Here is a 144,179-nt window from a genome sequence, read left to right as displayed (position 1 = left end):
CTCTACATAACAAAATACACTCTATTTGAGATTCTCCAAGACCCAGGTTTTGGGTGGAAATGGTCCCAGGAAAATTGGGGCCAGAATTCCATGGGTGCCTAGAACTGTCTGGGTAACACGCAGAGCTGGGTCATGCCTGTAGGCACCAGAGATTTCAGTCAGAGATTTTAAATGGTATCGACATCTGCTTCCTAGGGAATAGTTTTGATGCTGCCCTAATCAAAGAGACTGGGATTTAAATCCTGCCTTCCCCAGGTGTGGGACCTTGGGCAAGTCATGTCACCCTCTGAGCCTCAGTTTCCATTTGTCACATGGAGAAAATTACTCTCAGAAGGCGTGCTGGGAAGATAGAGAAGTTAGTACGTGGGCATCTGCTTCACAGATGGTCTTAATTCAGCACCACCTGACCCGAGGGACCACCTGAAATCCCCTTAGCTTCATCAAAGCAAAACCCACAGTTACAAATCCCCTGGCAGGCAGCCGCCGGTCCTTTCTGGAAGGAGCTGGGTATAAATTATAGATCACAATCTTTCAGATCAGCTGCAGTTCTGGTTCTCGCCTCACTACGGGTGGAGAGGGGGTGGGGGAGAATGGGCAGGCTCCCTCAGAGCACTGTTCATGGCCCAGGGGATCCCTGCTGCCCCTGCAGAAAGCCTGCCCCCAGCTTCCCTTCCCCCAAAGAGCAAGTGCCCCTTGGGCTGGGCTTGCTCCCCTCCCATCAGCCTCCAAGACTTGGAGCTGGCCACAGCCTGAGCCCCAGCCCCACTGAGCATGCCCACTCCATCCTCCATCCCCAGGGAAGGGCTCCCTCTCTAGAGAGCCAGAGGAGGAGCCAAATGCAGAGGAATCATGTGTTTAAGATTGGGAGGCTGCAGGAGGCCAAGGTGCAAGCAGCCCTGTCTTTATCAGCAAGGCCTGCCGAGCAGACTGAGGGCGATTCCTTGCTTCCTTCCTGTGCCCATGCACCCTCCCCACCACCAAACACACCCCTGGGGCCGTGGCGTTCCTAAGCCTCTCTCCAGGGAACCCCCAGCTATTGCAAGCTGAGCAAGCAGCCCATGGGGAGATAATGTCCAGATCCACCCGTTTCTCTCCCTGGGAATTCCGGGGTCCTGCTAGCAGACGTAGGGCCCGGAGCCAGCCAGCCAGCTAGGATTCTAACCAAATTGCCTTCCCCGCCTTGTGACTTTGGACAGGTCACTCTCCCCGCTCTAAGTCCCATCGTCCTCATCAGCAAGAATGCAGATACCGATAATACCCATATTACCAGGACGCTGAATTAAATGAGCTAACACGTTTAAAAATGAGTAGTGCAGGGCCTGGCAGGGAGTAAGCTTGAAACAGAGGTTAGCGAGCTGGGATGCAGGGTCGGGGCCAGAGCAAAACCAGCGAGTAGCAAGGGCACAAGATGCAGGTGCCTGAGAACAAGGGCTCCTTAAAGTTCATGGGCTGGCACCTCGCTTACCTCGCTGGCAGTATGTGCAGGGCACCAGCCAACATCTGCATCGACACTCAGAGCGGGCAGGGAGGGAGGGAGATGCAGGGTGCAGCCTCTCTCACTTCTCTGGGGCCTGTTTCCACATCCAAAATGCTGAGGCCAGCACGGTGGCCCTTCACTGTGCCCATCCCGGAGCTGCGTGGGGAGCAAACAAGAGAAGGCAGGGAGGGGGCTTGGTGGGTCACTGGCGAGGATGCTCGGATCACCATCCATCCATCAATCCTTGTCCTGCAGCTCAGCACCTCTCCGGCCCCACCTCCCCGCCTACGGAGTGGAAGGTCTCTCCAGGTATTTAAAGTCTCCATTAACCTTGTTCAGTTGCCATTTGATTGTCTGGCTCCGTATCTCTGGATCTGAGGACAAGAAAGCAAAATTACCCAAAACAGGAGTCAGCCACACAGTGCTCTGTAGCAAGACCTCTTCGTCTCGCCTCCACTTTAATTTTTTAAACAAAACCCACCAATCCCCCAACCACCACCATCAATGAATTGAGTTGCAAGGAAAATTAGGTAGCAGCTCAGATTTTAATCAATATTTGCTTCGGCCAGGAGGAAAGAGGTTGCTTCTTTCACCTGTCCCTAATCTGCAGTGTTAATTATCTTGGTTACATGCTAGCAAATTAATTATGAACTAATGAAGTTAAAGGAGGTTATTTGTTAAGGAAAACTGATTACATATTGTTAGCTCTGAGGGATTAAATGGGAAACCACTGTCACGAAAACAGCTTTAAAAATTAGGCGTGATATGTGATTTGTGGGGTTGTGTAGCCAGAAGGATGCTGCTGGACTCTGGATCACAGGCCACCACCCCCACCCTCCCCTGTGGTCGGGTCCTACGGAGATCTGCCCATGTTATGGGAGAGCTTACCTGTGTTATCTGCTCCAGGTGAAAAGGTATTAACACTAGAAGAGGCATCTTTCCTTGAGGGGGGCGTGAGAGAGAGCAAGAGGTGGGCAGGGGTTGCTGGGAGAACTGGAGGTGTGCGTACATATGCAGATGCAAACCCGATGTCTTCTCAGTGGGCAACGCAGCGGGATGGCAACTGCCCTACTCGAGGGGGAACAGAGTAGGAACCATTAGTGGCTCTGCCCTCCACGTGGGTTTCCAGATGCTTCCTTGGAAGCAGCACCAGTGCTGAGCTGGAAGGCAGAAAGCTCAGGCTTGCTCAGGCCTTGCATATCAGAGTCAGGGGAGACAAGCCTAACTGCCAAAGGATGGACTTTCCAACCCGAGCCATCTGCGAGCCACACCTGCAGGACAGAAAGAAGGAACAGGACGGGCTCCCAATGTGAAGGTTCATCCAGGGCTTTGCAGGCCACACTATGCGAGGCAGAAATCGCTAGCTGCCCACCAAGATTCATCCTCCTGTTCTTCCTTAGAAGAACTCATTCTGTGTCCCTCATGAATAAATCTTAAAAAAAAAAAAAAATTCATTTAAGTCAAGGGGGCAATGCGTCCAGCTAGGAAAAACCACATTTCCCAGATTCTCCCTGCACCTGAGGAATGCAATCTGGTCAAGGAAATGCGAGCTGAGGTTACCGGGTATGATATGTGAAGAGAACAGAAAGCTGGGAGGCACGTGTTTGTTCTTCTCTCTTCTTCCTTTCCCTGCCTGCCCTGCAGGTGTGATGGCCGGAGCTCCAACAGTGCTTCTGAAGCAGAGGCAAACTTAAGCATGAAAGCTACTCACTAACAAATGTGGGGCAGGAAAGACGGAAGCCGCCTGGATCCCTGATTACAGTGGGGCATCACCCCAGCCCTGAAACACCTGCCTCTGGACTTCTACGTGGGAGAAAAAAACAGAAAACACCTGAGGTGGTGTGTTTGTGCTATGGTTTTTATTGGGAGGTGTGGGGAGGCTCTTTATCTCTAACTCACACAATAAGGATTGTGGCCATTTCAGCATCGGCTGTGGGTGACCCCAAAGGTTTGATTCACTCAGTTTGTCAGGCTGGGAAAAGAAATGGTATTTATGAAGAGGAACCCCTTGTGAAATGGGGGAGTGGAGATCGGGCCATGGTGTCTCTCTCTCACACACACACACACACACACACTCACTTGCTACACACACTCACTCTGCTCTTTCCTCTCACTAGCTCAGAATATTCCAGTTCCTCTGAGGTTCAAACTCATTCCACCCATGTGTTCAGATAAATGGGGCCAACGTAGGCTTGGGGTTGGGGTTGAGTGTGTGTTGGGCTGCCAGGGCCCTTGCTTCCTCTACCTCATCCACATCCAGCTCTGCTTAGCAGCTCCCCCTCTGAGGCCACTGAGCAGGGACTCGACCTCCTTCAAAGCCCCAGGAGTCTGTCCATCTGACTCTGAGAGAGTCCGGCCCGGAATGGCTGCTGTCAGGAGTACCCCACACCCACCATGGTGTGGAAGGCTGGAAGCCATCCAGTCTCCCTCCCTCAAGGCAGTAGAGACCCTGAAGGGGGTCTCATTCCTCCATGACATGTACAAGAGGAAAACCAAGGTTAGGAGAGGCAGCGACACACGTTCCCAACATCCAGTCTGACGGATACAGAGATCAACAGCGGCCCCTCCTGCCACCTTCACCCACTTCACCCATCCCAGGCTGGGAAGTGGAAGCTTTCAGTCCTGTGGCCCCATTCATTCCGGACTGGGGGTTACTAACCCAGGCTGAGCCAAACCACACTTTCATAGAGCCCAAAGAAAGCATTAACTTAGCCCTATTCTGAAACAGTGCTGTCCACCTGAAGTAAATGCATGGCACATACGTAATTTTAACTTTCCTAGTAGCCACATTAAAGAACACGGAAACACATAAGATCAACTTTAATAATATTTTATCCGATTCAATATATCCAGAGATTATCATTTCAACCTGTTAGTAGTATTAAATCACTAATGAGGTATTTTACATTAGTTTTTCATACCAATTCTTTAAAATTGGGTGTGTATCTTGCACTTTCGCACACCGTAGTTCAGACTAGACATACGTCAAGCGCTCAGTGGCCACAGGTGGTAAGTGGCTGCCATATAGAAAAGCAGAGTTCTAGAAAATTAGCGGAAAACTTCACATTCTTTAAAGGACAAAGCACCTTGTAAACACAAATATGCACTGATAAATATCAGTCGGGTCTGAGAATGCCTTTTGTCCTGTCCCCAACCACTTGATATCATCAATTTTTTAAAAAATTTTTAACAAAATATCTTTGTTTTAGTTTGCCTTCTCCTGACCAGGCGAGAAGTGGTCAAGGACATTTTTATAGGTTGATTGCCAGTTCCAATGTCTTCTGTGAAGTGTTTTGGATCCTTTGCCCATTTTTTAAATTGGGAACTTTAACTTTTTCTCATTGAATATTTTTATTATTAACTCTTTGTGAGACCTGAAGAAAAAGTTTTCTCTGGTCTGTGATTGCGCTTCATTCTGTTTACTGTGCCTTTTGTTGATCTGAGATTCTTTTGTTTTTATGCAGTCAAGTGTGTCCCTCTTTTCCTTGGTAGCATCTGGGTTTGATGACTTGGCGAGGAAGGCGTACGCTCCCCAAGATTACAAAAATATTCTGCTATATAGTCTGCAAATATTCTATTCTAGTTTTTTGTTTGTTTAGCTCTTTGCTCCATCTGGAGTTTATTTTTGCCCAGCACTGTTCCTAGCACAGCTCACAAAATGTCAGCCCCTGGTGCTTGCTTGGGGAGGGTGGGGCTCCCTGGAAAGGTGAGAAATGCAGATGTGCAGCTGGAAAACAGCTCTCATGTGACTGTAGGGCTGGGAAGTGACGAGGGTGGAGGCTGGTGGCTCAGGCATTGAGGTCTTTGGATCCCTTAACAATCCCAAAACCATCGGCAGCGACTTCCAGGCAGCCTTTCTAACCCCTGAGGACTTCACTTTATCCTCTACGGAATGAGGCTAGTAATGTCTCATAGCATCCAGGCTGCACGGATAAAATAGTCTCTCCGTGGCTTCATTTCCTCCTTTCTAAATGGAATAAGAGGGACACCTGGGTGGCTCAGTGGTTGAGCATCTGCCTTGGGCTCAGGGTGTGATCCTGGGATCCAGTCCCACATCAAGCTCCCTGCGAGGAGCCTGCTTCTCTCTCTGCCTCTATGTCTCTCATGAATAAATTTTTTAAATCTTTAAAAAAATAAAAATAAATTAGATAAGAATGTCCCTCCTCAGCTCCTCAAAAGTTAAAAATAGAAGTACCCTACAATCCCACAATCGCACTACTGGGTATTTACCCAAAGAATACAAAAACACGAGCTCAGAGATACATGCACCCCTATGTTTATAGCAGCACTATTTACAACAGCCAAATTATGGAAACAGCTCAAGTCTTCATCGATGGATGAATGGATAAAGAAAAGATGTGGGGTATGTATATATACACAATGGACTACTACTCAGCCATAAAAAGAATTGAGATCTTGCCATTTGCGACCACATGTATGGAGCTAGAGAGTATTGTGCTCAGTGAAATAAGTCAATCAGAGAAAGACAAATACCATAGGATTTTACTCCTATGGGGAGTTTAAGGAACAAAACAAATGAGCAAAGAGGTGGGGGGAGAGAAAGAAAGAGACAAACCAAGAAACAGACTCTTCACTATAGAGAACAAATGGTTGGCTACCAGGGGGGAGGTGGGGCGAGGTCCGGGGGTGGGGCAGGGGTATGTACAGCTGATGGGGATCACACAGTGCATTTGTTGTGATGAGCACCAGGGGATTAAAATAAAAACTTAAAAAGAAAAAAAAAAAGGTTGTCCCTCCTCCTAGTGAGGTAAAATTAGCTAACACTCTGGCTTACAACAGTTTACCTCCCTCGTGGTCAGTGAGTTGACGAGGCTCAGCTAGGTGGTTCTCACTGGACGTTCCCTGTCCTTGCAGTCACTACAAGGCCATCAGCTAGAGCTGCGGCCATCTGAGGGCCTAGCTGAGCCGGGTGCCTGAAGCAGCTCACTCACATGGCCGGCAGTGGATGAGACTGCTGGCAGGGGTGGGGACTCCTTTGGGCAGGTGGTCAGGGAGGACTTCTCTGAGGAGGTGACATTTTAGCTGCAGCCTGAATGCGAAGGGGACAGCCATGCACATGCCTGGGGGCAGCCTGCTTCCAGCTGAGAAAACAGCGATTATGAAGGCTATGATTCGAGAAGGACCTCTGCTTGGAAGATCTAGTAAGTCCCGTGGGCAGGTGGACCCAACTGGCCGGTGAACAAGGCAGCTGATGCTCCCTGCCTTGGGAGTGAGATCTCCAGGAAAAAAAAAAAAGAAAGAAAGAAAGAAAACCCCAAGAAGAGGTGGCTGTGCAGAAAGCCTGCCTAGCACAAGGCTGAGGAACCGGGGATTGTGGCCAGGATCCTCCTTCATCTGGAAAACTGCCTCACTTGCTTAGGGCCTTCTTACTGAATTAGAACATTTGCCCCATTCTTCAAGTGTCATACCTGCCACCGGCGACAAGTCGGTGACAGCGTACCCCAGCAGAAATAGCACGACCAGAGACAGAATGCAAGATAACAAGCCCCCTTTTAGGAAGCCAGCCCAGCAGGCGCCCCAAACACCCCTCACTCTGTTCCTTTCTCTTTGACGTGAACAGCTGCACTAATGGGAGTTTACTCATCAGATTAAAAATAATTTGCTAAATATCACAGCGGAGTTATTTCTAAGTGGCTTCAGTTACTGTAATAAGATGCAGGGTCGGGTTAACAGTGAGGTGCATCTAGACAACAAAAGCAGGGATTTGAAACAAAATGCCAGATAAATCAGACACGCATTCGTAGTTTAATTAGGTGGTTTTGCAGCCTGGATCAGTTAGCTATTTGAACTCCCCGATTCAAATGCTAATTGCATCTGGAAACACCCTCATAGACACACCCAGAAGTACTGTTTAGCCAAATGTCTGGGCACCCCATGACCCCGTCAAGTTGACAGGTAAGATTAACCATTTCACCTGGTCCATATATTAACTCACTTTACTGGAACACTTTCAGGTGGGTCTCATCATCACCCCATTGCCTAGATAAGAGAATGTGAGGCCCGAAGCTTCAAAGCCCGCCAGAAGCCTCACAGCTAACGTACAGTGCACTCCAGATCCGAAGCCAGGTCGCCGTGACTTCACAGAGGGCTGTTCACCTTCCTCTGGCATCTGGCTGCAGTATGGGCCTAAACGCCGCGCATGTGTGGCCAGTGGGTACAGTAGTCTGGGCACCCCATGTCTCAAGAGGGGTTGCAGAGTCTCTTGCTCAGGAGAAAAATGCTATTTGCGTCTGGAGCTCACTCTCTATACAAAGAGCATGCTTCCCTGGCAAGAGGAGGCTGGTCTAGAATTTTGTTAACCGTCTCCCAGCAATTTGGACCTCAAGGTGCCACATTTTTTCCATTCTAATGAGGAGGAATCCAGAGGCTTTTTTGGAAATGTTCTCCTTGAAATGCAGAGACAAAGCCTCCAAAGTTAAAAGCTAAGGTGGCCTGGGCAGCCTTTTGATGCCCTGCCTCCGCCAGGGTCAGCCCCCTAGCCAGCCCAGGCAGGTCCTGCAGGGAAGGCACCTGGGGCCTGCAACCTGTCTCCACACCCCTCTGCTCACCACCCTCCCACCCCCAACATAGAGGCCTTCCTGGCTCCTTCTCCCAGAGACTGGCCTCTGGCCCTGTGCACCTGGCAGGTAGATAAAGGCAGGGTGAGTCACAGCTTCCTGGAAAACTGTGGTCTAGACGAACTCCCAGAGGGCAGGTGGGTGTCAAGACAAAAGACTCGACCCATCCAAAGAATACGAAAAGGAAGGGTTTTTATGTAACAAGGAGAACACCAGGGAAACTTCCCACCGGGCAGATCCTCACACTGTAACACTGGGGTTTAAGCTAAGGATGCATACCCTCCACCAAGGGCTTGCACAATGGGGAATACAGCAGGGAATTGGGGCAAAAGTCATGCAGGTGACTGAGTCCAGGTCAAAGTCCTGAGGGCCAGCAAGGGGCGGTGTCATCAATTCTTTGGCTCTAGCTGGTCTGGTAACTGAGTGCTCGAGGGGTTTAGGTCCCACAAAGATAACTCGAGGGTGTCAATCTTCACTTTTGAATCAGCGCAATGAACACTGGTTCATTGTCTTTGATAGGATTAGGCTGCCTGCTGACCAGCTAGGGGCTGGTGGTTCTTCTACCCTTTCACAAGGTGGCCAGAGCCTAAAAGGAATTTTCTTTTCTCTCCCTCTCTCTTTTTTCTTTTTTAAAGATTTTATTTGAGAGCACACATGCACAAGCAGGGTAAGGGGCAGAGGGAGAAGCAGACCCCCAACTGAGCAGGAAGCCCCATGGAGGGCTCCATCCCAGGACCCTGGGATTGTGACCTGAGTCGACGGCAGCTGCTCAACCAACTGAGCCACCCAGGCGCCCCTAAAATGACTTTTCTTATCAAGAAAGCTATGCCTGTGTTTGTCCAGGGACCTTGCACACTGGCTTCTCCAGGAAGCTTGTCCAGGGTAGACTGTTGTAGGCACACCAACAGCCAAGGTTGGAGAAGTGGGGACCTGTAGGGTCAACCCAGAGTCGGGCCATGCCTCCTCCTCTCTGTTCAGCTCAGTCTCTGCTCCCAGGGAACCAGGACTGGGTCAGGGGATCAGGGCCCAGAAACTATTTTCTAACTTAATGTGTCCCAAGGTATAACATGTTACAAAAAGTCACCTGAGATCTTGCTAACAATATGCAGGGTCTGATTCAGCAGGTCTAGGGCGGGGCCAAGTGCCAAGCCCCTGCTCACCTAACAATTTCCTGGTGATGCTGATGGCTCTGACTCCCAACCTGCACTCTGAGTAGTGAGGAGGATCTGACTCATCAACTGCCCTCCTAGCATGTACTGTGGCTTGAAGAGGAGACATCCCAGCAGGGGTTAGGAGGTGCACAAAGGAACAGCATCAAATAAAGAACGTATGAGAGCTTGGGTGTCAAATGAGTGGTCACTTGACTTGTCTGTGCCTTGGTTTCCTTAGCTGTAAAATGAAAATAAATTTTTTAAAGAGATTTATTTGAGAGAGAGAGAGAGTGTGTGGAAGCAGGGAGATGGGAGGGGCAGAGAGAGAGAGGGAGAGAGAGAATCTTAAGCAGGCTCCATGCTGGGAGCTGGGCATGGAGCCCGACTTGGGGCTCAATCTCACGACCTTGAGATCATGACCTGAGCAAAAATCAAGAGTTGGAGGCTCAACTAACTGAGCCACCCAGGTGCCCCCAAAATAAATCATTCATTGCAGTTTCTGAAAAATTAATGTACTCTAATTTATAAAGTCTGAGTTACTACTTTGATCAATCAAAATATCAGAGATCAACACATTTGCTTACAGAATCCCATTCAACCAAGATGGAGTAATGATTTTCAATACCACTGGGCATCAAAGAATGATAGATAGTGACCCCAAGGGAATAAACAAGATAAGACCTATGATTGGCTAGTTTGCTGCCGTCAGAACATTTCCAGACAAGGTACAGGAAAGGGAAACCCAAGAGGAGCCCAGTGGACTCCCTGAATTGAAGAAACAAATTTAAGAGTTTGGGGAGGCTCAGGATGCTTCAGGTTGAAGGGTAGAGTGCTAGAGAGGAGAGAGTTCTGCAGAGCTTGAGTACTTAGCAGAGATTGATCAGCACATACAGACAAGGAAACTACCATAGGTCATGGAAAGAACCTCCCAAAAGGAGGACCACAAATAGTAGCTATTCCCACCAACCAGTTTGAAAAACTTCATGGGCTTTGAGTATTCAGAAAGCTCTTGCCTTAGTAATAGAGAATAGTTAACCCCAGATAGCACTGCTCTGGCCCTGCCTGCCAAATCTTAAAACTCAGAAGAGTCAAAATGTAATTTAACTGCATGTCAGAAAAAAGCTCAAGAATTCGAAAATCCAGCACCCAACAAGGTAAAATCACAATATGTGACATCCAATCAAAGATTATTTGGTTAAACATCCAACTCTTGATTTCAGCTCAGGTCACAATGTCAGGGTCATGGGGTCAAGCCCTAGATTGGGCTCTGTGCTCAGTGGGGAGTCTGCTTAAGAATCTGTCTTCTCCCCATCTCCCTCTGCTCCTCCCCAACACTTGTGCCCCTCTCTATCAAAAAAAAAAAAAAGAATGGAAGTTTTTCTTTTTATGAAAGATATTTTTAAAAGACCATAACCAAACTTCTAGTAATGAATGCTACTATGTCTCAAATAAAAAACAATCCTGCATGGGACTAGCAGATTAGATATTGCAAAAGAAAAGATTATAAATTTAAAGACAGGAGTAGAAATTATCCAGAATGAAACAGAGAAGGAAAGTAAAGATTTTTTTTTTTTTAATTAAAAGTGCATCAGGGACACCTGAGTGGCTCAGTCTGTTAAGCATCTGACTTCAGCTCAGGTCATGATCCCCAAGTCCTGGGATCGAGTCTCAAATTCAGCTCCCTCCCCTGTGCTTGTGCTCTCTCTCAGATAAATAAACAAATAAATAATCCTGAAAAAATAAATGAAAAGCTGAGACAACTTCCAGCAACCTAATATATGTGTGATTGGAGTCTCAGAAGGAAGTGGGAATATGAATAGAAAATATCTGCTGCTGATTTAGTAGGTCTAGGGCAAGGCCCAAGAACCTGCATTGCTAACAAGTTCCCAGGTACTGCTAAAGCTTTTGGCCCAAAAACCACACTTTAAGAGCTCTTGCTCTAAAACAGGAATTAGCAAACTATAGCCTGTGGGCTAAACCTACCTCTTCTATAAAGTTTTACTGGAACACAGCCATATTATTTACATATTCTCTATGACTTCTTTCATGCTATAAAAACAGAGTAGTTGCAACAGAGACCGTTAGGTCTGGAAAGCCTAAAGTATTTACTATTGGGTCCTGTACAAAATAGTTTTGCTCCCCCGCTTTAGGTGATAAAGTAGGGCTTTAAGTGTTTACAGCCAAAGCACCAGCAGCTGACTACTGCCACTCACAATGCAGAACTGACTCAAGAGGGCCCAGCACAGAGGAAGCTGCTGCTGAGAGTTAGTTTCCCAGGTGATATGTCCAAGTAGAATAGGTGGTAACAGGTGGTAGAATTTGGTGGAAATGAGGTCAGGGCATTGGACCCCATCTTCGCTGGGGCCTGTTGGAACCACTCTGCTGCTACCTTGCAAACAACCATCTTCCAGAGAGATGAGGAAAGCTATGTTCCCTCTGCCAGGAATGTTGGAAGCTATTACTGTTGAGGAGGAAAAACCAATGGATGGAATGAAACTGGAACAGGAAGTCATTTTCTCTACTAGGGCAGCCCAAGGACAAGGAGTACAGGGCCTCAGGCGCCCCTATCCACCTGTACATCCAACCAGCCAGCCATCTCATCCATCCTTCTATCAGTCCAGCCATCTAGCCACTTATTCTTCTAACCATCCACACATTCTATGGATATTTCCAGCTACCATCCAACCTTCTTCTATCATCCACCCACCCTGCTTCAGCTATTACCCATCTATCCATTGGGTAATCCATTGAACCATCCATTCATCAAAAGAATGTTTACTGAGCACTGTGCTACTTGCTGGAGATGCAGTAGGAACAAGGATGCTGTCCCTGCCCTTATGAGGTTTACAGCCTTGGAGGGAAGACAGACAATGAGTGATTACACATAAATACAAATCAGAATGACATTTGTGTTAGGCGCTATGAGGAAGTACAGGTAAAACCAGTCCCATCAGGAAGGCTAAAGAAAGCTTCTCTGAGGAAATGATGTTGGAACTGGGGCCTGAAAAGGGTGGCATGGATCAGGTGAGGCAGGAGGAAGAGCCTTCCAAGAATCAGATAGGGAGCTGAGCAAGCAGAATGAGTGAAGGGGAGGGGCAGCAGCTGAGCCTAAAGAGGAGGAGGGACCAGGGGCCCACCCTGCAGGCCAGGTAAGTAGTTTGGCCTTTGTCCTAAGAGAATTGGGGTAGCCATGGAAAACTTAAGGGTAGACTATGCGATTACACCAGCATTTTGACACAATAGGTGTGTTAGTTGATTGTGTGTGAAGGGTGCATTTGATGAGAGCCAGAGTGCAAACAGGTGAATAATTTCGGAAACTGCTTCCAGGCAAAAAAGTGAAGGTGGCCCAGGCTTGGAGGGAGGAGGAGATAGAGAAAAGTGGACAAACTCTAAACTATAGCCTTAGCTTAGGCCCCATGTCAGCTCAGAGGGGGCCCAGAAGAGAGGTCTTAGGAGTGGCATTGGGGTCCTGGCCAGGAGGGAAGGGGCCTCAACAGGATGCCAAAGCCCCACTCCCCCATTTCACACACTTCCAGGGCTTTCCCTTGCAATCATCTGACCTGCCTTGTGCCAGTGCACAAAGGCTTGGTTCCTGGGTCAGGCACCACCAGGGTGAACCGTTGTCCTCTTCACCCAAAACTGAAAGGGTTTCCCAGGATGCAGGACTTTCCGTGCTGGTCAGCGTAGGCCCAATATCTCCTTGGGTGGTGGAGGTCCAACAGCCTTGGAAGGTAGCCTGGAAAGCGTAAATCCCAATGTCCAGAGAGAGCTGAAAGCTCACGCTCCAGGTTCTGAGCCAACTGGAACACATTTATTGAGCATCTAAGAGCCCCATCTCCACTTGCAACTTTCTCCACTTACAGAGTGCTTCTGTGACTATCATCCTTCTGGGCCCCACAACAGCCTCATGAAATAAGGAGGATCAGCCATGTATGACAGATGAGGAAATTAAGACTTGGGATGGCAAGAGTCACTGTCAAATGGTTTGCCTGAGGGCTCCCAGCTAGGAAGGAAACTCCCACATCCAGTCCTGTGGAACCAGGTATGGCCTTATCCTAGGGCTTCGGCAGGGAGACGAATGTGTGCCTCTGAGCCTGGCCTCAGAAAGCTTTCTGCCTTGAGCAGCAGAAAATGGCATCCACAAGCCATGATTCCACAGGACAAGAGAAGAAACATGCAGCCATGAGGTCTCAGTAGGAAGGACACAGGCAAAGAGCCACTGAAGATGGATCCAGAAGGACTGATCAAACCTGTGTCTCTTCATTGTGGCTCAAAGTTCGTGGGCCAGATCATAGCTTCGCCACCCCAGGTGGGTGACAATACAGACTCTTACCCCATCCCAGACCTATCAAATTAGTCTCTGCAAGGAACGGTGGCCCAGGACTCTGTTTTTAAAAGCTCAGCAAGTGGTTCAGATGATGACCCAGGCCTGAGAACATTCTCCAGCCAATTTCTGAGGTTTCTCCAAACCACACCAATACCTTAAACATACATGGGACTTCCTTGAGCAGGTTCTTAGCAGGCAGCCACCTCTGAGACAGGTAATGTTAATATGCCCATTTCTCAGACTAGGAAAACTGGTCCCCTGTGAGACCAGCTAGTCCATGGCTCATTTTGCTTGGCTTTAATGACATCCAGAACCCAAACTGTCTCAGATCTGTGCTTCTAATGGACATTAATCCACAGGTCAGCAGACTTTTTCTGTAAAGTGCCAAACAGTAAATATTTTAGGCACGGTGGTCTACACAGTCCCTGTTGCAGGTCCTCAACTCTGCCGTGATGGCCCCACGCCTTAGACACTGCATGAGTGAGTATGGTTGTGTACCCATAAAACTTCACAGATATTGAAATGTGAATTTCCTATGTTTTAAGTCACAGAATATTTTTCTTCTTTTGATTTTTTTCCCCCAATTACTTAAAAATTTTTTTAAAAAATTCTTAGCTCACAGGCCATACAAAAACAGATGTCAGGTCAGACTTCCCCTCAGACCATAGTTTCCCAACCCCTGTACCAGTCCATCTGCAACAGCCAAGCAACTCTCCATAGCAGTGAGTGGAGTGGACCCCGTGGGCAGTTTTGGTCTGGGACTTTTCACTTCACTACCCCTCCCACCCACCACCCACTCCCACGCATGATCCTTCTTGCTTGTCCGTACACCTGCCCAGCCTGATTTCTTTTTCAGATCTGCACTCACCACTTGTGCCTGAACAGAGTCAGCACTACCCACCACCTCACTCCACCTTATCAAGCCTAGCCCACAATCCTATTGACCATCCCACTTCAGAGAGACCCAGTGATTAATCGGCACATTACATGGACATTCGAGGTTGGGCACATATACTTTTAGAGAAAAATCATACCCTCTCAGCCAGTTTGCAACCCACAGCCTACGGTGGAGAGGCATACACAGCTCTGGGTAAGCCTGTGGTCAGAAGTCACCCTGGCTGGGTGCTTTTCCCAAGCAGCCCCTCTTGCATTTTATCCTGAAGTTCTTGTGTGATGCTGAACTTTTTCAGTGGATTATTTTAGCTACCAGCCAGTTCTGTAATCTTTATCCCCTGCGGCCAAGTTCAAAGAGAATTCCAATGTGATTAAGTAAACATATGCGAGTCGTAGATTTATGTGCTACTGTGCTATTCTTTGTGATGTTGGCATTGGGCAGGGAATTATAACCGCTCCCCTGTGCTCAGTTTATTTCCTAAGCAACTAACTCATCAGTCCCCACTGTGGATGAAAGCACTTCTTGGGACATTTGAAATTCAAAGTGAACTGCATTCAAGGCTCTATCAGTTGAAGAGGATGGGGAGAGAGATCAGGAGAAGGAGATGATTATAAGAAGGGATGGGTGAAGAGCAAGCTGATGAATCTACTGTTTGTGAATGCACGTTGTTCACAGAGAGAAGCAGAAGCAAGTCTCAGGTATTTCAGCCCATCGTGACTGAGAAATTGAACTGTAAATGGTACCTGGAGCAGTGAGCTGTAACTGCCCCACGCAGGGAGTTAATGGAAACGTGGAGAGCTTTTCTCTTTTAACAAAGTACTTGAGCAATTATCTCAGGACACCCACTGTGCAGGGGGACCATGCAGGCTGCTGGGTTACTGAGGTAGTTAGAGGCAAAATAAATTCCCTGACAGCCTTGGCAGGCCAGATGCTCTGGTCCTGAATTGCCACCAGCAACAAATGACGTTTGGGACCTAAAGCCCTTCCCAGCCCTGTCTTCTGGGAAACAACTGGTCAACAGATCTAAGTCACAGCCCTACTTCCTATATTATAATCCCATCTAATCCTCAATCACTCAGCAAGGAGGTTTTATCATTACTCCACCCTTACACATAGAATCCCATTTTACAGTGGAGAAAATTGAGGCTCAGGGAGGTTATCGAGGCAGAGCAAGGGATGGAAATAAAGTTAGCTGGTTCTGAATCCTGTGCTCTTTTCATTAGGCCGCAGTGATAGGACCCTCAACATCCTGAAATACTCTCATACCTCAGCCTTCATATCAAACTCAAGTAACCTCTCAGGTCAAATAAAGACTCACTGAGGAAGACAAAGTATATGATACCAATTAGGTAACTGGAAATTTGAATACTGATTTGATATTTGGTAATATTTTAAGAATCATTATTAATTTATTTCAGAGGTGATAATTCTATTACAGATAATGCGTTTTACAAATAGAGTCTTTATCTGATGTATTCTTATCTCAGATGCATCCTGAAATATTTAAAATGATTCTGTAGTTGAACTCTGAAGAGTATGGGTCATTGGAAGACCTGAGAGCCTAGGCTTCAGTGGGGGAGATGGTGCTTGGGTGGTACTGGGGTACCCAGGAGATGCCTGGTCAAAGATAGTGGTGGCCTAGCAGAACCTTGGGAAGCCCATGGCTCCACCTGGTGGAAGAGGATTTGATCCTCAGCATGTTTAAGTTAGTTCATGGGACCTTCCTAAATTTTTGGGCTTCAGGGGCAGCGATCCTGTGTGTATAGCTGGGGTAGAGTCAAGTTAATTGGAAGTATTACTTGTAATATGACTCTTCTATATGCATAGGCTACTAAGGTCTACAGAGTGTCAGATGACTTAAACTTTTAAAAGGTAACAATTTCTTACACAAACCTGAAGGACTTTTTCTAGATATTAAAATTTTTTGGTAGTTTCTTACAGAAGAAAGAACACGGTGGTTTCTTCTACTCAAGGTCATATAAGTCCTAATATATTTGGGTTTGTTTTGTTTTTTTAAGATTTTATTTATTCATGAGAGACACAGAGAGAGAGGCGGAGACACAGGCAGAGACCGAAGCAGGCTCTCTGCAGGGAGCCTGATGCGGGATTCAATCCCAGGACCCCGGATCATAACCTAAGCCAAAGGGAGACACTCAACCACTGAGCCACCCAAGCATCCCTGTATTTGGATTTAAACACATAGACTTTCTTTTTCCTTAGCAAATTTCTCCCAAACCAGTAATGCTCAAACTTTGGAAGGCATCATACTCACTTGTTAAAAATACAATTTCTTTCAAAAAAAAAGTCCCAACAAATAAAAATCCAGGAACAGATGGATTCATAAGTGAATTCTACCAAACATTTAAAGAAGAATTAATACCTATTCTTCTCAAATTATTCCAAAAAATAGAAGAAGGAAAGCTTCCCAATTTATTCTATGAAGCCAGCATTATCCTAATACGAAAACCAGATAAAGACACTACAAAAAAGAGAACTACAGGCCAATATTTAGTGAACAGAGACACAAAAATCTTCAACAAAATGTAGGCAAATTGAACCCAATAATACATTTTAAAAACCATTCACCACAATAAATTGGGATTTATTTCTAACGTGCAAGCGTGACTCAGTATTTGCAAATCAGTCAACATGATACATCATGTCAATTAGAGAAAGGATAAAAACCATTAAAAAAATCATTTGATAAAGCACAACATCCATTCGTGATAAAAAGCCCTCAAAAAGTAGGTTTCGAGGGAATATACCTCAACAAAATCAAGTCCATATGTGAAAAACCCTCAGCTAATACCATATTCAATAGTGAAAAACTAAGAGCTTTTCCCCTAACATAAAAAACAAGACAAGGATGTCTACTCTCACCACTGTATTCAATATAATACTGGAAGTCCCAGCCACAGCAATCAGACAAGAAAAAGAAATAAAATGCATCCAAATTGGTGAGGAAGAAGTAAGATTCTCATTATTTACAGATGACATGATGTTCTATATAGAAAGCCCTAAAGATTCTACCAAAAACTGCTAGATCTAATAAATGAGTCCAGGATGACCACAGGATATAAAATCAATATACAGAAATCCATTGCATTTCTATATACTAATAATGTAGTAGAAGGACAAATTCAGAAAATACCACTTACAACTCCACCAAAAATAACAAAATACTGAGGAATAAGCTATAAAACATTGATGATGAAAGGAACTGAAGATGACACAAACAAATGGTAAGATATTCTGCTCATGGATTGAGAGAACAAATGTTAAAATGTCCATACTACCCAAAGCAATCTACAGATTTAATGCAATCTCTATCAAAATACTAATACCATTTTTCACAGAACTAGAGCAGATAATCCTAAAATTTGTATGGAACCACAAAAGGCCCCAAACAGCCAAAGCAATCTTGAAAAAGAACAAAACTGGAGGTTATCACTATCCCAGATTTCAAGATATACTACAAAGCTGTAGTAATCAAAACAGTATTGTACTGGCACAAAAATAAACACACAGATCAATAGAACAGAACAGAGAGTCCAGAAATAGACCCATGATTCAATTTATCTTCAACAAAGTGGGCAAGAATATGCAATGGGAAAAAGACAGTCTTTTCAATAAATGGTATTAGGAACATGCAAAAGACAGCTACATGCAAAAGAATGAAATTAGACCACCTTCTGGCACTATACATAGAAATAAATTCAAAATGAATTAAGGACCTAACTATGAAACCTGAAACCATACAAATCCTAGAACAGAGCACAGGCAGTAATTTCTCTGCCATCAGCCATAGTAACCTTTTTATAGATATGTCTCCCAAAGTAAGGGAAACAAAAGCAAAATCAAACTATTGGTACTACATGAAAATAAAAAGCTTCTGCACAGCAAAGGAAGCAATCAACAAAACAAAAAGACAACCTACCAAATGGGAGAAGATATTTGCAAATGACATATCTGATAAGGGGTTAGTATCCAAAATACATAAAGAACTTACACAACTTAAACCAAAAAAACAAATAATCCAATTAAAAATTGACAGAAGATACGAACAGACATTTCTCCAAAGAAGACCTGCAGATGGCCAACAGACACATGAAAAGATGCTCAGCATCACTAATTACCAGGGAAATACAAATCAAAACCACAACAGGATATCACTTCATATCTGTCAGAAGGCTAGTATCAATAACACAAGAAACAACAAGTGTTGGTGAGGATATGGAGAAAAAAGAACATCCATGCACTGTTGGTGGGAACTTAAACTGATGCAGCCACTGTGGAAGACAGTGTGGAGCTTCCTCAAAAAATTAAAAATAGAATTATGGGGATAGGGATCCCTGGGTGGTGCAGCGGTTTGGCGCCTGCCTTTGGCCCAGGGCGCGATCCTGGAGACCCGGGATCGAATCCCACGTCCGGCTCCCGGTGCATGGAGCCTGCTTCTCCCTCTGCCTATGTCTCTGCCTCTGTGTGTGTGTGTGTGTGTGACCATCATAAAAAAAATAAATAAATTTAAAAAAAAAGAATTATGGGGATAACTGGGTGGCTCAGTGGTTGAGAGCCTGCCTTCGGCCCAGGGCGTGATCCTGGAGTCCTGGGACTGAGTCCCACATTGGGCTTCCTTCATGGAGCCTGCTTCTCCCTCTGCCTGTGTCTCTGCCCGTCTCTCTCTGTATCTGTCATGAATAAATAAATAATCTTTTAAAAAATGAATTACCATGTGATCCAGTAATTCCACTGCTGGATATTTACCCCCAAAATACAAAAACACTAATTTGAAAAGATACATGCACCCCTATGTTGATTGTAGCATTATTTACAGCAGCCAAATTATGGAAGCAAACCAAGTCTCTATCCATAGATAAATGAATAAAGAAAATGTGGTATGTATATATATATATATATACAATCAAATACTATTCAACCATAAAAAAGAATGAAATCTTCCATTTGCAACAACATGGATAGAGCTAGAGAATATAAGGCTGAGTGGAATAAGTCCGTCAAAAAAGACAAATACCGTATGATTTCACTCATATGTGAATTTAAGAAACAAAACAAAGAAAAAAGTGACCCAAAAAAAAAAAAAGGACTCTTAAATATAGAGCATTAGTGGTAAAACAAACAAGTAACAACAAAAAACAGATTCTGGGACATGCACCACCCCAGTCTTTTCTGGGTTGGTCTTGGAGAACCAGGGCCCTTGACAAACCCTAGACCCCCAGGGCTATTCTCTGGCTCAAATGAAGGGATAAAAAGATGACTTAACCCTCCACTTCCCATTGGTTCCATAAGCCAGAAGTATCAGAAGTGAACTGTTCTTTGTGAACAGTAATGGAGACTCATAGGAAAGAAAAACACAATAGGGAAGAACTGGCTTTTTCCCAAATAGGAAGAAAAAACTGTAGGTTTTTCTTACACATACACATATCCATCAACTGATGAGTGGAAAAATAAAATGTGGTTCACCCATAAAATGAAATTATTCAGGCATAAAAAGGAATGAAGTACTGATTCATGCTTCAACACGGATGAGCCTTGAAAACATAATAAGTAAAAGAAGACAAACATAGGAGTGCTGGGTGGTTCAGTTGGTTAAGCGGCCAACTCTTGATTTAGGCAGTCACAATCTCAGGGTCCTGGGATAGAGAGCCCTGCATCAGGCTCTATGCTCAGCACAGTCTGCTTAAGATTCTCTCCTCCTGGGAACCTGGGTGGCTCAGTGGTTGAGCATCTGCCTTTGGCTCAGGTCATGATCCTGGGGTCCTGGGATCGAGTCCCACATCAGGTTCCCCGCAGGGATCCTGCTTCTCCCTCTGCCTATGTCTCTGCCTCTCTCTGTGTATCATAAATCAATCAATCAATCAATCAATCAATCTTTAAAAAAAAAAAAAAGATTCTCACTTCTCCCTCTGCCCCTTCCCCTCCCAAATAAGTAAATAAATCTTTTTTTTTTTTAAGACAAACATAAAAGGCTACATGTCCTATTACTCCATTTCTGTGAAGTGTCCAGAATAGGCAAATCCCTAGAGACAAAAACAAATCAGTGGCTGTCTGGGACTGGGGGGACAGGGAAGGAGAAGTGTCTGCTATGGATACCGAATTTTTCCAGGGAGTGATAAAAATGTTCTGGTATTAGATAGGTGCTTGTTGCAAAACCTTGTGAATATAGTTAGAACTCCTGAATTGTGTACTTTAAAACAATGAATAGATCATATGTGAATTATATCTCAAAAAAAAAAAAAAAGCCCAGCTGATGAAAAGTCACCCAAGAAATTGTCCTCCCATGACCTGCTCCAAGATCACTCACAATGTCCACTGCAGCCTGACACAACCAGAGTCCCTCATGAGGGGCATTTTGCTACTACTCACATCTGTTGCTGAGGGGACATTGTTTTACCACGTGACTCTAGAGAGGGGCACCACCCTTACAGCTAACCGGATCCATGTGGGAGGGGGTCGGGGGGTGGGGACTGGAACACCCATAGCCTGCCCAGAAACCTGTGACTTCAACAGCCTGGCTGGAGATGACAGCTTACATCAGTCAGATCTCTCTGGAATCTGGAACCAAGAGAACAAGGCACAGAAGACTGAAGCCCATGCGCAACGAGCAGAGAGGGCGTGAGGGAGATCTATGTTCAGAGCAGCCACTGGAGCAGGCAAGAGGGCAGAAGTCAGGAGGGAGCAGCAATGATATAAAAGCCAAGGAGGGCAGTCAGAGGAGAGCAGAGAGTGGGTAGCAGAAAGGGTGCCCCTCCTCTGCAGCCTCCTTGAGATGCACTCAAATTTCTTTTCAGATTCTCATGGGTCCCTGTGGTATCGTCACAGTAACCACATGCCCTTCACCTGAGCTCATCTGAGTGAGGTCTAGTCTTTGCACTAAAAGGAACCTGATGACAACACTCAGCAGGTTGAGTAGACCATGGCCTTAAGGATGGGTTCTTTGGTGAACCATTCCTTACAAAGAAAATAGCAGATCTCAAATGACCTCTTCAGAAGCCCAGCAGAGAAAGCACTGGACGCCTGTCTGAGAGTCTACATGTAGGACTCCAGGACCTATTTTAGATATTGTCCTCAGAAGCCCTTAGATCTGCCCAGCAAAGAGAAATTCCTGTCCGGGACAGCCATGTGTGAGGTATAGGCTTGCACAGCACTGACCAGTTACATTTTGGTGTCTTTCTTTACTTTCCTTTGTCTTCTGACTTATTTGATATGATTTACCCTCTGAAATCCACTTAAGTTAGCCTAATATGTATAAGATAAAAATTGATGTGGAATAATAGAGGTAGTGAGACCAGATATCTTATCTGAAGTGACCTTGAACTTATCAGTATTCTTCAAAGTAAGGAGAAGACATTTCACATCTCACTTTTAATGAAGAAAAAAAACTGTTGCTGGAAATATTTACCTTTCATCTACTGTGCTGAGAGATGGGGGAGATTTGTCAGCTTTCATCTCCACTTGTTTAATTACCGGGAAATGAAGTGCGCCTGAGCCAGCAGGATCATGAAGTCTCACTCTTGCTGCAAAAGTTGGCAGCAGGGGACCCAGCAGCCTGGCCTTTCATTTTCCCAGATCAAAGCTCAGCCAGGACCAAGATGGAAGAAGCATCCTGATGAGATGCACTTGAAGATGAACCAGGTAGTGGGGTCCAAACCAGAGAGGTCACTGGACCAGTATCTCCCATGTGGTCATCCCTTCCTCCCCTCCCACTCTAAGAGTACAGTCCAGGACCTGCGTGGCCTGCTAGAGTATCTGCCCACACAGCACATGCCAGGCCCCAACTAGAGGCAAGCCCAGAACACCTGTACACCTACTGTGTTAGTCTGAACTCAAGGTACTCCTTGAGTACCTGATTACACCTGATTCCAGCTGCTTTGGACCTCCTAGCCACAATCTCAGGCTGGTCCTTTATCTGAGCCTCACCTACACAGCCCAGGTAGTTGGACACCATCCTAAGAATAAGAGCAGAAGATGGAAAATGAGACAAATCCGGCCTTCTCCAAGGACAGACTGCTCATGATATGGAAGCTGGGACTTAGTCTCTGGTTATAAAGGGCCTGACAGGTAACCACAGGAATGTGGATGGGCAACATCTGAGGAAGGGCACTGTCAGGTGTGATTGACAGCATCCAATCCTCGTAATATAGGGGGTAACTCTATGATGTTCACCTCTAAAATAAGTGTTGAATTAAACATTTTTAAAGGGTCCTTCCCACTTTAACAACTTTATGATTCTACTCATTGAGGCTCTTCTGTAACAGAACTAGGCTAGCTTCTGAAAAAGACATGTGGGATGATGATGACCATGATGATAATGATGATTGACAGCAGCTAACACTGACTGAACATACATTATGTGCCAGGTGCCATACAGAGACTAATTTAATCTTCAAAAATACCCACGGGGTCAGAACCATTATTATCTCCATCTGATAGATGAGGAAACAAAGAGTTTAAGTAACTTTCCCAAGTCAAAACTTTTAAGCGACTGAACAGGATGTCAAATAACAAAGTGACCTTACATTCCAACCAAGGAGACAAGACTAATCCACAGGAAACAACGTAAGAGGAAAATATGAGCTAAGGTTAAATTGTGCAGTCCAAATGGCAAGCTCTAAAGCAGGCGCCAGAAAACTGTAGCACATGGACAAAACAGCCTACTGCCTGTTTTTGTAAATAAAGTTTTATTGGAACACGGCCACACCCATTTGTTCCGTATTCTCTATGGCTGCTTTCACGTGGCAATGACAGAGCTGAGTAGTTGTGACAGAGACCATGTGGTCCACAAAACCTAAAACACTCACCATCTGACCCTTTAAAGCTTGCCAAACCCTCTCTTATGGTGACCAGATGGCTGGGTTTTCCCAGCACTGAAGGAGTACCTGAGATGAAAGACTTAGTTTTAAAACCAGTAAAATCCTGGGCAGACTGGGACAAGTCGGTCTCCCTACCTGCTCTAGAGAAATTCAGAGGAAGGTCAGATCCATGCGAGTTGCAGAGTTGAAACAGGTGGGCCTTGAAAAACATGTAGGATTTGGACATATGGTGGCTGGGACATGGGTAAGGTGGATGGAGAAAAGCATTCAAGACGGGAGGACCAGCAGGAGACTGGAAGAAAACCAGACTGGACGTCTGTGGACATCCCAGTGAGGAGAGGGAGAGGTCCCCTTGAGCGGCGAGTGTTGGTGGGAAGCTAGAGGTAGGTCCACTAACCAAAAACGCGGAGGATATGCTCACGCTTTGTTGGTGGCAGTGTAAACTGGTCCCACCCGCTGGTCAGCTTGCAAACATGTATCAACATGTTAAATGTGCCTGTGCTATGACTGCTGATGAGACAGTGATTGCATTGGCCCCCCATCCCACCTAGTCTGCACCCCACCCCGGATCTAAGCCTTTTAAAATATAACTGAGTTCAGCCACTTGATTTGATGGTTGGGATGTTAGTAGGCTTGACTCAAGCAGAGACCTGAAAAAGCCTTTGTGTGTTTCTGCATTTTCTCTTGTTCTTCTGCTTCTGCCCTGAGAACTGAGGCCATCCTAAGCTGAGCCATCTTCACTGTCCCTGCTGAGGCTGTCCCAGATCATCCGACCTGCAGCTGACCTACGGGCATGTGAGTGAGCCCAGGACGGCCCTGGTGAGCCCCACCAAACTGCCAACCCATAAACACAGAAGGTAAATAAATGCTTATTGTCTGAAGCTACTGAGTGTGGGGTTGCCCGCTACACAGCTTCGTTGTGCAAACACATAACCACCTGCTCTTTTTCTAGGAACTTGTCATAGAGCTAATCGGACAATCATGCAAAGATGTGTGAACAGGATATCCTTTACGGTGCTCTTTCCAATAATTTTAAAAAACCACTTTTATCTTTTTAAACGATTGTATTTATTCATTTGAGACAAAGAGAGCAAGCGAGAGCATGAGCGGGGGGGAGAGGCAGAAGGAGAGAGAGAAGCAGACTCCTTCCAGAGCAGGGAGCATGACTTGGGGCTCGATCCCAGGACCCTGGGATCATGGCCTAAGCCGAAGGCAGACACTTAACCAACTGAGCTACACAGGCGCTCCCTAAAAGACTAATTTTTAAAAAAATGATCTGAATGCTCAATAATGAGGGGTTGGTTTTTTTAAATCAAATTTATACAAAAAATAAAATAAAATCCATATGATGCAATGTCATTAGCCATTTAAAAAGGTCATGTAGGGGCATCCGTGTGGCTTAGGTCATGATCTTGGGGTCCTGGGATCCAGCCCTGAGTCAGGGCTTCCTACTCAGGGGGGAGTCTACTTCTCCCTCTGCCCCTTCCCACCCCACTCGTGTGTGTGTGTGTGTGTGTGTGTGTGTGTGTGTGTGCGCGCGCGCTCTCTCTCAAATAAAATCTATTTAAAAAAAGAAAAGGTCATGTATATCAATATTTATTGACATGGAAACACACTTGCCTCAGGTTACATTTTTTTTTCAGGTTACATTTTTAAAAATAGAAAAACAGCTTTTAAGGTAAGATCTGTTATTTCTGTCAAATTCAGAGAGAGAAAGAGAGAGAGAGAGATGCATCAAAATATTAACAGTGATTATCTTGGAGTAGTTGGATTTTTTACTTCCTTATCCTATTCCAATATTGTATGAATTTGCAAAATGACAATGTGTTATCTTTACACAAAGGGGAAGAAATGGAAATGTCACTAAGAAAATCTTTCTCTCTATATATAAAAACACCGGCTTCCAGTCCTTAGAAAACCTCTGCCCTCTCCCCCAGCTCCCCTTGCCACCAACTTCTACAGAATCCGACTGACCTTGAGGTTGTCTTTCCTGCTGGCCCAGGAGAATAGAACCCACTGTGGGGGGGTGGAGGGGAAAGCACCACGTCCCAGGGAGGCTTTCTTTGGAGAGGCCAAGGAAAAGCTTCCCTTCCCAACCTTGTGCAAACAGAGCAAAGAAATTACCCACAGAACCAACTCCAGCCATGTTTTTTTTTTTTTTTAAATCCTTCCACCCAAGTCATAATATTTTTGGAGTGAGATTTACTTTACAATATTTTAATAACTGCAGCATTGCGACTGGAAGTCCTTTGTAGCTGGTCTCAGGGGCCTTCCTGGGACGTTGCGCTTAATGAGGTTTATAATTCAATATAACTACATCTGCATCTTTAATTATGCCTAACATTTAATCTTCACTGCTCCACTTGAATTGGAAGAGCTAAAATTAGGCCTGCTGTAGTTTAATCTGATAATAAACATCCATGACATTTAGAGCAAAAATGTACTCATTTCATTAGAGTGGCCGACACATTTACCATTTGCCTGAACTGAACAAATAGTCTCAGCAGCCCTTCTAACTGCAACAGAGAACATTGTTTTAAACAATCCCCCTGTAGACTCCCATAACTCTAGACCTTGGAGGTTAAGTAGTCCAACATCACTGTTTCTCAAGGGAGGGCATTGAGGCCCAGAGACGTCAAGTGATTTGTCCAAAGTCACACAGCAAGTTAATAGGTGGAGGGTATTGAAGGAAACAAGACCCAGGTTTCTTGAATCCCTGCCCAGTGGCCCATTTGTCATTCCTCTACTGCCACGCTGGCACATGTGGCTAAATTAGGACACTGTTTTTTGTTGGTCAAGCAGCCCTCTGGGCAGCACTCCCCTCTGTTGTTTTGTTTTGTTTTGTTTCTTTTATTTTCTTTTTTTAAAGATTTTATTTATTTGAAAGATTGAGAAAGAGAGAGCATGGGGCCGGGGATGGGAGGGGGTGGATGGGAGTGGAGGGAGGGGCAGAGGCAGAGACAGAAACAGACTCCCCGCTGAGCAGGGATCCCAACTCAAGGCTCCATCCCAGGACCCTGAGATCATGACTTGAGCCAAAGGCAAAGGCAGCCCCTTAACTGACTGAGCCCCCAGGTGCCCCTCCCCTCCACTGTTTTTATAGAATCCAGACAAGATATCATTCAGGTACCTATATCGAGCCTCACACTCTGACTCCAAACTCAAGGCAATGACAAATAAAATACAAAAGGAGAAAATTAAAAAGATACATCCTCATTCAAAACAAGATAAAGATCTCCATGGACCAAAACCCAAGAGGAAAAAAATGGGAACCGGGCTGAAGCTTGGGGCTATTTGCCTGCAGGTCTGGAAGGAGGCAGAGTTGATCAAGAGTTTAGTTACCCAGGATACTGTATGAGAACCAAAAGTGCCCCATTTAAACCAGTGATAGGAATCAGGCTCTTTGATTTAGGCTGGAACAGTGGCTGAAAAAAATATCTGCCACTCCCCCCTTCCAGGAGCTACAAAACATATGGGCCTGTTTAAGTAGAGAGAGTTGAGTGGTCAGAAGGAGCGGGTAAGGCTTCTCCAGCAACACGAGGACCACGCAGCGTGCTGTGATGGTGACTGGGTCTGTGATGTCCTAGTGCCTCTCTACCAAAAAGATGTGACCCTTGACTATGAGACCTGGTGTTGAACTGGGCCTCCAAGGAGAAAGAGAAAACCCTCCATTTGAGATAAGCTTGTCACTCACACACACACACACACACACACACACACTCACAGTTTAAAAACCACATGCAAAAGAAAAACTTTTAAAGAGAGAGTTATCAAATAAAATTTGATAAGATTTTATTTATTTGAGAAAGAGAGAGAGAGCAAGCAGGGGGAGATGCAGGCAGGCTAAAGGGAGAAGCAGGCTCCCCTCTGAGCAGGGAGCCCAATGCAAGGGATGCTGGATCCCAGGACCCCGGGATCAGGACCTGAGCCGAAGGCAGACACTTCACCAACTGAGCACCCAGGCACCCCAAGAGTTATCAAATTTTAAAATAGGGGAGCAGAAATGTTGGAACAGTCAGAAACACCTTAAACATTTTATTTAAGTAGATTGTAGGGGGGATCCTATGAGGTTCCCCCGCCTCAACCACTCCTCTGCCTGCCAAGGTGGGCTCCTGAATACCCACTTGTGGAGGTGCTGAGAGCTACAGAAAGTGGAGGCAAGGTCTAGAGATATGGCTGTGAACTTAAGCCAGAGGGAACTAGGAATTTTTTCTGGAAAACTAGAAAGAGAAAAGAATCCAAATTCCAAAACAATGAAGAAAATAAAAACTAACATAATAAATTTAATCTGGAGAAATGTTCACCCTAGGCAAAAGAAAAACAACAGAGCAACCTGAAAATGACTGGAAAATAAGTAATTTCATAATCCTCAAAGAGATAGCATTCATGAAAAAGAATAAGAAATCACAAAATGAAATCAGACCAAATCTGAAACAAAACAGGTACATTTTTTTTTTAAGTCAGATAACCGGAAATTGAAAAGTAGAGCCACTGAAGGAGAAGTCAAGTCCCCTGATCAAATCCAAAGTACAAGAAAGGCTCAGAATGGCATTTGAGAACATTTCTTGGATGAAACCAGCCAAAGCCTCTGGCAGTTCATGACTGTGGGATGCACCCTGGCTGGGTGAGGGGACTTTAGTCAGAATGTTTAACAGAACCCAGCCAGGAGCTGAGCTGAGTCTTTCAAGAGCTGCATTCTGCTTCAGTCTGGTTTCCGCAGTCACCAACTCCAGCACCCGAGCAGGATAAAGAGAAAGCATGCCCGCCCTCACACCAGCTCAGGTAAGAGGATCACAAGGAGACGTCCCCCTCTCTATGTCAAAGCAATAGAAAGTGAGATAAGGGCAACCCATGCGAAGCTTTAGCAAGATGAAGAAAAAATAGGAAAAGAAAAAGAAAGGAAAGAAGGAAGAAGAGAAGGAAAAGGAGAAAATGAAGAAAGGAGGAAGATGAGAGAGAGAGAGGGAGAAGCAGGGCAGAGAGAGTATTCAAAACATACTAGATTTGAAAAAATAATAATAAATTATAAAAAAAAAAACATACTAGATTGGGGCTCCTGGATGGCTCAGTCGGTTTGAGTGACCAATTATTGATTTGGGCTCAAGTCATGACCTCCGGGTAGGGAGACTGAGCCCCATGTTGGACTACACACACACTGAGCACGGAGCCTGCTTTTCTCTCCCTCTCCCTCTGCCCCTCCCTGCCACTCACACGCACACACCCACTCTCTCTCTTAAAAAAATAAATAAATAGGGACACCTGGGTGGCTCAGCGTTTGAGCATCTGCCTTCAGCTCAGGACGTGATCCCGGAGTCCTGGGATGGAGTCCCACATCAGGCTCCCCACGGGGAGCCTGCTTCTCCCTCCACCTATGTCTCTGCCTCTCTCTGTGTATTTCTCATGAATAAATAAATAAAATCTTTTTAAAAATCAATCAATCAAGCACGCACAAAAGATAGAAGAAGATAAAAGATGAACCCAGTCTGGAAGAAAAGATAAACAGAAAAATTCTCCAAGTGTTTTCTGCCATGACAGAAACTTAATAAGAATGTATATTCAAGGGGCACCTGGGTGGCTCAGTTGGTTAAGCACAGGACTCTTGGTTTCAACTCAGGTCTTGATCTCAGGGTCATGAGATCAAGTCCTGCATCCAGTTTCATGCTCAGCACAGAGTCTGCTTGAGATTCTCTCTCCCCCTCCCTCTCATGTTTTCTCTCTTTCAAATAAATAAATAAATACAAACATACATACATACATCTTTAAAGAAAAAAAAAAAGAATGTGTACATTCAATAAGGGTTTGGGAGAAGAGAAGGGGAGGAGGCCCAGAACTGAAGCAACAGAGTTCCAAAATATTTCTGTTCACTATTTCAGATATAATAAATAGGTTAGACAAAGCTAAGAACAAAATAGACACAGATGAAAATCAAATTGCTGGCATGAAGCAAGCCTTGAGATTATCATAATACAGCAGAGGAAATACAGAGGTAAGAGCAATTAAAGAGCATAGCACCTATTTTTTAAATTATCTAACATAGGGATAATTGAATAAAGAATGGTCATGGTTATCTCTAAGTGTCAACTTGGCTAGACTATGGTGCCCAGATGGTTGGTCAACACATCAGTCCCCATGTTGCTGTCAGGGGATTTTTCAGAGGAGATTAACATTTTTTCCCTTACCCTTAAGTTAAGACATTGTATGTAATTAACATTTTAATCAGTGGTCTTTGAATAAAGCACACTACCCTCTACAATGTGGGTGGGCCTCATCCCATCAGTTGAAGGCATTAATAGAAGAAGTCCAAAGTTCCCCAAGGAAGAAGAAATTCTCTTCCAGATGGGCTTCAGACTCAGGCTCTTCCCTGGTTCTCTAGCTCCCACTCCTTGTGCCTCCTGACCCACGTGGCTGCTTTCCCATGTGGCCTTGCAAGGCATGGAACACTTCCTCTCATTAGGAATTACAAGTAATAAATTCTTCTTTCAAGGCAGTTGTCTCTCTGTCACCTTACCAAACCTAATCAAAACAGGTTAGATAGAGGAAGATAGCATTGTCTTGGTTAATGTCTACCCCACTATTCCCACAAAGTAGGTACAATCAGCTCCATCTTGCAAGTGAAGAAAATGAAGCTCAGAGAGCTGAGTACCTGGCTGATGGTGGTTGACAGGGAATATTCATCTTGAGCTACGGGTGCTATAATGGACTTCTTTAATCGAGATATAACCAGTGTTAAAGATATTGGGATATGGTGGGCACTATTCATGAAAATGACAGGAAGCTTTATTTTAGGAGGAAATGTATTAGCTTTACTTAGTGGGAGTGAAAAATGGTAAATGAGTCTACCCAGAGAAGATATCGTGGAAAACTAACAAAATAACTCTGAGGAGCCTGCCAGGATTAATACATCAAACCTCCTGAGCTTTTTATTTACATCCTTACAGTCTTGAGAGGAGGCCAGCCAAGTTGGAATGTGGCCAGTGGAGCAGAGGGTTCAGCTGAGACCGAATTCGGCAGCCCTCTCTCCGGGGTACCCCAGTTATAAAACATGCCGCCCCCAGCATGTTAGTGATCTGAGGAGGAAAGCCACAGGCAAGAAGTAAACAGTAATTAGAGAAAGAGCAACATGTGGTCTTATTCCCTGCTACTCGGAGTCTGGTCTGTGGACCAGCAGCATGGGCATCACCCGGGAGCTTGTTAGAAATGCAGACTCTCAGATGCCATCCCAGACTCATCTACTCAGAAGGTTAACAATATCCTTGGCTGATTCCTATGCACGTCAGCCCTCGGAAAGCTCTGGTCTTCATAGTTCCATACTTGGGAATGGGGGAGCTGGGGAAAGGATCAGGGTGTGTGTGAAGGATGAAACCAGACAAAGGTGAATTCAGGCTGTACATAAAAGGGCTTGTGCTGAGCCTGCATGCGGGGTACTTGGGACCACAGACCTGCTCTAGTTCCCGCTGCTTTGATCAGGGTAGTGTCAATTTAACCTGAGTAATTCTTTGTTGCAAGGGGTGGGGGCTGTCTTGTGCACTGTAGGATGTTTAGCAGCATCCCTGGCCTCTACCCACTAAATGCCAGTAATGTTCTCCAATCCCTCCCAGACCCATGAGCTGTGATAACCCAAATTGTCTCCAGGCATCGCCAAATATTCCCAGGCAGACAGAGGGGAGGAAGTATGTACCCCTTCATTGAGAACTGGAGGGATAGAGAAAGCATTTTTACAAATTCATGTTGCCTCATCTATTCAACCTGGGACCATCAGTACATGAAGAAAAACCAAAAGAAAAGAAGGAAAACAAGGAAATGGTAGTGTTTGTTTTTGTGGTCAGGGTGATTTTGCTGCTGCAATTATATCCCATTCTCTGCTGCCACTAAAGAGAAGAAAGCCTTCACAGGGATGGAAGGAAGGTCAACAACAACGTAGAGGGAAGCCAGGATACAAAGCCAGTCTATCAGGCTTCTAAGCTCATGTTATTTCCATTGCACCATTGCTACCCCAAGCCAGGGGGACCAGGAAGTGCTCTAGACCATGAGCTACGAGACATAGGTTCTAATGCCAGCTCAGATCCTATTAGCTATAGGCCTTTAGATGAGTCACTTCCCCTCCATGTGCCTCAGTTTCCTCTTCTGGGTTAGCCAAAGGATTTAACCTCCATTTCAGTCATCCAATGAAGATCCTAGAAATGATAAAAGCTATACTCACCAACTTCACAAAGCTGAATTCCCATTTCAGAAACATAGATAGAAACAAGATTGAATCTGTTGATTGTCAGTTCCTAGCTAGGCTAAGAGGAGATGTATCCCCGTTAGGACCAAGAAACCTAGGTGGGAAGTCTCACCATTAAATAATTTGATCCAAAGGAGAAAATGGCCAATGAGAGCAAGTTTCAATCAAGGCAGGTATTGTCTTTATCTGCAACAGAGGCATGTGGAAGGATGGATGCCCAAGACTTCCAGATTGGACGACTGGACATTCTATGTCTCTAAGGCTGTTGAACCACCCGTCCCCAGAGGACACTCAGTAACCAAACCGCTCCCAGTCCTAGGGCTCTCTTCAAATAATTTGCTGGAACCTAAATAAAACTGAACCCATCTCAACACAGGGCTGCATCCAAAGTAATCTAAATCCAATTCCTCACGGCTTTGGAAAGAAACGCAGGTCCATATAGGAGAACTCTTAAGGAAGTAGCAAAATGGAAGTAGCTACACCATAGGACACATAGCAAGACTGCCTAAAAATAATTTCTTTTCTCCTTGCAAACCCTCTCTTCAACACACCTCCTAGGTCCCCTCTGCCACAGCCATCCCAACCTTAGCACTCCTCCTCAACAAGCTTGTCTTTTGTAGAGCCTTCTGGCTTTGTTCCCGGTTTCTATCATTCTCCTCTCTGCTACCCACTCTACATAGCCCTACAAAATCCCAGTAGCTGGTTATATCCTCAGTTTGGCTGCATAAATGAGAAAACGAAAAGTATTGCTGGCTTAAACACCCAAGGTCTTAGCTTCCCACATCAAAATTCTGGCAGCCAGCAGTCCAGAGCTTGTATAACAATCCCCTTCTACCTTCCACTCTGCCCTGTGCCACAGCTGGGAGTGCTCTCTGTTGCCAGGTCGAGGACAGCTGCTGTGGTCCCTAGGCCCAGAACGGAGAAACCTGTGTTCCTAGGCCCAGAACGGAGAAACAGGGATGAGAAGGGCACACACACACCCTATCGGGACACTTCCCAGTTTTGGTACTGCTTATGATTTAAAAGGATGTACGAGACCTGATCCTGTGGTAATAACAAGAAAAATGTGGACAAAAATTAAAATCATACTTTTCTATGAGTCTGGTGGAGTGAAAGATGCCAGGAAACCTTGAGGAACTAAATTCCAGAAAGAAACCACCAGTCCTAGGTAAGCAGAAGGCCAAATAGCTTCCCAACCTGAGAAGGAATGGGAAGCTGCTCTGGGTACATGTGGCATTCCATGAGGGGAGAGATTTCCCAAGAACGACGAGGAACCAGCCTAGCCTTAGCTGACTGCCTATCAGTCAGGGCCAAACAGAGAAACAGAACTACTACCTGTGGTACAAAAATCAGGGATTCATCTCATGGGTTTGACCTTATGCAATATGGTGTTGCCCCAAATCACTAGAGGCAAGCTAGCCTGGCAGTCAGAAAGGAAAACTGAATGTGGATGAAGGCCAGGACAAATTGCAATCATAGGATGTACTGGGACTTATGGGGACAAACTAAAATCCACATCTGTTGCTCACAGTTTCCAAACTTAAAGCTGTGAATCATCTGTAGGAAAAGCTAACAACCTTTGCCTCAGAGGTACACATGCGGTTGACCCACATCTGATGGGAGCGAGATGAGCCAGGGATCAGGTGTCCCATGCCAAGCAGGCAAACCTTCCTGGTGTCCCTGCTGACCTCCAGAATGCAAAATAGTACAGCAGCAGTTTCTCTTCTATTTTTCAAGCCTTGTGCAAAATGTTTCTTGTGGCCTAAACTAACCCAGAAGCACAGGGAGGGAAATTCTAGGAAATGTGTTCCCTGTTCAGTGAAACTGACAAAATATAGAGTTACCATAGACTGTGTGGGCTGGCAGGATGGGGTACCATCTGGAAGAGCTCCAAGTGCAAAAATAAATTACTCAGTTCAACAATGTTGCCCCCCCCACCAAAAATTTTGCCAAGGAAGGAGTCATGAAGAAAGGGCAGGTGAGCAGGGACAAACCACCTAGTCCTGCTCAGCTCATCATGATCTTGGGGACTGGATTTGGGGGCCCCGAGGACTTGAATGCAATGTGGGGGGAACCAAAAATATCCAAACTGTAATCTAACCACCTCCCAAGACAACTACTGCAGGGTGGGACGCAAGGTAGACTATCACCAGCAAGCTCAATCTCATTAAGGCTGCAGCCCAACCAGACTCAAAGAAGATTCTGACCAATTAGCCCTGCACTCTATCTGTAAGACAGAGAGTAGGTTTGCATGTTCCAGGAAACAAACAACCAAAAATTATATTTTCCCCTCCACAAAAGATTATGAAACGAAGGGAGCAGGAACATCTAACCAAAAGTCAGCAAAATCACAGTCAGTAGAGAGATTCACAGACAAATTAGTTGGAATTAACTGATAAGAAATGTAAATCAAGTTTTATAAATATGTTAGATAAGTTATAGGAAAAGATGAATATAATGGCTAAACATAAGGGTTATTTCAAGAAAAAAGAGGGGCACCTGGGTGGCTCAGTAGGTTAAGCACCTACCTTTGGCTCAGGTCAGGATCCCAGGGTCTGAAGATCAAGGCCCATATTTGGCTCCTGGCTTAGCAGAGTCTGCTTTTCCCTCTCCCTCTGCTCCTCCCCAACTCATGCTCTCTCACTCACTCTCTCTCTCAAATAAATAAAATCTTTAAAAAAAGAAAAATTGGAAAAAATAGAAACTCTAGAACTGCAAAATAACTATATACTGTAGGATTTATAATGTATGTTAGAATAAAATACGACACCATAGCACCAAAGATGGAGGAGAGTTCTTACAATATTCATGAATTCAAGGTAGATTATGATAAATTAAGGATACATGTTTAGGGGCAGCCCCGGTGGCTCAGCGGTTTAGCGCCACCTTCAGTCCAGGACATGATCCTGGAGACCCGGGATCGAGTCCCACGTCGGGCTCCCTGCGAGGAGCTTGCTTCTCCCTCTGCCTGTGTCTCTGCCTCTCTCTCTCTCTCTCTCTCTGTGTCTCCCATGAATAAATAAATAAAATCTTTCTTTAATTTTTATTTATTTATGATAGTCACACAGAGAGAGAGAGGCAGAGACACAGGCAGAGGGAGAAGCAGGCTCCATGCACCTGGAGCCCAATGTGGGATTCGATCCCGGGTCTCCAGGATCGCGCCCTGGGCCAAAGGCAGGCGCTAAACCACTGCGCCACCCAGGGATCCCTAAATAAAATCTTGAAAAAAAAAAAAAAAAAAAGGATACATGTTTAATCTCTAGAGAAACCATTGCAAAGGTAAAAAAAAAAAAAAAAAAAAAAAAAAAGATATAGCTAAAAATCCAGGAGAATATTTAAAATAAAATATGAAATAAGTACTGGCTTAATCCCAAAAAAGGTAGGAAAGAAGAAACAAGAACAGATAGAACAAAATGAAAACAACAGGAAGGTAAATTGAAATACAATTATAAAAATAATTATATCACATGTAAATGGATTAAACATTGTTATTAAAAAGAGAAATTAGGCAGCCCTGGTGGCTCAGCGGTTTAGCGCTGCCTTCAGCCCAGGGCCTGATCCTGGAGACCTGGGATCAAGTCCCACGTCGGGCTCCTTGCATGGAGCCTGCTTCTCTCTCTCTCTCTCTCTCTCTCTCTCTATCTATCTATCTATCTCTCATGAATAAATAAATAAAATCCTAAAAAAAAAAAGAGAGAGAACTCATAAGAACACCTGGTTAGCTCTGTCAGTAGAGCATGCAACTCTTGATGTCGGGGCTGTAAGTTTGAGTCCCACATTGAGTAGGAAAGATTACTTAAAAACAAAACAAAATCTTTTTTAAAAATATTTTATTTATTTATGAATGAGAGATACAGAGAGAGAGAGGCAGAGAGAGAAGCAGGCTCCATGCAGGGAGCCTGACGTGGGACTCGATCCCATGTCTCCAGGATCACACCCTGGGCTGAAGGCAGGCGCCAAACCGCTGAGCCACCCAGGCATCCCCAAAACAAAATCTTTTTTAAGAAGGGAGAAAAAAGGCAGAGAGAGGAGAGAAATTGTCAGACTAGATACAAAAGGTAGGCCAAACTATATTCTGTCTACAAAAGACATACTTTTAACCACAAAGATTAAAGTAAAAGGATGAAAAAAATATCCCATGTGAAAACTAATCATACAGAAGCTAGAGAGGCTATACTACTATTAGACAAAGTAAACTTTATGATAAAAAATATTACTAGAGATAAAAGGGAGAATTTATAATGATAAAAGTATCAATTAATTAAAAAGACATAACAATCTTCAATGCATATGTAACTAAAAACATAACTTCAAAATGCATGTGGCAAGAAATTGACAAAAAGGGAGAAATATCAAACTCCAATAAAAAATATACAAAAACAAACAAAAAAGGGAGAAATAGATCCATAACCAAAAAGTATATTTTAACATTACCATCTCAGAAATTCATAAAAGAAACAGACAAAATATTAGGAATATAGCAAATCTGAATAACACTATCAGCCAACTTTACCTAATTGGTGTTTACCAAATATAATAAGCCATGATACAAGTCTTAAAAAATTTTTTTAAGATTTTATTTATTTATTTGACAGAGAGAGAGAAAGCACAAGCAGGGGGAGCAACAGAGGGAGAAGAAGCAGGCTCACCACCATGAGGGACCCCAACATGGGATTTGATCCCAGGATACTGGAATCATGACCTAATCCAAAGGCAGAGGCTTAACAACTGAACCACCCAGGGATTTAAGGGAGAGGGAGAGAGAGAGGCAAAGAAGCAGACTCCTCGCTGAGTGTGACGGCTGATGCAGGGCTTGATCCCAGGATCCCGAGATCATGACCTGAGCCAAAACCAAGAGTCAGAGGCCCAACGAACTGAGCCACCTAGGCTCCCCTTAAAAATTTATATATGGTCAAAATAATTCAGAGTATGATTCTCTGACCAAATTTAATTAAATTAGAAATGAATAATAAAAGTATAGAAAATCCCTGAATATCTGGAAATTGAGCAACACTCTTTTAAGCAATCCATGAGTCAATGAAGAAATCACAAGAGAAATTAGACAATATTTCCAATAGAATGATAATGAAAACAAATTTATCAAAATTTGTGGGATGCAGCTGAAGGAGCACTTACAGGGAAATTTATATCCTTAAATGCTTATATTAGAAAAAAGATTTAAAATCAATAACCTAAGCCTCCATTTTAAGAAGCTAGAAAAATAAGAATAAAAACACAAAATAAGCAGAAGAAAATAAATAAAAATCCACGAAATAGAAAACATACAAAAAATAGAAATAATAAATCCAGAAGTTAATTCTTTGAATAGATTAATAAAACTGATAAACCCTCACAAAGTTAATCAAGAAAAAACAATTATCAGTCTTAGGAATAAAAATGGGGCATCACTATAGATCATATATATACCAAAAGGATAATAAGGGAATACGAATAACCTATGCCAATAAAGTTGACTTCCTAGATTAAAAAGACAAATGCCTTATAAGATGTAACTTCCCAAAATTGACATAAGAAAAAATAGAAAATCTGAAGAGCCCTATCTGTCCAAAAGAAACAATGAAGTTATAATTAAAAGCCTCCCACAAAGAAAACTCCAGGCCCAGATGTCTTCCCTGGTGAATCCTATTTAAGGAAGAAATATTAATCTTATCAAAACTCTTGCATAAAGTAGAAGAGGAAAGAACATTTGCTAAATTATTTCTATGAAGCCTGTTTAACCTTATTACTGAAACAAAGATATCACAAGACAATTACAGACTAATGTCTCTCATGAACATAGACATAAGAATCCTCAAAAAATTCCAGTAGTATATGAAAAGGATAACACATCATGACTAAAATTAATTTAAGAGATTCAAGATTAACTCAACATGCAAAAATAATCAACCAATACATTTCATCACATTAACTGAATAAAAAAAGTTAAATAATCATCACAGTAGTTGCAGATAAAGCATGTGGCAAATCTGACACTCATTCATATTTAAAATAACAAAAACAAAAAATACTGCTTAGCAAAATAGAAACAGAAGAAAACTTCCTCAATCTTATAAAGAGGGACGCCTGGTTGTCTCAGCGGTTGAGCACCTGCCCCTGGCCCAGGGCGTGATCCGTGGTCTCAGGATGGAGTCCCACATCAGGCTCCCTCTCTGGAGCCTGCTTCTCCCTCTGCCTACGTGTCTGCCTTTCTCTCTGTGTGTCTCTTTCATGAATAAATAAATAAAACCTTTTTTAAAAAAAAAAACAAAAAAAAATAATCTTATAAAGGATGGTTATGAAAATCTTACAGCTTACATCAGACTTAATGATGACATACTGATGTTCTCTTTTTGAGATCAGGAGCAAGGTAAAGATATCTGTTCTTGTCATTTCTATTCAATATTGTACTGTAGGTCCCAGACAGTGAAATAATGTAAAAATAATAATAAAGTTTGAAAAGAAAGAAGTAAATTTACCTTTATTTGTGAAGGATGTGATTGTTTACATAAATATATCTAAGAAATAAATCTCTTTTAAAAATTACTAAAATCAATAAGTGGATTTAGCAACATCATAGGATACAAGGACAATATAAAAAATCAGTTTAATTTCTATATAATAGAAGCAAATAATTGCAAAATAAAAATTTTAAAAGAATAATATCTACCTATAGTAGCATTTTAAAAATACTTACAGGCACACTTAACAGAAGACATGCAAAACTTCTACATTGAAAATTACACATACTGCTGAGAGAAATTACTACCTAAAAAATACAATGATATACCATGTTTATCTCAGTATTGTTATGTCAATTCTTTCCAGATTCAAAACAACCCCAATAAATACTTCATTTCTATAGAAATCGAAAAACAGATTCCAACACTTCTACAGAAATAAGTGCAAAGGACCGAGACTAGCCAAAGCAATTTTGGAAAAGAAATTTTGAAAACTCATACTACTTGATTCCAAAACTTACCATAAAGCCACAATAATCAAAACAGTGTGGTACTTACATAAGGACAAAATTATGAATGGAACAGAGTCCAGATCTAGATCCAAATACATACTGATAACTTATTTTTGACAAGACCGTAAGGCAGTTCAATGCACAGAGGGGATCTTTTCAAGAAACCATGATGGAATATACTAGACATCCATGTGGGAAAAAAATGAATCTCAACCTCTACCTCATTCCATATATACAATTCAATTTGGAATGGGTCACAGACCATAGTGTAAAAGCTAACATTACATTATTTTTTTAAGATATTAATTATCTATTTGAGAGAGAGAGAGAGCATGAGCAGGGATAGAGTGAGAGGGAGAAGCAGACTCCCCAGTGAGCGGGGAACCTGACGCAGGGCTCAATCCCAGAACCCCAGGATTATGATCTGAGCCAAAGGCAGACACTTAACCAACTGAGCCACCCAGGTGGCCCCAAAGCTAACATTATTTATTAAGCTTCTAGGAGAAATCATTTGAGAATAACCTTACAAATGTAAGGCAGACAAAAATGTCTCAAAGAGCACAAAAAAAGCATAAACCATAATAAAAGAAATTGATAACTTCCATTTCATCAAAAACTTCTGCCTTTTAAAAAAACAGTGTTCATCACTGAGGAAAAGATGTGCAAAATATGTACATAATAAAGGACCAATGTTTAGAATCATAAATTACCCTTTCAACTCAATAAGAAGACAACCAAATAAAAAAGGAAGGGGCAAAGATTTGAAAAGATATTTCACAAAATAAGTTATTGAATGGCAAATAAACACATGAGAATGTGAACAACATTATCAGTCACAGGAAAATGTGACTTAAAGCTACAATTAGATAACACTCTACACCCACTAAAGTGGCTAAAATTAAAACAGATGACAATACCACATGATGGTGAGACTATGGGCAACTAGAACTCTCAGACATTGATGCTAGGAATGTAAAATGGTACAATGACTTTGGGAAAAGTATGGTAGGTTCTTACACAGTTAAGCGTACAACCTAGTAATCCAATTCCTAGGTGTTTGTTTATACAAAAGAAATGAAAACATATATCCACATAAAATCTTATATACAAGCGTTCATAGAAGCTTTATCATAATAGCCCCAAACTGAGAACCAACCCACCAGCTGATCTATCATATCAGCTAGTGAACATATGAACAAATCGTGACATGTCCATATAGTAAAATGTTACCCAGCTATAAAAAGAAAAACATTGATACATGCAATTACATGGGTATAACTCAAAAATAGTATGCCGCAAAAAATGTGGAGCACAAAAGAGTACATATCATATGATTCCATTCATTTGAAATTGGCTGCAATGAGGCATTTGGAGAACTTTGTGAAATGATGTAAATACTCTGTATCTTGCTTGTGCTGGTGGTTTAAAGGTACATGCATTTGTGAGAATTCATTGAGCTCTACACTAGAACTGGATGCATCTTATTGCATGCAATAAATTAGGTTTTTTAATGGGGCTTCTGGATGGCTCAGGTGGTTAGGCAGCCACTTGAGCTTGGTTTCAGCTTGGGTCATGATCTCAGGGCGGTGAGATCGAGCCCCACATCAGGCTCTGGGTTCAGCACAGCATCTGCTTGAGACTCTCTCCCTTCTTCCCCTCAGGTTATTCACTCACTCACTTTAAAACCCTTAAATAGGGCAGCGCCAGTGGCTCAGCGGTTTAGCGCCGCCTTCAGCCCAGGGTGTGATCCTGGAGACCCAGGATCAAGTCCCACGTCGGGCTCCCTGCACGGAGTCTGCTTCTCCCTCTGACTGTGTCTCTGCCTCTGTGTGTGTGTGTGTGTCTCTCATGAATAAATAAATAAAATCTTTAAAAAAAAAAAAAAAAAAAAACCTTAAATAGACACATCATTAAAAAAACAAACAGGGATCCCTGGGTGGCGCAGCAGTTTGGCGCCTGCCTTTGGCCCAGGGCGAGATCCTGGAGACCCGGGATCGAATCCCACATCGGGCTCCCAGTGCATGGAGCCTGCTTCTCCCTCTGCCGGTGTCTCTGCCTCTCTCGCTCTCTCTGTGTGACTATCATAAATAAATAAAAATTAAAAAAATAAAAATAAAATAAAATAAAAATAAAAAAACAAACAAAAAACACACACGAGTAGGCAATAAGCACATAAAAAGATATTCAATATCATTTGTCAACAGGATTGACTTTCGTTAGTCTGCAAATGAAAACTATAAGATACCAATTTTTGCCCATTAGAATGGCTAAAATTAAAAAGACTGAGCCTACCAAATGCTGGCGAGAACATAAAACAAGTAGAAGTCTCATACATTGCTGGTGGAAGTTCTAAAATAGGACAACCAGTTTGGAAAACTCTCTTGCAATTTCTTATAAAGTTAAACATATTCCTACCTACTGACCCAGCAATCCTATTCCTAAGACAAATGAAAACATATGCCCACAAAAAGGCTTGGGGCAGCCCCGGTGGCCCAGCGGTTTAGTGCCGCCTTCAGCCCAGGATGTGATCCTGGAGACCGAGGATCGAGTCCCACATCGGGCTCCCTGCATGGAGCCTGCTTCTCTCTCCCTCTGCCTGTGTCTCTGCCCCCCTTCTCTCTCTCTGTCATGAATAAATAAAATCTTAAAAAAAAAAAAAAGGTTCGTGTAAGAATGTTCACAGCAGCTTTAATCTTATAATCCATACCCAGAAACCTCCCAAATGTCTATCAAAAGGAGATGGACAAGTAAAATGTGATACATCCACTGCAATAGAACACTACTCAGAAATAAAAGGAATGAACAACTGATACACGTAATAACAAGGATGGAACTCATAGAGGCAGTGCTAAAGAGAAATAAGCCAGATACGAGAGGGGGTACACACTGTGTAATTCCATTCATACGAAGTTCAAGAACAGACAAAACTAACCAACCTGTTAGGGATCAGGACAGTGGTTAGCAGAGGGTGGAGGATTGTCTGGACTGGGGCATGAAGAGAGGATTAGTTGGAAAGGGGATGTAGGGAACTTTCATGGGTATTAGAAATGTCCTTTATCTTGACTGGAGTGTATACATTGGTCAAATTTCATTGAACAGTACACTTAAGATCTGTATGTAAATTATACTGCATTTTTACAAACGATTTGTTTTTATTTATTTGAGAGAGTGTGTGTGTTATGTGTGGGGTGGGGGGTGAGGAGCAGAGAGAGAGGGAGAGGGAAATACAAGCAGCATGGAGCCCAACTCGGGGCTCCATCTTACAACCCTGAGATCAGACACCAAGAGTCAGATGCTCAACTGATTGCACCACTCAGGTGCCCCTACTGCACTTTTTTTTTTTTTTTGTAATAATGAAAGAAAAAGGGAAAAAAAAGTTGAACACACAACTGCTGCTTGGATCCCAAAGACTAGAATTTAGTCATACGGCCATGCTTAGTTGTAAGAAAGACTAGGAACTCCAGGCATTACTCCCAGTAGCTCTATGCTCAGTTAAAATTTAGGGCATTTCGACTGTAGAAACAGAAACTTGATTCAGAGGGATAACTAATGGTCTCTGCTATTGGTCAATCAAGCAAATAAATGATTCTTCTTGGGGGGCAGGGGCGGGTGGCGCCTCAAGGAAGATTTCAGACACTTTTAATTTAATAATTCTTCTAATTTTTGCTGTCATGCTAGTTTCTGTAATTTTTCATTGTTTCCTTTTCCTACTCTAATCAGGCAAGGCCACTCAGCAATGACCATAACCTTGAGAATCTGCCAAGGGCACACTGGTGACAAATGGAGAGGGCGACAAAGCAAGGAGGGTAGCAGGGCTGGAAAGGAAAATGAAACAGCCTTGAAAGTGTGAATGAAAACCTGCACCGCAGACTCGGCATGTGTGACATTTGCCACCTTCCAGTTAAAAGAAACCAGCTCCTTTGTGTTTAAAGCTTGACTTGGCTTCCTTTGAGGGCCACACAGGACTTGCTGGTTTTAGCCTATAATGAGAGATACAACAACAACAGCAGTCCCAGCCCTGGAAGTCTTGGGTCCATGCCGGGGACTGAAGCAGTAGGGATGTCTGCCAGAGACACAGGAGATCTTCCTTGCAATAGTCCAATGTTGACATTGCTACTGGGCTAGAATTTTCCTCCAGAGACTCTCATTCCATAGGCAGAACCCGGAGAAACCCTGACTTTATTTCCCATTGGAACCACGCACAACTGATTTCCTTGCTGCATGTAAACCTGTACCAGTGCTTTCTCAGTGAGACAACATTTATTGAGCTCCTGCTATGCCTGGCTCTGGGCTCCAAGCTGGGAAAACAGAGAAAGCTCAGAACAGTAGCCTAGGCTGGGAGTCAGTCTCTTGATCTCAGCCCATGCTCTCAACTGAGCCCCTTTGACACTGATGTCAGCCAGAACCATGCCTAAGATCCCCAGTACCAAGCACTCTGGGGATGAGCCCCATTCTATTTCCCCAGCCATCTCCTTAACCCATTCCCCCCCATACACACACACACACACACACACACTGGCCCACGCTCCTGCTTAAGTGAGACACAACCTCTTTTCCAATACAGATGGATGAGAGATGAGCAGGGTCTGCTTGCTGAAATTGGTCCATGGGCTGCCTCCAAGATCTGGCTGCAAGGAGAATGGACTGGAAATTGCACAGTCATTATCTTTGCAGACAACCCTCTCCTCCCCATCTTTTCAACATAATGAATTGCATGGAGAGCTCAGCTGTCATGAAAGCTTTTGAATTCCAGCCCTACCATCTTCCAGGACATCCTTAGAGGTTATCTCAGCAAGGCAGGTGGAAGAGGAAAGAGAAAAGCTTAACCCTATAAGAATAATTATGATGTATTATTAGCAACCGATGGCAATCTAATGCAGGATTTTCAATATAGACACTGCTGGCTGTAATTTTTCTCTGTCATCCGCACACACACACACAGGCTACATTTAATGACTCCAAAGTTCAGAGCAGTTTCTCAAACTAAATTTAGTTCCTTAGAAGCAGTGTCTTAATACAGGACTTTTTTAAATAAAATAGAGACAGAGACACAGTCTGAGTGTTGGAGGCACTTCTTAGGGCAGATGGAAATGTTAGTAGTATGTTTATATACTAAGACCACTGGCTGGCGTTAGGGTTGAGTTTATGTGGACATGCTAACTGCATTACGCACAGAAATCAGAGTGGCATTCAAAATGGCAGAGCCACATCTGCCATTGGATCTAATCACACCATGAATAACTTGCAGGCAGAAAATCTAATTGGTTTCTCCAACCTCAGCCCCTGGCACAATGCTGGACACAGCAGAGGCTTAATAAGTGACTGCTGGTTGGATGGATGGACAGATGGACAAATGGTTGGGTGGGGATGAGTATGGCAACTTTGGCAGTTTATTTGAACATGTTAAGATAGCAGTCTTGTTACTGAGAGGCTGAAAGCCTGGGGACAGAAGTTCAAAACACAGTGATATGATTGCCTGGAATCTGTTCGACTTGGTTAAAAATTAGCAATAATCTGTGTCTTTGAATTAGTCTTTTGTGCCTCTCTACCTTAGTCAGATTTGGAACCCCAAAATTAAAAAGTTCTATAGGTTGAGCTCCCCCCTAAAACAGACCTTGGAATAAGGGTGGATTGAGATGCATGCGGTTTATTCAGTAGGTGATCTCATAAAGTGCAAGGGAGGAAGTAGGGGGAGGGTGAGACAGGAGAGGAAGAAAAAAAAATCAATAAAAGGTGTAAAAATGAGTGGTTACCACTATAGGCAAGGGGGGCTCACTCTCACTGAGGGCCGTGTTCCAGAATTTTCCCACTGGGACTGAAAGCTGGGCTCTTACCTGCCAAATCCCATTCCCCATTGGCTGATATTTGCCCCAGAGCATTAACACCTTCACCCTCCGGATTGGCCCTGCATCTAGCAGTGTGAATTTGAGGTAGATGAAAAGCCCTGAATCAGAAAACAAGTTTGGCTCAGTCACTTCAGAAGGGAAGCTGGGAACTCTGGGCCACAGCTTGCAGAAGCATAGGTGGCAGGGGGTAGAGCTGGAACAGCATCCTGTATGGCATTTTAACAGGAATCAGATATTCACTGGAAGGGCCAGAGGAGCCTTTCTAGGCTGGTCTCCAGGACTGACTCCCAGACAAAAAGTACTGACCCTCCAGGGGACCTTTGCCCTGTGAGGTCAGCACTGCTGTTTGTGGTTGCCACCATGACAATCTCTCCACAGCCAGGAGCCTCCAGCATGGGCTTCACAACATGGCTGCAGAAATCCTCACACTTTCCATGACCCAAATCATTAGACAGCAGCCTAAGGGGGCAGGAAGAAGGCCTCTGCCGTATTTCCCCTGTCCAAGTCTTGTATGCCTGTGTCTCAGTGACAGGACTCGATTCACATCCAGAGTGCTAGCTGTCAGATAGTCTGGGAAATGTGGCATTCAGCTTTCTAAATCCCAAACAGAAAGGAGGGTGGAAAGAGGTTTGGGGAAGCCAATGTGCCTTGTCTATCATACTCCTGAATAACTCACCAGTAGCGTGTACTTTCACCACCATCCAGAGCTTCTCAGACGGGAAGCACACCTGAGGCCCCTACTCTGACTACCCTTGGAAGCTGGTACCAATGTTTGATGCTGCCACAGGAGCCTTCTCTCATTTTCTCAAAAGTGCCAAGTTCTCCCCAGCCCCAGGGCTTTTGCACATACTATCCACTGTGCTAGAATGGCCTCCCTACCTCATCATCGACCACCCCCTTAAGTTAATGTTATCCTTTGAATTGCAGCTCAAACAACACCTATTCCAGGAAGCCTTCCCTAACTCCCCAGACAAGATCAACTTCCCCAGTTAGAGGTTCACTTAGCACTAAACATTTGCTGATTATAAGCAGATACTGGGCCGCCTGCTCCACCATACCCCGTGACAAGACTCGTGAATCTCATCATCACCTTGGCCTGGAGGTCTGGACTGAATCAGGTTCAAGCTGACCCTCAGTTGGCCTCACCCCCACAGCTGTGGTCACTATTCTTGTTCTTTAAGATGCACTGAGGCTGACGATGATCTTCATGGTCCTTCTTTCATCTCCACATTTAAATACCTCAACATCACAATTTTTGTTTCCATAAAGCAAGGTAGACCAAAATGGCTCTGATGGTAGTCATGTACCTGAAGTAAGTTACTTCACTTCTCCGAGACTCAATTTTCTCATCTTTAAACGGGGATAATGAATACATTTTAGAGAGCTATTTTAAGAACTAAGGAAAATAATGCAAGAAGGATAGCAAGCCATTGCCTAGCACACAAGGACACATTACGACCATCATCATCAACCTTCTGGGGACACCGTGTGTTTGTTAGATAGTGTGTAATGCCAGGGTTTTGGGGGTTTGGGGGGTTTTTTGTGGTTGTTTTTGTTTTTATTAAAGATGTTATTTCTAACTCTTCTTCTTGCAGATGGGGATGACTTGGGGATGACTGAAGTTCTGAACAGGAGAGAGAAAGCTAGGAACCCTTACAAAGTGTTTTCTTCACATGTGGATCTAACAGGCTTCATAAAGCCCACTGGGACAGCGGAGTACATTGACTCACCCTTTTGGAAACCAACGTAGAAATATTTCCCAAAAGCCAGGAAAACATCTCCACCCTCTGGCCCAAGAATTCCACTTGTGGACTATATGCTAAGGAAGTACTTAAATGAAAACAAAAAATTTTCTTTGTGAGAATGTCCAGTACCATAACCCAAGACTGGAAACCCTCTCAATTACTGACAATGAGGGAGCAGTTTGGTAAATCAGCGTACTGTGATTTCGTAGCCATTAAAAGAATCACTGTAAAGCCTCTGTAGGAACATGGGAAAACATTCTGATAGAACCTGAAGAGAAAAGGCCTTGTTTGACAAGAGGGGAGCCTGACACACAAAAATCGAGTTGCCTTGGGAAGAGGGAAGGTCAGAGAATTTTATGTTTTTGGTGTTTGTTGGGTTTATTTCTTTGTTTTTAAGATTTTATTTATTTGAGAAAGAGAGAGCACAAGCAGGGGCGAAGGGTAGATGGGGAGGGAGAAACAGACTTCCTGCTGAGCAGGGAGCCCGATGTAGGGGTCAACCCCGAGGACCCTGGAATCATGACCTGAGCTGAAGGCAGACACTTAACTGACTGAGCCACCCAGACATCCCTTTTTTTTTTTTTTTTTTTGAGAGAGAGAGAGATTTAGCAAGCAGGGGGAGGGGTAGAGGGAGAGAGGGGGGGAGAGAATCTTAAGCAGACTCACAACCCTGAGATCATGACCTGAGCTGAAATCAAGAGCTAGATGCTCAACTGACTGAGCCACCGGATGCCCCAATGTTCTTGGTGGTCATTTTAATGCTATGCTCTTTTTACAGATTTAAAATGAGCAGCCTACTGGGCACCTTCTAGCGAATAACTGGAAGCTAAAGAAAACTCTTGTCCAAACTAATGGAAATCAAGGTCTCCCTCCTCACTAGAACAGTGTTGATGTGGTGAAGACTACCTGAGACAGATGAGGCAAGTAATATCAGAGAGACTAATTAGCGGGAAAAATCAGACCTGTCTAGTCTAGAATGAGACTAGAACGTTTAACCTCATTTAAGGGGCTATAAATCATGACAAGACAAACAGGCTAGGTCCTCCCATTTGGATGCACCATTTGGATGCACCATTCGGATGGACAAGGCCCTCTCTGGGTACCGCAGACAGAAGCCAAATCAGCCAGAAGTGTACCACCCAAACGGGGTAATGGTGAGGCCCTGAAAGCTGTCTGTGGACTTAGCGTGGCATGTAGGGTTGAGTTAATGGTGTTTGATTCAAGTGTTTTTCCCTGGGCCCTTAAACAAGAAGCTGACTCAAGACTGTTCATGCTATGAAAACACCCAAAGATGAGCATCACCCATGATTTTTATCAAGCATAGAACTCGGGAACACTCGTTCAGCACTGGGGGCTTCAGTTCACCAGAACTCCAAGACTCATGCCCTGAGCTTTTAATACAAGGAGGCAAACACCAGGAAATCTAAATGCTTGCATATCCAGTTGAGGCCGGACACATTCAGTCTGGTCTCCTCAGTCTCTTGCTGTTTCTGCCTTTAAATCTACAATAAAATTCAATAGTCAGAATGGTGCCACTTTGGCCTTACAATCTCCTGAGTATCACTCCCTGATACCTGGCAACTAAACAGAAGATGCCAGAACTAACAGCTGTCTCGGCAATAGGCAAGAGAAAGCCCGAGCAGGCAATGAGCCATTCTCAGGAATGCTCAGGAGCAGGAAATGGGCCCAGGGCACCAGGAGTGAGTATAGTACCAAATGGAGAGGGTCCTCAATTCTGAAGAAATAGGGGTACAAGGTAGAAGTGGAGCATAAGAAACAAAGCCAGGGCATTATCTCGGTATAACCACAGTGGAGTGGGCACTGGACCCAATGGGATTATCATAGAATTAGTTCTGTTTTCATCAGGGCTGAGGAAGCCTCTCACAATATGGTACCCGGGAGTCCTGCACCATGGTCACCAGTCCTAACTTCAAATATGCCCTATTGTCAGGCCCTGGGCTACCGTGTTATCAGGAAAAGACAGTCATTATCTTAACCGGGACTCCCCTAGAAGCAGACCCAGAGATAAGGATAACGTGGTCCATTTGGGAGGTGAAGAACAGATGTGCAGAAGAGTAAAGATGAGAGGCAGAGAAGGGAAGCCACCCTTCACCCTCATTATCCAGTTAACGGTGCTTCATCAAGCCAGTTATGGCTGTGGGCAACAGAAGCTAATGTGTGCAGACACAAAGCCCTGAGGGGTGAAGGTGCTGAGGTATCCATACCCACCAGTCACTGGCTGATGGTCACAGGGAGAGGGGGCCCTAATCCCTCCGTGTTTCTAGCATGAGCAGCACAGGTAAGCAAAATGATTGGAATGCCTTAAAAATGCTGAGGGTTAGAAGTTGGGTTTTCCTGCACTGACTCAGTAAGGATAAAGGCATACGGGTGGATCATGGTGTCACCAAATGTAAAGGTTGTATGATCCAGTGATGCCAATGGGTAAGTAAAGCTTCCAAGAGTTCTTCTACCGACAATCTCCTCCAGTAGTAAGGGACTCATTACCCACCTCCCAAGGCAGCCCAGCATTTCTGTTCCGGAGAGCCTTCCGGGGGAGAAGTTCACCCCTGCCCCCCGGGGAACTGATATTAGGGTCCCTGCAGCTTCCACCTGCTGGTCTTAGCATTGCCCTCTGAGCCATGCAGAACCACAGGAAGGCTCTTTCCTCCAGGAATTCAATTCCATTCACGATGGTATTCTTAACTCAAGGCAAGACAGCAAAGCAAACAAGTGCACTTGGGGAAAAATCCCACAAAGGGCTGTTGAAACCAGAGAAAGATTTTCATTAATTAATACAAAAAAGTGCAAGTAATCAGACAAGTCCATTCCCAGGCCTTCTGGTGAACGGAATTTCCTCTGTAGGGCAGTAGTTATTGCCAGGTGGGCCAAGGGCTACATGCATTTATCCTAAAATGCGAGGCTTAAATTCAATATCAAGATGAAAGTCAAATGAAGGCTCCCCGGGAGACAAGGAGCTCTGCTTTCAGAGTGCAGAATATTGCCTCTCAGCAAATAGTACTTCTAATTTGATCCTGCAAAGATTCCCACAAAGAGGAAAGCAATGATATGTCAGGAGAATATGGTGTGTGTACACTCCTCTATGTATTTTTTATCATGGCCATACACTTCGGGATCTCAGTCATCAATTATTTGTGACAGGCAGTCAATTGTTTATCTTTCAAGAACATTACCACTTACTTGCCTTTATATATCTTCCCTGTATTATTGTAGGGACAAGATCGTCTATTTTCGCCTCCATTCCAAGCCTTTCTTGTCATTTACTGCCCAGCATCCCGGTGTAACGTCCTGGAATGATGGGCTTTGTGAGGCTGGAAGAGAAATTACTTCGTGCTCTCCCCTCCCCAACAGATGCACAAAAGGGCACCCAAACTGGCATTTAATTCACAGCCGAATGTCAGGGCCCTGCTAGTGGAAATTCACCTCTACGTGTTAGAACAGGTGTTCCTGGGAGATGCCCAGAGAAAGTGGAACAGCTAGAAGCAAAAACATCCCCTCATCCCAGTTCAGAAAATAGAAGCAAATCTCTGCCATTTTTGCTTAAAACACCAGCCTGAAATAATTGCATATTTGTTGGGGATTGACAGTTGAGTATTTTCATGAATTTTGCTATCTTTTGACAGTAGCAAATAAGTAGGTAGAGAAATGCACTCTCTCAGGGCTCTTAATGGCAAAAAAAAAAAAAAAGAAAGAAAAAGAAAAAAAGAAAAAAAAATCGCACTAGGAAAATTGCACCAAAGAGCACGGCAATATTTTCATACTTTGCTGCACTTAAGGGAAGAAAATGGTCATTAAAGGTAACAGGGTTGTTATAAAAACAGCAGTTCTATTTCCGGGTCTTTCATTTGCCAAAAGCCACTGTACACTGTATGCAGTCACTGAAGGTAGGAGCAGGCTAAACTGGAATTTCGATAATGTGCCTTGCAAACAATTGGATTTATCCTTAATGAGGCCTTTCTGCATTTTTACATCCTGTAGCATGTAATTAGCTATTAAATGACTTAGGAAAACCAACTTAGATTTGTTGGACCTGATGCCTGATGAATAATTTCATGCCGTTCTTTTTTTTTTTTTAAGACATTTAAGTTTATTTTATTTTTTTTTTTTAATTTTATTTATTTATGATAGTCACACACAGAGAGAGAGAGAGGCAGAGACATAGGCAGAGGGAGAAGCAGGCTCCATGCACCGGGAGCCCGACGTGGGATTCGATCCCAGGTCTCCAGGATCGCGCCCTGGGCCAAAGGCAGGCGCCAAACCGCTGCGCCACCCAGGGATCCCTCATGCCGTTCTTTTAAATCAACCCTGTGTTGACTGTAATTCAGTGGTGGATTTGAGAGTTTTTCTGGGGAGGGGGGCAGTGAGAGGGGTTAAAGATCTTCCAGTTTGGAACCTGAAATGGCAAATGCAACATTAACTTAATTATAAACCTTTTCACCAACCCACAGTCTCCAAGAAGTTCTGGGTAGCACACATTGAATTCAATCCCTGCAAATCATGCTTCAGACTCTCTCAGGTCTTCTGCTCACCAAGACAAACCCACACACACGCACACAAAAGGCTCCCTTTTTCTGTAACATCAGGGGATTTTTTTTTCTTGACCTGAATTATCAATCAACAGGCACAAATTTATGAATCTCCTGCTCCTGCTGTATGCCCAGCATGGCTGATGCTGGGGTGACAGGTCATCTGTTGTAATCTCCATCTGCATTTTGTTCTGGTTGCACTTTTCTCACACCCTCACCCCACCCTCCAAGAAAGTGGCCAGGGCCCCTTGGCTCAAAGGCAGCTAGCTTACCCAGGGCCTGAAAGAGAGGCTGCTTGCAGAAAATCTCTTGGCTTCTATGAGAGCACTGGCTCATTAGTGGCTGAGCTAGATGATCCAGGCCATGAGAAGGAAGAACAGTCTCTTTGAGGAGGGGCAGAACAGGAACAGCAGGGAATGGGGGGAGGTAAGGTTGCTTGTCTGGGAGATCAGGAAGATAGAAGTCTGCAGGTATCAGATGCAGACCCAAAGTCGCCCAGAGGACCTCTGGAGGGGGTGATGTTGGAGACCCCCTAGGGGCTCGTTGAGGCACCCGGACTCCTGAGGCCAAGCTCCGGCAGCTGTAGATGCTGCAGAAGCCTTTGCTCAGCACAAGACCCTGAGACCTGCATATACCCCTGGACCAGGGTAAGGAGACTCGATCAGATCAGAAGACATCACCAGACTGGCACATGAAGGGCATAGAGTAAGAGCCACAATGGTTTGAACAGAGGCTGGGGCATTTCTGACTCAAGCTTGTCAGGGTAGCAGTCATACCCACAACACTTACTGGTCTTGACTGATGGCTTTGGAGCGTATGCCTTCTTCAGTCATGCCACTACTCCTTACACTTGAGGGTAAAGGCCAGAACTACTATGACCGTGACTGGGGATGACTCTAGGCTACCATCCAGCATGACTTGGAATGACAGCTTGCGAGTCTGCCAGAGCCAGGAGCTGAGGCAGGACTGTTCTTGGTCCCAAATTCCATCTTCCCCTCTTCCCATGACTTTAGGGAACACCTCCCCTAGGTTTCTGCTCTAACCTCTACTCTGAAATCTGCCTGGTTCCCTGCTCCCTCCAAAGCAGGCCCAGGGTCTTTGACCAGGACCCTGGCTTCATGCTTGTAGCCACTCACAGAGAGCTTGCCCTCAATATATATATCCACTCATTTGACAAGTATTTTTAAACATTTACCAGTGCTCAGGATCCAACAAGGAATGTGACAGATAAAGTCCCTGCCCTCCCAGGTCCCCAAAGCAGCTCTACATGACTCCATATTACCACCTGCCTACCTGGTCCCATCTGTAAGTGGTTCAACAGCTGAAGCTTGAATCCTGACAGGCAGCCCCAGTGGTCCTGTTAGTGCCTATCATCTCCTGGCTCTTGCCCTGCCCACCCCCATGCTGCATATGGGTCCCACAATGCCTTGTAACACAAACCCGCTAATGGGAGAGAAAAACAAAACATAAATTAATATCTCAGTAAATCATTATAGCACCAAAATATTACCGAAAAATGCAGTGCCAAGCAGCGCAGAACACGCCCAAGGCAAGAGAGAACCCTCTAGGCTAGTAGCAGAGGATTGAGCTGAATGGAAGCAAACAGGTAACACATCCAGAAGTGCAGACGTGGAATCCACCATGGTTTTCATCATTCTAAGATCTGCACTTTGAATTACATGTAGACAGGAGAAAGCAACCAGCTGTTGCTGATGTGAGTGAAAGAAGCATAATTTTTTCCAAAGCAATTTGTCAAAACATTTCAAGAGCCATAAAAACCTTCTAACCTTTGATCCGATAATCTTACTTCTGGGAATATATCTGTAAGGAGCAAATCAAAACCACAAGAAAGAAAATAATAGGTTATAGTAACTGTGCCAGATGCTATATTAAACACTTTCTATATGTGTTTGCTCCTTTAATTCTCACAATTCTACGAAACAGATACTATGTTATGCCCATTTTGTAGATGATAACACTAGGGCAGTAGAGTTTGACAACTCTTTATAAAGCCGTAGATCCAGGAGCCAAATCTAGAGGCAGTCTTCTTAATTACTACCCTACAGTGCCCCCCAAAGATCAAGAAAATACAGCACTACCTCTCATGCTGGAATGGAGGAAACACATTTTATGCCCAGTAGTATGTGATGAGTGGAAATGCCAGCAGATAGAATCGAATGAAGGCATAAAGCTGATCATAATGAAGACTACATGGCAACATGAGGGAATGTAAAAGGCAGCAGGAGAAATAGATGTCTAGGCTGAATCCAGAGGAATCAGTAAAAATAATCCACTTTTGGCCATGGAAACACTCGGGGGCTCTAGAGGTGTAGGAGCGTGTTCCAAGCAGAGGAAGGCAGACAAAGGAAGGAGCCTTGACTATTCAAGGAACCAGCGGCCTGGGAATGGTTGAGCAGAGTAGACCAGAGGGGAGCAGAGCTGTGGCTGAGTCAGAGAGCAAGGGCTGATGGCCCAGAAAACCACAGGGAGCAAGAGATGGTGGGCAGGATTCCAGAGCCACTTGGACAATGGAAACAATGGGGTTTAGTGGTGAATTACATGTACGAGGAAGGGACAAAGGACTCTGGATTTCTCAGCGAATTGCTGTGCTGTTCAGAGCAGAGAACAGAGGAGGAGGGGCAGCCTCACTGAAGATTACCTGAGCTTCTTCAAAGCACTGGCCTGTATGACTTCAGAAATTCATGTGAGCATTGAGAGCTTGGCGTATTCTTCTTGTGTGAGTGTGTGTATATATATTTGTACGTGTGTGTTTGCTACAATAATTAAATTGGGGCGTTTGCAGCTATTGAGATCATACTATCGAGAGATGCTGGATAAGGTGTAACATGCCAAGTGTTGAAATGCAGCCAAAGAATGAATTAAAGGAGAAAACCCAACCCTAAGTGCTGGGGAAGAGATAAGAGTCATCGCATGTGACCTGATTCAGTAGCAGATCATCTGGGTCACTCAGCAATCCCAGAACTAAACCTTGAGGTTACTACGGGGACTACCTGTCTTTTTTCCGCTCTCGCAGAGCAGTCTGGGGTTCTCTCAGGAATCCCAAGAAACCCAAGGCCTTCTAAGGCCCATGGTAAGCACTAAACAGCCCATCCATGTCATCTAGGGCATGCCTATGTCCCCAGAAGAGCTCCTGCCACAGCACCAGCCATATGGCATTTGAAATGGCAACTTGGTCATGTGATGTCCCAAGGTCAGCAGCAAGCCCCACGTGGAGCTGGGGTATCAATGGCCTCAGGGCTCTCAAGGTCCAGTTGATGGCTTGGTCCTGTCTCCTCCCAGAGGCCCTCCTTCCTTGGGCAGAGAGGGACTTGGTCCCTCTCTATTCCAAAGACTAGAGCCTGACTTCACTTCTCTCCAGATTCCTGGCCCTGAGACCCAGGCTGCTCCACTCTGTTGCCTGGAAGTGTTGGGGAAGAAGATATTGTCCATGTCTCCCAGGTCATCAGGACAAGAAACCTCGTGAGCCCTGGGTCCTAGGCTACATTAGAACCCCCTAGGCTTTCTCAAGACGTTGGAGCTGGGTGGGGAACACTCCACCTGACCTCCTCCTTTCACTAAAGAGAAGACATAGGCCCAGAGAAGAGAAGGGACTCGGCCATCAACACATCATGGGGACCAGAGCCCAATTTTGTTAAAGAATGCGCCTCACTCTAGAACTTCCCACAGCTGGCCAAAAGTCTCAGTGAGGGGCAGCCCCAGTGGCTCAGTGGTTTAGCTCCTGCCTTCAGCCTGGGGCGTGATCCTGGAGACCCAGGATCAAGTTCCACATCCGGGTCCCAGTAGGGAGCCTGCTTCTCCCTCTGCCTGTGTCTCTGCCTTTCTGTGTCTCTCATGAATAAATAAATAAAATCTTAAAAAAAAAAAAAAGTCTCAGTGAGGACAGCTCCCTTTAATTTCCCCAAAAAACTTCTAGATGGGGGAGGACTGGCCTCTTTGTTTCAAGACCCAGTCATCTTGCTCTCAATTACCTTGACTTTAATGCATTCTTTTTTCTTAAGATTTTTTATTTAGGGAAATCCCTGGGTAGCTCAGCAGTTTAGTGCCTGCCTTCAGCCCAGGGCGTGATCCTGGAGTCCCGGGATTGAGTCCCTCATTGGTCTCCTTGCATGGAGCCTGCTTCTCCCTCTGCCTGTGTCTCTCATGAATAAATAAATAAAATCTTTTTTTTAAAAAGATTTTTCATTTATTCATTTGGGAGAGACAGAGAGCACGAGCGAGAGCTCGAGCAGTGGGGAGGCACGAAGGGAGAAGCAGACTGCCCACTGAGAGGGAGCCCCATCCCAGGACTCTGCGATCATGACCTGAGCCAAAGGCAGACACTTAACTGACTGAGCCATCCAGGCACCCCGCCTTTAATGTATTCTTACTGACTATCTACTCACACCTGGCTGTTCTGGGCTCTGGGAAAGTAGAGATGAAAACAACAATACCCTGGTTGAGGGTCTATTTGCCATTTCTTCTTTAATACATCATTGTTACTCCCATTATCTCAGTCATCCAACCAACAGTGGTGCCAGATACTGTGCTTGGACCTAGGAACTCTGTGCCCAGGGTCACATGGAACAACAAAGAAGCTAGGCTTGATCCACCTCCCTCCACACTGTGCTTGGGAGCCCTGCTCGTGCCTCTCTGAGCCTGTTTCCCCATCTTGAGTACTCACATGTGATCTAAGAAGCCACATCAGAATGTTGCCCAGAGCCTCTGGCAGGCTCCTCTCTTTCCCCTATTCTTTCTGCCCCTGGGCTTTCGACCCAGACAAATGTAATCCCCCCGATGAGAGGGGCACCAACCCTGTGTCCGTTTATGAGGTCAGATGGAAAGTGGGCAATGAAATGGGGCTTTTTCATCTAGTGGAGAGAAAAGCCCTTCCTCCTTCCACCTCATCACCACTGAGCACCAGACACAAAAGAGTCAGAACAGAAACACCAACCACATGAATGATCCCTCCTTTCGGGCCTGAGCGGAGCCTGGAAAAGGGGCACTGCCTGCATAGTTCCAGGAGGCACCATTCAAATAGGACTCACAGTAGACCCGGCCCCCAGGAGCTGGGGACTGCACAGCTGGGGGGCGGGGGTGGTCACAGCTGCCCAGCCCCAGAAATCATAGGGCATGCCCTGGAGTTTTGACTTTCGGGAAGCCAGGAGGGGGACATCTAAACCATGCAGGCAGGTGGTGAGCGGAACAGAAGCCTGATTTTCAGGGCACAGAGCACGCAGTTTGGAGCGAGCCGTTTGAGTCCTGTCCAGGCTGTCCTGGCCACTAATGAAGACAATGCCGGGAAGGGGTTTGCAGAACTGGCTGAGGATGAAGGGGAAAAATCAGTTCAGACAGCTCGCTTTAGATTTAATTGTTCCATTTCGCAAATCCGTCTGGCTGCTGGTCGGTTGGACCGTGTGTCTGGGCCTGGCCCAGGCTGGGGGAGGCAGTGCTCCCCCCACTGAATTATCGCGTCTCGAGGTGCTCGGGGCCGCAGCTCTGAGCGGAGGCAAGAGAGCAAATGACAGCCCCCGAGTCCCACCGTGCCCCCTGCATCACTGCCTCCCAGCGCACGCAGAAAATCTTCACACTTAATTTAATGACAATCTGTGGTCCAGAAGCCCCAGAGCAGGGATGCGGCTGAGTGTCTGACTCGCCACCAATTTCAATTAGCCAGAGCGGGGATGGGGGCAGGAGGGAATTGCAGGGGAAGGCGAGCATGGGAAAGGGGCCTGTCTGAAGGCCGCGGCCAGGCTCGGGTCTCCTCCTGGTGACACTCCAGGAACTCTACCTGTTGGCACCAGACAGGGCCTTTCTCACTATAAATGAAGAAACACACACACACACACACACACACACACAAACCAGTGTCCCTCTGCTTTTCACTCAGGATCATTGTGCCAATAAATGAGGACACACACACACACACACACACACACACATCCCTCCTTAAGTTTCCCCTCTGAGAAGGACCAAGTAGAAAGAGCACTTGCCTGGGAGTCAGGGGACCAGAGTTTAGCACTGAATCTGCCATTTTTTAACTGTTCATTATTGGGTAATTCACCTTCTCTCTCTGGGCCTCATTCTAAAAAGATCAGACTGAAGTCATAAGAGACTCTTAACATAGAGAAAAAACTCAGGGTTGACGGAGGGGAACTGGGTAGGGGATGGGCTAGATGGGTAACGGGGATCCAGGAGGGTGCTTGTGATGAGCACCGGGTGTTGTATGTAAGTGATCAATCACTGAATTCTACTCCAGAAACCGATATTGTGCTGGGTGTCAACTACCTAAAACTAAAAAAAAAAAAAAAAAAAAAAATCCTAGACATATACCCTAAAAAATACAATAAAATAAAAAGATCTGAGTAAGTCAGTGGTTCTCAAAATTTTTCTTCAAACGAAATCTTCCATGGAGCCCCAGTAGGTACCAGAGAGAAAAATACAGCTTCCCGTGATTGAAGGTCAGCGAGCATCAGAGCTGGCCCCTCCTACCCGCCCTGTGAGCCACCAGAGTGCTGGAACTAGGGATCACTCCCTTGGAAAACACTGATCCAGGTACCCACTGTGGTAGGAGAAATAAGGGCTTCCCCAAAGAGGTCCATGTCCTCCTCCCAGCATCTAGGACTATGTTGCCTTACATGGAAAAAGGGACTTTGCAGATGTGATTAAGTTAAGGATCCTGGGGGCACCTGGGTGGCTCAGTGGTTGAGCGTCTGCCTTTGTTTGGCTCAGGTCGTGATCCCAGGGTCCTCGGATGGAGTCCTGCATCAGACTCCCCGTAGGGAGTCAGCTCCTCCCTCTGCCTATGTCTCTGCTTCTCTCTCATAAATAAATAAATCTTACAAAAAAAAAAAAAAGTTAAGGATCCTGAGGTGGGGAGATTTTTCTAGATGGGCCTGACATCCTCCCAAGGATCCTCTTAAGGAGGAGGCAGGAGAGCGCTCAAAGAGAAGGCGGTAGGGTGCCGGAAGGAGCAGGGAGCCTAGGAACACAGGTGGCCCCTAGAAGCTGGAAAGGGCAGGGAGGCACACTGTCCCCTAGAGCTTCTGAAAGGAATGCAGCCCTGCCCACACCTTGGTATTAGGACTGCTGATCCCCAGGACAGCAGGAGAACAAAACTGGGCTGCTTTCAGCCTCTAGGTTGGGGTGATTCACTGCAGCAGCAAGAGGAAACAAATACATTCTGCAGTGCTGCGGGGATAGAAGTGAGGTGGAGAGAATTTCCCCCAGCCTCAGCCCCTCTCCTCTCCCTCTGACTCATCAGTAGGGAAGGTGGCATCAGAACCCATCTAACTGGAGCTGCTCCATCCCTCCTCAAAAGGGGCCAGGGGGAGCAACTCCTGCAGCAACCACCCTGAACCCAGGAAGAGCCGGGGGCTGCTCAGCTCCCAGCCACAGGCCATTGACTCGGGCCCTTCCCCAAGCTTGTCCCCCCAAGTCCCTGAGACACAAGAGCTTTCACACATATACACACACCCAGAAACTTAATCCTCATTTATTGATTTGTGGGTTTTTCTCCATCTTTCTCCCTTCTCCCTTCTCCCTTCCGGCTTTGGAGAGGCCGGAAAGGAAAACTTTGGATTGGGTTTAGAGATTTCAATTCAGGGATTAATTCAAGGACATGAATATTGATGAGTCCACTCCCTCCTTCTGCAAATCTGCAGGCCATGGGTTATTTTCTAGCCCCTCAAACCTGAGCTGGCCTAAGTTCCCTTCCTATCAGGCTCACATGGATCCCTTTGGCCAGCTTGGACAGCCCGCAGCACGCACGCGCACATACACATGCACCTATGAGATGGCAAGGCAGGTGACACATGGGTCACACCAAGCCAACTGGTGCACAGAGGGACAGCAATACAGGCACTGGCATCCACCAGCTCCAAGGAAGTGGGCTGGACAGGGGAGCCCAGAGGGGCTAAGGACCAGGAATAAAGAGCTCCTGAGCGAGGGGTGGAGGGCAGATGGCTTTCCTTGGGGAAAGAATGGACACCACGCATGGGTCTGGTGGGCGTAGTAGTTTTCAACACAGAGGGCAAGACCACCTTCTGATAATGGGGCAGGTAAGGAACAAGATTGTTTCAATCCACGGTGTTCCCAATGTAGCCATCCAGTTCGCAGTAAGAATTTCCTGAGAGCTACTACTGTTAGGGACCACGCTGGGCGCTAGGCCAGGGCTTTTCCTACTCCCAGTGTCTCCTTCCCTGGGGACGGTGCTCCGTGAGCAAACTCTCCTGTGCCTTCCCACTGCTCCCCCAGAGAGGAAGAAACTGACCCTATTTGTGAGTTTGGAGAAACAGGCCGTGAACGACCCTATTTGTGAGTTTGGAGAAACAGGCCATGCCTCTACCTGAGTTGCCTGCTCGGATCCCTCCCGTGTGACAGGTCCCAAGGGGCCTGGTCCCCACTCCGCAACACCAGTGCCACCTGCCTCGGGGAAATCAGCCCAAGCCACATTGGCAAACACCACCTTCACACAGGAATAAAGAGAATATTTTGGCTTCCACCTGCTGACTCTCCTGAACTCTTTCTCAAGAGGATCAGACCTCAGGCGGGGGGCCAGAGTGCCACCAGGCTTTCTGTGTAACTACAGCATGTGGTGCATATGACAGCCAGTGTGCCTGACCTCTTGGAGCTGGCAGTCAGGCCAGAATGTGCATTTGAGGGTCTCACCGGAGGTGTCGATCCTGGGGTGCCTGCCATCCTGACCCTCTCCTTCTGAGTCTCAAGAGGCCAGAGCCAGAGGCCCAGAGGGATACGTGGCCAGGTAACCATGTCCCACCCTTCAGGGGTTCCCATTGCCTGAGGGGAAGAGCCCACATCCTGCCTGTTGTTTAAAGGCTCCTGCTTTTCTCTCCAAACTTCTTCCCCACTCTCCACCTTTTCTCTACGCGGAGCCCATGACTGACGTCTTTCACGAGGTGGCATTCTCTCTCAGATCTTCCCATTTGCTATAGGAAGAGAGCTATATTGCTCTCTTACTGACCAACTCCCCCCCCCCCCACCCTCCCACCTAATCCCTACTAGTCCTTCAGGTCTCCACTAAGATGTGGCTTTACCCAGGAAACCATCTGCCCTCTTGCATCGACAACACAGGTCGGGCTTGGCCATTCTTCTGATTACTCACTAAATATTTGGTTTACCCCTAAAATACTACTTATTATTTTTTTAATTTTTATTTATTTATGATAGTCACACAGAGAGAGAGAGAGGCAGAGACATAGGCAGAGGGACAAGCAGGCTCCATGCACCGGGAGCCCGATGTGGGATTCGATCCCGGGTCTCCAGGATCGCGCCCTGGGCCAAAGGCAGGCGCTAAACCGCTGCGCCACCCAGGGTTCCCAATACTACTTATTAAATCCTAATGACACACTTGGAGACCTCAGTCTCATGCAGAGACCCAGCAATCAACAAGACAAACCAGACCGCTGGCTGCAGAGTCTACAGTCTAGAAGACACAGATATTAAAACAACAAAGTCCACAAATGTATCAGCTCATGAGGCATCTGCTCATGAGGTCAAGATCAAGGGTACATAAGTGCTGCATTTCTGTGACTCAATATCCTTTATATAAGGACCCAGGTGACAAAATCCTCCAAAGAGGAGAAGATGCTTTCTCTAAACACTTTCATTTCTTTCCATGAAGAGACGGAAACCCATTGTATTTCTGTCTTTGTCCTGTCTGCCAGGAGGTTCAGGGCCAAATTTAGACCTCAACCACAAGTAATCACTTAATTTCTGTTTCTGCTACTATCTCTCCTTACCCACAGTTTTTTCTTTTTAATCTTTAATTTATATGCCCCTGTCTACCCACATATGTGTTTTTACCATAACTCCTCCAAGTCCCTCATGGAAGCAGAAAGAAATGCTTCCAAGTCCTTCATGGAAGTAGGTGGAATGCAGGTTCTGCACTGCATGGCTTTGTCTTCCAGCCTAACCCAAGAGGGGCCAGCACCCTTGTCCTGCCCCCCAGTCCTTCTACCCTAGAGCCCCACGATGCAGGCAAAAGCTTCCTGCTCCACTCCTAGCCAGGGATAAGGCTCAAGGACATGAGTGGCCCTGATAAACTTAGTCTGGCCAAGGTGATCCAAGGCACTTGTATCTCGCCCTCCTGTGGGGCAAGGGTGCTATTTAAAGGGCCAGATATTTAGGATTTTAACAAAAGGCAGAAGCAGAAAAGGAAATGTCATGCAAGAGATAAAAGGTGGGGAAGAGGCTGAGGGCCTAGAGATCCTAGCAGAGAATCATCATCATACCATGGCCCCTCCTCCCTCATCACACACTCCTCACAGGAGGGCTAAGGTGGCCTATGCCCAAGAGATGCCAGGAATGCCTTCAAACCCCTCTCAGGGGCCTAATCTTACCATTGGACCAAAGGTTTTCCACTAACAAGGCTCCAGGTAAGGATCACAGACCTGAGATCATGAGTCCTCTCGTGGACATGCCATGTGGCCTCTGTCACACTGATTCCCTGTACCCCGGTCTCCCCATGTCAGTCACTTGGTGGGTGCTTTCCAGCAACCCTGAGAGTGACACTAAGGAACAGATGGATTCACTGCTCCCAATTAGGTAATTTTCCTGTCTTCATACAATCCCTCACAGGTGTATGATGCCTTTACAAAATACTGCCACACATTTGCTTTTCTATAATCTGATGCTAATAGCTCCCCTGTAATGTAAACAGGATGGATTCCAGCCCCATTTTACAGATGAGAAGACTCAGACTCAAAGAGGCAAAGTGACCACCCAAGCCTGAAACTCTGGACTTCTTTCTGAAAGCACATGCCATGCTTGGTTTATGAACTTGCGATGCCAATCCCTCTGCCCGGTGCCAGACACACCTGTGTGTCTGTGATGCTCAATAAAACTTAGAGCTAAAGCAGGGCACCTGGGTGGCTCAGTCAGTTAAGCATTCGATGCTTGATCTCAGCTCAGGTCTTGATTTCAGGGTCCTGAGCCTGCACTGGGCTCCATGCTGGGCATGGAGTGTACTTTAAAACCATCAAACATGCAAAAAAAACACCCAAAAATGTAGAGCTAAAAAAAAAAAAATGTAGAGCTAAAGCATTTGTATCCCACGGTCCCCCACTAAAGCCTACTGCCTACTCTCAAAGCCAAAAAAGCTGCATCAGAATGGGCACTGATACTGGGCAGTAATACAGGTACCATCTTGTATCTTGGCAGCCCTGTATCTGATCTCTATCCATGTGGTGCACGTGAGAAAGTCACCCTTGAGATGTCCCAGCTCGTCCTGTGGTCAGGGTTCTGATGGAGTCACGAAGCACATGAACAAGAAGAGACCTTCCAGATCACCTAGTGACCTACCTGACTGGCACTGTCCATTGTTAACCCTAACAGGGAGGTGGAGCTGGGTCATAAAGCCCTTTTGTCTGCCAGACCAATGTTCTTTCCTGGTGATGACCTCTTGCCCCAAACATCACTGGCTCTTGTGCTATTCCTTAACACCTTCTAATGGCAATGGGATAGGTCTGCCATCAATAACAGTAGTGTTATTTCATTCCTTCCTTTAAACAAAGAAAAAAAAAAAGATTTTATTTATTTATTTATTTATTTGAGGGAGAAAGAGAGAGAGAGAGAGAGAGAAAGAGAGAGAGAGGAGAGCATGAGCAGAGGGAGGGACAGAGGCAGAAGCAGACTCCCCGCTGAGCAGGGATCCTGACGTGGGCTCCATCCCAGGAGGCTGAGATCATGACCTAAACCGAAAAGGCAGCCACCTAACTGACTGAGCCCCTCATTCCTTCCTTCTTGCCCCCATTGGACCCTGTGCCAAAATGACATCTGGTGCTCCCTTGTGCCTAGCAGCCCTTCCTCTGCCATCTGATATAAACACCCTATTCTTTTGAGAAAACTACCTCTCCCCACTTTATCTGTGCCTGTGGCTTGCCTATCACAGGTGCTTCATTCCCTTTAACGTAGATCAGGACATGTGACACAGACCAGCCAATCAGGATGCTCGCTCTCTCTCTCTCTCTCTCTCTCTCTCCCCCCCCTCCCACCCTCCTTCTCTCTCTCTCTCTCTCTCTCTCTCTCTCTCTCTCCCTCTCTGTAGCATCACTGAATCCAGAAATGAGCACACGACCTAATGTGGGCCAATCCAGGCCTTCTCAAAGACTTCGATCTATATTCAGTAGGTGGGAGAGGTGTCTCTCTTCCTCCAGTGGCACCAATAAAGACGGAGAAAGCCTGGAACTGCTGGAGCCATCGTATCCAACTGCATTAAAGATGCCATCTGCAAGATGAAGCCAACACACCCGAAAGCCAGGCCAAGAGGATGAAAGACAGAGCCCTGACAACACCATCTGAGCCTCTGGACCCAGCCATGCACAGAGAGAAAGCTCCTGCTCTTGCCAGCTACGTGAGCTCCGGCTTATTTGCAGAGCGTTTCTGATACTTGCAACAGAAAGGGCACTATTACAGATGCCTTATCTTTCCAATTGGTTCACTGTGATTGATCGCATTTTTGTCCCCGGCTTTCTAACTTACCTTCCCCATCAAAGCTGAGCATATTTACCCATCCTTTGATTTTTTTTTTTTTCCAAAGCTGAGTCATGTGACTCGCTTTGATCAATAGAATCAGATCGAAGTGAGAGCACGCCCAGTCCAAGCCCCAGCCTTAAGTACCTGGTGTGTTTCTGCTTGCCCTGGTGAGCTGTGCCCCATGTCATGGGGAGGACATGTGTGCTCAGCCTAGATCGACCAACTTCCAGCCAACTCACAGATGCGTGAGCTTCATAAGCACTCTGAAACTGAGATCTTAAGGTTGTCGTTTCACCCCAGTAACTGACCAGTGCAACCCATCTGTCACTCTTCTTCTTTGGGCTTCTTGCAGATAGGCGCTGCATCTTATGCACTGCCATTCTCCCCAGTGACTAGCACAGCTACTGGCATGCAGAAGGAGCAGGGAATGGTTCTCACACACCACTCTAGCAGGTTTGAAGCTCTGACCTCAATAAATGAGGGATGTACCCATATGCTGATGGTGAAGCTCTGTTCCTGGTATATAATACACACCTTGGAAATTCCCCGTAGGGACTACTGTACTGTTTTGAGGCTGATGCCTAAGGACTATCCCATATGCCATGTCCAGGTCCTCACTTGTCAGTCTATTGTTTGAGGGAAACCATTAAGCCTCTGCCCATTTCTGCCCCTCCCCACCCGCCGCCCCAGGATAGTCAGATGGGATTATGCTGGTGGATAACTGGGTACACAGTACCATGGCCAACCTGCCATGGATGCCTGCTAATCACACCCGGTTGATACTTGCCATTTGCCATCGGAAGGAATTTTACAGTGTCTCATTAAAATTGGGAGAAGGATTAAGAAACCCCTTTCTTGATTAATGACTTTCTCTGTCTGAGAGATATAATCCTATCTATAACCCTAAATAACTAGAAACAAAATTAAATTTCTACCGCAAGATCACCCGAGGCACGTGTTACACCATGCCCCTAAGTCTTATTTTCTTTACATATTTTATCCAGCTTACAGGCACGAAATGTTCTGATCCCCAAAACCAGAGCTGTTCTGCAATAGGAAACAGCAGTGACAGAAGGGAATTTCCCTGGCTTTCCTTTGGCACTAATGAGTTTATGTTTTTTAAAGAATAACCACTCTCCCTTCGGTAAAGATGTGCATTGGACATGTATATATAAGGTGGAATTACCTCAAGATTACTCATTTCCTCACATCCTTTTAGGGAAATAGGCATCGATAAATCAAAAACCAAAGCTTTCCCATTGACTTCACTGATTTCCTTCACTGGATCTCAATTATCATGAAAAAATTCAGAGGATCATGGACCATTCAAACTGGAAGGGACCTTTGAGACTCTTTAGTCAAATCCCATAACCTGAAAACAAACAAACAAACAAACAAACAAACAAATCCCATAACCTGGGTGATAAAGTGCTGTCCAGATGGGAAAGGGAACTTCTCAGAATTAGGGTCAGTTGACCCCCAGTCTTGCGCTTCCGGTTATCATTCACACATTCTCTTACTCCATTCAGGCTATTCAAAAATACCACAGATTGGTGTCCACAAAATACCACAAAGTCCAAGATCAAGGTGCCAGCAGATCCAGTGTGTGGTGAGATCTTGCTCTATGGTTCAAAAATGACCATCTTCTTACTGTGGTCCCATGTAGTGGAAGGAGCAAGGGAGCCCTCCAGGTCTCTTTTATAAGGCTCTTATGCTATGCATGTAGGTCCACCCTCATGACCTAGTCACCACCCAAAGGCCTGACCTCCAGATAACATCACAGTGGGCATTAGGATTTAACATAGGAATTTTGGGTGGGCACAAACATTGAGTCTATAATGAGCATGTTGGCACACCCACACATGCACACATACCATTCATCAAGCACCTTCTCTATATAGGGCATTATGGGGAATCTAAACCAAGAAGATGCTCATTCAACATCCGTTCCAATCACCGACCCCCTTGTGTTGCACAGAGGAATACTCACAGGAAACTTATACAAAGGCTTTCCTAAATTCCATGGCAGCTAGAGTTCCAGGTGGGATTTAGGTCTAATAGTCATGTGTATTTGCACAAGATCTTGATTGAGAACTAAGTTGCATAGAGGAAAAGGTGCTTGCATGAAGTCTTGACATGGGAAGGGGTTATATGAGGAGAGAGAGGCGCAACACATCTATCTTGCTGACAGGTCCTACCAGAAATGGTACAGTTCTGGGGCAGGAGCTGGGGCAGGTGGCATCCCTGTTCAGCAGCTCTCTGACCATGGAGAGGCAGCAGCAACTTGACAGATGAGTTCTGCAGTGTGGTTTTTGGAAGTCGTTCTTGGAATATAGACTCAAAACTGTCTCTTCAGCAATTCCAACCATTCTGTGGGCTACTTAGATTTCCCAGTGAATCATTTCTACCCAAACCACCCAGAGTGGTAGCATTTGTCTGCAGTTAGCACCCTAATCAGTAGCTCAGGAGCTTGAATTATTTAAAAAATAAGTTAGGATTCAGATGTTTTTCTAATCCAGACTGCTCTTCCCACAAGTAGTTCAAATTAGACATGTTTGATCATATACACAGGCATTGTATGAAATGAATACCCAGAGATTTAACACCTTTATATGAGGGAGTAGAAAGGTGCTCATCTGTATTACTGTGTGTTGGATAATATGATCAATTCATTTCAATATAACTCCTAGAAGAGTGTTTTCAAATGGCTAGAATCACACCTGAGCTTAAATTAAGCAAGGTAAGTGAAATTCAATGATCTGGAATTGGGTACGGGGTCTATAGAGTCATCAATTCAAAACTGAGTCACCAGTATGGGCAGCCACTGCCTGGATGAAGGAAGGGGTAGGCCCCAGTTGCTATAGCACAGGATTGTTTATCTTACATATAACCTTTCCAATCTCCCATCTTCTGCTATTTACCTCCACATATGGGACTTGAGACCCATCATGGCACCCAATTCTCCAGAGTGGGATTGGTCCAGAGGATCCCCAGGGTGAACTGAAAAGTTTCCCCTGGAGACTAATTTGGAGCTGAAGTTTCTGGTGCTAGAAAAACAGGGAGATGAGAGGTGACTACCATTGGCTGCCCACCCTGAAACATGGAGAAAGGGGTCTGTTTTCAATTGAAGAGAATTTACCAAGCATGAGATAAAATGGAGACATACATGAGAGAGAGCAAGTCACAGCTGGTTTGAGTAAAATTTCAGCCCCAAATCTGTTTGCTGTAGCTTCTTTACCAATGCCATGAGTTGTTACAGAGGCCTTCCCAGCAGTGTGACCCATAAACTCTTGCTTGGGTCAGTCTGACCTGGGGTTACTTCAACCCAGAGAATCCCAATAACTGGCCATGAAAAGTAGGAGTCTAGCACCATTAATACACTGGTTTCCCCAGAAGGTAGAAATAAAGAAGGAGATACAGTCAGTCTACAGCAGATGCCCCTCTAAGACAAGCAGACATCTCAGCTTCCCTGAGGTGAGAGACACACTTGCCTCAGTGATATTGTGGCACCATGAATCCTATTCCAAGAGTATGCATTGCCAGGAAAGCATCCACTCATCCACATTTCCTCTTCCCATATGCCCAAGCCAACCCCTGCCAACACCTTCAAAGAAAAGTCAGCACCCTACCTTGACAGACCTCGGTTGGGTTGAGCACCACTGGTACTCATGGACAGGGCATCCCAGGGAGACTCAGACTAAGCTTCACCCCAAAAGACAGGTGGGGAGCCCATAGCAAGCCCTGTGCTTTGCTCATCACTTTTCTTTCTATCCCTTATATAGCCTGGAGGGGAGAGTGGTTTGAGGGATGATATGTGTAACCCCCTATGTACACCCAGGAGGGTGAGTCCCATACCTGGAGGACTCTATTTTACTGAGTTTTTGGTTCTATTCATTGAAAGAATTTACTAGGGCAAAGTAACATGCTCTGAATAACATGATGAGAAATTTGCAGGGAAACTGAGAAGGCAGGTTGAACACTGGGTATGGGATGGGGCAGAGTGGGAGTTGGAGGGGGGGTTCTCTATAGATAAAAAAAAATCTGCATTAACCATAACCTCTTAAGTAAAGGCTCTGCTCTGTGAAATGTGATCCCTGCCTAGGCCCTTAGATCTTTAGTAAACAGGGCTAAAAAGTACTTGGTCTGCCTGTATTTCTCATGGAAACTAGTGAAGGGGCTATGCTATATTAATAGGATAAACCTGATATCAGGTTACATTTCTACAGGTTTGAATCCAATAAATCTTAATACAATCTAGTAAGTTATGGTACTTCTACTTAATGGAATATTACAGTTACTTAAAATGATAAAGCTAAATACAGGGGGAAATGTGCAAGGTAGTATGTTTTAAAAAAAGAACATTGATTTGAATGTTCACTGTGAATATAGCTTTGAAATGCAGACACAAAGTCTGAGAGGTGAAGAACAAATATGAGTTGTGTTAGGGTAGGTATGTTATGGTGGTTTTCTACTCTTTTCTAAACATTTATTTTTATAAAAGATTTTATTCATTTATTTGAGAGAGAGAGAATGAGACAACATGAGCAGGAGGGGCAGAGAGAAAGGGAGAATCTCAAGCAGACTCCATACTGAACATGGAGCTGGCTCAGGGCTCAATCCCAGGACCCTGAGATCATGACCTGAGCTGAAACCAAGAGTCACATGCTCAACTGACTACGCCACTCAGATGCCCCTAAACATTTCTTTTAAAAGAAATCTTAAGATCACGTTAAAATCTAAACCATGAGGGATGCGTGGGTGGCTCAGCAGTTAAGCATCTGCCTTTTGTTCAGGTCGTGATCCCAGATTCAGGGATTGAGTCCCACATTGGGCCCGCTTCTCCCTCTGCCTATGTCTCTCCCTCTTTCTCTCTGTCATGAATAAATAAAATCTTTAAAAAAAATCTAGACCATGAAATCAAGATCATGGAGATTGTGATGCAGGTATTTGGTGAGCACCTAATATGTTCAAAGCTCTCTGAAGTGTCCTGATCCTGGTGTACTATCAGGGAGTTTGCAGACTAGTAAGGAGACGCCAGTTCACAGCTGATTACCAGGAGAAAACTGATATGTGCAAAGACTGCAAAAGAAAAGAAACCCCCTATGGGGGCACAAAGGAGAAATTATATCCATCCAACTGGCAGATTAAAAATAGCATTCTAAAGGAAAGAACTCAAAAATTTTGAATACCATCTCTGATAACAGTGGAGTCAATGAAGGTGTATGGTGTGCCATGACCAGAGCCATGGTTTATAGAAATACCATGGCATCATGTATGGGGTAGAGGACCAGAAAGGCAAAGGCTATTATAAACCAGGAAAGCTTAGCCTAGAATAGTGCAGGGGTTAAAAAGGGAAGGAGAGGAAGAAACAACCTAGACTACAGGTTATAAAATAACTTAAATGGGAGAAAAACTCCAAGATGGCAGCCTGAGAAAGATGACAAGAAGAGAGAAAGCAAATGTTTCATAAAGATGGCAGGTCTATTAATCCTCTTTAGTGATCATAACAAAACACCAGAGAATAAGCAACTTAGACAACAGAAATTTATTTTCTCACAGTTCTGGAGCCTGGAAGGTCCAAGATCAAGGCTCAGCAGGGTTTGGTTTGTGAGAACTGCTTCAGGCTTGTAGACAGCCAAGCCAACATCCTTCTCAGTATGTCCTCATATAGCCTTTCTTCGGTGTGTGCATCTGGAGAGAGGGAGCTCTTGTTAATAAAGACCCTAATCCTGGGGCACCCAGGTGGCTTAGTTGGTTAATCATCTGATTCTTAATCTCAGCTCAGGTCTTGATCTCAGGGTCATGAGTTCACATACTGTGTTGGGCTCTGTACTGGGCTTTAAGTTTAACACACACAACAAGGATGCTAATCCCATCATAAGGGTCCCACTTTCATGACCTCATTTAAATCTAATTACCTTCCAAAGATCCCACCTCTAAATACCATTGCACTAGAGATTAGGGCTTGAATATATGATGTTAGAGGGACACGATGATTCAATTGATGGTAGCAAGGCAGTACTGCCATTCTTTTGTTGATGAATATGAAAGTGAAGAAGAAATGCATTGTGTGTATGTCAGATCGTATTGGTCAGGAAAGAAATTTACTGCATTAGAGGATGAAAGTCAATTAAGATTAGTAAGTGAATAAAAATAGAATTTATTAAGTCACAGAATTCAGGGGGAAAGCATAGAGATCATCAAAACATTGTCGAAAGCAGACTAGATAATAAGAGGAAGAGAGTGGGGCAGCTAGCTGGCTCCGTTGGTAGAGTATGTGACTCTTCTTGATCTAGGGGTGTAAGTTCAAGCCCTACACTGGGTGTAGGAATTACTTAAGATCTTTAAAAAAAGACGACGATGACGATGACTACAACAACAACAACAGGGAAGATAGCAAAATGTTCTAATTCATACAGTCACAACAGTGAGTTTAAACCAGAATATAGCTAGAAATTGGCCAATAAAACAGGTTTGGACTTCTGCTTCCAGCCCACGTGGAAAAAAGAAGGATCTGATTTACCCTATTATCTGAAATAACTAAAATACTATACAAAAATCTTTGAAAGAACAATTTTCAAGAGACTAATTATTAGGGTGAAAGACAGTGGCCCCAGAGAGTGAGGAAACAGACCAGATGAACCCCCAGCGTCCAGCTCGCTGCCTTGGCAGAGTTTCCAGATTACAGCACTAAGAAGGAAAATCTGGGCAGCCCGCAGGAGAAGCCCTGAGTTGAGGAGACAAAACTGAGAGTCCAGAGAAATGGAAGAGCTAGGATTCATAGGACAGAGTATCACAAAGGAGAGACCTTACAGAGAGAAAACTCTAGAGACCTGCAGAGGGTCCTCTAGGAACATTCAGCAGAGTACGGATTAGCAGTGTGAGGAAACTACTCAAGAATGGAGAATGAATAAGTCAAAAGTATAAGAGGGAATAATATACAGCACTCAAGAGGACTGTAAAACCTCATAATTCACAGAGCAAGAGCCTCGTTTCAGTAGTGTGGGCAATAATTAACCCCAAACTAAATACAGCTCTGGTCCAACCCAATGGATCTTAAAAACAAGACTCAAAAGGATCAAATATTTCCAACCAATGTAAGTACATCTCAGAACAATGCTCAAAAATATTTACAGGAAAACAAAAACATCCAGCATAAAAAAGGTAAAAGTCAAATTCTGGAATCCAGTGAAAAATTACCAGGCATGCAAAAAAACAGAAAAGTAACAGCCATGATGAGGAAAAAAGTTACTCAGTTGAAACTTACCCTGACACAGGTATTAGAACTATCAAAAAAGAATATTAAAATAGTATTAAACTGGGCAGCCCCGGTGGCAGAGTGGTTTAGCACCGCCTGCAGCCTGGGGTGTGATCCTGGGGACCCTGGATCCAGTCCCACATCAGGCTCCCTGCATGGAGCCTGCTTCTACCTCTGGCTGTGCTTCTGCCCACTCCCGACCCCACCTCTCTCAGTCTCTATGAATAAATAAATAAAATCTTTAAAAAAAATAGTATTACACTGTATTTCATATGTTTGAAAAGGCTTTAAAAAGATTTTATTTATTTATTCATAAGAGACACACAGAGAAAGAGGCAGAGACCCAGGCTCCGTGCAGGGATCATGCCCTGACGTTCCCCATATATCTGAAAAGTTAAGTAGAGCAATGGAAGATGAAAAAAAAGAAAAAGAAAAAAAGATTGAAACCAAGAGATTAAAACTATAATGTCTGAGATTTAAAAATACACTGAGGGCAGCCCGGGCCTGGAGACTCAGGATCGAGTCCCTCGTCAGGCTCCCTGCATGGTTGAGCATCTGCCTTTGGCTCAGATCATGATCCCAAGATCCTGGGATCAAGTCCTGCACGGGGTTCCCCACAGGGAGCTTGCTTCTCCCTCCGCCTATGTCTCTATCTTTCTCTGTGTGTGTCTCTCCTGAATAAATAAAATCTTTAGGAAAAAAAAAAAAGGAAAACTAAACATCACAGAAGGAGTTTTGTAAACTTGAAGATATAGCAATAAAATCTCTCCAATATTAAAATCTAGAGAAAAATTATTTCAATAAACAAAGTAAAATGTCATTGAGCTGTGGGACAACTTTGAGCAACCTAATATATGTGTAATTGAGTCCCCAAAGGAGAAGACACAGGAGGGCAAGGATCACTGAAAAGAATATTTGAAGAAATCATGGCTGAAACTTTTCCAAATTTTAAAGATTTTATTTATTTATGATAGAGAGTGGGGGGGCAGAGACACAGGCAGAGGGAGAAGCAGGCTCCATGCCGGGAGCCCAACACGGGACTCCAGGATCGCGCCCTGGGCCAAAGGAAGGCGCTAAACCGCGGAGCCACCCAGGGATCCCCTGAAACTTTTCCAAATTTAATGAAAACTATAAACCCACAGATCAGGAAGCTTAATACACTTCAACAGAGGACATTTGAAGAAATTATCCCAAGACACATTGTAGTCAAGTTACTCAAAATCATTAAAAAAAAAAAAAAAAAAACCCTAGAGGTAGCCAGAATTATTCTTAAACGATTTATTTATTTATTCATGAGAGACACAGAGAGAGAGGCACAGACATAGGCAGAGGGGAAAAGGGTGCCCCGCAGGAAGCCTGATATGGGACTCCATCCCTGTACTCCTGGACCATACCCTGAGCCAAAGGCAGACACCCAAACGACGAGCCACCAAGGCATCCCCAGAATTTTTTTTTTTTTTTAAGACACATTACATACACGGGGGCGGGCGGTGGGGGGGGGGGGAGACAAAGGTCACAGCAGACTTTTTATCAGAAATAATGCAATCAAGAAGAGTGGGATTACATCTTTAAAGTACGGAGACAGGGATCCCTGGGTGGCGCAGCGGTTTAGCGCCTGCCTTTGGTCCAGGGCGCGATCCTGGAGACCCGGGATCGAATCCCACGTCGGGCTCCCGGTGCATGGAGCCTGCTCCTCCCTCTGCCTGTGTCTCTGCCTCTCTTTCTCTCTCTCTGTGACTATCATAAATAAATAAAAAAATTAAAAAAAATAAAAATAAAAATAAAGTACGGAGACAAAAATCTCCAACCCAGAACTCCATATTTGTTTTCTATTGCTATATAACTATCATAAACTTGGAGTATTAAATTATATCTCACAGTTTCCATGGATCAGGTTGGCTATATTCACATCAAACTTCATTTAAGGACAAAGAATGTATCACCAGGAATGAAGAACACAAATTCATAATAATAAATAGATCCATCGAGTTGATATAACAATCTTAAATGTTTATGGCCCTAAAAATAGGGTTTTAGAATACATGAATAAAAAGAACTGAGAGGAGAAATAGGAAAATCCACAAATATAATGAGATATTTCAATACCCCTTTCTCAATGATTGATAGAACAAGTAGGGAAAAATTCAGTAAAGATATAAAAAACTGAACACCATCAATCAACTTGACCTAATTGATATTTATAGAAGACTTCATACTGCAGAACCCATATTTTTTTCATGTGTATACAGAACATTTACCAAGATTCTGTCCATAAAGCAACTTTCAATAAATTAAAAATTCAAGTCATAAAAAAAAAAAAAATTCAAGTCATACAAAATATATTCTCCTTCGACAGCAGAATTTAATTAAAAAATCAATACCAGATCTCTGGAAAGTCTTCAAATGTTTAGAGACTAATTGATACATTTCTAAATAACTCATAGGTCAAAGAAAATACCAAAAGAGAAATAGAAAGTATTTTGAAATTAATTTAAATGAAATATACATGTAAAAATTTGTTAGATGCCACTAAAGCCATGTGTAGGGGGAAATTTACAGCACTAAAAAGCATATTAGAAAAGAAGAAAGGTCTCAAATCAATGGCCTCAACTTCCACCTTAAGAAAGAAAAGCAAACCAAACCCAAAGTAAATAAAAGTATCAGAAATCAGAAATCAATGAAAGAAAAAACAGAAAAACAACAGAGAAAATCAATAAAACTCAAATCTGATTCTTCAAGAACATTAATGAAATTGATAAATCTAAGTAAGACTGCTCGGAAAAAAAAAGAAAGCAGAGACAAATTATCAACATTAAGAATGAGAATATCGTTATAGATTCTACAGATAATAAAAGGAAAACAAACTGAATATTATGATCAACTTTATGCCAATAAACTTGGCAACTTAAATAAAATGGAAAAATTCCTTGAATAACACAAACTACCAAAGCTCACTCAAGAAGTAGTAAATACCTGAATAGCCCTTTATTTATTAAAGAAATTTAATTTATAGTTTAAAAACTATACCCAAAGAAGGGTACCTGACTGGCTCAGTTGGTAGAGCTTGCAACTCCCAATCTCTGGGTCATGAGTTCAAGCCCCATGTTGAGTGTAGAGATTACTTAAAAATAAAATCTTAAATAAATAAAAATAAATAAAAAATAAAATAATAAAATAAAATGTTTAAAAAAAGTTTTTTTTTTTACTAACTCAAAGAAAACTCCTGGCCCAAATAGTTTTACTGGTGAATTCTACTAAACATTTAAGGAAGCCATAATACCAATACTATATAAGTTTTTTAGAAAATTGAAGAGGAGAGAATACTTCCCAACTTATTCTCTGAGGCCAGAATCAATACCAAAGCCTGACAGGTATTACAAAAAAAAAAAAACAACAAACAAACAAACAAAAAAAGCAATATCCCTGGGCGGGGGGTGGGAGTGAATGGGTGACGGGCACTGGGGGTTATTCTGTATGTTAGTAAATTGAACACCAATAAAAAATAAATTAAAAAAAAAAAGCAATATCCCTCATGAACATAGATACAAAAATTCTAAGCAGAATTTTATCAAATCAAATCCAACCATATATAAAAATAAGATACACTGTAACCAAGTGGGATTCATCCTAGAAATGTAAGATTGGTTTCACATTCAAAACCAATCAATATAATTGAATATATATTAATAAATTCAAAATGGGAAAACCATGTAATTATGTCAACAGACTCAGAAGAAGCATTTGATAAAATCCAATATCCATTCTTCATAAAAACTCTCGGAAAACTAGGAATAGAGGGAATCTCCTCAACCTTATAAAAGATATCTACAAAAAGCCTAGAGCCAACATCATCCTTGATTTTTAAAAAATTGAATGCCTTTCTCCCTGACATCAGGAACAAGGCAAGGAAAAAAAAAAAGGAACAAGGCAAGGATGCGCACTCATCACTTCTATTTAACGTTGTATTAGAGGGTATGTTGAAAAGAAGGAACACTGGAGACTGATCATAAAGCTACAATAGTCCAGACAGCGTTGTGAGGGCACCAAAATAGACAAAGATATCGATGGAACAGAATAGAGAGTTGAGAAAATGGCCACATGTATATGGGCAACACTATCAATAAATGGTGCAGAAATATGTCCCTTGATCTGCACCTTGAAGTTCAATTCAAAATGGACCATAGGCCTAAATGTAAAAGGTTAGGCAATAAACTTCTAGATGAAAACAGAGAAAATATTTGTGGCCTTAGGTTAGGGAATAAGACATTACAAGCTTGTGAGCATGAAGGATACATTCATTTTCTTGATTGTGGTAATAACTTCCCAGTGTATATGACACCAAAATAACAACTTATAGAAGGGACTTCTCTAGGGAAAAGGATGAGTGAGTCCATCATCACTCTAAACTTGGGTCTCTGGGGGCCCCAACTGGTCTCCTCCCTATTTCCCACATCCACTCCCCAAATCCCTGTCCAAGTGACTGGAGCTCAAAGAACATGGTCCAAGGCAATCACCCCATCTCCCTGCCACATAGAATGGGAGTCCCCATCATCCAAGAAGAGCTGGTGCTTACAAGAAAGATGTTCAGGTTAAAGACCTGTGCTGCCCTTTCTTGGCTGATCACATCCACTGAAAGGTTTACACTAACAGTAATAATAATCATTGTGGTACAATTATTTTAGTAGTGTCATTTAACATTTATTGGGCACTTGCTCTGAACCAAGCTCTTCAGTGGGCATTTGATGGCCTTATTTCACTTGGCACTCATTACAACCCTCTCTCTGTGTTGAATAAACAAGGAAGAGGAGTCTTAGATGAGCAAGGATGAACAAAGGGCGCCTTCCAAAGGCTGCCCATGGTTGCCAACATCAGCAGTGGCAAGAACAGTGGCAAGAACAGCCACAGCAAATATAGAAGGCAAATGACCACCTCTTTCACATCCATTTAACACTAGAACAGTATTGCTTTTAGCACTATATTTTGGATCACAGTATGGTTTTTGTACTTGTCCCATGATCTACTACACTCCTCACTGAAATCCAGAACTTTTCACAGAGGAATTTTCCAGAACACAGGATTTCCAGTACTAAAACTGAGACAGTCCCAGACAAACCCAGATGGCTGGTCACCCTAAATTTGCCACCTCATTTTGGACATAGCTGCAAGGCTAGACACAGTGGTAGCCAGGCTAAGTCCAGCATGGACCCCAATCCCAAGTGGTCACCAAAAGGGTGACATGAAGCCTTAATTCAGCATACCCGAGTTTGGGTTTGGGGTTTGTTTGTTTTTTTTTTTAAGATAGACAGATTAATAGATTTTATTAAGCAGGAAGCCCGATGTAGGACTCAATCCCAGGACCCTGGGATCATGACCTGAAAGCAGACACTTACCTGGAGAAGCTACCCAGGGGTCCCCCCTAGCTTGGGTTATTTAATATCAGCCTTAACTGAATTTCCTTCTACCCCTTCCAGCAAAAGTATGGGAGCTAGATACCAGGCAGATCGTTCGCAGCAATTTATAGTTAATTTATACTGCCTGAAATGTCCCACTAGGTCAGTATCATTCTTCACCCAGTTAATGAAAGGATTGATTTTAAAGACACCTTTGATCATTAAAAGCATGATTAAGACTTCCTCCCTATTACCCTTCCTTAGGAATGAGCAATACTTCTTCCTACAGCAGAACGCCTTCAGTTCTCCCAGCAAATGTGCTTGCTGCAATTGTGTGTTTAATTAGTCTCTTTCTTCAGAAGAAATAATTGTGTCCCTGCTCTGGATTTCATTCATAAGATCACTTACTTCGCATATGGCAGGCTTTTTATTGACTCACTCACTTATTTCAGGGCCATATGGTGCACACAGAGCAAAGCAACGATGCGTTAGGCAGAAGCCCAGCGGGAGCAGGGGAAAAGCCAACAGTCTGACATCCGTCAGGCCGCCAGCTGACATTTAATTGACTGTCTACTATGTGCCACCAGCCAGGCTGGGGACTCAGAGGTGAGCAAGAGACACAGACACTACACTTAAGGCAGTTTCTCAACCTCTGTACTGCTGACGTTTGGGGCCAGTTAATTCTTAGTTGCAGGGATGTTTGTTTGTGGGATGTTTAGCAGCCTTTCTGACCTCTACCCATGAGAAGTCAGCAATGCTGTCCTCTCACAATACCCCCTATCAGTATGACAACCAAACAGATCTCCAGACATTGCCATATGTTCTCTAGGGAAGAGAATTGTCCCCAGGTTGAAAATCTTACCATGTTTGCAATCTAGAAGAGCAACTAAGACAACTACACAACTTTTTATGATGGATAGCATGGGAGAAATATGGTGGTTGTAAACTCCAGCACCTTTGGGAAACAGCAATGGGAATGCCAGGAAGGCAGTGGAATAGGTGTAAGTGGTAAGGACAATCCTGCCACAAGGCATCAGCTACTGCTCAGCTCCAGCCAAGTATTACCAGATACTCTAACATTTCTAGTGAATTCTAAAATCCGGACCTCTATATGAAATTTCCCCAATCTTGCAATGTCCTCAATGGGTTAAAAATATTTTAATAAAAATATAACCCCCAAAAATAAATAAATAAAAAGATCAAGGGCCTTATTCAGCCAGATGCCTCTTCTGGATAGAAAATTGGGCCGCATCTGAGTCCTAGCACTACCTCTGGCTCACTTCCACCTCTGGGCATTGAGGTCTGTTTCTAAAAAGTGGCAGGTGGTTTATATGATCAAACAGACAGTGGTTCTTGATCCTGGATGCTCACTGAAATCACCTGGAGATATCTAAAAACCCATCGATGCACTGGTCTCATCCCAGACCAGAATATAAGGTTGGGATCTTAGTGTCCATATTTGTCAAAATCTCCCCAGGTGATTCTAACTGGAGAATCCCTGGCATAGGAGAAGGAAACCATGTGTGTCAAGGCCCACCTCCAGGTAGTGGGTTACTATAATCTGGGATTCCAAACTCGAACCACTTGGGCTTAAATCCTGCTCCTCCATGAGTAACTATGGGGTCTGAGGGAAACTTAGTCCAGGTCTCAGGGCCTATATCTATTAAGAAGAAATAATAACACTACCTACTTTATTGGGCTGGTGTAAAAAGTCAGAATCTCTAGAGACTGGGCCCAGGCATTAGTGTTTTTATTTTTCCAGAAATTTTTAAATAGCAACCAGAGTTGAGAAGCAATAATTAGCTTCCTGCCAGCTCTAACACTCTGTGAATTTCCCTTTGTGTAACGAGGAAATGAGTATTAGACACCCACTAAGTCTGGGACTGAGATGCCCCACTGGGATCCCTCAAGAAGGATTGGAGATAAAGAGCCAGATGCTGTCTGTATGTGACATAAACTCCAAAGGAACACAACATAACCTCCTACGCACACAATCATTAGCTGCTAGGAATAAGAAGTACTTTGAATATCATTCTAAAAGGACTTGACTTGTAAGGGCTACCTCTACTAGCATGAAGGACCTTCCACCAAAAAACTTAAAGAGCCCTAACTTCCAAATACTGAGAATCTTGAAGCATCTGATCCAGTGTCATGCTGGTAATATTTCCATTATTCACCTGAACTTCTGTAATGAGGTGGGTAACTATGGGGCTTCCATTTGGGACACACACATTTATCATTTGATTAGGAAAGATTACCTATTTTTAGATAAAACATATATCCCCTAACAGGGATGGACAGTTATAAATAACTTAGAAAACTCTAGCCGACGCCCAAAACATCATGATTTAGGTTGAAAGAAAAAGCCTTTCTGATCACTGTCCTCTTGTGTTCCTCAGCACATTTTTCATGTTTACTTGCTGTCACCCCAGATAAGTGATCACCTTGGCTGTATCCCATTTCCTCACAAGGTAAGATGGGAGGAAGAATGGTCGCAATCAAATGGGCAAGATTAAGGCTCCAAGGAGGACAGACAGGAGTCTGGTGCCTTTGCCCTGCAACCAGTTAACAGCCTACCTCCAATTTATATAGGAAAACTCTTGGGGGAGCCACAGAAATGGCTACAAGTAAGGCCTCTACTCAAGCTGTCAGATGGGAAGGGCTTGAAAGAAGCCAAGTCTCTCCTTCTACATTGAAATGGAGTTCTGGTCCTTCCATGAGATGAGGTTCCTTCCTTCCTTGATCCTTGAAGCAACCCAGGTGAATTCTGGTGCAAAAAGGAGATTCCATTCCCAATATAGCTGGAAAACTCTAAGCAAAAAAGAAAATAGTATTAGATTAGAACCTAAAGTAGAAAATAGGGATCCCTGGGTGGTGCAGCGGTTTGGCGCCTGCCTTTGGCCCAGGGCGCGATCCTGGAGACCTGGGATCGAGTCCCACATCAGGCTCCCGGTGCATGGAGCCTGCTTCTCCCTCTGCCTGTGTCTCTGCCTCTCTCTCTCTCTCTCTCTCTCTGTGACTATCATAAATAAATAAAAATTAAAAAAAAAAAAGATTAGAACCTAAAGTAGAAAATAAATATCCATGAGTCCAGAAGATACTTCCAATTCCAGGAAGATGGGATAGACATGTTTTTCCCTATTTCTTCCAGTATATACAACTAAAAACCCTAAACTTATAACATGACATATAAAATGCAAGTAGACTAAAAGGTAAAAGGCAATAGATCAGCTAGGGACCTCAGTATCCAAGAAATGATATTTTGAGCTCCCTGGGTTTTCTTTTTGCTTCATATATCCCATACATGGAATGAAGAAGCCAACAACCCAGAAATGCCAACACACACAGGGAGAAAAAAGGGAAGAAAAGGAAAACCTGCTCTCTCTAGCCAAAGGGTCTGAAAAGAACCAGTCTAGCAAGACAGAACACTTTTAGCCAATAATCATTCTACTTCAATCAAATACTATAATAAAAATTGTGATCCCACCTCTACTGATGCCAGCAAAGGCCAAAGTGGGGAGCCTAGATTTCCATCCTCATGAGGCTTTAACAAGGTGTCCCAACACCCATATCCAGTCAGTATCGGAAAAGACCAAGTCGGGAGGCAGGGCTTTTATTCCATCCCTGCAGAGTGGTAATGCAACCCCATCCCTGCCACGTCAGTGAAGACTACATGGGTAGCCAGAATCCTAACCAGCAGTAACAAGGAACACCCCCCCCCCCAATCAGGTGTCAACAAATGCCACATAGGAAACCTAGACTTCTACTTCCACCTGACAGTAACAAGGCAGCACTACAACTTCCTTGCTGAAGTGGTGTCAGAGAAATCCAGCCAAAACAAATTAAATAACCTCATAATACAAAAATGTCCAGGTTTCAGGCAAAAAATCACTCATCATAGCACAATCCAGGAAGATCTCAAACTACATGAAAAAATACAATCAATAGACATCAACACCAAGAAGAATGTAAGAATTATGTCACTTAAGATTTAAAAGCAGCCATGATAAAAATGCTTAAGCAAGCAATTACAAATGCACCTGAAGTCAATGAAAAGATAGAAAGCCTCAGGAAAGAAAAAGAATGTATATAAAGAAGGATGAGAAATTTTGGAACTGAAAAATACAGTAACTGAAATAAAAGCTCAGTCAATGGCCTCAATAACCAAATGGGAGACAGAGGAAAGAATCAGTGAACTGGATGACAGAACAATAGAAATTACCCAATCTAAACAACAAATAAAATAAACAAAAACAAAAATAAACAAAAAAGAACAGAGTCCCAGAAGAGTGGAGAAAGGGGAGGAGGCTGAAAAGGTACCCAAAGAAATAATAGCTGAAAACTTATCAAGTTTGGCAAGAGGTATAAATCTACCAATTTAAGAAGATGAATAAAACCTCATACAGGATAAGCCCAAATAAATTCACAAAAAGATACATTATAATTAAAAATTTTAAACTAAAGACAAAGAAAAATTCTTAAAATCAGAGTATGAAACTAGACCATTCTCTTATACCATACACAAAGATAAACTCAAAATGGATGAAAGATCTAAATGTGAGACAAAAATCCATCAAAATCCTAGAGGAGAACACAGGCAACACCTTTTTTGAACTTGGCCACAGCAACTTCTTGCAAGATACATCTATGAAAAAAAAAAAAGATACATCTATGAAGGCAAGGGAAACAAAAGCAAAAATGAATTATTGGGACTTAATCAAGTAAAAAGCTTCTGCACAGCAAAAGAAACAGTCAACAAAACTAAAAGACAACCTACAGAATGGGAGAAAATATTTGCAAATGCCATATCAGATAAAGGGCTAGTGTCCAAGATCTATAAAGAACTTATTAAATTCAACAGCAAAGAAACAAACAATCCAATCATAAAATGAGCAAAAGACATGTACAGAAATTTCACCAAAGAAGACATAGACATAGCCAACAAGCACATGAGAAAATGTTCTCCATCACTTGCCATCAGGGAAATACAAATCAAAACCACAATGAGATACCACCTCACACCAGTGAGAATGGGGAAAATTAACAAGACAGGAAACAATAAATGTTGGAGAGGATGTAGATAAAGGGGAAGCCTCTTGCATGGTTGGTGGGAATGTGAACTGGTACAGCCACTATGGAAAACTGTGTGGAGGTTCCTCAAAGAGTTAAAAATAGACCTGCCCTATGACCCAGCAATTGCACTGCTGGGGATTTACCCCAAAGATACAGATGCAGTGAAATGGCAGGACACCTGCACCCCAATGTTTATAGCAGCAATGTCCACAATAGCCAAACTGTGGAAGGAGCCTTGGTGTCCATCGACAGATGAATGGATAAAGATGTGGTCTATATACACAACGGAATATTACTCAGCCATTAGAAATGACAAATACCCACCATTTGCTTCAACATGGATAGAAATGGAGGGTATTATGCTGAGTGAAGTAAGTCAATTGGAGAAAGACAAACATTATATGGTCTCATTCATTTGGGGAATATAAAAAATAGTAAAGGGGAATAAAAGGGAAAGGAGAGAAAATGAGTGGGAAATATCAGTCAGTAAGGGTGACAGAACATAAGAGACACCTAACTCTGGGAAATGAACAAGGGGTAGTGGAAAGGGAGGTGGGCGGGGGGATGGGGTGACTGGGTGTCAGGCACTGACGGGGGCACTTGACGGGATGAGCACTGGGTGTTATGCTATATGTTGGCAAATCAAACTTCAATAAAAAATATACAAAAAAATCAACCAGAGAAAATATGACAGCTTTTCTTTAGGGGAAAACAATTAAAATGACAGTGGATCTCTCATCAGAAACCATGGAGGCCAGCAGAAAGTGGCACAATAATTTTCAGGTAGTGAAAGAAAGGACTTAACCTAGAATCCTATACCCAGCAAAAATATCCTTCAGGAATGAAGGGGAAGTAAAGGTATTCTCAGATTAAGAAAAACTAAGAATTTGTCCCCAGCACACCTACTCTAAATGAATAGCTAAAGGAAGTTCTCTAAACAGAAAAACATTAAAAACAAACAAACAAGAAAACAAAACCTTAGAAATCAAGAGAAAAGGACATGATAAGCAAAAATAGGGGTAAATAAACTTTCCTTCTCTTGAATTATCTAAATTCCTTTTGAAGATCAAGCAAAAGTTTTAACATTGTCAGTATAGTTCTGAATGTATGTAGAAGAAATATTAAAGATAGTTATATAATAAACGAAAGAGGATAAAGGGACATAAAGGAAGTGAGGTTTCGGTATCTCACTTGAATTGGTAAAATGACAATACTGGTATACTGTGATATGTTACAGATAGATATAGATATATAGATATATAGATATATATATACACACACACACACATACATATAATCTAATACCTATGGATAGAACAACCAATAAAAAAGCTAAATAAAAAGATATGTTCAATACTACAAATAAATAAAAATGGAATTCTAAAGAATGGTCAAGTAACTCATAGGAATGTAGGAAAAAAGAAAATAGAGAAAAAAAAGAAAATAAACAGAAAACAAATTAAATGACAGACAGCCCTAGCATATCAATAATTATATTAAATATAAATGATATATCAATTAAAAGATAGAAATTGGGAGAGTAGATTAAAAGTATTATCCAACTATCTTCTGTCTACATGAAATTCACTTCAAGCATAACAATATAGGCAGGTTGAAAGTAAGATGATGGAAAAGATAACATGTAAATATTAATCAAAAGGAAATGGGAGTGGCTCTATTGCTATTAGACAAGGTAGACATCAGAGCACAGAAAATTACCACAGACAACAACATTTTATAATGACCAAGAGGACATAGCAGTTCTAAATGTGTATATATCACCCAATAGAAAATACAGTTTTTGCTACAAAATATATGAAGCAAAAACTGATAAAGTGGATGGAGAAATGGACAAATCCACAACTAGTTATAGATTTCAGAACCCCCTTCTCAACAATTGATTGAACACCTGGACAAAGTCAACAAGAATACAGAAGAACTCAACAATATCAACCAACAGAATCTAACTGGCATTTATGGAATCCTCTCCCTAACAAAAACTGAATATACATTATTTTCTAGTGTCTACAGAACATATATCAAGATAGACCATACTTTGAGCCATAAAACAAACCTCAACAAATTTGAAAGAATTGAAATCATATAGGATGTACTTTCCAATCACAATGGAATCAAACAAGAAATCAATAACAAAAAAGATAACAGGAAAGATTCCAAATGCTTGAAAACTAAACAACACACTTCTAAATAACTCATAGGCAATAAATAAATAACTCACTCACTCATAGGCAAAAGAGGAAATCTCAAGAGAAATAAAAAATATAGACTGAACTGAATGAAAATGAAAATACAATGTATAAAAATTTGGACACACAGCAAAAGCAGTATTGAAAGGGAAATTTATAGTACTAAATATATATATATATATAATTTATATACATATACATTAGAAAATTAGTACTATATATATATATTATATATATAATTATATAATATAATTATATAATATAATATATATATATATATATATATATTAGAAAAAAGGTAAAGCATCAGGGTACCTGCTTGGCTCATTCAGTTAAGTGTTTGCCTTTGGCTCGAGTCATGATCTTAGAGTCCTGGGATTGAGTCCCGCATCAGGCCTTCTGCTCAGCGAGGACGGCTTGTCTCTCTCCTTCTGCCCTTCCCCACTGCTCATGCTCTGTCTCACTCTTTCTCTCTCAAATAAATAAAATCTAAAAAAAAAAAAAAAAGTAAAGTGTGAATCATCTAAACTCCTACTTCAAGAACCTAGACAAAAAGAGCAAAACAAACCCAAAACAAGCAAAACAAAGAGAATAATAAGCTGTGAGTAGAAATAAGTGAAATTGAAAAAAAAAAAAGATTTTCAATAGGGAAAAAAAAAACAAAAAGCTGCTGCTTTGAAAAAAACATTAAATCTGACAAACCACTGGCAAGACTGACCAAAAAAAAGACAGAAATTATCAATATCAGGAATGAAAGAGAGGATATTACCACAGACCCTGCAAACATCAAGAGGATAAAAAGGGAATACTATGAACAACTCTACACACAAAAATTTGACCACTTAGATGAAGTAGTCAAAAAACGACTCATCCAATGTGGAAGAGATCTTTCAGGTAGATCTAGAACTATTAAGGAAACTTAATTTATGATTTAAGCCATCTTCAAAAAACAAAACAAAACAAAAGCAGAGATTTCTACATTCTGATAGTTTCACTGCAGGATTCTATAAATTGTTTAAAGAGGAATTAACACTGATTCTGCACAATCCCTGCAAGACTATAGAAGAGGAGGTAACAGCTTCCTCATCCATTTTATGAAGGTATTATTACCTTGATACCAAAGCCAGATAAAAACAATACAAAAAGAGAAAACTACAGACCAACATCCCTCATGAATATAAACACAACAGTCCTTAGCAATATGCTAACAAATAGAATTCAGCAATTAATAATAAGAATTACACTCTAAGACCAAGTTACTCCTTGGATGCAATACTGGCTCAATATTGAAAAATCAATCAATGTAATCTACCATATTAACAAGCTAAAAAGAACAAGCACATAATCATCTCAACTGATGCAAAAACAAAAATAATTTTACAAAATTCAAAGCACTTTGATGTTAAAAACTCTCAGTGAAATAGGAACGGAAGAACTTCCTTAATTTGATAAAGAGCATCTATAAACACGTACAGCTAATATCATGCTTAACAGTGAAAGACAAATGTTTTCTTTCTAAACTAGGAATGAGGAAAAAATATTCACTCTTACCACTTTCATTCAACATACTGCTAGATGTTTTAGCCAGAGCAATAAAGCAAGAAGAGGAAACGACAGACAGGAAAGAGAGAAATAAATTCCTATTTACAGATGACATATTTACATAGCAAATCTAAAAGAATCTATAAAAACTTAAAACTAAAAAATGATCTCAGCTAGGATGTAGGATATGAGATAAACATATAAAAATCAATTGTATTTCTGGGATCCCTGGGTGGCGCAGTGGTTTAGCGCCTGCCTTTGGCCTAGGGCGTGATCCTGGAGACCCAGGATCGATTCCCACGTCGGGCTCCCGGTGCATGGAGCCTGCTTCTCTCTGCCTGTGTCTCTGCCTCTCTTTCTCTCCTGTGACTGTCATAAATAAATAAAAATTAAAAAAAATATACAAAAAGAATCCCAAATAATTTATGTAAACACTTTGCCCTCAGGAAAGTGAAATATAACCCTCCAGTCCTTAACTATGGGCTACACAGAGTGACTTCCATCCAAAGAGCACAGCATAGAAAGGAGGGAGGGAAAAAAAATCACTTTACAGGGAAGAAAACTGACAACCACCACCTAGACCAAACGATCAACACCAATAGTGATGAATCGTGTTGATAGTATAGACCCTTGATAGGATATAGGGTATCTACAAATGGCTATTTGCTACATAGGGCATCTAGAATGGCTAAATGCTCTGAGGTCTTCCTCCCAAAAACCAAGGAGGGGTGGGATGAGCAGACAAATTCCAATTGAGCGACAGTATAAAATATCCAATCAGAATACCTCAGAAACCGACAAATTCATAAAAAACAAGGGAAGTCTGAGAAACTGTCACAGCCAAGAGGAGCCTAAGGAGATATGACAACTAACATAATGTGATATCCTGTGTGGGATTCTGGAACAGAAAAAGGACATTTGGTTAAAAACTAAGGAAATCCAGGGACACCTGGGTGGCTCAGTGGTTGAACATTTGCCTTCCACTTAGGTTGTGATCCCGGGGTCCTGGGATAGAGTTCTACAACAGGCTCCCCAGAGAGAGCCTGCTTCTCCCTCTGTCTCTCATGAATAAATACAATCTTTAGAGACACCTGGGTGGCTTAGCCGTTGAGCATCTGCCTTCAGCTCAGGGTGTGATCCTGGAGTCCTGGGATCGAGTCCCACATTGGACTCCCTGCATGGAGCCTGCTTCTCCTTCTGCCTATGTCTCTGCCTCTCTCTGTCTCTCATGAATAAATAAATAAATAAAATCTTTTTAAAAATAAAATCTTCAAAAAAAAACAACTAAGGAAATATGAATAAGGTATGGAATTAATAATAATGCTATTTGTTCATCCATGATAAGAGTGTGGTACACTAATGTAAAACAATAATAGGGGAAACTGGGTGAGGTGTATGTGGGAACTGTCTGTACTATCTTTGCAATTTTACTATAAATTCTAAACTGTTCTAAAATAAAAGGAGGTTTAAATTTGTAAGATTTTATTTAACAGAGAGGGGTGGGGGGCAGAGAGAACAAGCAGGGGGAACAGCAGAGGGAGAGGGAGAAGCAAGCTCCCCACTAAGTAGGGAGCCTGGTGTGGGGCTCAATCCCAGGACCCTGAGATCATGCCCTGAGCTGAAGGCAGATGCTTAACTGACTGAGCCACCCAGATGCCCCTTAAAAAGGTGGGGTTTTTTTTGTTTTTTGTTTGTTTGTTTGTTTTTAAGGTAAGGCTAAGAGCTCTGGTGATGGAAGGAGCTAAGGACAACAATGAAACTGACCCTCCATAATGGTCAGACTGGACTATAATGGTACTTTTTACCCCTTCTCTGATCATCAGAGCCCTCAAAGAACCAGCCATGGACAGAGAGAAGCAGGAAAACATAAAGAAGCCTGGAAACATCATTACTGATGAGATGGTCAGCAATGCCCAACACAAGAGGCACAGAACTGCAGCTGAAGATGTCTCTGGAACATCAGTGAAACCTAATGACTGCCCAGTCTGGGGGCTACCATGCTCCTGGCTTCCAGCCTCCCAAAAACATGATGACATTAGCTATGTGGTAGGACACCAGTTAGCTAAAGGGGCACAGAAGAGAAAGTTTCAACAATCAATTGACCACTAATATCATAAAGGTAAAGGCCCAGATGACTTTAAATTTATATTTCTTCTTAGTCCTGGAGAGAGTGATGTGAATCAGCTTTCACGAAAGCAATTTGGCATTGCATATCAAGAAACTCTGAAATATCAGCCCACGTGAACCAGTAATTCCACTTCCAAGAATCAAGCCTGAGGAAATAATCCAAAATGAGGTCAAAGCCCAGGAAATGTTCTTGATTGTTAATAATAAAAAATTGCTAGCAATTTCGGTATCCATTAGAGGAACGACTAAGTAAATTATGGTACATATAATTACAGTCCTATGATCGAATCTCATTTCATCAGTAAAAATATTTGTGAAGAGTTCAATGACATGTGAAAATGTGAAAACACAGGATATAAAATCAAATGTAAGAGATGACCTCAAAATTGGGGGACAGAGGGGGCACCTGAGTGGCACAGTCAGTTATGTGTCCAACTTTTGGTTTCAGCTCAGGTCATGATCTCAAGGTCATGGGATCGAGCTCCACATTGGGTTCTGAGCTTAGTGAGGAGTCTGTTTGAGATTCTCTCTCCCTCCCCCTCTGTCCCTCCCACTCTGCCTTGTTCTCTCTAAAAAGTAAATAAATCTTAATAAGTTGAGAGGCAAGGGAATGTCTATATACAGTACTAACAATGGTTATCTCAAGGAAGCAGTATTAGTGGCCACTGATTGCTCTTCTCTTCTTGACAATTGTCAATATTTTGCAGATTTTCATCAATGAACATGTATGGAATTTTTCATTTAAAAAATAAGTCAAAAAAATAAAAAAATAAAAAAGAATAAATCAATAGTGTCTCGTCCAAAGTAAGGGATATTATAGCAGACTGCTAGTTACACCCCAGTGTCCCTGTCTTCCTTAAGAGCGGCTTGATTTTGAGACGGGCATAAGAACACCTAGTTCCCAGCCTCCCTTGCAGCTAGGAGTCACCGGATGGAATTACCAAGAAACATGAGTGAAGAAATTATACTAGGTGACTTCCAAGTAAAAGTATTTAAGGTTAATGGTTTTGCCTGGCTCTTCAGGCCCACATGGAAAAGGGGTTGCTGGGTAGAGCTGGTGGTAGGATTTGGTGGCAGAGAGAGGAGACTAAAGGTGACAGCTCAGGGAACAGACCATCCCTGGCCTCCAGGAGACTCATCTGGGCTCAGACACTATAGGAAGTGCTGCCAGAAGCTCCTCCAAAGATTAGACTTGGTGCCAAAGAACCTGAAAGCGGACAAGGAGAGGAGAGCCTGTTTGGGGCAGCAGGACCCAGTCCTGGTTCTCCCCAGCTCTTCCTCTTTGGGTAGTGTGCAGGTAGCCTGCAGGAGTCTCTCCCTGGTTCCCTTGAGGTGACCTCTGTCAACGATCTCAGTGTCTGGTGGCTTTCCTTATCGCCCAAAGCTCCTTGACCAGCCTGTCCTTTAAATAACCAAAATCACAGGACTGTGCAGCCAGGCAGTTTTATCCAAAATTAGAGGCCTCCTAAAAGCTCTAAGAATGCCTAGCATTTGGTGGGGGACAGCCATTCATCAAAAATCATGACATCTTTTCCCAGTGTTGTGTTCCATGCCATGCAAGTTCCAACAACTGGGATGGTAAGGGGGCATTTCCTATGGCTATATATATTTGGGAAATACTCTGTGCTCTCTTCTAATTTAGGAAAGTCACACCGCATAGCATCCTGCAGTAAAAAGAAACTTTTATATTCGAGTATCTTTCCAAATTAATGAACCATAATTGCTCCACCTAAACTAAATCAGGGCCTGGGCAGAGTACCCAGGTGCCTGGAGAAGGCATGCTTGGGGAAAGGGCCAGCTGCCCCTCTGCCCTAGTCTATTGCAGGCCTTTTGGGGCAAGCTAGACTGTTCAAGAGAAATCCCTAAATTTTGTGACATTTACCAAGTTTTGATCATTGGCAACTGGAATGGGTTGAATAGTATCCTCCAAAAATTCATGTCCACCTGGAAACTCAGAATGTGACCATCTCTGGAAAGAGGGTCTTTGCAGATGTATATAAGGGTCGAGATAAGATCATACTCAATTGAAGTGGCCCCCAAATCCAGTGAGAGTGTCCTTGTAAGAGATATACTTGCCTAGTGTTAACTAGCCTGATTTAATAAATGGCCACTTCCAAGATCAGCTGAGAATCCCCCTCCTCTAAGAAGGCTCCCTGGATTCCCCAGATGAAATTCATTTCTTCTCCTCCCATATTACCCAATTACCAGATTTCTGTGAATTGTGTTGCACGGGTAGAGATTACAACAATGAGGTGGTCCTTGGGCAGGGCCACAGTCCATAGAAGCCCACACTTTCATCCCCAGGTTGAACATTATATGCAACAGATAAACTTGGGTCCTTCCCCTGGCCCAGCTCCAAAAAATAACTAGGGACCAGATCTAAAAACAATCAAGACTGGTTAGCTCCTCCCCCAGGAAAGAAGGCCCAACAACTCTCTTTCAAATGGGGAAACAAAACAAAACAAAAAACAGGAGCTTTCCCCTTACCGAGTGGCAATGCCAAAGGGTTGTTTGGTCATTGGCAAACAGGTGACATTTTTTTTAACTTGACTTTGCTGGTGTCTCCAGCAAATAAGAGCCACAATTACACTGTAATTTAACAGGATGAATCATGCACACATCCTGTGCACACACTTCTCATTCCCCTCTTAAAGAAAGCACAGGCCTGAGGCTGGTAGGAGAGATCAGAGAATTACCTCCTCATCTTCTTGAACCCCTGAAACACAAAGTGACAGATATAATACAGGACATCCAGTTAAATTTGAATTTCAGATAAACAATAAATCATTTTCAAATAAGTATGTCCCATGCACTACTTGAGATATCCTTATGCTCCAAAATATTTGGTGATTTCTGAGGTTTCAAATTGAACTAGCTGTCAATATCATACTTCTCAGGCAGGATCTTAAAGGAAAAAAAATCCAAGGCCCAGGACTCCTGAACTGCTTCCAGAGAGAGTCCTTCTATTTTTTTTTTTTTAAGGTTTTATTTATTTGAGAGAGCGAGCACAAGCCAGGAGGAGAGGCAGAGGGAGAAGCAGACTCCCCACCAAGCAAGCACCACCCTCCTCCCCCAGGGATCATGACCTGAGCCAAAGGCTGATGCTTAACCGACTGAGCCATCCAGGCGCCCCAAGAGAGGGTCCTTCTAAATGATAGGGAGACCAGAGAAACCGTAATATAGAATCATCTCAGTTATTTGGGGTTCACAAATAACCAAATACGTGGCATAAAAAGCCTGATCAGACACTCAATGCAACTTACACAAAATGCTTTTCAAGGGTATAATAGCTTGGATAAAACCCATTAGCACACTTAAATTAATTCTGTACTCGGCATAATAACACATCCACTCTCCCTCACTTGTTCTTCCCAGGGGAAATACTTGACCACTTCCGTCAGTCACCTGCTTGAATGCCCGGGCATACCAACTGTGTGACAGTTATTGATTTTTGATGAATGACATAGCTCTCTCTTCTGGGCTATTACTGCTTTGTTTTCAAACCTTACTTAATTGTTCGATGATTTCTGATGTTTTTTTTTTTTTTTCCCCTTTCCAGAGAAATAAATGCAAAGTGTTTATTCTCCAAAGGCCGTAAACAGAGCTTGCGGGTCTGGTTTCTATGACAACCCCACTTGATACAGCAAACCTAGATTATCTCTAATGACAGACATGAAGTTTAAATTGCACATTCTGAACAAACAGTGCTCTGCTGACCTTTTATTGAAAAATGGAATACAGGGTGATTAGCATAATGTGTTATATAAAAAGGAAAAACGTGTATTTGTGGGCATTATGCACCGGCGATTAGCCGCACCGCTAGTCTTTAACAAACTGCTCGCCGGAATGGAGAGCTTGGAAAATTAAGATCTGCCGTCTATCATTCTCAAATTCAGTAAAGTCTGCAGCAGTAATTGCACTAAACAGTTTTCAAATAACACATGCTGCTGTTTCTCTTACTTATTCAATTGAGTCTTTTAGCAGGGGAGTAGGAACGGAGAGGAAAATTTTACCCATTGTACCAAAAAAATAATAACCGTTGGCTCCAATAGCTCTTCGGAAACCATCTCTGCCTCTGAATCCCCTAACGTCATTCCTGGAGGAAGCCTGGGGTCTTTCATACCCTGGCAGCAAGCCCCCGCAAGCCGCTCATTTGTGGTGTGGTACAGGGGGGTCAGGGTTGGTGAACCAGAAATGGGCTGTAGGCACGGCCCCCCAGTAATGGAGACCAAGTTCTATGCTTCATCCACTGCAAAATGGTCAAGGACTGGAGACTTGGGGCTCTGGAGAAAACCACCTGGTTCAAATCCTGGGCTTGCCTTCTACCTCCTGGGGCAGGCTACCTCCAAGACTTGGTTTTCTTTTCTGTACAATGGCAGTTCTACCCAATGGGAACTGGGTCCCAGGATAGGACCCATTGCATAGGATCACTGTGAGATCAGACAGCGACGTGCAGTAGCTGGGGGGACCCAGTCCCCCCGTGACCACTAGCTGCCTTCACTGGCGAGGGTTCAGGCTCTGTGTTCTATTTCCATAGCAGCGTGTTCACAACAGGACTTCCCCAGGTAGTGCGTCTGAGCTCTAACGGGATGCTACGGAGTAGAGAAACAGTGTTCACCTGTTCCTTTGGGCACATCCACTGAGCAGGGACACGGTGCTGACCTCAAGGTCAAACTGAAGCTGGCACCGACGCCCTCAGCTGCGAGGACTTCGTGCGTGTCTCTCCATCTCTGAGAAGAGGTCATCTTTTTTTTTTTTTTAAGATTTTATTTATTCATGAGAGATACACAGAGAGAGAGGGACAGAGACACAGGCAGAGGGGGAAGCAGGCCCCATGCAGGGAGCCCGACGTGGGACTCGATCCTGGGTCTCCAGGATCACACCCTGGGCTGCAGGCGGTGCTAAACCACTACGCCACCGGGGCTGCCCAGAAGTCATCTTAATCGGATCCTTGTAACACCCCCTGACAAAGGAGGTCCTTCTCATGATCCTCATCTCACAAATGTTGAGCTGAGGCTCCCAGCAGTGAACAGGTGGCTGAGTGGGGCACCCAGAGTCGGTCACAGCACCATGAGCTGCCGGTGCGTCCCCTACGTGCTTGCACTCGGCTCCCTGACTTCGAGCCAGGTATCACAGTGACCCGGGTGTCTTCAGCCACCCCTGCAGGTGGGGACCATCTGTGGGCCCACGGGCATCGTGCCAGGTCACAGACACCAACCTCAGAGTCTTGGCTCCACCTCGAACCTCTGCCCACAGGGGCCTCTCTGGGACCCTCTGGGCTACCTTGGGCTCAGCCACAATCTGTCACCTTCCTCCACTCCGGCCTCCTCTGGGCTGCGCACACACCATTCAGGGACCGTGTCTTATGCAGCCCCCTGTGCTGGGGTTCAGACACCGTCTCCCAGAGCACAAAGCCCACAAGGTGCCAGCCAGCTGTGTTCCCTTCCCTCTCGGCATTCCAGGCTCAAATGGTAGAGGGGCCTCCCTGTGAGGGTCCCACGGTGTCCCCAGGACCCGAAGCAGCATTGTCTGAGCCCAGCGTCTTGCAAAAGCAATTACTCCTTTTCCTGCTGCTCAAGAGGCCCAAAGCCAATCCTTGGAGCCAAGGATGAAGGCAAACAGACCCTGTACTCCCTCCCTACAGGCCCTCTCAGCCCCAGGCACACTGCGCCCAAATCTTGCTCCTCCTTCTTGGGCCAAATAGAAAATCTCCTTCACACCTATGGTTTAATTTCTGGCCTGCCTAATGACCTCAAATGCAAACAGTCCCTTGCACTGCAAGACTAGATGGCTGGACTATTACTATCCCCATTTCTCAAAGGAGACACTGGCCTCAGGCTTACCAGAGGTCACACCAAACCAATAAAGTGTAAGGCCACAGCCTGAGCCTCACAGGGCTGACACCAAACTCAAATCCAAGGTCTTCCCGGCCTGTCCCTCAGTTCCAGTAAGAGCTAAAATATGTGAATTCCACAGGAGCACAGGAATGCTACAAACCTCCAAGTTTTTCAGTTACCAACCACAGTTACTTTTAGTCTTGGTTTCCTTTTATTTATTTTTTTAAGTAAACTTTCCATCCAATGTCAGGCTCGAACTCACGACCTCAAGATCAAGAGTCGCAAGCTCTACTGACCGAGCCAACCAGGCACCCCTTGGTTTCCTTTTATTTTTTTTTTAAGATTTATTTATTTACTTATTTATGATAGACATAGAGAGAGAGAGAGAAAGAGAGAGAGAGAGAGAGAGGCAGAGACACAGGAGGAGGGAGAAGCAGGATCCATGCCAGGAGCCTGACGTGGGACTCAATCCCGGGACTCCAGGATCGTGCTCTGGGCCAAAGGCAGGCGCTAAACCACTGAGCCACCCAGGGATCCCCTCTTGGTTTCCTTTTAAAGCACAAGGTCTGGAGTGTCTGGATGGCTCGGTGGTTGGGCATCTGCTTGGGACTCAGGTCACGATCCCGGGGTCCTGGAATGGAGCCCCACATTGGGTTCTCTGCTTGGCAAGGAGCCTGCTTCTCTGCCTACTTGTGCTCACACTCCTTGTCACATAAATAAGTAAAATCTTTCTTAAAAATACACTTTAAAAAATAAATAAATAATAAAGCACAAGGTCTTACTCACTCTGACAATTGATTAGCCTTCAGAACGTAACTGCAAACAGGAGTCTAACGAATGGATCTGCAAACTGTTGCATGTTCAGAGAGCAGCCACAGGTCAACGGGTACACCGCCAAACAGGCTGTCACCAACACCAACATGAGCCCTGTCCCTGAGCCCCTTCCCGCAGTGTGAGCTCCCTACCTCTGCCCAGCAAGTGTCCTCCTCGGAAAGTCGGGTCCCCCCAGTTCCTGGGAGAAACTGCCCCTCCTTGCCCTCAATAAATCCTCTTCACCCCTGAGGAAATTCCAGCTTTCTCTGGGAACCGGGACAAACTGCATCCTGCCTTTGGCGCAGGCTTCCCGGTTAGAATCCAGAGGTGGGCAACCATAGCCCCCCACCAGACGTACCTGAAACACAATGGTTCTGTGAACTAGCAGATGGGATGACCCTAAAATTCAGGCCCTGGGGGAGAAGCCACAGCCATCCTTCCCCGGGTGACAGCAAAAGGAGGCCTGGTGTCTGCTCCAGCACTTGGCAGCAGATGTAAGAGGAGGCCTGGCCAGAGAGGGCGGGGACCTGGGAGGGCAGAAGCGGTGCCAGTTCTCCCTTCCTGGGGCCAATCTGGTCCCAAGCCCCCTGTATCCCAATGGAGCGTGGAAAGGAAAACCATGAACTTGACAGCAGAGGAGCTCTTGTGACTGCCTGGGCAACAGCAGCAGCAATAAGTCATGCTGGTGACCTGTGCCCTCTGAAGACAGGCACTGAGAAGGCTTCCCCCTGTGCTTTTCTTCCCCAAACCCATCACCTCAGTCTGCGCCTAAGAAAATATCAGGTAAACCCAAATCGAGGGACAGTCGATGAAATATCTGACCACTTCTCTTCCAAAGTGTCCAGGTAAGGAAAGGCAGGGAAAGATGAGGAAAGTGGTCACCAATCAGAGCCATGTGATGATTAAAAAATAAGACAAGGATGAGGCACCTGGGTGGCTCAGTCAGTTAAGCATCCAACTCCTGGTTTTGGCTCAGGTTTTGATTTGCAAACACAGGATCGAGCCCCAAGACAGGCTCCACGCTCCATGGAGCATCTGTTTGAGAGTCTCTCGCCCTTTCCCTCTGCCCCTCCCTGCTCATGCTCACTCTAATAAATAAAATATTTTTACAAAAATAAGATAAGGACACATGACAACTAAAAGCAAAGGAGGATCTTGAAATCAATCCTGGAAGAGAAAATGGGCATCAGTGGGGGAAAACAGGGAGATCTGGATACAGTCTGCAGTTAATAGAAACGGCAATGTTAACTTGTTAGGTTTTTTTTTTAAAGATTTTATTTATTTATTCATGAAAGACACAGAGAGAGGTAGAGACATGGAGGAAGAAGCAGGCTCCCTAGGGGGAACCTGATGCGGGACTCGATCCCAGGACCCCAGGATCACGACCTGAACCAAAGGCAGACGCTCAACCACTGAGCCACCCAGGTGTCCCAAATTATTAATTTTGATAAATGTGTGATGAGCATGTAAGCTGTTATCATGAAACCAGATCAGGGCCTCCAGGAGAGTTGCATTATCTCTGCAACGCTCAGCTAAACCTAAAATTATTTCAAAACAAGAAGTTTGAAAACAAACCCTCCCCCCAAAAAAAATGTGGGTGTGTATATATATATATATATATATATATATATATTTATTTATTTATTTATTTAAAGCCTTGCCTTCTCTTCACAGTGCTTCTGGGCAGACATCTGTCAGCCTGGGCTCCCCAAGAGACTCATCAAAATGGTCCTTCCTCTCCCCGTGCCCCTGGCCTCTTGCCTTTGTCTCTCTGTTATCCACTGTTCCGTCAGCCCCACCCACCCACCCTCATCTGTCGCTCTCACTTCCCTGTCCCTCTTCCACAGGGAACAGAGCCCATCTTTGGGAGAAGAGAGGATGTCAGACCCAGCATCAGACCGTTTAGTTCTTGGGAGGCTGAGCCCATTCGCGGGGTGGGCAGCCCAGGACCAGGCCTGGCCAGTCAGCTCCCAGCTCCTCCTCCTGTCTCCCTCCCCTGGCCCCAGGGACTGGGTCAGACATCAGGTCCTTTACTCAGTAGGGTCAAGGCTGAGACTTTTCCCAAAATTATCTGAAAAGAGGCAGTCTTTCTATTGGGATTGCTCAGCTGGAAGAATATAAACCTGGGGCCAGGGTAGGGGAAACCACATGGAGAGCGCCAGGTGTTTCCTGTTTCATAAGAGACACAGAGAAGGAGAAGCAGGCTCCCTATGAGGAGCCTGATGCAGGACTCGATCCCAGGACCCTAGGATCACAACCTGAACCAAAGGCAGATGCTCAAGGAAAGCAGATGAGATGGACCCAGCCGTGCCTCCAATTAGTGTCACCACCAGAACTTCTCAGCTCCATGGGCCAACGTTTCCTCCGCGTTGTTTGAACTAGTGAAAGTGAGCTTCGCTGACTCACAACCTCCAAAGCTGCACCTTCTCTGGAGGTGAACTCAGCAAGTCCCTCTTCCCTTCCCCATAGGCTCCCACCCCACCCCACCCCCCACCAAGCCGGAGCACCAACTGCGTGTGGTGCAGGAGAGATGGGATAGGTCCCAGCCAGCCCTCTGGGGCCTGACCTAACATCTGTGTTTGGGTTTCCCCAGAAGCAGATCCCGAGACAAGGAAGCACAGGTAGGGGAGTGCTGTGAGATGGGACAGGGAAGGTTATGGCCTTTGGTAACTGGGGCCATCAGTAAGCTGAGGACTTCTGAGAGAGGGCCAAGGAAGCCAAGGGTTTACACACCAAATTCCAGCCTCCCTGGGTTGAGGGCTGCTCCTGGAGACGTTGGCTAACTAATTAGCATGTCTGGCCTGCCCACGTGCAGGGCGAGTACGCTCAGGCAGAGCAGCAGGTGCTTCCAGGCAGGCTCATCAGCGCTCATGGACATGTGAGTGCCCAGGAGACGGGGTGGGGGGCACGGCAGCTGCTACATCTGCCGGCCATAGCAGGGGGACTGGGCTCCTGCTCAGTTTTCCAGCTTCTGAGGTACCCCCTGACCCCCCTCCCCACTTCCCAGACCTGGGCACTGCCTTCCTGTCAACACCTCAGATCTCCAGTGACAATCACTTAGGACCACACCCGTGGACACGGGCACACTGTCACTCTGGCCAGGGACTCCGTGTTCCAGCACCCCCGGCCCCACACACACTGGAAGAGGAGGGGTGCCCTGCCCTGTAAGAGCTAACCTGGTGTTGCCTAGCTCTCTGACCCCATGGCACCTGCCCCGTCTCCTCAGTCGGACCCCTCAATCCCCAGCCAGCCCCCCTTTCTTCTTTCTAGGACCCCTACCCCTTCACGAGATCCCTCCTCCCCACATTCCTGCAGTTCCTGAAATCCCATCTCCTCCATGACACTTGCCCAGTTTTTTCCTCCCTGGAGAAAAGCAAATAATTGGCAATTCGACTGGAAAGGACAATTTACTTATAAACGGTGCCAGCCCAAGGGGCTCTCTTTCTGGAGGAAAGTACCACGGGATGCCTTCCTGAAAGTATTCGCAAAAATAAGTTCTAGATGGAATGAAGGCTCACATGCCAAAAGTAAAACAATAAAAATCACACAATGTAGGAGACAATATAAGTTAGGCATCGGGGGGAATTTTTAATGGAGAGAGAAAATTTGAAGTTTATGAAAGAAAAGATATTTTAGGGCAGCCCAGGTGGCTCAGTGGTTTAGCGCCGCCTTCAGCCCAGGGCCTGATCCTGGAGACCTGGGATCGAGTCCCACGTCGGGCTCACTGCATGGACCCTGCTTCTCTCTCTGCTTGTGTCTCTGCCTCTCTTTCCCTGTGTCTCTCATGAATAAATAAAATCTTTAAAAAAAAAAAAAAAGAAAAGATATTTTAACCAAAAATATTAAACATTCTTGAATAGCAAAAGATATAAGTATATCTTATATATTTTCCAATGGATATATATACTTATATACTTTCCAATGGAAAAATTGCTGGGTGGGAAAAATATTTACATTTGAGAGAGTTACTACCTGCTTTGTAGAGAGAGTTCTCATGAATTGATAATAGAAAAGCAACCAAGAAGTCGGTAAAGGATATGGACATAAATTCACTGAAAATCCGATCTAAGTGGCTAATAAATATATGAAGACCAAAAAGAAAAAAGTGAGGGAGTGAAAAATGCATGTGACAAGGAGGACGGGAACTTATCTGAAGCCAGCTACTCATCTCCACCTGAAGTCCCACAGCACAGAACATAAAAGCCAGGGCCGTGCAGACACACAGCCCAAGTTCCAAACTCCAGTTCTCTGACGAGCTGTGTCCCCTCAGTGAACCTGCCTGTCCCTAGGCCCATAGTAACAGTGGAACCCAGCATTCATGCCTGCGGGAAGTTTCAAGGAGAGCTATCCTAACACCCTCAGACAGCAAACCCTCAGCACATACGAACTACTGTGCATGGCAAACGTCATTGCCGGGTCTCTGAAGGTAGAGAAGGTACCTTTCTGGATGGTTACAGTTCACTCCCAACCCAGAACCACCTGCATGGAAGGGTCTCGGTTAGGGGTTGAATGGTGTCCCCCACAGAGACATGTTGAACTCTTAAACCCCACAACCTCAAAACGTGATCTTGCATTCGTTGGGTTGTTGCAGATATAATTAGTTAAGAGGAGTCATACTGGTGTAGGGTGGAGACCCTAAACCAACACAGCAAGGAGAGAGAGACGTAGGGACAGGCACACAGATGGAAGATGGTCACGTGAAGACAGAGGCAGAGCCTGGAGTGAGGCTGCCACAGGCCTGCACCCACCAGAAGCTCTGAGAGGAGAGGAGGGACCCCCTTCTCCAGGCAGCAGAGGGAGCATGACCCTGCCAACACCCTGATGGCAGGCTTCTGGCCTCAGGGACTAGGAGACAAGAAATGTCCATTGTTTTGACTCACCCGGTTTATACTTTGTTACAGCAGCTCTAAGAAACTAATACTAATGATTTTAACTAATTTTTATAATTAAATATCATGTATTATATGTATATATATGTATTATGTATTATATATTATGTATTATATTATATATTATATAATATATATTATGTAATATATATTATAATATATATTATATTATGTATTGTATTATATAATATATATTAATATATTATATATTATATGTATATATGTATTACATATATAATACATAATATATGTATTATTATATTATAATCATAATACTAATGATTTAAACTAATGATTTTAACTCATTTTTCATGTTTAAGTTTCCAAATGTCATACTGTTACAAACTGTGTGCCAGTCTTTTTGGTAGAGGGGCAGGTTCCCTGGTTTTAGTCCCCTTATAGTTTTCTGGAACCACAAGATGTGGATGGGTGTAACATGAGAAAAGGGGTTCCCTGGTCAAGGAATCAGGGAAACACTGGCCTGAACAAAATTACAAGGACTTCTTTACTGCAGGCCTTCTCAGAGCCTTTCCAGTGCAAAATGCCTTGTGAATGCCCAGAAGAGACACAGGAGTGGGCTCCTCCATTTGTGTGACCGGAGAACCCTCCTCCAAGAGCCTCTGGCAGGACTTGTTTCTACAGAATACAGTTTAGAAAACTGCAAGAGAGAATACAGAGGTAATGGAGGGAATATACTGCCCCACACACACACACACACACATTTGCCTCCCTGGGGCATCACCTCAGGGTCGAGTTAGGAGGTAGACCGCAGGCTGTTGCAGCTACAGATCTGGGGACATTTAAGTACTACTTCGAATCTCATCTTACAGCCGTGTTCCAGACATCTCCTGGCTCGTTCCTCTCATGCCCTACACACACACACACACACACACACACACACACACACACTCTCACACGCTCACACTGTATTTGCTGTCCCCTGCAGCAAATAGTCTCTTGGTTTTTTTATCTGGATGATTTCCTTTGTTTTCCATCCCCCAACCTCCAACCACACCCCTATAACGCCTGCCCACCCCCAAACACCCCCTCCCACCCCATCAGTTGGCATTTAACCCCACCTACTAGCTTTGCTCTGATGGGGGAAATGACCTGGCTCCTTAAAAAAGAAAACCCAACTTGCAAATGCTGAGTCATTCACCCCAGGGAGCAGCGCCTGAGGGAGAAGTAGGTCAGCCCAGGGCAAAGCCTCTCTCACCCCCAGGATGCCAAGCACCTGGCAAAGTAAGGATGGCTCACAGGCAGCCAGGGCTGTTCTGAGTGCTCTGGGCGTGAGTTCACACTCATGTCAGCTACACTACAACCCTACAAGGATGATCAGTGAACCTCCCCATCTTCCAGATGGGAAACCCAAGGGTGCAGACGGGATGGAAGCCCAGCAACCAGGCTGCACCACTGACCAGAAACATGGAGTTGATAATCCCAGACATGGCAGCAAGAGACAGGAGTTAATCCTTCGCTCACTCATTCATTCATCAAACATTCAGTGAGCAGGCCCTACTCTCAAGATGCTTGCATGGACGGGGGAGATGGACAAGAAGCACCCAGTTATAACAGTGAGTGGTCCCCAGGCTGCTGGGAGGAAGCCCAGGATGCTAGGCGAGCACCAGGAGAGGCACCCAGGCAGGACTGGGGCGGGGGAGCGGGGAGGTCACAGTCACTGAGCCAGGTCCTGGAAATGAGTGGGAGTTGGCCAAGTAGGAAGGCGATCCAGCCAAGGAGGCAAACGGGTGGCAGATGAGAAACCAGAAGACAGCGAGGGCCTTTGAAGGAAAAGGTGGGGCAACGAGAAACTAAAGCCAGCTCCAACCAAGGAAGAGCTCTGACCCACAGCCACGCTCCAAGCTGGAAAATCCGGATTTGAATTCTGACTCCACCTGTTTCTAGCTGGGTGACCCTGGGCAAACCACCCCTCCGGGCCTCAGCGTCCCACGTCTAGAACAGATACGTCCCACATCTAGAACAGACAGGTCCCACGTCTAGAACAGCAGCTTCCAGGGGGCTCATGTAGGGGAGCTGCTGCGCACCGAGCCCTTGGCCTGTCCGAGGCGCGGGCACCAGGTATCGTCACCGTCATCGTACAATGTCAGCCCAGCACAAGGTGACATTCAGCCCTGTGGACAGGGTCCACCGAAGCACAGAGGTGGCCTGGGACTTCCATGAAGGAGAGGAAGGAGTCGTTAAGTCAGAGACCCCAGGAAACCCACCCTCCCACGACTGAGCCAAGCCTTCAGGTCGCCACCTCCATCCCAAGATAAGGCTCTGCCGAGATTGCCCTGAAATTCCACCCAAGTTCACTCGGAGTCTCCCCGAGTCCTGAACAGAAACTCACAGCACAGAGGAGAGCCTGGAGCTTGTTTCTGTTCACCCCGTGACGAAGCCGGCCTCGCGTGGGGAACACCGTGACACCTGTCTCCTCAGCAGGTCAGGTGTGGCCCTGGGCAAGATGGCAGAAGGTGCCCACGGGGGGCTCCCAGCCATGGGGACAGCAGGTTGCACTGGCAGGAGGCAGAAGGAGCTGTGACAAGTGGCATCCTCTCCCCACGGCTTGGGAATTTGAAGGGATGCAGTTGACTTAGCCTATTAAAGATAAGCAGACAGCATCGGGCTCCTTGCTCAGCCGTGAGCCTGCGTCTCCCTCTCCCTCCGCCTGCCACTCCCCCTGCTTGTGTGCTGTCAAATAAATAAAATCTAACAGAAAATTTAAAAAATTAAAATTTAAAAATAGCCAGACAGATCCACAAGCTAGGGCTACCTGTACCTGGATCATTTCCCTCGAAGGGTCATGGGCGTCTTCCTAGGAAACTTTTCAAATGCTCATTTGGCTCTCCCAGGCTAGTGGCTGAATCCTCTGAAACGGGACCCCAAAGCTGATTTTCTGCCAACCTGAGTCTAATGCTGGAGAGACGGCTTCTTGACCTTTGACTGCACTGTTCTCCCAGCCTTGAGACTGTCTTTCATGGCTTTCAGGTGAGCACGGGCCACCACGGGAGAAAGCACATCTTATTCTGATTTATACAACACTCCGGTGTTTCAGCTTCCAACAACCATTCTCTACATTTTAAGATTTATTTTGAGAGAGAGAGAGAGAGAGAGAGAGAAAGCACATACCTGATGAGTGGGGGGGGGGGTGGTGATGGGCAGAGGGAGAAGGAGAGAGAATCCCAAGCAGATGCCCCACTGAGCTTGGAGCCTGATGCAGGGCTTGATCTCTTGACCCTGAGATCATGACCTAAGCCAAAATCAAGAGTCAGATGCTCAACTGATTGAGCCTCCCAGGCACCTCTGAACACCCATTCTTTAAAAATAACTCCAGTTATAATAAATCATACAGAAGAAACTTTGCCCTGTTTGGGGAAAAAAAGTTTTAATCTCATTTATTTAAAAAAAAAAAAAAAAAAAACTAAAACGACTCATCAACTCATGGATGCCACCAACTACATTTTGCCATTTTGGACTGATGCCTTGTCTGTCAGAAGAGAAGGATAGGGCCGCTGGGGTAAAGGTGAGCAAGTTCCCAAGAAGGCCATGAGGACTGAGCCCCGACCCCCCGACTCTGGCCTCTGACCACCCCCCACCCAACACAAGCAAGTTTGGGGAGAGCAACCATGTGAACAGCATCAGAAAGCACAAGTGTAACGTGTTACACACCACACGGAGAATAGGTTCCTGCCTTTGATCCTCAAGAGATGGAGTCAGCATGTGAACTACCTTTAATTGCCTCGGAGGTGCCACTCTATATTCCTTGAAAGTGGCTCCTCACAGAGACCAGGACACAGGGGACCCAGTGATAACCCAGTTACCTCGAACTCAGTGTCTGAAACAGTGCATGCTCAATAAGTGGTCTTTCTTTTGATGACTATTAATAATTCACTTGGACTGTTTGATCTGAGGAGGGAGATCCCCAAATATAAGCCTCAAAAGCCCTGGGTCCCTAGTCTCCTTCCCTACATGGAAACCCAACTCAGCCTATGCTTGTTGCTTTTCCTTGAGCTTCCAGGTACCTGGAGTCAAGATACCCACAGAGAAAGGTGCCTCCCGGTCAGGCCACAACACCCACAAATGAACAGCCCCATAGACCCCTGGTGCATGTGAGCCCTGGGCAGCAGGGAAAGTTCCAGAATGCTGATGGATGGAGCCCAACTCTCATCTGTTAGGAGTCCAGGTATAGCCTCAAGCCATAGGATTCATCCCAGGAAGCAGAGGTGCCTTTGAGCGCTTGCCACCCTATTTCTCCAAATAACCTGGAGAAAGCCCGGACCAGCTGCTGATAGTTCAGAGAAATGCTATCTGTTTCCTCCATGGGGGCTGCCTTGAGTATTCAGAAGAAAGAAGCAGAACCATCAGGAGCTTGTAATACTGTGGGGTGACCTATATTATCTGGGACTTTCTTTGCATAGGTCTGTCCTGAGGGTCTAGGAAGGCAGATCAGTATATTGGGACCATCTCATTTATGAGTCTTTGAGATTTATTGGGTTTTGTGCTAGGGACTTTTAGTGTTGGGATTTTTCCCTCCAAAAAATATCCTGGCAGTTCCGGGGCTGGGAGCAGACAAGGTCACCCCCTACTTCCCAACCCGGTTGGGAACATGCCCCACACAAGGAGGCAGCCCACCAGCCCAAAACCCCCAGACATAAAGGGAGCCACTCCCAGTTCTCCGCTTGCAAAAACTGGTGACTCCCAGGGGAAACAGGTGCCATCCCTTGGCACTTTTTGTTTCTTGCCTCCCCTGAGAGCCAAGTCCCTCTGGAGCACCTTGGCACTGGGCTCACTAAATTCTCACAGCAGACTCTGAGAGGTGCTATTGCTACCTTCGCTTGACAGGAAGAGAAGCTGGGGGGGGGGGGTGGCAGGGAGGTAGACCAGTTCTCCCAAGGCCAGAGCACTATAGGAGACTCAAACCACATTCCAGCTTGCTCTAGAGCCCACACACTTACTACTTGATACCACAGGAGACAGGAGGAAGGCTGCTCCAGGTCACTCAGGACTGTGTCCTGCTGCCAGTGTGCACTGATGCCATGTGGGGACACTGAGCAGAGCAGTGCCTTGGCCTCAGAAGCACCTGTCAGGTGGAACGTCAAGCCCCGGGTGCTAAGAGCCTGCTTTGTCCGCTCTTCCCTGGCACCTTCAGCAAGCAGGAGGCCATGTGGGAGGAAGCTCTGCTCTGTGGCCCCTTTGGTTCCCTCTTCTGCCTCCCAACACCCACCAGTGTGGGCTCTGGCTCTCTCCCAGAAAACCAAAATCTCATGTCAAGGCAGCGACGGTGCTAGTGCTTCTCTTGGGGACAACTGTAATTTGGAGAGCCCAGAGCTCACCCTTGGACCAGAGCACAAAGAGCTAAGCAATACTTGCCCATCCTACTCAGCAGCGTACAAAGATTCTGCATGCCCCAGCTCACATCATCCTCCCAATAACCCCGTGCAGTGAGTGGGGCATGAGAGATGATCCTTGTGTTACAGATGCAACAGCAGAGGCTCTAAGGGCTTTGCCATCTGCCCTCCCACAGATTGCCAGCTTTCTCTTCCACTCCTTACTGCTTTCCTCAATGTTCCTAAGGGTCTGAGCGCTTGCCTTGAAATATTAATCTACAAACCAGTACCCTGGACAGAGCAACCACATACAGCTGCACAGGTTGCCTACTGTGCAACTCCAGCGAGTTCCATTCACCTGGAGTACACTGTCCAGAGTTGTGTCTGAACCCAGACCCACACAGGCCTGGCCCAGCATCTTGCCCAATTACACAGAGCCCAATGCCTCCAACCCCGGTCTTCAGGGCTCCTTCAGCTGGGCGTGACCTCATCAGCCTGGAGAGACCATCGCATTCAAAAGCCTACTGATCCCAGCATATTCTCTAAAGCAAGCTCTACCTGAGGCCAGGGCACAACCCATGAGGACTGGCTTGAGAAGCCTGTGGGGCTTTACTGATGTCAGCATGATGGGAAATCCACTCTCCACAGCCACAGTTACAGCTTCCCTGCCCGCCTGTCGGCTTTACTTTCCAACGCACCCCACAGGGCCATTTTTCGGGGTCCACGGCATAAACATATGCACCGAATAAATCCAGCCTGAGTCCCCAGGAAGAGGACTCGAGGAGAGGCCAGTGCTGCCAACAGCTAATGAAATCCCAACCCTGGACTGGACCCAGGCTCGCACAGTGATTTATCCCCGCTCGGTTAATTCTCCCACATTACCAATCCAACAAGAAACCTGTAACTACGGGCTTGTTAGCAAAAGGGGAAGAAAAAAAAAAAAAACTAGCCCTGCAGGCCCATCATTTGGAAGAAGAAAAATTTAGCTTTGAGCCACAGAACTATCTTCTAATCCTCGATAGCCCCCGAAAGGACCTTCAGCAGCTCAGTGCTAACTATGTGTCAGGGGCTCTCTGAAATTCCTCCCATGCATTGCCTCCCTTAGACTTTACCACAACATGGTGAGGTGAGCACAGTTGCTGTGCCCATTTTAAAGATGGGGAACCAAAGGTGTAAAGAAGGCTGGATGATCTTGCCCAAGACCATCAGGCAGGCTGACTGCACAGACCAGCTCTTGAGCCCCGTGTGGCAGGGATGCATTTGTCCGGTGCCTCCTCTGTATCACCCATTTGCCAGGTGCCAGGGCTCACAGAGCACTTGCCACCAGTGGAGACTGGTGGGTGAAACAGCATTTGTCACAAAGACAATGTGAAAATTGGAGGACTATCATCATATGGTTTCATTCATATGGGGAATATAAGAAATAGTGAAAGGGATTATAAGGAAAGGAGGGGAACTGAGTGGGGAAAAATCAGAGAGGGAGACAAACCACGAGGACTCCTGACTCTGGGGAACAAACAAAGGGTAGTGGAAGAGGAGGTGGGCGGGTGGGGTGACTGGGTGATGGGCTCTGAGGGGGGCACTTGATGGATGTGGGTGTTATACTAGATGTTGGCAAATCGAACGTCAATAAAAACAAAATAAATAAAATAAAAAACAAAGACAATGTGAAATGTACCTGCGGAAGGTGGCTGGGAGAGGATGTGGGGCCAGCATGGGACATTAAGTAGGGGCCCTTTTGGTCTGGGGGCTCTGGGAAGGTTTCTCTGAGGAACCAAGGAGAGCTCAGGGATGCTAAACAGAGGTGAGGGAGAGTATGGAAAGAGGAGGGTCAGATCCCACGGCAGGAGGGCAGCAGGAGTTCCAAGAACCTAGAAAGAGGCCACTGTACAAAACAAAAACACTTCCTGGAAGATTCCAATTATATAAAATTCTAGCAAAGGTAATCTTTGGTGGCAGGGGTTGCCTGAGCTGGGAAGTAGGGCAGGGGGGAGAGATTCCCAAGGGTCAGTGACCTGTTCATCATCTTGACAGTGGTGACGGCTATGCAGGTGTATACATATGTCAAAACTCATCAGATTTAAAAAAAAAAAATCTTTTTAAACCCATCAGATTGGGATCCCTGGGTGGCGCAGCGGTTTGGCGCCTGCCTTTGGCCCAGGGCGCGATCCTGGAGACCCGGGATCGAATCCCACGTCGGGCTCCTGGTGCATGGAGCCTGCTTCTCCCTCTGCCTCTCTCTCTCTCTCTCTCTCTCTCTCTCTGTGACTACCATAAATAAATAAAAATTAAAAAAAAATAAATAAATAAACCCATCAGATTGCACAACATCCAGCTTACTCTAGGTCCATTACAATGACCCAAAAAAGGCTGTTAAGAAATGAGTATGTGGAAGGCCAGTGTGGCCGGAGCTGACGAAGGGACTGGCGAGGAGGCTGAAGGCTGAGACACAGCTCAGCCAGGCTTTACCCCTGAGGGCTAGGGTCATAATCCGAGGCACTGATGACCAGGACTTGGAACATCTATGTAACTTTGTGGGGGCCACAATTCAGCCCCCAAGAGGCAGTCTGAGAAGAGTAACAGAGCGAGATGCAGGGGGACAGTGGCTGAGAGGAGGCCCCGGTTAGACTTCTGCTCTATCACCTCCAAGAGTCCAGGCCACTGCCACGGTGATATGGATGATAAAGGGCCATAAGAGTGTGGGGTACAGACCAGCTACCTCAGCTGCTACGACTGGGGAGGACTCCTCTCCAGCACCTGAACTGAGACACCAAAGGAAACCTATTATGGCTCAAGCCTCAGAGTGGCGTAGGATGGCAGACAAAATCGTGCTGCCCCCCTAAAATGTCCACAACCTAATCCCCCAGAAGCTGTGGTTACCTTATGTGGCCACAGGATTTACAGATGTGCATAAGACTAAGGATCTTCAGATGGGGAGACTATCGGATTCTCTGCATGGGCCCAATCGAGCCCCAGGAGGCCTTAAAAGAAGTGGTGGGGTGAGTCAGAGAAGGGAGAAAGGAAGGGGAGGTATAGGGGATCCCTTGGGTGGCTCAGCAGTTTGGCGTCTGCCTTCAGCCCAGGGTGTGATCCTGGAGTCCCGGGATCGAGTCCTGCCTCGGGCTCCCTGCACGGAGCCTGCTTCTCCCTCTGCCCCTCTGTGCCTCTCATGAATGAATAAATAAAATCTTTTAAAAAGGGGGGGGTACAAAGTGGGAGACCCATACCCACTGGTTTTGAAGGGGGAGGAAGGGACCACAAACTAAAGAATGCAGGCAACCTCTAGCAGCTGGACAAGGCAAGGAAATGAAGGAACACCGTCCTGCCCACACCTTGATTTTAGCCCAGTGAGACTTGTGTCAAACTGGGACCCACAGAATCATAAGAAAATAAATCTGTGAGGTTTTAAGCCACAAAGCTCACAGTGGGTGGCAGCACCAGAAAGCTCAAATAGGTGGGATTGTACACTCTGCCCCCAACACCCACCCACGCCCACCCCACCCCCGCCAGAAGGGTAGGGGCTTAGGCAGTGGTCTAAAGATGTGAAGTCAGCACAGAGTTTACCATCAGAGGTGCTGACCTCGGGCCTCACCCTCCAATGTGGGGACATTACACAGGGTCAAAGGTCCTCATTGGGTCCCCTCCAGTGAGTGAGGAGCTCACCACAGCCACACTGCAGGACTGCTGGAGTACTGAGCTCACAGCAGGAGAGGCACTCTGAGCCGCGGTTCCTGGTCTGGGGCTGGGACAGGAGCAAAGGGACCCCCGATGACAGCAAAGCGGGGCTGTCAGGTCCAGAAGGGACCCCACCTCACCCCTCCACTCCTCACCTTGCTAATGAGAAACATAAAGGAGAAAGGACACCCGTCTAGGGTCCCTAGGAAGTTAGAGGCCAGAGCCGGAGGAGAACCCAGTTCTCCTGCCATCCAGGCCAGCAGGTAGGGACCACTACAACCCTCAGCTGAGGCTCCCAGCATCACAGCCAGGCTTTCTGAATGAGGATGGATCTGAAGCATGGATCTCAGGCCCTATAAGAACTCCGTATCCTGCACTCACACCCTCTGGGGACCTGGGTGCAGAGGCAGCTCACCGCCCCACTGGGTACCCCTCCATCCCATGGAAGCCTCCGGCAGCTGCCAAACAGTGCTAGACAAACTGCCAAGGTCTCCAACCACATGGTCACTCACTCCCAGGGAGAATTGCAGAGGCGTGTCCTGCAAGGATTCATTTCCACCCTCTGGCCAGGAGGGCATAAGCAGGTGCAGCTGGGGATCTGTGTATCAGACCTTCAGGACAGGCCGTAGACCTTTGACCCCTCATTCCCCACGTTGGAGGTCGGCTGTATTCTGGAAGTGGACAGAGAGGACAAGTACAAAAGCCTAAAGATTCAGCTTCCCAGCTACAGGCATCTTTTGAGTCTCAGAAAACTCACTGAACATTTCCAACGCATCCACTCACAGGACCCGCCTCACTCGGTAGGTTGGAGAGGCCGCCCCGAGGGTCAGCAGCGGGCCATGACATTACTCAAGGTGGGTTTTGCAAAAATGGTAAAGTATTTTAAAACACGGCATCATTCCCAGCACCAGGGGGGGGCCAGACGAATGAGGCCAAAGCGCAGAGGGAATCTGTCACCTTGGCCGATTCATAAGACATTGGATAACACGAAGAATCATTCAAGACGGCTTCTCCTTTCTCTTCTCCGAGCGCCAGGATATTTTATTGTCATCGTGTGAAGGTCCATTAGCAGCAGTCCTGGAAAATGGCTCTTTCAAGGTCAGGGAGGTACAAGCAAAGGAACAGAAGGAGCAATTACACCAAATGCGGGACTGTTCAAATGCTTCACATTTAGAGAAAGGGAGGCATCCAGTCGGAAATAAAGCCACACACTGAGTTCCGGGACTGGCACATTTTCTGATTGAACAGGAGCAGTAGGATCGCGAAAACAGGATGCTGTGTTTTGTACCAGAGATTGCTCAGATGCAACTGCAGGCTAGGAGCATGGAAGCCCCGCTAGCTGGATGCCTTCCTGGCCTCCCCCACCCTGCCCTGGGTGTCTCAACTTCTGGCTGGGCTCGTCCAATGGAGGTCCCAGCAAGAGGGTGAGGGTGGCAGGACAGGGGAGTAGGAGAATTGAGTCACACCACCAGCTGGCCTTGCCCTTCTCATCAGGAATGGTCAGGCCCCCATCCCAGGGGCATTCCTTTCTCCCCTCCCCTCTGTGAGCAGTCCCTAAGCACAGGGATGTCAGGGATCCCACTCGGGTGTCCATTCTAATCCCTGCCAAGGCCTTAATGATTCCCTAGCACTTCAGACTAGCCATGCACACAGGCCAGCATCTGCCCCAAGAACAGCCTCGGAAAGGATGTCCCCAGTGTGCAGGGACTAATCTCTAGGTGACTTCAGGGGTGGGCTGGAGAGCACACCCTCAGCCATTCCCTGCACCCCTCTGAGCCTCACTGAGGAAGGGGCACAAGTGTCAGGAAGGCTGAGCAGTAGGTGACAGGTGCATTCTCTGTGCAGTGCTGGATGCGGGCTCCATACAGACAGCCTTGACATTCCAGAATTACAGGTGCCATGTGCACATGTGCTAAGGAGCATGGAGGTCCTACAGAGGGATTCCAGTTTGGTACCTGGGAGTTTCCCAAGGGAGGCATTTAAAAAGACTGGGTAGCATTTGGGCCACCTATATGGTGCAACTGGTTGAGTGGCCAACTCTTGGTTTTGGCTCGGGTTGTGATCCCACGGTCGGTCGGTGGGTCGTGAGATAAGCCCTGCCTCGGGCTCCCTGCTCAGCATGGAGTTGGCTTGAGATTCTCTCTCTCTCTCTCTCTCTCTGGCTCTTGCTCTCATTCTTTCATGGTCTCTCATAAATAAATAAATCTTTTTTTTTTTTTTTTTTATGATAGTCACAGATAGAGAGAGAGAGAGAGAGGCAGAGACACAGGCAGAGGGAGAAGCAGGCTCCATGAATCTGGAGCCCGATGTGGGATTCGATCCCGGGTCTCCAGGATCGCGCCCTGGGCCAAAGGCAGGCGCCAAACCGCTGCGCCACCCAGGGATCCCTAAATAAATCTTTAAATACTGGGTAGTATTTGATCAGCAGATAAAAAAGACGATTTAATAACACAACACTTCTTTTGTGGAATCAACTGACACTTTAGTTCCAGAAGGGACCTCAGAGGCAATGCTGCAATCCCTCCAGAGGAAAAGGCAACCAGGGCCCCAGCAATGAGGTAACTCCCCGCAGGTGGCCCAAGTGGCCTGCGGTACCATTAGAACAGGTGCCAGTTCTTAAAGGACCAGCTGCCCGGTGCTGCCATCCAATTCTCTCAACATGCAAGAGCCTCACAAAAATGCCTACTTACCACTGTGATGAAGCCAAGTATCAAACCCAGGAGAGGAAATGTCATCCTGATGCCAGACTCATCGTCCCTGAAATCAGCCGTGTGCGCCTCATTCATCTGATTTAAATCCCTTTCATTCTGTAAACATTTACTGAGGCTTTTAGGAGCCAGGCTTTAAGGACCAAGTCCAGAGGGGAGACAAACCTGAGGCAATGACACTGATACCATACAAGGGGCTCCTGGGTGGCTCAGTCTGGTTAAGCATCTGCCTTCGCAGGGATCTCAGGCTCTCTGCTCAGGGGGGAGCCTGCTTCTCCGTCTCCTCCCCATTCATGCTCTCTCTCTCTATCTCTGTCTCCATGTCTCTCTCAAATAAATAAATAAGATCTTAAAATAATAATAATACCATAGAAGCGTAATGACCCAGAAGACTTAAAGTACTATGGGAACACAGGTAAGGGAGCAGTTAAGTGTGCCTGGGGGACGGAGACACTGATAGCTAAGCTGGGTTTTAAAGGATGCAAAGGGGGATCCCTGGGTGGCGCAACGGTTTAGCGCCTGCCTTTGGCTCAGGGCGCGATCCTGGAGACCCAGGATCGAATCCCACGTCGGGCTCCCGGTGCATGGAGCCTGCTTCTCCCTCTGCCTGTGTCTCTGCCTCTCTCTGTGTGTGCGTGTGACTATCATAAATAAATAAAAATTAAAAAAATAAAATAAAGGATGCAAAGGAATTTGCTAGGCAAAAAAAAAAAAAAAGCAGTTTTGGGCAGGCCATTCCAGCTGGAAGAATCAGCAGGAATAAAGAAAGGAGGTATGGGAATGCTCACACCCAGGTGACAGGCTGGGTAAGGTTGAAGAAGTAGAGGACACAGGGAGGACAGCTGTGGGCATCACCATGGCAGCTCCAGTGGTTTGCAGGCAGCCACCTGTCCTGACTGGTCAGACCCTGTGCTCAGACCAGTTGTACAATTTGACTACCTGACCTGCTTGCAGGGGCTGGAGCAGCAAACTATCAGCAGAGCATGGATAGGATCCAATGTTGTTTTTGAAAGAAAACTCCCCCTTAGAGCACAGGCAGGATGGGCCAATATGTCAGAAGGATGTAGGTGAGAGGCCAGAGGCAGCCCTCTGCTCCTAGGGCTGTTTGCTTCACCCCCACTCTGCACTCAGACGTGGGCTGGGAGGTCTGGAGAGTCCACACACAGCTGTAATATGAACCCAAGTCCCACGCTGCTCCGTGAATTAGAATCTCAGAACTTAAGCTCTGGAAGGTCCCTCTGGAGACCACCCAGGTCATGTCCCTTGTTTCACAGATGAGTTACCAGAGATGAAATTAGAACTAATAACACATTCAATCACTCAGCTCATCCTGGAAGGCCCCTCTGTGCCAGGCACTGCCCTGGGCCTTAAAGACAGAGCAGAGGATAAAGCAGCCAAGGCTCTTGCCCTTGTGAAGTTCACAGAGGAAGCAGAAAACAAGCACAATAAAATCATTCAGATTGTGGGAGGCTTTAGGAGAGAAATACTTGGAGGGACATGATGCAGGGTTTGGCAAAGCACGACCCTCCAGCCAACTCCTGCCCTCAGCCTCCTCGGATGCCAGCCAGCTGAGAACACTTTTACATTTTTAAAGGGTTGTACCAAACGAAACAAAAATATGTGCAACTGAGACTGCACAGCCCACAAAGCCTGTAATGTTAGCTATCTGGCCCCATACAGAAAAAGTTTGCAGACCCCCATCGAGAGGTGGAGGGGAGGAGGCTCTCTAACCAGCAAGATCTTGCAGTATGGCCTCTTTCTACTCCCCCAGAGCTGCCTCCACCGTGGGGAGGATAAAATATCGAAATGGGTTGTCAAAAGTTCACCGGAGTTGGCAGCCTGCCTGCAGCCAAGAGTCCGGATTCTGGACGCCTCCTTCCCCACCTGCCGTCTGGGGGCTTTCTCAAGGAACCTGGTCCTCCCCCTGGCCACAGCCACGCCTGCCTCCACCCCAGGCAGCAGACAGGAGCCACGGACAACAGCTTCTCCAGTGGACCCCTCACCCCTCTAACCCCTGCCTCCACCACTTGGTCAGAAAGAGAACCACATGGATCCCTACTAGCTCAAGACACCTCCCTGGAAAGTCAAATCCCCAGGAACCCGACTTCTTTTCTTTCCAGGAAATGCATTTCTCAGTCCAGGGTGCAGAGCTCAACGTTACAAATCCAGTCGTTTGGCAACAAGGGAAGGAATGTTTATGTCCAAACAAAAAAATGAGATGTGCAGCTCTCACTCTCTGGGAAAGCAAGCCCATGGGCCTCATTCCAGCAGCAGTTGTGAACAGAAACCCACGTGAAGCCAGAAGTGTGGCAAATATCCCCCAGCTCGCCACTCAGCGGCATCGATGATCCGCTCCGTGACATTTCTGTGCACAAAGGACACCAAATGGTCTCAAGAAAAGAAAAAAAGTTTGTGCCATCAGTGTTCTACACAGAGCCTTTCCACCCCCACAGCCCATCACGCTGGAAGGTTCCAAAAGACCATTTTGTTCGCAGTGAAATCTGTGCCTCATGGGAGAATAAATTACACCTGAAGAGTTAACTGTGAAACTGTGAACGCAGCCACTCGCTAAAGTTGAAATCACTCACGTGTCCACACCGAGCAGCACAATGAACTCCTACTAACTCCTACTACGAGTTCATTGGTGAAAATGAACTGAACTTTTTTCACCATTGACATGGTGAAAACGACTGATGGATGAGGATGGATCGAACACGTTCACCGGGGAGTCCTCCCCGAATCCCATTACCACCTTTGGTAAAGGAACAAAACACATAAGGGTGAGCAAAAAAAAAAAAAGAAAAGAAAAAAAGGAGAAAGAGCAATAACAAGATTTTGGAACCTGGAGAGCAGATGGATAAATTGTCACGGATAGAACAGAAGGGAAAAAGATTTACACCAGATCAGGGTACCCCTGGCAGAAAGAGAGAGAACAGGGTTGAAAACAACGTCAATTCACTGAAAGCGAACTACAAACTACTATGCAGAGGTTAGACCCTGGTGACTCCTTCCACTCCTGTAATTGGGCCAAACCCCTTCTGCCACCTGCCACCCGCACCCCCCCGTGGAGGACTGGAGGCTGATTCACTGGAGACAGGAAGCAGGATCGCTATGCTGGGGGACATCCAGGAACCCAGGGAGGGTGGGGAACCTGCGCCAAAAACAGGACATTTAAAGTCAAAACTTAGATATTGAGAATCCCAGTCTTCTTTCACCACTCAGATCTCAGAATGCTAGCAAAAAAGGAAATTGGGGGGAAAAAATTTAAGATTTTAGAGAGTATGGGTACACACACACACGAGAGTGGGGGTGGGAGGCAGGCAGGGGGAGAAGGAGGAGGAAGAGAGGGAGGAGAGAGAGAGGGAGACAGACTCCCTGCCAAGCAGGGAGCCCAAGGCGGGGCTCAATCCCAGGACCCTGAGATCCTGACCTGAGCCCAAATCAAAAGGTGACGCTGGAGGGACTGAGCCACCCAGGTGCTCCTGGAAATCTATTCATGGGAGAAGTTCTCAATAGAAAAGATCTCCAAGTGCTAGCACATTTGTTTTGTGTCCTCTAAGAACAAATGATAGTTAAAAAAAAAAAAAAATTTCCCTGCTTTTCTTTCAGGAAAACTTAATTTAGAATTAAACTCCATCAAAGAAAACACAATTTCCTACACCTACTCTATTATTTCCTGTAGTTTCTATTTTAGAGCAGGGAGATAGCACAGTGGGTCTGACGCGGAGGATTCCCGGTGCAGGGAATCTACTTACATATTGGCTGTTGTTGCTGTTTCCCAAGAGAGCTGAGCCAGATTACCCTACAGCAGGTTCTCAATTTGACCTGCCATTAGAATTACCCTGGGGAATTTTAAAAACCAACCAATCCCAGAACCCAGCCCTCCGGAGATTCCGATTTCATTAGTCAGGGAGGGTCAGGCCTCCAGTTGTAAAAGCTCCCCAGGTGATTCTAATGTGCAGGGGTTGAAAACCACAGCCCAGCTGTGAAGCCTGCAGGTGGCAAGCCCACTCGTGTAATCAGAGCATCCAATCAGCATACTAATACCTACCTTGAAATTATATGGCTGGACAAGCAATGGCCACCAGAGATAGGAGCAAAACCTCTAACGTGAAAGCCAGACCAAAATAATCAAGTACATTTGACCCTCGAACAAAAATGGGCTTGAACTGTGTGGGTCCACTTAGATGCAGATTTTTTTTGATACAATACCGTAAATGTATTTTCTCTTATGATTTTTTAAAATATTTTATTTATTTATTTATGAGAGACACAGAGAGAGAGAGAGGCAGAGACACAGGCAGAGGGAGAAGCAGGCTCCGAGCCCAATGTGGGACTCGATCCCGGGTCTCCAGGATCACGTCCTGGGCTGAGGGCACTCAACCGCTGAGCCACCCAGGCATCCCTCTCTTATGATTAATAACTTTTCTTTTCTCTAGCTGCAATTTGTCAGAATATAGTATATAGACAAAGTACGCGGTAATCAGCTGTTATCGGTAAGACTTGTGGTCAGCAGTAGGCTATTAGTTCAGTTTTTTGGAGGAGTTCAAAGGTATATGCAGATTTTCAACTGTGCAGTGGGTCAGTGCCCCTAACCCTCATGTTGTTCAGGGGTCAACTGTATATAAAATAATTCGGAGGAAAGTGCAGGAAGAGAAAAATCTTTTGGGGGGAAAGACAATCATTAATTTCTAAGATCTTAGATTCTCAAAGACTTAACAAAAACATTAAATCCATAAAATCGGAACAGGATACTATCATTTTAATACTTAGAACTAAATACAGTCTTATGACAGTAGAAATGACATCCCCTATAAAGGTTTGGAAGTTGAAGATAAAAAAAAATAACCTCCCCAGAGGCACCTGGGTGGCATAGTCGGTTAAGTGTCTGCCTCCGGCCCAGGGCGTGATCCCAGGGTCCCGGGATTGAGTCCCATATCAGGTTCCCTGCATGGAGCCTGCTTCTCCCTCTGCCTGTGTCTCTGCCTCTCTCTGTGTGTGTCTCATGAATAAATAAATAAAATCTTTTTTAAAAAAGGAAGGAAAAAACCTCCCCAAAAAGAGCAGATAGAAGAAAAACAGAAGGGTGGAGAACTTTAAGAGATCCAGCATCAAAATAAGAGGCATCCCAGTAAGAAAGAACAGAGAAGTCATCAAAAAAAAAAAAAAAAAAAAAAAAAAGTTCAAAATAAAAGCCCTGAGCTTCCAAATCAAAAAGGCCTACCAAGGGATCCCTGGGTGGCGCAGCGGTTTGGCGCCTGCCTTTGGCCCAGGGCACGATCCTGGAGACCCAGGATCGAATCCCACGTCAGGCTCCCGGTGCATGGAGCCTGCTTCTCCCTCTGCCTGTGTCTCTGCCTCTCTCTCTGTGTGTGACTATCATAAATAAATAAAATTAAAAAAAAAAAAAAGGCCTACCAAGTACCAGCATTATGGGTAAAAACAAACCTACATGAAGGCACGGTGACAGGGAAATTTGAACCAGGGAGAAGATTCTACAGATGTCCAGAGAGATAGAGGAAAAAAATACGCGCAAAAAAGCAACAATTATAATGGTATGGAGTTTCTCCCCAGAAGCTAGGACACAATAGAACTCAAAATTCTGAAGAGTGTTCTCAATCTAGAACCCTGTTTCTAGCTAAACTGTCAGTGGGCTGATAGAACAGGCATTTTCAGACTTGCAAGAATCAAGAATGTTCTTCCTCTTGTTACTGGAGACTAACACGAGGAAAAGAAAGACAAGGAATTCAGGAAATGGGAGGGTCCAACACAGAGATGGGGGGGGTAGAAAATACCTGGAAAGATGTTGAAGGGAGCTCCCAGAATGACTTCCATAAAGCAGATCTGGAGAGCAACTAATCCAGATGCAAGGGGAGCTCTCCCAGAGTTCCTTGCAGCTGGGGTGTGAACATGTAACCTCAGCCCCACCAATGGAGGGCAGAACGCAGGTGAGATTTCATTCCAAGAGAAAAAGCAGCAGGTGTCAATGAAAAACACCTGCTTCTCAAGGGCAGCTAAGAGGGGGAAACCATCCAACTTTCAGGGACAAGAGCAGTGGAAGATGGGCATCCCTGACTAGCCCTGTGGTCTGCTAACGGTCCCTGAACATGATGTCACCAAACCCAAAATCCTGGAGCTGGTCAACATCCTGTAATGAATTCCTCCTCTAGCTAGAGTGTATAATCTTTTGCAGCTAAGCCCATGATGGATCAACTGTGACCAAATATTTAGGGCTGAATTCATAAGCGTGCCAAAAAATTAAGTAAACCAAAAAAAGGCAATTATTAATTTCAAGTAAACAAAATGTATAAGAAAAAAATAATCACGGTTCACTAGGTGGATCAGTTGGGAACAATATTTAGCCTTATTAATGAAAACACTGTAATCTCACATAAATGTGTAAATACACCAGAAGAGGGGATGGCACAAGTATGCACTGTCAGGGTAGGAGGTCTTTTAGTCTTCTATCGCTACTGTAACAAATTAGTAGTTTAAAGAAACCAATATAGTAGTTTACAAAAATAACAACTTATTTTCTTACCATTCTGGATGTCAAAAGTCTGAAATGAGTCTCACTAGGCTAAATCAATGTGCGTGCAGGGCTGCGTCCTTTCTGGAGGCTCTAGGAGAGAATCTATTTCCTAGCTCATTCAGGTTGTGGGTGGAATTCAGTTCCTTGCCACACGGGTAGGGCTGAAGTCCCCATTTCCTTGCTGGCTCTCAGCTGAGGTCTGTTCCTGCTTCTGGAGGCTGCCCACAAGTCCCTGACTCTGGGCCCCCATCCTGCATCTTTGGGGACTTCAACTCTCTCCTGCCTCCCGTTCCTTTGTCAGATCGCTGACCCATTCTGCTGCCTTTCACTCTTAAGGACTCAGGTGATTCGATTGAGCCCACCCAGGTACCCCAGGATAATCTGCCCACATTCAGGTTCTTAACCTGAATCACATCGGCAAAATCTCTTTTGCCATATAAGGTAACACAGTTTTAGGGGGTTAAGGGATGGACATCTGGGGGCGGGGGGCAGGGGAGGCTGAAATAGGTTTAAATCCCCATCTTCCAGAGTAGGAAGTCATCAGTGTCTAAAATGGAAACATCAAGAGCAGCGTAAACATTGGAACAAATGCAGAAACCAGAAGACATTTCTTTCTTTCTCTCTTTTCTTTCTTCCTTTTAGAGAGGTGGGAGGAGAGGCAGAGGGAGAGAGAAAACCCTAAGCAGTCTCCATGCCCAGCACAGGCCTCAATCTCAGGACCCTGAGATCATGACCTGAGTCGAACCCTTAACCGGACTGAGCCACGCACGTGCCCCTAGAACACATTTCTAGAAAAGCAGAAAAAATTGTTACCACTGAGCATCAAGAAGGGGGGAAGAAATAGGGTTTTGCAGGTTTTTGCATTATAAGCCTCGGAGGGCACTATTTAATTTTTAATTTGTTAAACTATATGCCTTGTTAGGCTGCATGTACCTATTAGCTCCAGCATGGGAAACACCTGTGCTCAGTCTCAGTACTCAACACTTCTAGCACTTATGGTCACCAAAACGTAGGGGGAGGTTTCCCCAGACCACAAAGCAATTCTGACACCCGCTCAACCCCACGAAATTGGCCGCCACACTTCAGATGCCAATCCCAAATCCAAAAGCTGTTACCTGTACTTCTGACCCACGGGCTATAAAAGAGAAGTACTAGAGTGGCTCAGAACCCAGGAAAACAGTTTACTTCCTAGATAACCAGTTTGAATACGGGCGGACACCAAGGAATGGCCAGATAGAGATACATAGGGCAAGGTCAGGTCTGGACGGGTCCCCAGCACAGGAGCTTCTGTCCCCACGGAGTTGGGTGTGCCACCGTTCTAGCACGGAGTCGTGTTCTTGTTCACCCATCTGGAAGTTCTGAGAGCACCCACAAGTCTAGGGTTTTTTTTTTAAAAAGAGGTCTTATTTATTTATGATAGACATAGAGAGAGAGAGGCAGAGACACAGGCAGAGGGAGAAGCAGGCTCCATGCAGGGAACCCGATGTGCGACTGGATCCCAGGTCTCCAGAATCATGCCCCGGGCCAAAGGCAGGCTCTAAACCGCTGAGCCACCCAGAAATCCCCAAGTCTAAGGTTTTTAATGGAGGCTTCCTTATGTAGGCCGGACTGATTAAACCATTGGCCACTGGTGACTGATCCAGCCTCCAGCTCCTCTCTCTCCTTCCCCAAAGTGGGATGGGGGCTAAAAGTGCCAAGCCTCTGACTACGTGGTTGGTTGCCCTGGCAACCAGCCCCAGCCTTGGGGGCTTTCCTAAAGGCCCCTCATTAATGTAAACTCAGGTCCCATCAAAAAAGCCTTGTTTCAAAGGTTTTATTTATTTATTTGACAGAGTACAAGGGGAGGGGGTGTGGAGCAGCAGAGGGAGAGGAAGAAGCAGACTCCCCATTGAGCAGGGAGCTCCATGTGAGGCTCCATCCCAGGACCCTGGGATCAGGACCTGAGCTGAAGGCAGATGCTTCACTGACTGAGCCACCCAGGTGCCCTGAAACAGGCTTGTTACAAATAACCTAAGGCACATTTATCCTCTTACCACTTAGTAAATTCCAAGGGTTTTAGGAGGTGCCAGAAATGGGATAAAGACCAAAGACATATTTCTTATTATAAACCACAATATCGGGGCAGCCTGGGTGGCTCAGCGGTTTAGCGCCGCCTTCAGCCCAGGGTGTGATCCTGGAGACCCGGGATCGAGTCCCATGTCGGGCTCCCTGAATGGAGCCTGCTTCTCCCTCTGCCTGTGTCTCTACCTCTTTCTCTCTGTGTGTCTCTCATGAATAAATAAATAAAATCTTTAAAAAAATAAATAAATAAATAAATAAATAAACCACAATATCACACCTCCCCAGCGGGCTGCTGATGACCACAGGATCGAATCCTCCCAGGTTCACCTCTAGCTTTTGTACATTCTAGTTGCTCTGCTGGGAACACTCTTTCCTCTAGGCCTCCCCTTAGCTGTCACCAAACCTCTCCTGGCCAGTAACCCGACTCTGTGCTCCCCCAGCAACTCACACATCCCCCACTACAACTACCCACTCATCCTAAGTTGAAAATGCACCAGTCCCTCTACTGGAGAAAACCTACATTTAGAAATGAATAACAGAAACAAGCCAGCCGAGATGGGGAGAGCAAGCACCAATGAGATGGAGTCATCAGCTGGATATTCTTTCCGGAGGGCTTGAAGTTGAGGATGTAAAGCCAGGAGCTGCTGCAGCCATCTTGTGACTCAGAGGTTAGGGCTAAAGAAGAGCCAACATAAAGGACAATAGAAAAAAAGGAGAGAGAAACATACCAGGTCCCAGTGGTATTACTACAGCTACTGCTGCTCCTTTCCATATCGATGGCCTCTGGGATTTCTGGTCCTAATGAAAACAACTACCCTGAAGCCCTGGCTGCACATTAGAATTACCTAGGACACCTAAAAGAAAGAAAAGAAAAAGAAAAAAAAAAAAAAACCCTCAAGCCCCATTCCATCCCCCAGAGACTCTGATTCATGTGATCTGGAGTGGAGCAGCCTTGTAAAGATGAGGAGAGAAAGGAAAGGACAGGAGGAGAAAAACAGTATTTCAGCCAGACCTTCTCGTTTTGAAACACTTGGTCTGATAAAGGCTGGCTCCATGCTATTCATGCAAAACAAACGCCAGATAAATTTAGTTTCCTTTCTCTTCCTTATGCTGAAGAGTGGGAACTCCTTGACATTTTGGTGGGAAGCAGGAGCAGAGACTGTAATGAGAAAGCCTTAATTCTAGAAAGCAAACATAGAGACCTCCTTGGAGAGAAGGAGGAGCACTCCTTCACTCACCCAGTCAGCAGATAGTCTGGAAACGAGATGCTGAACCAGCAAGGAGCCCCCCCACAGCCTGCAGGAGGAGGAAAGTGTCCACCAGGTCAGGGACGGGGCGGGACAATGTGCCTGAGAGTTGTGGGCCCTGCTGTGGAGTCAGCAGGGAACGGAGTGGGTCTGGCCTCCTGGGCAGAGAGATCAGCTCGCTCAGGTGTACCCTGGCTTCCAGCTGCTCAGGTGAGATGAGGGAGAGGAGGGCCCCAAGTCCAGGGCACGGAGGCCTTGAGCGCCGGGCTTGGCCCGAGCCAGCTGGACCCCCAGCAGGTGGCAGAGGCTCTGAGTTCTCCCTGGGTCCACACTTAGGCTGAGATGGCACCCTGAATGCATTTAAAACTAGTTTAGGGGATCCCTGGGTGGCTCAGCGGTTTAGAGCCTGCCTTCGGCCCAGGGCATGATCCTGGAGACCTGGGATTGAGTCACACATCGGGATTCCTGCAGGGAGCCTGCTTCTCTCTCTGCCTGTGTCTCTGCCTCCCTCTGTGTGTCTCTCGTGAATAAATAAATAAAATCTTAAAAAAATATATAAAACTAGTTTGGACCAAACCCCTGGTTGGTCGCCCCATGACTGTCACCTGCACACAAGGATGTGGCTGCAGGATGGAAGGCGTAAAGAGCCCTTTGGGGCAAAACACCCCCAACGCCTGCCATCTCCTTCCAAACACACGTGGGGCAGCCAATGGAAAACTGGCCGGGTGGGTGTTCCGGAGGATCGGAATGTGTGGAGGAGCCCAATGTCCTCCTTCTGTCCCCGCAGGCACTGCCAACTTTGCAAACCCCTCAAATTCAGGTGAGGTGGCGCTGGTGGCCCCACTGTGCTCCAAGGTCTTGTTCTCCTGTTCGAGCTCCGTTCACGGCCTGAGGTGGAGCCTTGTTCAACCCTGACCCAGGCTCGCCCTGGCTCGTGGGTGACCCACGTGTTCCCCAGCGTGTCCTCTCTCCCCTAGCACCCTGCATGCAGCCCCGACTCCTCTCCACAGGCAGGAAAGGCTCCCCCAGCCAAACTGGAGGAAGTCAGAGCAGTAATGAAGCAATATGGTACGGACAGAGTGGATTACTACACTGACTGCTCGGAGCAGTTACGCTCTAAACAGCCCGACAGGTAGGTGCGATTTTTATTACCTCCGTTTTACAGGTAAGGAAAGTGAAGCCCAGACAGGTAAAGGGACTTGCCCAATGGCATTGGCAGGAATCGCACCCTGGGCTCCGGATCCTGAGTCTGCAGCTGCACCCACCTTTGCTATGACTCAGCCACTCCCGGGGCCTGTCACCACCAATCCCCAGACAGGAGACTGCTGTGCTCTGTGGGGGCACTGACAGGCCAGCATCCAGGGTGGTTTAGGCTCTGGCTATGGGACCAGGGGTCTCCAGTAAGTCACTCACCATCCTGACCACAGCCCATGAAAAGGGGGTTGTACTGGAGGCCTGTAGCTGTCCCCCAACAACCCCTCATTGTCACTCCCTCCTCACCACCACCGTCTGCATTTTTAGCCACCTTTTTAGGGGAAGCATAAAGGCCTCTGGCTTTGGGAAGAAGAGCAGAGCTCCCAGGAATGGGCATGAGGCAGATCCCAGGTGACACAGGCCGGAAAGCATAGGTGGGGTGGGGGGAGGTGGGCAGGAGGTGGCAGAGATGCTTCTTTCCAGCTGCCCCAGTGACGGCCTTGCGCCAGGCAGGCAGATAACTGGGCCAGAACTGCTCAAATCCTTCCTGGCTTTGGCTTCAGAGTGAACTTGGCCTGAACACCTGAGGATGCAGAAGGTGTGAACCTTCCTCTGGGGGCATAAGGGGGAAATGAAAGAATTCAGTGAAGGTCTCAGGACGGAATCCAGCCCGTGGGAGCTGCATGGGCTGCTTCTCCCTCCAGCACTTTCTGTGAATGTCACCTTAGCAACACCTCTGACCACACACCCCAAACTTGCCCCCTCCCCAAGCCCTCCAACCCCCTCTCCTCCTTTCTTCCCGTCCTGAGCACTTTTCTCAAGCAAGGTCACACCCAGCTTGACTCTGCTCGGAGAGTCCTCCTGGCTCAGGCATGGCCAACGCTAACCCCAGGCCTGTGGACAGATGTGGGTCCCTTGCCCTGGTGAGCCCCAAACCAGGGCTCGTCAAGCTTGGACATGCAGAGTAATCACCAGGGGGATCTTGTGAAATGCGGAAAGTAAAGCAGTAGGGCTGGGTGGCCTGGGACTCTGCATTTGTTTACAGGTGGTGCTGATGATTCTGGCGCTGGGCTGGAATCCAGGCCCTAGAATTTAGGACAACTATTCTTCTCATTTTCCTTTCCTCTCCCCACTCCTTCTCTCTCTCTCCCTGCCTTCTTCCTCTTGCTCTCTGCCTCTCTGTGCTCACTCCTCTCCCACTGTCTCCCTCTCCCTCTTCCCATATCTCTCCATCACTCTGCCTTCTGTGGCCCACCCCCACCCTCCCTTCTAGTCTCTTCCTTCCCACTGCTTTCCCCACCCCCGCCCTCCCATTAGCTACCCCAGGTGGTAACTGGCACCTGCAGGCATTGTCTGTCCTGTGGAGCTAAAATGTCAAACCACCCCCACCCCCTTCCTAGGGGGCTCTAAGGACAGAGCCTGTACTCCTGTGCAGAGGGAAAGACAATGGTTAAACCAGAAGACCACTGAACTTAGCAATTCAGAGCTGGGCTCATTGCATTCCCTTCTTAATAACCACGTAATGACTCCTATTAACAGCCCATCAAAGGCAATCACTCTTCGCAAGGAACAAAGGCTCCCACAAGCTATTTTCTCACCGTTTGTAGCAAACACTCTCCTTCCACACCTGCATCCTGGCCACTCTCCCCCTTCTGAGGGCAAATCTTATAGATTTGTCTTCCTCCTGGCCTTCCTCCAGCAGCCTCTCAGCTGCCAGCTCCTCGCTCACCCCTTCCCACAGGCAGGGGGTGAGGAGGGGGGGGACCTGCGCAGTCCTTTCCTCCGGTTCACTTGGTGGGGATATTTGAAGGGAGGTATAAGGAATCATCAAGAATAGACACAATCTGGGGTGCCCGGCTGTCTCAGTTGGTAGGGCGAGCAGCACCTGATCTTGGGGTTTTAAGTCTGAGCCTTGTGTTGGGTGTAGAGATTACTCTAAAAAGAAAATCTGAAAAAAAAAAAAAAAAAAAAACCTAGATACAATCTGTCTTGCAGAAATACTCTCAAATGCCTGTGTTTGCAAGCATATTTACGCAGTGTGGATAGTAAGAGTGGAAAAATGGAAACCACCTCCGTGACCAGGACTGTCAAAGAGAATGCTGGAGAGCCATGAAAGAGGATTTCAGCTGCCTCCATTTTGACCTCAAACTTTCTTCTTCTCAGCTTGTCTCTTGGCTCAGGGGGAAGACCCTAAGGACAAAGCACCCCCTGATGGGAACCAAAACTACCCCTCGAGCATCAGGACCACTCAGAGCCAGCAAGCCCCATCCCCTTGATTGACTCCAAGACAATGAGGATTTGACCTTCACTGCTCACTTGCACCTCCCCACCCACCTTACATTTTCCTTACATAAACCTGGAAGTATTTCCAGCACTTTCAAAACAGTCTCTGGGACTCGAGTCTGCTGTCTTCCTGGTGTTGGCCTCCCCGAAAAAAATTCCTTTCTTGGTCCACCGCCACTTGTTTCTCTGTCTTTGGATTTTGTCAGTGGCGAGTGGCTGAACTCTGTGTGGGACCCCGGAGCCAGGCACTCGAGCACCCCGCCCCAGCCTTTTTTTTTTTTTTCTTTTTTTTATGATAGTCACAGAGAGAGAGAGAGAGGCAGAGACATAGGCAGAGGGAGAAGCAGGCTCCATGCACCGGGACCCCGATGTGGGATTCGATCCCGGTTCTCCAGGATCGCACCCTGGGCCAAAGGCAGGCGCCAAACCGCTGCGCCACCCAGGGATCCCCCGCCCCAGCCTTAAAACCAACTAGTGGGACACCTGGGTGGCTCAATGGTTGAGCGCCTGCCTTCGGCTCAAGTCATGATCCCGGGATCCTGGCATTGAGTCCCATATCGGGCCCCCCTGCAGGGAGCCTGCTTCTCCCTCTGCCTGTGTCTCTGCCTCTCTCTGTGTCTCTCATGAATAAATAAATAAAATCTTAGAAAAAAGAACAAAACCAACTAGCTAGGTCCTAAACAATAATAGCCTCCATCGAGCTCCCTCACTGCGTGGCAGCCCCTACTCTGAGCACTTTATCATCTCGTTTAACATCACAACGTCCTGGGCCAATAATTTCCCAGCTAAAGAAACCAAAGCTTAGGTGTTCTTGCATATTTTTGCCCAAAACTGAATTTCTCTACCCCGCCCCCCCACCCTTGCCACCAACTCATCTCTATTCTTTAAGCAAATTTTAGTTTGTTTGCTAAGCAAAGGCCACGCGAAGTAACACAAAGGCTTCTAGGAAGTAACTGGAATATGTACATGACCTTGGGGTAGATAAAGATTGCATAAGCAGGACCTAGAAACTGCAAGCTTCCTGGACTTCAGAACAAGCGGTGGGTGTTACGTGCCCACTTACTCCCATGCAGAGTCTATCCTGGCACACGGGGAGAGTGGGAGGGCGGCCCAGCAGAATTTGCTCAGCGCATGAAGTTCTACTTCACATTTCAGTTCGGAACTGGATCAGGAAAAGAGAAGGTTATAAACTCAGGGAAGAGGGAACCCGTCCCTGTCTTGCTGCCAAACGAGGCCTCATCACCCGGGTGCTGGACACCAGGGGGCGCCCTTCAGACAGCACATCCAGCCCTGGCGGGCGGCTCTGGCTGGAGCAAATTGTCCACTTGTTTCCCTGCTGTCCCTATCACCCCCCCACACACACACACACTCTGGCAGTGAGGTGACAAAGGATCAGGATTCCCTGCAGAGGTCAGCAACCAGGAGGAGAGGCCGAGTACCACTGCACCCCCCCTCCCCCCACTCCTCAGTTCACAGCATGCCTCCACCTCCTCACCTTAGCCTCCCCTGGTCAGGGGCTTCTGCCCCCATGTCACCGACAGTGTGGCTGAGGTTCCCCGAGACTGTAGTGACGTGGCTGAGGTCTCTCTGCAAGTGGATAGCAAAGCCCGACTCCTAAACCAGGGGGGCCCAGGGGGCCCCTCCTGCCACATCTCGGACAACAGATCCCAGCTGCCAAGAGGTTCTTTGGAAACATGGTTTGCTGACATAAGTGTGGGCAAAATATATAAGCCTGGGCTGGGGGTGGGGGTGGCCATGATGCTATATCATGGACACATGTCACATCCACTGGCAAAGCCACAGAATATACACCACCGAGGTGAATGGTCTTACAGGCTATGGACTCTGGGTGATGGTGCTGCATGGATGGAGGTTCATCCGTTTTAACAAACGCACCGCTCTGGTGGGGTGGGGGCGAGGGGGAGGCCATGCATGTGTGGGGACAGGCGTAGACGACACGCTCTGTACCCTCCCCTCAATTTTATTGTGAACCTAATACCTCTCTTTTTTCAAAGTCTTAATAAAAAATAATCACAGTCTTTAAGTATTAGAAGCCAAACAAGGAGCAATGCAGGAACTGACTTAAAATGCATCTGAACTGAAATGTGTTTTGTCTCCTCTTCCTGGAAGAGGATTCTCTTAAGGGCGGTAGGTGCAGCTCTTGACCTTACACATCCCAGGGCAAGTCTGCCCAACCCCCCAAGGCCTGGCTGCCCGGGTGCCCCCTGTCTGGGACAGGAGACTTAATTTAAAATGATCCAGGCCTTATTTCTGGCCCCAGTGCTCAATCACCAGAATCTTCCAATGGCCACCCCTGCTGTTGAGGTGGGAGTTTCTGGCTCCCTCTGCCCCCCCACGCCTACCCCTTGAGAACAGACCTTCCTGAGGTTCTGGAGTTCACCTGAGCTTCCAAGGACCTGGAAACTTGAAGATGGGTTCCGGAGAAGCAAGTGTGTAAGGGATCCGTGGCTTGACAATGCCCTCGAGGGCCAGTGAGCCCAGCACAGCATGACAGAAAACACACTCTGAACTCGCAGTGGACAAAGGCCTCAGGCAGCCCCTGCCTGCAGAGCCTGGGGAGGCAGGCCCCGGATTCCCAGGGCTGTCTGCTGTCCCCTGTCCCCTTGCTGCTTTCTGCTCTCTCCCAGCAAAAACCACCCACTGTCATCCAGATTGCATCTCAAGTGCCCGCAGCACGAGGCAGCACGAGCGGGGGCCCCGCGCCCCCCTTCCCACCCTGCAGACTCCAAGCAAATCATCACGGCAGGTCCCGTGCAGGTCTCCCCACGGCGTGCCGCCCCAGCTGGAAAGCAGCAGCCTCTGCCCTTCAGAACCGAAACGTGCATTTTTTTGCCATTTCAAGGGACAAAGTCAGGTAAGGTCTGAAAGCAGCCTTGTGCTCATGGCAGGTGGGGTGGGAACAAGAGCAGGAGCAACAGCAGCCCAGACTTGCCCTCTGACTATGAGCTGCCCGAGGGCTTGAGGACCGGTCGGTGGGTAGGGCCTTCCGTGATTAGCCCACCTGGGGCAGTCACAGGGTGAAATCTGGGCCTCCCTGCCATAGACCCCAAGAGGCCATGCAGCCTCCTCACACCTGTGAGGTCCCTGGTAATGTGGCTTTCCCTTCTGTAGACCATCCCCACCCAATCCTGTGGGGGAGGCTGAGCAGGGACCATTGCTCCCATTTTGCAGACAAGGAAATGGAGGCCCAGGAGGTCCTATGACTCTCCCTTGACACCATCACCCCACCTGGGTCCCCCAGCGAGCCCTCTGCCTGCCGCTCTGCCTCTATGCAGGAGGTGACACTTTCTCTCTCGGTCAGCACAGGCCTTAGGGGACCTCGAGCAGCAGAATCAAAGCCGGAGGCACAGGGGGAGGCCTGTGGCCACCTGATGGCTCCCCAACACCCGCCAGCCACAAGGCTCTCAGAGTTCCCTGGCCTGCGCTCCAGTAATGTGGCAGCTCAGCCACCGCTCCCAAAATGTCTCTAGCTGTCAGCCCACTCCCAGGATCTTTATTTATGGAACCAGGGGGCTTTCTTCAAGAAACCAAGAAGGGATGCTGCAGGGGCGGGGGGGGGGGGGGGGGGGCCTCCGCCTTCTTTTACCTGCAATTCAGAGCCCAGGGTACCCGGACCAGACAGAGCCAGCCAGCCAGTGAGCCTGGTGCTTGGAGCTCCAGTGACTTCCCCCGCATCTCCGTGAGGCTGGGACCCCGTGCCAGCTCCAGGGTCAGCCGCACAGGCTCAGCACCTGCTCACTGGCTGGGTTTAGATAATGGGTTTGTTTTCATGGCACAAAACCAGTTTGCCTTTTTTCCTATAAACCTGGCTGGTTAGGGATGCCTGGGTGGCTCAGTGGTTTCAGCGTCTGCCTTCAGCTCAAGGCATGATCCTGGAGTCCCGGGATCGAGTCCCACATCGGGCTCCCTGCATGGACCCTGCTTCTCCCTATGCCTGTGTCTCTGCCTCTGTGTGTGTGTGTGTCTCTCATGAATAAATAAATTTTAAAAACTCTTTTAAAAAAGGGGGGGGGGGAGGGATCCCTGGGTGGCGCAGCGGTTTGGCGCCTGCCTTTGGCCCAGGGCGCGATCCTGGAGACCCCGGATCGAATCCCACGTCGGGCTCCCGGTGCATGGAGCCTGCTTCTGCCTCTGCCTGTGTCTCTGCCTCTCTCTCTCTCTCTCTCTCTCTCTCTCTCTCTCTCTCTCTCCCTCTCTGTGACTATCACAAATAAATAAAAATTTAAAAAAAAATTAAAATTAAAATTAAAATTAAAAAAAAAAAGGCGGGGTAAGAGCTCAGAACGTGATAACCATGGCCACAGAAGCTCCTGGTCATTAAAATCCCAGTTCTGTCCTTCAGGAGGTGATGCCTAGCTTTCTTCCAAGTCCCTGGTCTATTTCTTCCAAGTCCCTCCAAATTCTAGAGAATTTGGGAAAATTCTCTACTGTGGTCAGTTAAATTGTGCCCCCCTCTCTCAAACTCATATGTCGAAGTCCTAACCCTCAGGACCTCAGAATGTTACTACTGTGTTTGGAAAAAAGGTAATTAATGTTAAATGAGGTCTTTGGAGTGGGCCCTAATCCAATACGATTAGGGTCCTTATAAGAAGAGGAAATCAGGATGCAAGCACACACAGGCGGAAGACCACACGAGAACACACAGAGGACACCAGCGTCTACATGCCGAGATGAAGGACCTCGGAAGAAATCAAATCTGCCCACAGCTGAATCTCAGAATTCCAGCTTCCAGAACTGTGAGACAGTAAATTTCTTTGTCAAAAAGACAAGCAGATACACCCATATTTGTCCCCAGCAGACAAATATACCCCCCTTGTGAGCCTTGACAAGAGACAGAGACCAACACCCACAGCAGAAGCCAAATATACCAGATACTGCCCCAGGATTGGTCAAACCGACGCATCCCCTGGGACTTTAAGTGGAGGCTGCTGATACAGAGAAGCAGAGGATCAAGTTTGGTGAGGTCACAGGAACACCACCACACCCCCGGGGGCCATGAACCACAGCTGCTGTGACCACCTGTCCACAGGGACACAGGTGTGTTGATGCACCAGGCCACCCTGTGGCTCTTCTCCCAGAGCACTGAGGACACGGTGTCTGTCAAGGTCAAGTCAGCTGGTGTCCCCATTGGGCAGAAGAGAGTTCCCACAACAGACCCAGGGCTGCTGCCCTAAAAAAGGCCTCCTCCGGAAACTTGGATTTCCATAGTATTCCTTTGAAAAAAAAAAAAAAAGATTTTATCTGTTTATTTATTCATGAGAGACACAGAGAGAGGCAGAGACATAGGCAGAGGAAGAAACAGGCTCCCCGCGGGGACCCCGATTTGGGACTCGATCCCGAAACTCCAGGATCATGACCTGAGCTGAAGGCAGATGCTCAACCGCTGAGCCACCCAGGTGTCCCTCCATAGTATTCCTAACACGCCCTAAATGAAAAGAGGGGCTTCTCAGCTTGTCAGGTTAGGGAATGCCTGGGGTGCCCGTACAAACACTGCGGCTTATGCTGACACCTCCTTTCCTCCTGAATGTCTAGAGTTTTGGTACATCCTAGGCAGAGGGTACCTGTGTAACTGACCCCCAGTAAAACCCTGGACTCCTGGATTCAGACAAGCTTCCCTGGTACGCAACACTCACACCTGCTGTCACAATCATGCTAGTCCTGTGTGATTCCGTGGGTCAGGACTCTTGGAAGCTTGTGCCTGGTTTCTCTGGTCTTCGCCCCATGCCCCCTCTCCTTTGCTGTTTCTCCTGGTATCCTTTTGCTTTAATAAATCTTAGCCACTGACATGACTATCTGCCGAGCCCCATGAGCCCTTCTAGTGAATCACCAGACCTTTGGGTGGTCTTGTAAACCTGCCCCCCCCGGCCCACCCCACCCCCATCAAAGATGCCCTTTTGACCATTCACTCATTCAGGCCATGGTCTCCCCCAAGCTATGGACCCAGACCTCTGCCCCAGCCCTGGGCCTCAGCGGCCTGCATTGGACCTGCCTGGGGAGGCTGCTAAACACACAGGTTCCTGGCATTTGCCTTATTCTACTCAGTGGGTCTGGAGCTAACCCTGGAAACTGGGGGTTCACAAGCCTCCCAGGGGGTTCTGATGCCCTGTCAGGCTTGGGAACCCCTGGTTTAGGGGAAGAGCCCCCCACCCAGGAGCTGGCTATCGAAGGGTCAGATGCACTTAGACACTGACCTGAAGGGCTCTGTTGGGAATCATTTCTCCTCAAGGCTTCATTTCCTTCCACCACCATGTGAGGGCTTTGGGCCCAGTTCAGGGCTCTTAGTATTTTGATGCTCACAGACCCCTTTGTGAAGCTGGCAAATGTAACGAAGTCTCTCCTGAGGGCACATACGTGTGCTTTTACACACTCACACACACACAGAGGCACCATTTTCTCTCCAATTTAGGAGCCCTCCCAGATTCCACACGAAGAATCCCTGGCCGGGACCCCCCCTCAGGCCTGCCCTCTCACACAGAAGGATTGTACCAGTAACCCAACCTCCTGTCACCTTGGACCTGCGAGCTCAGGAACCAGTGTTTCGTGCACCGGTTCCCTAATGTCTGCAAAATTGCAAATACCAAGACTAATTTTCTCTCTGGAGTGGTACAGACGGAGATGTAGGGTTAGGACGAGCATGGTTATTAAATTTCCATATTCAGACATGCGCAACCACGGTCCTCAGGAGCCCTTAGAAGCCACTCCGTTCCCGATAATCAGATTTGCACCGCGGCAGCCGATTCTCAGCATCTTCCCGCAGGTGGAAGGGAGGCTCAGGTCCCTGTTCCGGGGTCGGCCTGTGTCACTGCACGTCTCGGCTGCCTTTGAGTGCAGGCAGAAAGTAAAGAGAGATGCAGGGCAGATGGAGATCACCTCCTCTGAGAAGCCCTCCCGACCCCCCAGGCACGATTAATTCCTGCCTCTGTTGGGCTCTGGAGCACTTCGTGTGGGTGTGGGCTGTCACGCCAGCCTCAGAGAGGGTCCAGCTGGTATAATGGTTCCTTGGGGCATATCTACCCTCCTCAAACCAACCCCCTCTAAGCTGCCTGCTACTCCCCTGGTACCTTGGAGGTCTTGGCAAATCACCACCCCCACCCCCAGCTCGGGTGCTAAGGCCCTGACCAAGCCCTGGGCAGAGCATCCAGGTGCCTGACCCTAGTGATGGGCTCAGAAATGGGCACATGACCTAAGTCAGACCAATGAGACTCAGCCCTGGGATCTGTGCTCCAATGGCCAGAACAGAGGCCTTACCTTCCCACAGGGGCTCTGAAGCTGACTGGGTGGAAGCCAGATCCACAGGTGGCCAGCTCTGCTGTGGGGGGTGGGGGACCGTGAGCCCCCGGGACAAAGCTGGCTCTGAGGACAGCAGTGCAAAGCAACAGAGAGAAAGGTAGAGTCCTAATGATCTTGTTTGAAGCCCTGGATCCGACCATGTCCAAAGCCAGTGACACTCTTGAGCTCCCCGATTTCATCAGCCGATCAACTCCCCTTTTGTTTGAGCCAGTCTGGGACGGGTTTCTGTTGCTCACAACCACGAGTCCTGGATAAAACTCCCAGATTCCTGACTCACCTCAAGGGTGAGGGTCTTAAAAAGGGCACATCCTATGGGACACAAGGCAGTGGTGACTTGCTTGAGGTCATGGAGCTGCTTCGTGAGAGGGCAGAGACCAGAAGGTAGGCTGCCTGGCTTGCACTACCTCTCAGGTCCTCAGGTACGTACCAGAACTCAGGCTCCCTAGGATGCACTACTTGGACTTCTCCTCTGCCCAGGGGTCCAGCATTGGCCCACACCCAAAGCCACCCTAAAGCCAACACACAGAGTGAGATGTTCATGCAGCAGTACCCCACCCCACTCTCAAGACCCAGCAGGGTCCAGACCACAGACAAGCAAAGGTAAAAGAGAGAGGCACCCCATAGCCCTTGGGGCAGAGGCTACTTAGAGCCTGGAGGTGGATCTTTCATCCAGACTTGAATCTGGAGACAGTGGGGAACCAGAGAGAAAAGGAAAGATAAGAGTCCTGAGGTGTCATCCCCAATTTGTTCCTTGACTCAGCTGCTGGCACTAGGGAGTCACCCTCAAGGACTCACACACCAGTGACTGTGCCCGCTGACTTCACCGGCAATGCACTCTCTGTCCTTGGACCCACACACTGGCCCAGGGAGGGATGGTTTGCCAGGAACAACAGAGGATAACTGCCCACAGTGGCAACCATCAGCCTGGCTCCCAAGTCCCATGTCAGGATGTCAAGAGTGTGGTAGGAAATCCTGAGAATAAGCTTTCTTCTTTGTTGGCTAACTTTTCACTACTTTTGTAATTTCCTGGTATTGTGGTTTTAGAATATAGTCTACAGATGACAGTCATTCTTTGGTGTTTGTTGAGACTAGCGTTGGGTTCACAAGTGATCAATTTTTTTTTTTTTAGTGTTCCACATATGCTTGAAAATATTTATTTAAATGATAAATGCAAGGCTAGGCCTCTCTCTGTCTTCATCCTATCAAGACTGATAAAGCTGTTATTCAAAATTTCTGTGTCTTTACTAATTTGTCTACAAGAGCTGTCATGCTCCAGAGAGCTGTGGTAAAATCTCACATTAAAACTGTAGATGTTTCCATTTCTTCTCATAATTCTGTGTACTTTTCTGTGTACTTTGAAATAATGTTGGTAGGGGATACAAGTCCAAGTAGATCTTCCTAGTGAGTTGTTCCTTTTATTGATGGAAGACCCTATTCCTCATTAATTTTTTCTGATAATAACAATGCTACTGGAGCACTGGCTTTCTTTTGGTTGGTAATTGTTGGATGTATCTTCTTCCATATATTTCTACTGTTTTAAATGAACCACTTTTGACTGTACAAAGTTGGATTTGAAGGGTTGGTGGTGTTGCATTTTTTTAATCTGTTCTTTTAGATATCCAGTGCAACCCACTTCCATGTATTGTGATGACTGAAGTATTTAGATTCCCTCTATCACACTGTTTTGTGTTTTCCATTTACTCTGCTTTTTCTTCGCTGCTTTTTTTCTCTTTTCCTACTTTTTACTGGTTTTGGCTTTTTAAAAAAGATTTATTTATTCATTTGAGATAGAGAGCACAAGGAGGCGTGGAAGTGGGGTAGACAGAGAGGGAGAAGCAGGCTCCCCACTAGCAGGGAGCCCTATGTGGGGCTCAATCCCAGGACCCCAGAATCACGACCTGAGCCAAAGGCAGACAGTTAACCGACTGAGCCACGCAGATGCCCCTAATCAGGGTTTTTTTTTTTTTCCCCAAGGATTTTATTTATTTATTCATGAGAGAGAGAGACAGAGGCAGAGGGAGAAGCAGGCTCCATGAAGGGAGCCCGATGCGGGACTCAATCCAGGACTCCAGGATCACGCCCTGGGCTGAAGGCAGGTGCTAAACCACTGAGCCACCCAGGGATCCCCAGGGGTTTCTTTTAAAGATTTCTTTTCTTTTGGGGCACCTGGGTGGCTCAGTCAGTTAAGCATCTGCCTTCAAATCAGGGCATGATCCCGGGGTCCTGGGATCAAGTCCCGCATCAGGCTCCCTATGGGGAGCCTGTTTCTCCCTCTGCCTATGTCTCTGCCTCTCTCTGTGTGTCTCTCATGAATAAATAAATAAAATCTAAAAAAGAAAAAAATTTTGAAAATTTAAAAATAAAATAAAATTAAAAGATTTCTTTTTTTCTTTTCTTTTAAGGAGAGATGGGGGAGGGACAGAGGGAGAGAGAATCTTTTTTTTTTAAGATTTATTTATTTATATATTTGTTTTAGAGAAAGTGAGCAGGGCAGAGAATCTCAAGCAGACTCCCTGCTGAACACAGAGCCTCATGTGCAGCTGGATCCCACTACCCCGAGATCATAACCTGCATCAAAACCAAGAGTCTGACACCCAACTGACTGAGCCCACACGCCCTAAGGGAGAGAAAGAATTTTAAGCAGGCCCCGTGCCCAGCTCAGAGCCTGATGTAAGGCTCTATCTCACAACCCTGAAATCATGACGTGAGCCTAAATCCAGAGTCAGACACTTAACCAACTGAACTACCCAAGTGCTCCAATCAGAGTATTTTTTAAAGATTCTTTTTCTACTGATTTCAAAGTCACAGAGTCAATTCATACTATTGTAGCTAGTTCCTAGCATATTTTAATATGAGTACTTAACAAGATTCCCAGTTAAGCAACATCCCTGTCCTCCACCTCCATGACACAAAGACCTCAGAACACTTTGCCTCCAATCTCACCAAATGGTTGTGATCTGAGAGTTCCATGCTACTGTTTTTGAGTCCCCCACACTGGTTGTTATTTAAGTACTGGTTTTCATACATTCAGTATTTCTTGAGACTTACATACATAATTACCAAATTATTGTCCCAAATTACTGCTTAGGTCTTCCCTTTTCCTTCTGGGCTAAACTCCATCCTAATGAAGCACACCCTTTAGTGATCCTTTCAGGAAGGGTCTGTGACCCATAGAGTCTCAGACTTTCTTTGTCTGAATGAGTCATTCTTCTGCTGTCATTCTTACTTGGGTATAGAATTTTTGATTGACAATTCTAATATAGTGGTATCTTTATTATGTAGTCCCATTGTCTTCTGGTCTCCATTGTTACTAAGTCTGCCATCAGCTTGATCATTGTCCTTTTTCAGGTAATTTATCAATGCCATATGGTTGTTTTTAAGATTTCTCTTTGTTTTTGGTTTTCTACAATTTAATTATCATATCTAAGAGTAGATTTATTGGTTTTTAACTTCAGAGGACTCTTTGCTATCAATGTGAAGATTCATCACTTTTATTAATTTGAGAAAACTCTCATCCATTATCTCTCTTTGAATACTACTGCTCCATTATTCTACCTTCTGTTATTCATCCTGGAATGGCTACTAGATCCATGTTGGACTTTCTCATTTGAGCGTGCATGTTACCTAATCTCTCTCATTTTCCATCTCTTTATCATTTGCATTGTATTTGAGATAATTTCATCACTCATGTTCTCTGGTCTGTGCCTGACCTATTTTTTTTAAGATTTTATTTATTTATTCATGAGAGACAGACAGAGAGAGAGAGAGGCAGAGACACAGGCAGAGGGAGAAGCAGGCTCCATGCAGGGAGCCGGACGTGGGACTTGATCCCGGGTCTCCAGGATCACGCCCTGGGCCGAAGGCAGGAGCCAAACCGCTGAGCCACCCAGGGATCCCCGCCTGACCTATTTAACCCACCCACTGAATATCTTTAGTTCAATGGCTATCTTTTAATTTTTTTTTTTATTATTATTTATGATAGTCACAGAGAGAGAGAGAGAGAGAGGCAGAGACATAGGCAGAGGGAGAAGCAGGCTCCATGCACCGGGAGCCCGACGTGGGATTCGATCCCGGGTCTCCAGGATCGCGCCCTGGGCCAAAGGCAGGCGCCAAACCGCTGCGCCACCCAGGGATCCCCAATGGCTATCTTTTATAAATATAAATAAATTCAATGTGGTTCTTTTTCAAATCTGCTTTTTCTCTTATTATTGGATCCTGTTTTTTCTTATTGCTTCTTTTCATTTTACTTATTTCTTTAGTACATTTACATTTTCTCCAGCTATTAAAATACTAATCGTATATGCTATCTCTTCCTCATGGTGATTCTTGATATCATATCCTTTGTAATTTTGGATTGAGTTTATCTATAGCAGTCCTATGGATGTCAGTTATGAAAGAATCTCTATGAAAAGTTTCATATTTGCTTCTGCAAGGTGTCCAGTAGGGACTATATTTTTATTTTCTTTAAAGATTTATTTATTTATTCATGAGAGACACAGAAAGAAAGGCAGAGACATAGGCAGAGGGAGAAGCAGACTCCCTCCAGGGAGCCAGATGCAGGACTCAGTGCCAGATCCCAGGATCATGCCCTGAGCCAAAGACAGAGGCTCAATTGCTGAGCCACCCAGGCATCCCAAGGGACTATATTTTTACATCAATATCTCAGCTGGGAAGTCCTCTACCATATATTTAAGTTCAAGCTCTATGCTGAAAGCTGTCATAGGCATAGGGCTTCAATTTTTCATTGATTTGTTGGGTTGAATGAGTCCTAGACCCAAACATGTCTATGTTGAATGAAGCTGAAGTGCCAAAACTTCCCCAGTACACTGTAGGGAAGGATGTTCAAAGGTTTGAGTAGATCGGGATGCTGGAGTGGGTTTACTGTGTGACACTTGCTCACCTGCCCTACAACCACGATCCTTGGGAAAATCCAGAGGACACTCCCTGCACCAAGGCTCTGAGAAATACTTTGATGGGAGTTGCATGGCATCCTTGAAGGTCTTTATAGTGGTTGCCCTCTGTAGACCAGGAATGATGGAGGCATCAAACCCGATTTCCTGAGTTCAATTAGGAAAGCTGAAATCCTAGGAAGCAGAGGCTAAGGGATAGTATTCTTTTTTTTTTTTTTAAGGGATAGTATTCAATCACTAGAGACAAGGTTAGGATGGTTTCTGTAATGAGGAACAGAACCAAATGTGACAGGTCTGACAAGCACAGATGTTTGGTATTGGCTAAGATCATGACGTCCCTAGAACTGAAAGAGATGGGTACCTTGCTACTGACTTCATTTGTATAAAGAGGAAAGCTCTAGGTCAGGTGAGCAAAGGTTTGGCTTGAAAGAGCACAACAGAGTCAAAGCCCCTCAACTCTTCCCAAACTTTAGCCAACCCAGAGGCCCAGAGCTCCTGAAAATAATGCTATATCCCAACCAGAACTCAATGCTTAAAACATCATTTATTCTGCTAATACATCTGCATTTTGGTCAGGGCTCAGTGGAAATAGCTCATCTCTATTCTACTTGGCATCCACTGGGCAACTCAAAGGCTGAGAGTGGAAATCATCTGAAGTCTCATTCAGATGTCTGGCTGTTAAAGCTTAGAGGGTGTAAACATATAAACAGCTGAGGGTTGGAACAACTGGGTCCTTCAACCAGCTCTCTCTATCTTGATGTGGCCTTCACAGGTGCTCTCTCCAGAATGGCAACCTTAGGGTAGCTGGTAGACTTCTTATATGTTGGCTCAGAATTTCCAAGGTACATGTCACACATATATGTGTGCGTGTGTGTGTGTGTGTGTGTGTGTGTAAAGAGAAAGAGAACCATATGGAAACTATTGCTTTTTATAACCTAGCCTCACGCCAACCATCACTACTGCCATTGTATTGGTCAGAGTTCTCTAGAGAAACAGAACCAGTAGGATATATTGGTTCTTTTATCTACAGATAGATAGAAGAGGAGATTTATTATTGGATTGTCTCACATGGTTATGGAGGCTGAGAAGTCCCGTGATCTACCATCTGCAAGCTGGAGAACCAGGAAATCCAGTGGTGTAATTCAATATGAGTCCAAAGCCCTGAGACTGGAGGCAGCAAGGAGTGGAAAAAGCTAATGATGTAAACCCTCATACGAGTCTGAATGCCCAAGAACCAGGAGTGCTGGTGTCTGAGGGCAAGAAAAAAAAAAGAACATCTCAGCTTAAGCAAAGCAAATTTGTCCTTCCTATTTGTTCTATTCAGTCCTTCAGCAGATTGGATGTTGCCCGTCTAAACTGGGGAGGACCATCTGATTTACTCAGTTCACCAATTCAATTGCTAATCTCTTCCAGAGACACCCTCACAGACACACCCAAAAATAATGTTTTACCAGGTATCTGGCATTCCTTAGCCCAGTCACCTGGCACATAAAATTTACCATCACAGTCATGTTCTGTGTTTTAAAACTAGGACCAGCCATATTCAAAGAGATCATAGGCCCTACCACTCAGTGAAAGAATCTCAATGTCATATCATAAAGAAGAACATATGAGATGAACTACATTCAACAGAGCTATGTTTGAGAAGTACAATCTGCCACAGTCCCCTTGAGAAAGAACTCTGTTACCCCAAAATAGCCTTCCACCAGGTTACCCAGTTTTGCTTTGAGAAGGGGAAGTCTCAAAAGACTTCTTGAGATTACAGGATGCTGGCTCACAAACCCAAGTGGCCATGGCACTTTGATGAGTGGAAAATAGACATGAGCTCAACAACGCAGACTTTTACTCCTTAAGGTTCCTCTGGTGACAATGTCTCTATTCCCCAAGGGGACCAGCTAGTGATCTGGTGGCAGATTGATTACATTGGATCACTTCCATCGTGGAAGGAGTAGCAAATTTTTCTCACTGGAATGGAGTATTTAAATACAGCTTGCCTTTCCTGCTGTCCACGCTTTTGCTAAAACCACCATCCATGGACTTACAGAATACCCAAGTCACAATCATGGTATTTATTTGAGAACCAGTGTAAGGAGGAGAGGGTGCCATCCACAAATGAAAATAAAACATGGACAAATTGTAGAATATTTATTCTTCATCTATTTCAGACTTATCAAGGGTCCTTTCTGGCAATTTGAGACCAGCAGATATTACGATCCAGGGAAAAAATTATTTAAAAGAATCCTGCTCCACCATACCACAATTGAAATTTTTATGAAAGGTTAGCTGAAGGGAAATAAAACATATTCTAATTTATTTTAGGAAAACCTTTCTTCAACTGTCCACCAAGCTTTCTACAAGTTGCAGACCTGGAAACATGTTGATCACTTGATTCTATTTTTTTTTTTAAATCCATCATAACTTTTATTCTTGCAGCCACACTGAAAACAGTGGCTATGTCCCAGGGTTGCATCACATGAAATAAATCTGAACTCTTCCTCAGGAGCTGAGGCTGTGCATGGTTGAGATTCCTGGCAGGAAGTCAGCTTTCTCCACGTCCATTTCAAATGGACTCCTGTCTGGAACCTGGCCCCAATACCACAAGGGAACCTGCCTCTGACCTCCTAGCCAGCTCCTGGCTGCCCTCCAAGGGGCCAAAAAGCACTCTGATGTCACCTCTGTCCCTGACGGGTGCCAGGGCTATGGCTTCGGGCTCTCTTATTCCTGCAGAATCAGTCTGTCTGTTCTCTCAGTCCCTGGCAGGTCAGAACTGGATCGTCAAGGCACTGCCCAAGCCCAGCCTCATTCCTGAAGTAGGAATGTTGGCTGGTGGGGCTAAGTCTGTTTGTTTTCATGAAGTCTCCTTGTGAGATAAGTTCAGACCCAGCTTGTCCTTGAATAGAAATGTTACCAGCTGCAGAAAGGGTCTCAAGGTGGCCATATGTATTCATCCCACCCCCGATCTGTGCAATCACCCTTCGTTAATTTTAATGAGATATGGTCTCAGAGCTGTGGGTTGTAAAAGGAGCAGGAAGGTCCTACGGAGGAGGACAGTAGCAAGTGGCAACAGTGTGGCACAGAAATACGAGTTATGAACTCCAAGGAGGTCCGTGGTGGGCGGTGTCAAGGGGTATCAGGGAAGTTGTACTTCCTGACACCAGAAAGTGTCAGGTGTCCTCCAGATGCAAGGAGGAGAACCCCATTTCAAACCAACTCAAATAAAAAGTAGATTTACTGGGAAGTCAGGAGCATCTGCTTCAGGTATAGCTGGATCCAGAGGCTGAAGCAATGACGTCATGCAGACTCTGTCTGTATATGGCTTTCTTCTGCATAGAAGCACTCTTTTTATGCAGGCAAAATGGCCAGCAGGTGCAGACTCACAGCATCATGAGTAAGCAGGGACAGCAAAAAGAACGCTCCTCTCTTGGAATATTCTCCTATCAATCTCAGGGAGGAATCTGTTTGGTCCTGTTTGAGTCACATGCCCATCACTGACCCAATCTCTGTGCCAGGGGGTGTTGGATCCTCTGATTGTTTTTTTTTTTTTTCATTTATTTATGATAGTCACACAGAGAGAGAGAGAGAGGCAGAGACATAGGCAGAGGTAGAAGCAGGCTCCATGCACCGGGAGCCTGACGTGGGATTCGATCCCGGGTCTCCAGGATCGCGCCCTGGGCCAAAGGCAGGCGCTAAACCGCTGCGCCACCCAGGGATCCCGGATCCTCTGATTGATCAGCTTGTGTCATATGCCCACCCCTCTGGCAGGGGCAGTGCTATGATCGACAGCCCTACCAAACCATGTAATATGAGGGAGTTCTCCAGAGGAACTGGAAGGAGGAGTGTGCGAAAGCATGGTAGGCAGATGAAACTCACTTTCCCAGTCAAGAGCTGAAGGTCTCACTGAGGAGGCCGTACCTGAGCTGGCCGTGATGGCTGGGCAGGATTCACTGGGGGAGATGGAGGACAGCAGAGGGAAGAAGTATGGGATAGGAGTGACCCCAGAGAGTGGCTGAGAAGGAGATGGTCATATACAGCTGTGTTCTCCCTAAATTCCTAAACTGAAACCTAATCCTCAATGTGATGGTATTAGGAGGTGGAGCCTTAGGGAGGTGATTAGGTTTTGAGGGTGGGGCCTTCATAAATGGGATTAGTGCCCTTATAAAAGAGGCCATGTGAGGACACAGGGAGAAAATAGCCATCTATAGACCAGGAAACAGGCCCTTGCCAGACACCAAATCTGTTGGTGCTTTGATCTTGGATTTTCAGCCTTCAGAATGGTAAAATAAACTTCTGTCGTTTATAAGTCACCCAATCTAGGATATCTTGCTATCATAGCAGCCCGAGCCCAGATAGAGGAAAGCAGCGGAGACATCACATGCCATTCACCACCTCCCTCTACCCTAGCTAATCTCCCCAGGGCTGTCAGGATGTTTGAATCTGGGAGTGGGAGCCATGGATGCAGTGGTGAGAGGTGAAGAAACATACAGGGCCCAGACTTCCACTTGGGATCCTTTGAAAATGGAATCTGGCACCACAAAATCCCAGCTGAAAGCACACTCATTTCCAGCATGAGGGACCCAATGGGAAGAAAGAGCAGAATGAGCAAGTACAACTCCTAAGACCTCTCTGGCAGGTGTGCCTGGTCCTTGCAGTGAGCTGGCTGCAGTCTCCAGGGCCAAGCAGAGACAGTCGCTGTTGGGCTTGAATAGCACAAGCAGCACAGCGTTTGGAATCTAACATCCTGGATTTGATTTTTTTTGTATTTTTCAAAAATAAGTAAATGTATAACTATACGAAAAAAATCACTCATAATTCCACCACCTGGAGATGACCACTGTATAGTAATTTTATTTATTTATTTATTTTTTAAGGATTTATTTATTCATGAGAGACACACAGAGAGAGACAGAGGCAGAGGGAGAAGCAGGCTCCCTGCGGGGAGCCCGATGTGGGACTCGATCCCGGAACCCTAGGATCATGACCTGAGCTGAAGGCAGATGCTCAACTGCTGAGCCACCCAGGTGTCCCTGTATAGCAATTTTATGTATATCCTTCTATACTACATATATTTTCTTACAAATACATATTATAATATATGTATATTTTAAAAAATAAGCTCTATGCCCGACGTGGGACTTGAACTCACCACCCCAAGATCAAGAATCATGTGCTCAGGGCAGCCCGGGTGGCTCAGCGGTTTAGCGCCACCTTCAGCCTAGGGCGTGATCCTGGAGACCTGGGATCGAGTCCCACACTGGGCTCCCTGCAGGGAGCCTGCTTTTCCCTCTGCCTGTGTCTCTGCCTCTCTCTCTCTCTCTCTCTGTGTGTGTGTGTGTGTGTGTCTCTCTCTCATGAATAAATAAATTTAAAAAAATCTTAAAAAAAAAAAAAAAGAATCATGTGCTCAAAATCCCTGGGTGGCTCAGTGGTTGAGCTTCTGCCTTTGGCCCAGGGCGTGATCCTGAGGTCCTGGGATCAAGTCCCACATCGGGCTCCCTGTATGGAGCCTGCTTCTCCCTCTGCCTGTGTCTCTACCTCTTTCTCTGTGTCTCTCATGAATGAATAAATAAAATCTTAAAAAAAAAAAAAAAATTGTGTGCTCTACCAACTGAGCCAGGTACCCCTACAAATTTCTATATTCTTATACAACATATGTAGAGACAAATATACATACCAACTGGTTTATTTAACAAAAAAGTGAGAGGAGGGGTCCTACTGTTCATGATCTTGTTTAACAGTGATATATATTAACATTTTTCCATGCCATAGCCTTTTTATTTATTTTTTATTTTTTTAAAAAAGATTTTATTTATTTACTCCTGAGAGACACAGAGAGAGAGAGGCAGAGACACAGGCAGAGGGTGATGCAGGCTCCCTGCAGGGAGCACTATGTGGAACTCGATCTCAGGACCCCGGGATCACGCCCTGAGCTGAAGGCAGACGCTCAGGCACTGAGCCACCCTGGTGCCCTGCCTGCCCTTTTATTTAGCAGTGAAGAATCCAAGCTCCAGAGGAGGAAGGAAACTTGCTGTTGACACACAGGAGGGTCAATAAGCTCCTCCAGCTCTGGTTGACTCAGGGCCCTTTCCTGTCCGTTCCACTGCTGTGTGGCAAGTTCCCTTCTGAACATGACACTTGTGTTCAACATGCCTTGGACTCCCCCAGCAGATTCCAGAGCTCAAACACCCTCAACCTCACAGCAGCCTGCGGGGCAACCTCATGACTTCCTGGCCGGGACTCTGGGCCTTGCCTCCCAGGAGCTGCCATTTCCCGACCTCCAGCTGGACCCAGTCACTAGGCAGACAGATGGCCCTAGAATTGACCTCTGGTCTAGAGACAAGGTGTAGTTGGTTCAACCAGAGGCCATGGGTACACCCTGAGCATGTCCAGACAGTCAGGATTCATCTCTGGGCTGCCAGGGGACTCGTGGTATGTTTTTCCTGTGGTTGGACAATGCATACTCTTCACTCTAGGAAGGGAGCTGTTCATCAGCAAAATGTCACATCAGTGAACATCAGGGGCTCTGACATGGATCCAGCCTCCAGGGAGGCAATTCCATCACCCTGAACCTTTCCCAGAGCTAGGGCAAGTATAGAGATGACAGGACAGCATGAGACATGCCCAGCAGGAAGGCAATCTACTGAGACCAGGGAGGAAAACCTCAGGAGAGTCAGGGCCCATGTGCTGAGAGCACTGGCTTTAGAACCTATCAACCTGGGATCAAAGTCCCTTCCAGCCCTCACTGGCCATGTGACCTTGGATGTGTTCATTCCCTCTCTGAGCCTCACCCTCCATATCTATAAAATGGGATTATCCACAACACCTGTTGGAGATTAAATTATGTAACAGGGTAGAGCTCTTAGCACAGTGCTGGACACATTATTCATAATCAATCATTATTTACCTGGTGGTTTTGAGAAAGGAAAGACAGCACATAAGTGAATATAGGCACATGATAGACACACCACAAACCAGTCTATGTGTTAATCATTTTTAAACCATACATAGCGGGATCACTGGGTGGCGCAGCGGTTTGGCGCCTGCCTTTGGCCCAGGGCATGATCTTGGAGACCCAGGATCGAATCCCACGTCGGGCTCCCAGTGCATGGAGCCTGCTTCTCCCTCTGCCTATGTCTCTGCCTCTCTCTCTCTCTGTGACGATCATAAGTAATAAATAAAAATTTATTAAAAAAAAAAAAAATAAAATAAACCATACATAGCTTGCCTTCTTAAACAGATAATTCAGAATTAATGGCACCAAATGATTATATCCTGCCCCCATGTAGTAATATCTATAGAGATGACTGGATGCACATTGGGTTATTTGTACAAATGCTAAATGGCTCAATCCAAGGTGGCTCCATTCTAACAGTGCCCATATGAGCTTTTTTTTACAGTTTGCTGGTCTCCTCCCTCAGTGTCAGGTTCTCTGTTTTCAACATCACTACCTCCTCCATCACCACTAGCTTATGGTCTGAGCTGAGAAACCAGATAAAAGGGCTTGTGACAAATGTGCGTAAAGTACGAGTTAATAGGTTCTCAGAGAGGACTCGACTCTTCTGCACAGCAAAAATGCTTTTGTAGAACTCTGAGATAGTTACCCAAGGCATCCTACTCAATTCCCACTCTTCGGCCTCATCCTAGATGGCTGAGGTTTTGGGAGTCAGACCCCTAGCAAAGTGACCATTCTTATGCTCATCTGATGTGACTGTTATGATTTTTTTTTAATTTTTATTCATTTATGATAGTCACACACACAGAGAGAGAGAGGCAGAGACACAAGCAGAGGGAGAAGCAGGCTCCATGCACCAGGAGCCCGACGTGGGACTCGATCCCGGGTCTCCAGGATCGCGCCCTGGGCCAAAGGCAGGCACCAAACCGCTGCACCACCCAGGGATCCCTAATGTGACTGTTAACATGGGGAGTGCTTCAAGATGTTTTACATATGTGTGTAATGATCAGCACTGGAATGACTGCCATCTTCCTTTAGTACTTTTCTAGAAATTAGAGATTTCATCCGAGTTGAACTAAAGCCTCTGATGTGCTGGGTTTCTTGTTCCAGCCCAGAAGGACACTCTGAGGACAACGAGGAAGTCATCCCAAGGACAGCCAGCCAACTAGTGGCCTCTTCAAGACAGCTTGTGTTTCCAAATCACATGATCATCACTCGGCTCCTCACTCACTGTTCACAGGCTTGCTCCTCAGTGCCTTTATCCTGCACTCACGGAGTTTCCTATAGCCAGCGACATTTGCAAAGTTCATACTGTGCCAGGCCCTAGGATGGGCACCAGGGTCCTTGCCTCCAGAAGCCTCCATCTGGCGAGGGGAGCAGACAGGTAGCAGAATAATCCTACCATGTGATCAGGATATAGCAGGTACAAAGTCCTTGGGCCTTCAGAAGAAAGTGACCAGCTCTCCCCCTGTAGGAAAGAGGGAAGCTTTACCAAAGTGGGGACATTCGAGCTGAGCTTTGAATGCCAAAAAGGAGGGAAGAGAGGTCCCAGTTGAGCAAACAGCTTGAGAAAAGGCACAGGGATGTGAACATTCACAGCTTGTGTGGAGCTGAGGGAGAGCTGGGGCAGAGGCTGAGGCCAGCATCCAACAAGCATCACAGACACAGTCCGAGCAGGACCAGGAGAAGACACAGGAATCTCCTCGGTCTCTTACTTATTGGCTGGAGCCAATCCCAGGAAATCCTCGGTCCTCCTTTAAGATTCA

At 45.8% G+C, this 144,179-nt stretch overlaps 4 long non-coding RNA genes across 5 annotated transcripts in view; 2 read left to right on the top strand and 2 right to left on the bottom strand.

The window, feature by feature from the left end:
• LOC144300778 (uncharacterized) overlaps positions 1–4,361 on the bottom strand; it is a 4,646-nt gene extending 285 nt beyond the window's left edge. The window contains exons 1-3 of the long non-coding RNA XR_013367558.1: positions 2,366–4,361; positions 1,808–1,851; positions 1–1,633 (exon numbers count right to left, since the gene is read on the bottom strand). The exon at positions 1–1,633 is cut by the window's left edge and continues 285 nt beyond it. This is a non-coding gene — a long non-coding RNA (uncharacterized LOC144300778). The remainder of the gene's footprint in view (positions 1,634–1,807; positions 1,852–2,365) is intronic.
• An 11,168-nt stretch (positions 4,362–15,529) lies between these two features.
• LOC144300777 (uncharacterized) lies at positions 15,530–46,056 on the top strand. The gene is made up of 3 exons (XR_013367557.1): positions 15,530–15,777; positions 23,968–24,116; positions 45,895–46,056. It is a non-coding gene; the product is annotated as an uncharacterized LOC144300777 (long non-coding RNA).
• A 30,129-nt stretch (positions 46,057–76,185) lies between these two features.
• Positions 76,186–119,472, bottom strand: LOC144300776 (uncharacterized). The gene is made up of 3 exons (XR_013367556.1): positions 119,248–119,472; positions 83,324–83,497; positions 76,186–78,539 (listed from the first exon to the last, which is right to left on the bottom strand). It is a non-coding gene; the product is annotated as an uncharacterized LOC144300776 (long non-coding RNA).
• A 120-nt stretch (positions 119,473–119,592) lies between these two features.
• Positions 119,593–123,345, top strand: LOC144300775 (uncharacterized). 2 transcript variants are annotated; one of them, XR_013367555.1, is made up of 3 exons: positions 119,593–119,976; positions 120,777–120,898; positions 122,956–123,345. It is a non-coding gene; the product is annotated as an uncharacterized LOC144300775 (long non-coding RNA). The 2 variants fall into 2 exon arrangements; XR_013367554.1 differs by having other exon boundaries at positions 119,603–119,976; positions 123,124–123,345.
• The last annotated feature ends 20,834 nt before the right edge of the window (positions 123,346–144,179 follow it).

Source organism: Canis aureus, chromosome 29 (assembly GCF_053574225.1).
Source record: "Canis aureus isolate CA01 chromosome 29, VMU_Caureus_v.1.0, whole genome shotgun sequence".
NCBI lineage: Eukaryota > Metazoa > Chordata > Mammalia > Carnivora > Canidae > Canis > Canis aureus.
The sequence above is the reverse complement of the archived record's forward strand: the minus strand, read 5'-3'. Positions and strand labels throughout refer to the sequence as shown.